Source organism: Arvicanthis niloticus, chromosome 2 (genome assembly GCF_011762505.2).
Source record: "Arvicanthis niloticus isolate mArvNil1 chromosome 2, mArvNil1.pat.X, whole genome shotgun sequence".
Taxonomy (NCBI): domain Eukaryota; kingdom Metazoa; phylum Chordata; class Mammalia; order Rodentia; family Muridae; genus Arvicanthis; species Arvicanthis niloticus.
Genome location: NC_047659.1, coordinates 67806435 through 67950613, shown reverse-complemented (window position 1 = coordinate 67950613; position 144179 = coordinate 67806435). Strand labels below are relative to the sequence as shown.

Here is a 144179-nt window from a genome sequence, read left to right as displayed (position 1 = left end):
GCCAAACTTTTATGGGGGTTCTAGGGATTGAACTCAAATGTTCGTGATCACAAGGCAGGCATTTTACCTGCTGAGTTACCTCCCACCCACCCTGTCCCCCATGTTATCTTTATGGGGGAAAAAAAAAAAAGACAACAACTAGGTTGAATTGATCACTTTCTTCAAGAGGTCAAAATTGTCTTTCTCAAGGCAAAACTACTGTTTCGGAACAGTGCTTAAGAGACAGCTAAAAGGGAAGAGAGACCTGTTTTTCTAGCTCAAGTGTGTGCTGACAGTCTGATGGATGCAGTACGTTTTTTGAGCATCTGCCAGGTACTAAGCACTGGGCATTGAGACCTAGCATCCTGGCCTGTAGATGGTAGGTAGTCAGCATCTTCATGAAATTGATGACAAGTAGAGCATTATTTAAAACACAGACAGCAGCATACCCAGCACAGTGTGTTCTGCCAGAGTCTTTTAGAGAAGATGCCTGAAAGTGCTTACCAAAATAAGCCATAGTGGGTCTGAGGCTGCAGTTGTTATTGTCAAAGGCAAGGGATAGCTTAGTAGAGAAGACACCATCAACCATTGTAGAAAAATACCTTGCTTGTTTAGCAAAATAAATTTTCATGTTACATTCATTCCCTAGCAATTTCTATGTAGACCCTTCTGAGACTGGCTTTGGCAGTTTTGATCAGTTGTCTTTAATTTAATTTTTCAGCTCTTATATTGCAAACCACTCTTCCCCATTCTGATTCAACACTCTTTCACCCCAGCAGCACCCCCATATACAAGAAAAACCCAGCCTTCTGAGGCCAAGGAGAGATGTGCACACATCTGTGCCTACATGGAGAGGCTGGAGATCCCCCGGTATCATTCCATAGAGCTATTCACCTTGTCTCTTATGAAACAGTCTCTCTGGGACCTGAAGCAGCAAGCTCCAGGGATCCTCCTGCCTGCACTTCCATTGGGATTATAAGCAGTACCATCTTGGCTAGTTTTTATTTCTCTCCCCTGGGTCTTATTAGTAATTTTCCTGAAGCTGTTCAGATCCTTTTTTTCTCTCCTTTTTTTTTTTTTTTTTTTTTTTTTTTTAAAAAAAGATGATTTTTTTTTTTTTATTTGTATTGCTTTGTATGTGTGAGTTTTGCCAGAAGAGAGTATCAGATTCCCTGGAACTGGAGCTGTAGATGGTGGGTGGTGAGCCCCATGGATGCTGGGAGTCAGACTTTCTCTTGAAGAGCAGCTGGCATTCGGACACCTAGCCATCTCTCCAGTCCAGATCCTTTTGGAACCTCCCTGTCACTCCTTGTGTAGTTATTAATAGTACTTCATGTTTGTATTTTATTTCATGTATGGATTTTCTTATTCCTTTACTAATTATAATTGTGGGAATAAGTGTTAAATCCTTACACTGTACCTTGTCTTCTAAAAAATATTTCTTACAGTAGAAAAAGTATGACCAAAGAAGCATCTGCAAAAACATTTACAAGGTCCATCTCTGATAAATGAAGAGAGTTTTTTTATAGACAGCCTGCATTTCTAATAAGCAGACTGCAGGTGATAAATTCTAAATGAAGTGTTAATGCCTCAGAGTCTTTTGTCCCTGTCTCTTCCATGTTTGACTACTCCTGCGTCCCCCACTGTGACTCTGCTCCTTCAGTTTCCCTCCTTCCTACACTCTGCCGCAGCCTCCAAATAGCCATGAGAGCAGGGTGCAACCCACCCTTACTTCATACTTAATTCTAAAATGTGAATACTTAACTTGGTCTGGTGGAACACCCCTATATATTTAGCACTCTGAAGGAAGAGGTCTAGACCAGCCTAGGCTATATAACAAGTTCCAGCCAGCCTGAACCACAAGGGATTATGTCTTTTAGAAACTTTTCAGGTCACCTGCCATGAAGCCTGATGACCTGAGTACATTCCCTAGTATCTCCATGGTGGGAAGAGAGAACTAGCTACCTTGGGTTTTCTTTTGACCTCATAAACTGCAGTAGCATGTGTGTCAGACAGCTGTAAAGGGAGGCAGTGCCTGGGCTGATCTGAGACACTGCACAATCCCAAGCTCAGATGTGTCCTTCTGCTCCCTGATGCTGAGCGTAGTGACTGACTCTGCAGGGAAGAGGACTTGCTTTGCTGACTTGAGTTTCTTTTAGTAGCTTTATTTTGTATGACTAAACTACAGCCAAGGACCAAGTTCAAATTCCTGAAAAATAAATGAAAATACCAGCACCTAATAGTATCAAATGCAAACTCCATTACATCAAGGACAAAGCCGTAGTATAGCTTAGCTGAAACATTTTTTCTTTCAGTGTTCTATTGTATTTGAGGTTATTTTGCACTGCTAGGTGTGGAACCCAGTGCCTGTTGTATGTCAGACAAGGATGGTACCACTGAGCTGCACCCCAGCCCCTTCATCTTTTTTCTTACTCAGGAATATGTTATAATTCTGTCCTTCACCTAACCACGTAATGCATGCTGCCTGACCATCATTGCTGCAGCGTATTTTGTTTTCTTAGCACACAGTAATTATATGCAGTAGTTTTGGTGTGACATTTTCATATATGTGTGTAGTATATTTTGATCATACCTGTTCTCTCTCTCTCTCTCTCTCTCTCTCTCTCTCTCTCTCTCTCTCTCTCACTCCTGACTCCATCTTTTACCCAGCTAGTCCTTCTACTTTCATGTTTTAATTTGTTGTTGTTTGTGACCCAGTGAGATTCATCTAGATCACACAAGAGTATAGATAGTGCTTATTTACAGGAGCATGAGTACCTTACCAGTGCCTTCACCATCAAAGAAAAATGTCTTTCCCTCCCTCTAGCAACCAGTAAATACTTACAGATCCTCAGGGAGAGGTGAGGCCTCATGAGTCCCTTCCCATTCTATGCCAGGCTGTTGATGGGCCAGTCTTGTGCACATGACAGTTGATGTGAATTGCAGAATGTTTCAACACTTCACTTCATCCTCTAGAACTGTGTTCTTTCTGCTTTCCTTTCTGTAATATTCCCTGAGGCTGAGGAGGAGAATATATCTCCTCCCATACAATACTCCCTGTTGAGTACTCAATGGTCACTTATTCACAGTATTTGACCACGTAAGAGTCTCTGCTGTTGCTATTCTCCACGGTAAACAGAAGCTTCTCTGAGCAGTGCTGACAGCAGCACTAACCTACGCAAGTTAAGTATAATTACTTAGGCAGAAATTTGATGGACACATGTCCACTTAGCAAAATGCCAGCTATAGTTTACCCCACTTGGCCCTATGACCTTCCCAGCCATAGGCTTCTGACCAGGTTCACAGTACCAGCTGTGAATTCCCTCCTGTGGAGCCAGCCTCAATTCCAGTGAGAAAGCAGTTGGTTACATACATAACAGACTCACCACTGTTTTTCCAGTGGGAATATCTTGCCTTCTGTGTCAAGAGTTCACAAGTGAGTGTGACTGTTGATGGCAGGTCTCCCTCTACATCCTGCTGACTCTTCAACACTCTGAGGGCTGGCCGGCAGGAAGGAAGCTTCCAGCTTATTTTCAGCCTGATTTCTTTATGGCCTGCAACCAAAATATGTGGTCTTATCAGCAGCAAGGTCTTATCACCTACTTCTGGTGGGCAGGCAACCGCAGTGGCGATTATGCCTTGTGTTTGGAGAACATTAGGAGGCCTCCCTGACCAACAATGCATAGGGAAGGAGGCTACTTCTGGCACTTGGGTTTTTATTTAATTACCTGTATCTTTGGGAGCTGTCCAGAAGACACCTCGGTTTAAACTTTGTTATTCTTAAATTTGCTTACCAATTACCAGGCTCCCTTAGGCTTTTTCATCTGTCCTTGGTTTTGGCTGAACTCCCCCCTTCCCTATCTGTGCCCCACTCCCACATCACCCGTTCTATGCCCTCATATACACAGTTTTTAGAATACATTGATGAAAATGTCTCAGATTGTCCCTTAGATTTTTCTTGAAGGAATGCCTTTAAAGAATTTAGAGTTGTGTTTTATTAATTATTGAAAACATACCAAAACATGATTTTAGAAATGCATCAAAGTATTGATGAGGTGGCTCAGGGGCTAAAAACACTTAGCCAAGAGAGGATCCTGGTTCAATTTCCAGCACCCATATAATGGCTCACAACAGTCCTGTTACTCTAGAGGATCTGCTCTTCTGGCCTCTATGGACACCACACACACGAAGTATTTACAGTTAATGCTTCTGATATCGTTTTGAGATAGTTATCTCATCATGTAACTGGCTGGCCTGAAACTACGTAGTCACCCTGAACTCAGGTGGAACTAACAGCCATGCTGGAAGAGGGATGGAGAGAGGTATGCACTATTTGTAATGTTTTATGCTGAGGATAGTCCGACCTACCACCAAGTCACTGACTGCTTAAGATACTACTACTTTTTTATTTTCTACATTAATGACAAGTGGTGGCCCCAAGAGATGTCTGCATTGGTAAAGTGCCACCCACACAAGGCCCTGAGTTACCTAGCATGCTAGATACGTAGCATGCACAGCATGGTGGCTTGTGTCTTACCCTAAGCCTGAGCATTTGGGGAGGTGGAGACAGGTGGTCCTTGGAGCTCATTGGCTAGCCAGTCTGTGTGCCCTGGCATCAGCAAGAAGTAATGTGGACAGAGGGCTGGAAAGGTGGGTAGCTTAGCAATTAAGATCACAGATTGCTCTTGCAGGGGACCCAGGTTTTGGTTCTAGCACCCTCATTAGTCAGACAGCTAAGCTCACAACCAGCTATAAGTTCAGCTCCAGGAGATCCCATGCCATCTTCTGACCTCTGCAGTCACCCCCCACACATAGCACAATGATGTACACACATATACCTGAGAAAAATCCATAGCTAAGAAATAAGGTGGAGAGTTGTAGAAGAAGACACACAATATCATCACACTCTCGCACGCCATCACTGATATACTTTAGGAACACCAAAAAGAGAACCCTTGCCAGTGTGATAGAAGATAGTTCTTCAAAGAGCTGACATGATGTCATTGGATTTTTGCATTGTGTAAGTGGTAGTCAGGTGACATGTGTTGGCAGTCATTGCTTAGTTCTTTGATGGAACATTGACTTCTGGATTATAGTTCATTCTTACTGAAGTTATTCTGTATTTCTGGCATTAGTTGCCAACGTGATCAGTGTCATATAGTAAAAGGACCAGTTTGGAGGTAGCTTGTGAGGAGAACTGGAAACTTGTTGAGACTTTACCCTGTTTGAGAGCTTAAGAATTTATTTGATGGAAACAAGTGAGCTTTAGTGTATTCTCATGCACAGTGTTAGAATTTGTCTTAATCCAAAATTGGCTGGCTATACAAATTGCTACTGCTTTCACATTCTAAAATATAAGATGAAATTAAACTTCCTAGAATTATTTAATTTCAGAAATTTCACCTTCCTCAAAATACTAATTAGAAGCATGTTCCTGTGGGTGGGAGGCAGGGTGGGAGACAAGTTCTTGCATGTGCAGCTCAGGCTGTCTTCAGACTTGCTGCCTTCTGCCTCAGCCTCTGGGATGCTAGCATTACAGGTGTGTAGCACTGTACCTGGTCACAGGTACCTTTTTCTTTTTTATAAGTAAATGTAATGTAACTTTAAGGATTCTGCAGTATCTCTCCATTTTTTTTAAAAGCAGATTTTTAATAGTACCTCAGGAATTACAAGATTGTTAAATGATTCATTAACTTACACATACAGAATGAAAGATATAAATATTAATACATTTTTTCTGCAAACCTTTGAGATGCTAATGGGCATCCCCACAGACCAGATTTCTATCACTTGTGTACAGAACTGTAACATCATTTTTTTTTAAACAGGGACTTAGGTCTTACTTTATGCAACTTCTCCCACTTGATAACTGCAATAAAAAGCTAATATTGAATAACAACAGAATGATATTTTACTTGGTGTGTTCCAAAGAATTTAAATAAACAATGTAATATGTTTATCTGGCACATGAAATATGATGTACTTGTAATTAATATGATATTAAAAACATTATGAGAAGAAACATTATGGTTAAGACTTAGTTTTATAAAAAAAATCATATTCTGATTTTCTTATAGATGTCTTGATGATGTATCTCTCCATTTTTAAAGCATGACACACTCAAGACCTGGACTTAAAATTAGGATCATATTTCTCTTTCCCAGTTGATAATAAAATGGAATGGGCAATAGGGACTAGAGAAATATAGTAAAAAGATTGTAACCAATTTAGTAAAACTAGTGTTTGTAAACATCTGAAGCATTTGTGCATGTGTGATCTGTCTCCCCTTAGTTTCTTTCTAGTCCTTCAGTATTGTTCCTTTCCCTCTTCTTTCCAGCATAAAGATGCCTATCAAGTGATACTGGATGGTGTGAAAGGCGGCACCAAGGAAAAGCGATTAGCGGCTCAGTTTATACCAAAATTTTTTAAGCATTTTCCAGAGCTGGCTGATTCTGCTATCAATGCACAGTTAGACCTCTGTGAGGATGAAGATGTGTCAGTAAGTTTATGATTCACACTTGAGTAAGCTATTATCTATGTAAAAGTAATATGATCAAAATAGCAATTATATCAGTCTGTAGTCTGCTGTCATAATATAGTCACATTGTATCAGAGCCAGAGTGAATGCTACAGCTGAGAAAACGCTAACTTTATCACCTTGTATTTATGAAAAATATATGGAATAACAAATTTTTTATTTTGTTTTTTCATTATCCACTGCTGAAAATGCCCACATCTTTTCTTAGCTTGTTCATAGTTCATATGAAATTAGATTGTTGATGAAGTTTTTGTACCTACAAATTATATATGTCATAAAAATAGGTGGTCACTGTAATACCTGTAACTGATTACCAGATTAAGAATAAATCTTTTTCCTGTGGAACAGAATTAACATTTGGCATTTCTAGATACTTGTGCAGGCTTCTAAGGTTTTTTTCAGCTCTTAGCTCTTAACTTCCCGTATGAAATGAGTGCATCACTAGCATCTCCTGCAGTTTGCTAGATGGGAGCTCTGCATTATTTTTAATATAAGAACTAGTAAATTGGAGTCTTTTTCATTCAAATTTAAGTAGTCAATATGGAAGATTCTAAAATAATTCCTGGTTAAGGCCTGCCATGGATGATCTAAAGGAACAATGTATTAACATTCCTAGAAGTCATAATTCAGCAGTTGCATAGAAGTTACATACAAACGTGTTTATAATTGCTCATCTCTCTGCTCCAGTCCTGTACTTATTATCCCTTTCAGCTTCATTTGTCTTATGTATTCTGTGAAAGCTGAGTAGTGAATTGAGCACTGGGACATAGCTGTAATCCAGCTATTCAGGAGGCTGAGACAAGGATCCCTTGAGCCAAGAAGTTTATGGCTAGTCTCATTACACAGCAATGCCATGTCTCAGAAACAAACAGGGGGAACAAATTGTTTTGAAAACTGTTAGAAATCTCATCTTTGTGGCAGCAATTAAGAGCACTATTGCTCCTCTAGAGAAGCTGCCGTCCCAGCTCCAATGGGCACTCACAACGGCCTTTAACTTTAGTTCCTATGGATCCAGTGCCCTCGTCTGTCCTGTCTCTCTGGGCAGCAGCACATAGATAGCGCAAACACACACACACACACACACACACACACACACACACACAGATAGCGCAAACACACACACACACACACACACAGAGAGAGAGAGAGAGAGACAGAGAGAGACAGAGAGAGACAGAGAGAGACAGAGAGAGACAGAGAGAGAGAAAGAGAAATAAAAGAAAAAATCTTTAAATAATAAACTCTTTGTGGCTGAGCAGGTAATGATAACTTTCCACCTTGGCCTGACAACCGGATTTCAGTCCACAGAACCCATGTAAAGGTGGAACAAATGAACCAGGTTCACCGAGGTGTGTTCTGGCCGCCACATGCACAATATGCCATGTATGCCTACCTACCTTTTCCATCATTCACACACATGACCAATAATTAAAATATCTTAAGAAACAACTTTATAATTCATGTATTTCTTAAAATGGTTTCTTTCTGGTTTTAGTTGTCCTAAAAGCTGAGTTTGTCATTGGTTTTTTTATGATGATGCCATTTTAGTTTTTTTTTTTTTTTTTTTTTTTTTCTGTTTGAAATCATGCCCAGATACGACGCCAAGCAATTAAAGAGCTGCCTCAGTTTGCTACAGGAGAAAACCTTCCAAGAGTAGCAGATATACTGACCCAGCTTCTGCAGACAGGTGAGAGGTTCTTTTGTCTCCTTTTACTGTAAATAGTCTCTCTGGAATATTGGCTCTGCTTGGTTTTGTTTGCTGGGGTGGTGGGCATGGAGGTCTTGCCTCTCTCTGGCAGATGACGTTGAACTTCTTTCATTCAGGATTGTGAAACTCACTGACTTCTGGGTCTGTGATACTTTTGTTTTTAATTCTGTTTATAAAGGCATAGTGGTGAGCTTCTCTTCAGACTTATAACAGTCATCATTTTACCTCTTTCCTATTGTGAAACACTTGTTCAGTCTTCACATACAAGGTTCATAGTCATGGCCAGGAATGTTCTCTGTCCTTGTAAAGGAGCTGTGTGTGTGTGTGTGTGTGTGTGTGTGTGTGTGTGTGTGTGTGTGTCTCCCGAGAGTGATGCTTAGGTATAGGTTGCTTGGTAAAACTGTTGAATCTTAATTTTGACAGTGAAGCAGCTGGGGTATTTTACATTTATTCCTTACTCATTGTGCTATTGTTTTTCTCCCCAGATGACTCTGCAGAATTTAATTTGGTAAACAATGCTCTGTTAAGTATATTCAAGATGGATGCAAAAGGTAAGGGCAGTTTTTCTAAATCGTGCTCAAATCAAAGCCCTAGGAAACCAGGGAGCTTGGGCTTTGCTAAGAGGTCTCTTTGATAAAAGTGATGACCTATTCTGGAAAAACGGCCTCCCAACTTAGAGGTTTGTGACTTTCTAATAGAAATAATTGTTTAAAAACAAAACAGTTCAAATTTCCCCTAGAAATGTATTGGAAAGTTTCTTTTGCAACTTTAAAGAAATTATTCCAAAATACCTGAGTTTGTTACTTAGGGTGAAAAAGGAAAAAGGTTAGTCATGCTCAAGCTGATGCCCCGGAGCAAAGCATGTGGCCTTTCTGGGTTGGGCTGTGAACATTTCAGACTGCCTTTAACTAGCATTGGTGGTATTGAGTGTTTATTTGTTTGAACAATGATGAAGTTAATGTGAACACTTCACACTATATATAGTTACTCTTTCGCCTTACAGGAACATTAGGTGGCTTGTTCAGCCAGATTCTTCAAGGAGAAGACATTGTTAGAGAACGAGCCATTAAATTCCTGTCCACAAAACTCAAGACGCTCCCAGATGAAGTGTTAACTAAGGAAGTGGAGGAGCTCATACTCACTGAGTCCAAAAAGGTTTGTTGCAGTTACCTTGGGGTTTATTAGTAGTTATCCTTTCTGGGTGTGGTTTATGCACAAGTGACAGATCCCTCTTCAGAAGGATTTACCACAAATACCTTGTATTTACCACTCTTTCACTAATGACCCATGCTAGAGTAAAGGGTTTAATCATACTGAAACCCTTGTGTTACTATCCTAACTGCTCCTGCTTTTTCACTTTGAGATGCTTAAAATATTTTGGAGCATTTTAAAATGAAATAGCATAATGAAAGAAATGGAAATAATAAGTTTTTGTCATTGCCTGTAAACCGTTCCCAAGAGTATGAGAGCATATGTATTAGCTGCTTTGCTTACCTCATCTCTGTGACAAAATATTAGACAAAAGCAACTTGAGGGAAAAAAAAGGTTTGTTTGGGGACACAGTTGCAGGCAGTTTGTCATCTGTCACAATGATAGGAACTTGATGCAGCTGGTGACATTGCACCCACAGTCAAGAATCAGGGAAATAAATGCTTATACTTAGCTAGTTGTCTCTTTTTTTAATCCAGTCCCCTGCCTGTGGAATGGTACCACCCACAGCATTGACCTCTGCATAAGCCTTCACAGGCATGCCCAAGATTTTGTCTCTTACATTATTAATCATCACACGATGCTTATTTGTCTGCTCTAAGCATCTAGCATAGTTAGGCTAAAATTGCCAAATTAGGGAATTTTCTTTTAAAGAAAATTCAGCCTCTTCTCTCACCACTCACTGGAAAAACTGTCCTGCTGAGAAGGTGGGAATGTTCTTATCTGCCATGTCCTATATAGTCATCTGAGTAGAAAGGGTCATAATTGCAAGCTTTAGTCAGTGAGCATAACTATGGGCCCACTGATACAGGAGACTTACAATACGAAAGTCACTTGTGTGGTAGCCTGTGGACAGTTTTCATATGACATGAGCAAGGCTACTTAGTTGTGGGAGGTTACCAACTTATCAGTTGGTTACAGAATTTCCCAATCACTTCTCTCATTCCCCATCCCCTCCGAGAGCCAATTTCTGTATCTTATTTACTCATTCTGTCAAATTTTAATCTATAGATTCACTGTAAATCTGTTGCTGTGTGTGTTGGCAATATCTTGTATGTCAACATTTTTTTTACATCAGATTTTTTTTTAAAAAAATAACTTTGGTCTTCTTAGTGAATACAGCTTTCCCTTTCTCTGAACTTTGGCAAACAGAAATATTAGTATGTAACGGAAGTAATGCTACTTTGGATATTGATCTCTCCCTCTCATTCAAGTGATAAATGCTATTCTTCTGAATTGTCTTTTTCCAGGTCCTAGAAGATGTGACTGGTGAAGAGTTTGTTTTGTTCATGAAGATATTGTCTGGGTTGAAAAGTTTACAGACAGTGAGTGGAAGACAGCAGCTGGTAGAGCTGGTGGCGGAGCAGGCTGACCTGGAGCAGACCTTCAGCCCCTCAGACCCTGACTGTGTGGACAGGCTTCTGCAGTGCACACGGCAGGCTGTGCCTCTGTTCTCTGTGAGCTCTTTGTTGATGACACTTGGATTACTCTTAAATCTGCCTGTATTCACTTGAATACTCTTAGACCTTCCCATAAAGGCATTCTTAGCATAGTGGGGCAAATGGAAAGCAGACTGGCATTGTAAGACCCTAAAGAAGTAAGAAATTTCGCTGAGGGCTTGCTTAAAAGCTTTCTAAAAATTATAAGAACTTGCATTCTGTCTCCAACTTTGTTTGCCCTACATGAGTTTTCTGAGATATATATGCCCTAGTTTGAAAAACATGAAGGATGTGTCCTTGTTGGGAAATGTGCAGCGTGTAAATAAATCCAGCACTAATATGTCACTAAATTTAACTTGAGAGTCAAAAAGGACATTCAAGATCTGTCAATGTCCTGGTGCTCCAAATAACCTTGCAAGGAAGGCCACATGATGTTGGGATACTAAGTTCATGCTCTTCAATGGCAATCTGATATTAATCTTTGAAAAAAGACTTGTTTGTTTTGTAACTTATTTTTTGCATTTTTTTTTTTTTTTTTTTTTTTTTACAGAAAAACGTCCATTCTACGAGATTTGTGACATACTTCTGTGAGCAGGTTCTCCCTAATCTCAGTACCCTAACTACCCCAGTGGAAGGTCTTGATATACAGTTGGAGGTAAGAGAACATTCCAGCTTTAAAAAGCACCACAAAGCTATTCTCATTTTTTAGGAGAAATGCAAATCACTGACTTAGATCTGATTTCAAGGAGTGTAATTGAAATGTCTAGCAGTGCCTAGCCAGTAATCTCTTAGGCCAGAATTAATTGTATAGAAGCCGATGACCCAAGTTTTGTCCCCAGAAACTACATTCTAGAAGGAGGGAATGGACTCCTGCAAGTTGTTGTATGACCTCCACCTGTGCAGGCACATGCCCATACACACAAATTTACAAGCATTAAAAATTAACTAGCTTGCCGGGCAGTGGTGGTGCACGCCTTTAATCCCAGCACTTGGGAGGCAGAGGCAGGCAGATTTCTGAGTTCGAGGCCAGCCTGGTCTACAGAGTGAGTTCCAGGACAGCCAGGGCTACACAGAGAAACCCTGTCTCGGAAAAAAAAAAAATTAACTAGCTTAATACTACATATCCTTTACCCCTGTCCTCCAGTGGAGTGAATACCCTCCTGCTTTGGCTCTCAGCTGTAGCAGACAGTTGTCATGGGATCTTTTGTGGTATTTGCACTCTGTCTCCTCCTCCGGTTTTGACTTTACTCAATCCTGAATCACACACCATGTGGCACAGCACCAGGCTCTGCAAACAGCCGTGACAGTAGGGAATTGACTGAAAACCTGGAAATGCCTATGCCATTTCCTTCAGCTACCTCTAGATCAGGGAATCTGGGTGTATACTGCACAGTAGTGTGCATCAGTGTCCTATGCTAAGCTGGTCAGTCTGAGATTGGAAGAAGCAGGATCAACATACCAAATATTGACAGTTTCTAATATTTTCATATAGTAACTAGAGTCTAACCTCAGTAGCAAGAACCTACCATAAATTTGAGTAGTTGCTGTTGCAGATTCTGAGTGGTGATTGGAGGATTAATGTATTTATTGTTTTTGTTTTTGTTTTGTTTTTCATGGTACCTAACATCGTCAGTATGAGCCTATAGTAGAAGGAGTCATGGTCATTCTTTTCCTTGCTTCTTACAGATGTATTGGGAATTGGGTTTCTGGATTTGCTAAGATACGTACCCTATAACTATACTAAGGGCCTTCACTTTCTTTTCTGTTTAATTGTAAGATTTTATCTCTCGGGATTTTTTTATTCAGTTCTAACATGATTCTGAGACGCATAATTGACAACAAGCACAGCCTTTGAAAGGTTTACAGAGCTCCTCTTACTCATAGCTCTTGCTCATTTAAAATAGTTCTAAGAGTAAGTTTGTGTTTCAGGTCTTAAAGTTGTTGGCAGAGATGAGTTCATTTTGTGGTGACATGGAAAAACTAGAAACAAATTTAAGAAAACTGTTTGATAAATTATTGGTAAGAACTTTCTTCTTTCCTTGTGATATGGTCAGTTTATAGCCTTAAAGTCTAATGTTTTGTCAGCTTCTAGAATGTGAAAACTAGCTTGAATTTTGCCTTGAATATTAATTCTAATTGAGTACTCAGGCCTTGTGTTTCCTCTTTTGTAAGGAAGTCTCTTTGGATCTTAGCATTTCCAAGCTGCTGATTCTTTGCATAAAGTTCACCCATGATTTAGAGACTAGATTATCCTCTTCCTCCCAAATCAAAGTGATACTCTGTGTAAAAGAAGGTATCACCAACTCTTCTGATTGTGCCCAATAGTCTAAAAAATGTAGTTGGCTTTGCAAAGGTCATTTGTTCCAGGCCACCAACTAGCTACCTGCCTAAGGCAAAGTAGCTGTAGCAACCAGGAAATAGTCTGTCGCTTAAGTTGTAATTGTGAAGAAAATAGGCCATCTGATAAAAGTCATTATCAATGTCTCTGAGTGACTCTCCTGCTTGATGTGAACAGTTACATAAATGGCCAGAGATAAGCCTCAGGCCCTTGGCAGATAAGGAGTCATTCAGCATCTGCTGCTTCTAAATTTGCAATATCTATTGGGTGTTGTAAGGCTGACATTGAATGCCTTTGTCACAGTTTGAGTGTAAACAGTACAAACTTAAAACAATATGGACTTTAGGGAAAACATTTTTTTAATTCATTAAGAATGTAACCTTGGTGTACATTGGACTTTGGTGCCGACTGCCTACTGTTAGCTATTTCCGCTTTCGATATTAGTGGTAGCAGCTGTAACATAGGTTAACAGTGATGGCTGATGTGCCGCAGCTTTGGTCTACTAGGTCTTAGCTCAGTTTCTAGTTTGCTTTTAGTGTTTTGGGCCTTAAAATCGTGCTTTAGGATTACATAGGTATCTCTGTATAGCAAGAGTCTTTAGAACAGACGGCAAGCATCTGTTCTTTCCTCTCTTAGGAGTACATGCCTCTTCCTCCAGAAGAAGCAGAGAATGGAGAGAATGCTGGTAATGAAGAGCCCAAGCTGCAGTTCAGTTACGTGGAGTGCTTACTGTACAGTTTTCATCAGTTGGGCCGGAAACTTCCAGACTTCTTAACAGCCAAACTGAATGCAGAAAAGCTCAAGGATTTCAAAATTAGGTAATATATGACAGAAGTGGCTTAGTCCTTAACAAAGATGGAAAATCTTTAAGCTCTCTGGGTTTTTATTTTGTTTTATAAGATCTGATTCTTCCTACTCTTCCTTATTTTGGATGAGAGTTTAAAAGACATGTATGTAAACAATTCACAGATACGGCAGTACTGGTCCCTGGTGGGAAATCAACTTTAAAACAAATGAACTCTTGATTCTTCTCTCTTGACCAATGACCTTGGACATGTCCACAGCTGCTTAACTCCTCAGATTTTTCTCATCTGTTAAATTTGAATGACAGGAGGGATATGAATAAGCTTGTGCAATGCCCAGCACCTAGTATGTATTGAGTACCTATATCCACAGCTGTTGGTAATATTCAACAGGGTTGGTGGAGGAACAGCACTAGACAAGTTAGTGGTTTGTTTTTATAAGGATACTTTGCATACAATCATTCCATGAACAAATTTGCAGTACTTGACCCATACTTAGCCACCTGCTGCTACCCTCTTCTTTCCTACTGGGAGTTGTTTGCTATATGATCAGTCAGGCAGCATGGCTGTACACACTCTGTCGTAGCCAATTAGAAAGCTGAGGTAGAAAAGTCACTTGACCATATGGACAGCATGACAAGTCTCTCAGCAAATGTTTGCTAAAATACTAGATCAGAAACTAGTAACATAAGAAAGTGTTCTTTTGTTGTTCATGTAGTCATCTTCTGTACTGTGCATTGTTTTGCCACAGTAGATTATTATTTAAGAATAAAATTGAAGTGATGAATTACTGATTAAATACTTTGTCATTTAGGTTGCAGTATTTTGCACGGGGCCTTCAGGTTTATATAAGACAACTTCGATTGGCTCTCCAGGGTAAAACAGGCGAGGCCTTAAAAACCGAGGAGGTAAGAATGCTGACTGATGGATGACTGACACAGAAGTTGTCAGTCCCAGTGACTGACTCTGTGGTCCTTGCTGGGACTTGGTTCCCCTTGTTCTTTATAATAAAACCATTCTTGATGAAATCCTTTCACTTTTCATTACAAATTCCTATAGTTCAGGCTGGTTTCCTTTAAAACAATTCTTACATAACTCCATGCCTGCCGTATTTTTCAGATAAATTGCAGTTCAGCCTGTCAGTGAAGCATGGTTGATTTGCATAGGGTAGAGAAATAAGAAAAAGAAAATATAGATTTAAACCTCTACTTTAATTTAAATTTCTACCTAGAGATGTGAATTTGGTTCCATGCAGAATGGTATGTGCTCACAGAAATTACTGAATTTTAATTTTGTCTTCCCTTTACAGAACAAAATAAAAGTTGTTGCATTGAAAATAACAAACAATATCAATGTTTTAATCAAGGTGAGTCCTTCTTTTCCCTACACTGTCAGCTAGCTAGAGTCGGTACAAGAGGTTTTCCATCTGTCTGCAATGGGGAGATGTCATTTCCTTCCTAATATTTGCTCCTTTGAAGCTTTATAGTTCTGTGTCATACTGACACTTCTGAAGCTAACCTGAATTGAAAAGGATGAAAAGGTTGAGAGAGCCACATAAAGCAGTGAGCAGATAGAGGTAGACTTAGATAGACTAAGTAGCTTAAAGTTCCGGTGGTTTCGGGTTTGTTTGTCTGTTTGTTGGGATGACTTTTTTTTTTTTTTTTAACAATGTATGTTTATTTTATATGCATTGGTGTTTTTCCTGCATGTATTGTGTGAAAGTGTCAAATCCCCTAGAACTGTAGTTACACACAATTGTGAACTATCTCTGCAGCCCCCCAGTTCTGTTGGTCTTAATGTTATTGGGTCTTTTTGAATGGTCAGTGAAATCCTGCATTGCCTTTTGTAATAATGGGCAGTAATACATATAATATACATATGCATATGTAATAATATGCAATACGTGAAATGTTTTTTCTGCGACATTTTTTGTAAGCTTATTTGTGTAATACACTCAGAGTTTTGTATAGTGCAGGCTAATGACACCTTGTCTTTAAGTTAAAGTTGTCCTCCTGTTCTTTTTTTTTTTTCCCTAAATATCTGCTAGTGTGTTTGTAACACCCAGAGCATGAAGCCTGGCAGTAAGGACAAGTATGCCTTCAGCTAATGTAGTAGAAATGCTATAAAGTGCTTTTAATCCAAAAGAAGAAATCATTGCAGAGACAGTGATAGTGTCGTTAGACATGCACAATGAGTGTCATCTTGTCAAAAAGTAAAAAGGCTTTCAAAGCAGAAGTCAGTGCATGTGTGGTTTGCTTTGTAATTCTACCACTCAAGAGGTAGAGGTAGGAGAATCACCATAAGTTCCAAGACAGGCTAGTCAACAAAGTGAAACCACCCTGACTCAAACTATTTAATGTACAACTCTTAATGAAAGCTTTATAATAAATATCTGCTAACATTTATTATCTGGGTTAGATCAGCAGAGTGGTACGTGCCTATACTACTAGTACTGGGGAGTCAGAGACATGAGGATCCTTGGAATTCACTGTCCAATCAGTCTAATAGTCTCTGAGCCCCAGGTTCAGTCAAAGATCCTATCTCAAAAACTAAAGTGAAAGAGGACCCAGGAAGACACCTGGCACCAGCCTCTGACCTCCACACACATGCACACATGTGTATGAGCACAGAGTAATGTTTTCCTTCAGTTGAAACACCCTAGTGCAAGAGGAAGATTTTTTGGTTGGTTTTTGTTCATTGAAATTGGTAAATATTAATGTCTCATTCTAAAGTTTGAGGCTATTTTAAAGGAAAAAAAAAATAGCTAAGGTTTAAATCACATACAAAACAGTTTTAGTGGAGGAATTGGTGTCTTTTACAATAAAATTGCCTCCAGTTTCTTGGGCAGCTTTCTTTGGGTCTCTGTTTAGCTGGAAGCACAGGAGAGAAAAGTTTTTCCTCCTGACACATTTTCTTTGAACCCAGTGCCTTGTACAAAACCAGTCTAAGATGTCTTCCTGCCTCTTTTCCTCACCCACTACTTCTTTAATCAACACATCCATTAGGGTCTTGGCTAATTTTGGTTTTTGTCTCTCCAGGATCTCTTCCACATTCCTCCTTCTTATAAGAGCACAGTAACATTGTCCTGGAAACCTGTACAGAAAGTTGAGATTGGGTAAGAAATGGATTTTAAAGAGATTCAAGAGTCAGATCCTAAGTTCAGTTGCTGATTTTAATTTTACAAGACAGCACAATTGTTAGTTAACTGATTCTTAAGAAACTGTTAAAGTACAACTGGTAGAAAGAGGATTTACAGTACCAAGTCATTCCAGAGCCTTACAAAACAGGGAGGTGGGTACAACCTTGGAGGGCTTGGGTATGTTTGTATTCCTGTCACATCACTAGACTTTGTTGCCAGCTTCGTACAGTGTGGAGAGTATATGTCTTTGAAACCACACATTCCAAGTACTGTTAAGCCTTGTATATGCCCATTGGAAATTTCTGTATAACTAACCCAACAATTACTGTGATGGCATGGAACTTTACTTATTTTCTGATGTGTGACCATCCTCTTTCAAAGATCTTTTACAGCTCACAGGCTAATTTAGAATTGTTGTAACTTTTGGCGTAATACAGTGCTTTGTAACTGTTGCTTTTCCCACTGTTACAGACAAAAGAGAACCAGTGAAGATACAAGTTCAAGTTCACCACCTAAGAAATCTCCAGGAGGACCAAAAAGGGATGCCAGACAGATTTATAATCCTCCTAGTGGAAAATACAGCAGCAATTTGGGCAACTTTAATTATGGTGAGCGTTTTCGTTTGGGTACAAGCAGTTCAAGAGATTAGGTAGAAAGTGGTATGTGCTTTTAAAGTGAGTTATATATATTATCATAGTTCTGTTGGGTGGCTTATCTGAGTTAGCCTGCAAAAGAGGACCATTGGGAGAATAATTATATCCCATTTTTCTATAACTCTTGTGCACTCACTGAATGAAATGTGTGATACCTAAGCACTTGAAAAAGAAACTATGCCAGCTGTATTAAGAGGAACCCACAGAAACAGGAAGTTGTCATGAACTATTGTGTAAACTTTCAAGAAAGGAAAGGCGTAGCTCTGACAGATGTGATGTGGAGGGTCTCATTTGTGAGCCTGTTGCTGAAAATACTCAGGTTTTCTGTGGCTAGTTGAAAGAGAGAAGTCATAGAAATGGAGTAAGATGGTTGAGCATTGTGTGCCTGGGAAGATAGTGTAGTCAACCTTTGTTCAAATGCAGTCTTCTGTCATTGCTTCTAGTCCTCCTTGGTTAGGAGAACTTTGTTCCCACCTGTCCATTCTCTGTGAAGGCTCTAGAGTCAGTAATGAAGTCTGTTTCTTAATATTTTTCCCTACATGAATCATTTTTAAAGGAATGGACATTGTGGAGCATAATGGCACATGCCTATAATCCCAGCACTCAAGAGAGTAAGGTCTTGGAGGATCATAAGCTCAAGGCAAGCCTGGGCTAAGTAACAAGGCCAAAAGGGCCAGCAGGGGCAGAAGCAGTCCACCCTTCTCTTGCTTAGGAAAAGCTTACTGCTGGCAACTATAATTCCAGAGAGGCAGAAGCAGGAGGAGGAGTTCAAGGCCATCTTCATTCATGTAGCTGCATTGAGTGAAGACCAAAAATAAATGTTCAAAATAGATAACTAATAATACTTCTGTAGTGTTTTACAACTCATAGGTCAGCCTAGGCTACTTGAGACCCTGTCTCAATGATACCAGTATTAGCAACAATGAAAACAATATCAACCAAACATGAATACTATTTATCTTGATTGCTAATTACAGTTAATTCTACAATTTTGTTTGCTGAGTACATTCTGGGCCATATTTTACTTTATACTCTAGATTTTTGTTTCTAAAGTGAGATAATTGTAACAGTAAGTAAAATCCTCTTGTGGCTGAATTCCTCCGACCTTTGACAGTGGTTAAATCCCTAGTGACCAGACAGGTTGGAAAAAGCCAGTTTTAGGCTGAGAAATGACCCTTCCCGTGTAAATGAATTCTACAGACTTCTTTAAGGAGTGCACTCCTTGGTACTCATCTTAACTGCATATAACTGTGCATATGCATGTTTGCTTCTTATGTGAAAGATAGGAATAGCACAGTTCTTAGGAACTTCAGGTAAGAATGTTTTTGAGAGCGCTTGGTAAATGAAGTCTTTGTTGTTTTATTACATCAATGACTGTCTTTTGAATTTGTGTGTGTGTGTGTGTGTGTGTGTGTGTGTGTGTGTGTGTGTGTGATATCTGTACCAATCTGAAAATCAGCAGTTAGATGCTGTGAGGAAATAGCATGAATGAAAGTAACCATGAACTTTTGCACAGCACATAAAGAAATGTATTTCTCTTCACTTGAGTAGTTACATGGTTACTATGAGTCTCCATATAGATTTTGTCTCAGACCCCACAGCTTGATATAAGGTGGAGAACAAATGCAGAAAATCTAACACGTAGCTTGTATGCCAGTAAACTAGGATATGATTATATTCTAATTTTAAAACCTGCAAAAAAAAAATGAGTCACAAGTAAATAGAAGTGGAGATGTTTTTATTAAAAATATGAAGCGGGGGAAACAGGTATGGTGGTGTACACCTTTAATCTCAGCACTTGAGAGGTAGGGACAGGCATATCTCTAAGTTCAAGGCCAGCATGGTTTACATAGCAAGTTCTATAACAGCCAGAACTATATGATAAAGAAGCCCTGTCTCCAAAAACAAACAGTAAATAAATAAAAATTAATTTTTAAAATTGCTTAAAAAAATAGGTAGTTTTTCTTGGAAATCTTCATTATGATTAAAAGGCAAAGTGGTGTGCAAAGGAGATGAAACCCCTTTGGTGTAGGAATTAAGGACACATTCTCCCAGTGTTGTACATTGGTCTGTTGAGCATGGCCATGTTCTTGTGTTCTCACAATGACAATTTAAGGATTTTCTTGACTTCAAGTTTCCCATTCAGTTGAAACCATTTCTCTGTCCAGCTTTATGATATTACTGATCAGTGTCAAGTGATAGTTTTTCTTGTCCAGGTGCAATATTTGGTTTCCACAGATGAGCTCACTTGCCCGGAAGGTGTTCCATCACATTAGTTGTAGATAAATACAGAATTCCCCAATAGGCCAGGAGTACTAGACGTTCCTACTATCCTTTCTCTTTCATCTTTTCTAGGATATGAGTACAGTCCTGGAACATATTTGAGTTAGTAGCTTTTTTCCCAGCAGTTAGGAATGGAGCTTACAGCATTTGCCTCCATGTTCAAAGCCTTGGCTTTGATCCTTCAAACACACAATTTTTTTTAAAAAAAATTAAAAGTTAAGGTAAACTTGAAACCATTGGTTATTAAAATGCAGACTGTCCTTTAGGATGAAGCTCACCAAAAAGAAGAACCTTGAGTGGAATCCTGTATGTTAACTGTAGCTGCATTGAGTGAAGAACAGAAATAAATGATCAAAATAGAGAGATGGCAGACTATAATAATACTTTTGTAGTGTTTTACAACTCATAGGTAGCTGAACAACTAAAAGCAGCTCTGGCCTTTGTATTAAAACTGAAATTTTGTTGTTTGGATTCCTTTGAGAAGCTAGATAAAATGCCACTGTTGCTTTTATAAACTCTGCTGCTATTTTCAGAACTACAAGCTTTATTCTTCTATTCACTGAACTATGATGTCCTGAGCAAGACCTAAACCATTGTTCGATTTTTCGTAGAGCAGAGAGGAGCCTTCAGGGGAAGTAGAGGTGGCCGAGGTTGGGGAACACGAGGAAATCGTAGTCGAGGAAGACTCTACTGATTGCGACATCAAATTAATATACTTAAATCTACTACTCATTGGATTGCCGGGGATGTCCCTTTAAAAGGACTGCTGCCTTCAGCTGAAAACGTAATGTTCTTTCTACCTTTGTATGTATGATCTACTTTTGTAAAAGACCATGGTTGTGTCCAAGGTAAAACCACAACAATATTTTTGGATGCTTTGTCTGCAGCCTTGACTTGTTTTCACAATATCCTCATTATCCAGACTTCATCTTGTGAATCTTGCTTTTACACATCTTGATAATTTGTTATTGAGAACTGACTCTAATGGAAAATTCAATCTAGCTTGTGATCTGGTAAAGATCATCACTTTTGAAACGTTACTTATTTTCCTCCCCATTCTGTTACAGTTTTTTGCCCAATACATGGAGAAGAGTAATGATCAGTCTTAACCTTTTGCTTTCATTGTTTTCTAAAGCAGCTGCTAGGCAGTGTTGTAGCATTCCTGCCGAGTCACAGAAATTAAACAGCAGCTTCTCACAATGTACAAGTGACGTCAGCCTTTTAGAAAGAAGTTGCTTTGCATTGCTCCCTTTACTCTTCTCCATATTTTGGGATACAGCTTTGAACACAGGGTCGTCTTATTTGACTAGGAGTACATGTGCAGAATATACGTACAGACATAAGCATATGTTGTGTGTGTATATATGCATGCTATGGAACTTGAGTGTACAACAAATCAATACTTTAAATTCTCAGAATGGGTCGTCTGATATAGTGATTATCCCTTTTGAGGCTGAATCCTTTACTGACTTGGTATCTAGGTTTTTACTCCAATAGGGAGGAATTTCAGTCAGTTGAACTTACATGATTATTAGTTTAAAACTAAAAACAAAGGCTGTTTTTTCAGAGACAAATTTAAAGACCCTTGTTGGTAAAATACAGACAGATCTGGTGTACATACAGGTTCCTACAGGATGTGATAGAGTAATTTAGTATTTGGAGACTTAATAACCAGGGCTACCAGGAAAGTGACTTGATGACATAGTACCACAAGAGTTGCTCACTCAGCTTGCTTTTGCCACTTTCAAAATTTAACTTCTCAGGTTATTAATCAGATTATTGTATAAGTTAGCCAATAGTCTTTAGATTAAGACAACAAGTGGGAGGTTTGTGGAGTGTCTCATGTTGGGCATTTTTAGTAGCCCAGACTCTGTTCTTCATTTGAATGTTTCATACATTTTTGTTCCACAGTTAATCTTCCTTCTCCAAGTTTGCTATTCAAATCAGATATTCAGATGACATTTCTAGTGGTTTGTTGTTTTGGTTTTTTTGAGGTTTTGATTCCTACACAGGTGTCTTCATTACCATCACTTCTACACTGGGAAAGAAAAAAAAAAAAAATACAGTCTCCTTTGTGAGAATCACTGCACGAATTTATGGCGAAAATATTTCTGAAAGTCTAGAATGATACAAGTGAGCACAAGAAGTTGGTCAGCTTGACTATGGAGTGCTAGCAATAAACTCTGAACATTCCACAAGACTGAGCTGAACCTAGGCTCCCTTGGAATCTGAACAGACATAGGAACATGGGATTGCCAGTTGAATACTGTGACCATCTAGTTATGGACCTCAGAGATAGATCAGCCATGGCCTAAAGCCGTTTCAAGTACAAAAATGAATTGGGCGATAGCAATATAAATTTGAACACAGTAACCTTTCCTCTCCTGTCTGAGGGTATTTGTAAACTCAGCAGAAGTAACTGACCTCATGTCTACAAGAGCTTGCTGCATACATCCCCTCCTCACCCTGCTTCCTTTCCCTTGCCTAGTCAGTAGTTCATAACTTAGTGTTCTTTTTGCTTCAGAAATTTGAAAGAAAATCTTCATGCCATGAATCTTTTTCTTCTGCAAGGACACCTGTTTATCCCCTTGTTTAAATGTAAATGTTCCCTTATGCTTTTGAAATAAATTTCCTTTTGTAATTTTGTTTTGTGTCTTGATGTGTTATAATTATAACTTAGGATTCTTGATTCTTGGATAGTAGCATATTTATTGATTGTTTCTCATATGGCAAACTGTTAGATCTTAAATATAAAAATGAAAATGTGCTCTGTTTTCAAGGTCAGTCTTAAAAGCCATCTGTTTTGGATATATTTTTATAAGTAAATTTTAATAAGTCTTCTGGAAAAGATTCCATTCTGTCAAAACAGCATCAAGAGAGTTGAAGCATGTCCCATGCCTATAACTATTATCAGGGTGCCAAGGTACTAGGGTCACAAGTTAACATACTTGGAGCTCTATCCCAAAGGTCTGAGGTTGGAAAAAAATAACAGCTAGATTCAGTGACACACATCTGTAATCCCAGCAAGCAGGAGGCTGAGGCAGGAGGTTCAAGTTTGTGACAAGGAAGTACAGTACTGCTCTTGCAGAGAACCCCAGTCTAATTCTCAGCATCCACATGAGGCAGTTCTGCCTGTAACTCTAGCTCAAATGGACCAAACATAGGCCTCCACAGCAGACCCACATGCAGAGATGTGTTGATACAATTTAACAAACTTTTAAAAATTATTTTATATTGAAAAATCAAGTAGATGCATTTCCCGCTATATGCTGCACTAAAAACTGACTCACAATGTGAGTGAGGTACTGGCAATTCTCCCATTATGACTTTGTATTTTGCTAGGTTTCATCAAAGAAAGAAGTGCAATTGTGTGGAAGAAAAAAAAGTGCTTAGAACAAGATTTTTGTTTTTAAGTGACATGTCAGCCTAGACATAGTAACTCAGAAGCAATCATTTTTTAGTCGTGCTTTGGATGTGAAAAGAGCCTCCGAGGTTCATGAACTGAAGCTTTGTCTCCAGTAGTCAGGGGTGGGCTTCAGGTAAGTGATTGAATCATTAGGGCACCAGCCCAATAGATGGCTTAGTCAACCAAATGAATATGGAACATGGAGAAAATCTTGTCCCTAGCCACCTTGTATTTGCTTCTCAACTTTGTCACAAGCTCTGCTGCCATGATCCTCTGCCTCACCACCATCCAGCCATGAGCTGAAAACTCTGCAACTGGAAAACAGAATAAGTTCTCCCTTTAAAGTGCTTGCATCATACAATTTATTACAGTAAAGAGTAGAAAATAGCATACTTAGGTTGGGATTTGTAATTGTTCTACTCTAAATGGGAAAGCTACTTTTTGGGAGGAATTGGGAAAACCTAAATACAACCAAAACCTAAATACAGAGATACTCAAGATTTAAAAAAAAAAAAAAAAGTGTTAGCATAAGAAATTCCTCCATTTTTAGCTGCTAATAGATAAAATGCACGAAGAATTTTAGGACAGACCCCTTGGATGGCCTTGGTCAACCCAGCTTTTCCCAATCCAACTTTCTAGTACTTCAGAACCTAAGTTGGAGACAGAAACCTGGACATCCTTGAAAAACCTGTGTTGGGTACTTGTTTGCTGCCTACCTGTATTGTATTTCCTTTTCCAAGTTTGACTGTATATTCTGTCTCACTAGACTAGACCTAAGAACCTTTGCAGAAATTAAGAGTTTTACACTCAAAATGTAGAAAATACTATCACAAAATAGTATGGTATGTCATTAGTGCTACATTCAGAGGTGGCAAGAAACTTGGCATCTTTATACACAAGGGTTTGACCTATACCTTAAGTTGTAGAAAAGGGCACAAGTAAAGGCTGGGAAAGAATTAGCAAACACTTTCCTCTGTATTGGGGATACCAAAAGCAAGAAGGGTTCATACACAGACATCCTTGTACACTAAATATATATAACGTTTGGTTTTTTTTTTTTTTAATACATATATTTTAATAAGACTAATTTTAAAAGATCCACGTGAATTATGGAGCTACGCCACTCCTGAGATTCTGTTATTTGGCCAAAGTTATTTTTGTAAATGTCATTACAGTCGTATGTAAGCTTATTTGAGGCTAATCATAAGGGAGATTGTTCACTTGGATAATCTTAGCATAGAAATTCTTTAAATCTGGCCTACTAGAGATGAAGTAAGTCAGAGTTTTAAGCAATGAAGACATTCTCTTGGTGACCTTAAAAATTACTGTCATGTTACAAGGACTACATAGTAAGGTAAGTGGGTGTTTTGCATTAATAGCCAGTCAGCATCCTGCATGATACCAACCATGCCAAACCAGACTTGTGTTCCATAGAAACTGAAATAATGGTTTAAAGCTGGTAAGTTTATAGCAATTAATTACATAACAGAAAACCATGGAGAGCTCTCAAAGGACAATGATTATGAACTAGGAAAAACAAGTAGATAATTTATTGAGTTTGCAGAAGCTGATTTCCAACTCCTTTCCAACAGTTAAATGCCAAGAAGTTCCTGATAGCTGAAATATGTAATACTAGAGATTCTATTCAACCATGTGTTCTGGGGTTCAGGAACCAGGTAGGTATAATAAACATTTATTAAATAATAGGCTAGAGATACATAGCTCATTAGTAATGTGTTTGGCTAGCATATGCAAGGCCCTAGGCTCAGTCCCTAGCATTGTAAATTAAAAAAACAGACAATGTATAATAGATACATCTTAAATAGAAACACCTAAAAAGAAGCTGAGAAAAAAGGATTCCATCACTTGTTTCTACTTTAAAACTCAGGTTACAGTCCTGTCTATATTTAAACTCTACGACACACAAGAGTCTTACAACTTGACACCAGCATCACCTTTACCAACCACACTGCCTGAACCATGACTTTTGTGCCAAGCCTTTTTTTCCACCTGGTTGTAGTTCTCTCTACACAAACATTATGTTCTCATTGTCTATATTTTCATTAACTTGTCAACATCATGGCTTACTTCTTACTAGTCATATTTCTGTGTCCAGTCTCTAATACCACGCAGATATATATTCATGGTGTATGTGTTGTGTATGAGAATTGTATGTCACATGTATAAAGGAGGATTCCCTAGAGCTGGAGTTACAGGTGATTGTGAACCTAACACTGGTTCCCTGGCAGGGCAGAAAGTGCTCTCCACCCTGAGCCATCTTTCTAGTCCCAAGTCATTTCTCCGGCCCCAAATTTCACGTTTTTTTAATAAAATGAATGTTCATTGCATCAGTACTTTTAAGAAAAGCTGCCTTGAGAGCTGGGCCTGACGGTTCATGCCTGTAAAGGAGCATCAGGCAGTTGACAAAGGAGGACTTAAAGGTCTGCCTGGGCTAAAAAATTCCAGGCAATTTAGGCTGGCGATGGGGGGGGGGGGGGGGGACGACACGGACTTCATTTCAAAAAGAAAACCAAAAACAAACCCAAAATGCTCTCAGAAGAATTAAAAAGCCATGGCATAATCTCTGATCCAGTAACATGAAGCAGACATTTGGTTGCCTGCAACATATGTAGGTGGCAGGCAAGAAAATTCTTATTTTTTTCTCAACAGAAAGAAGCATAACAAACTTTGATACAAGATGATACACCATACTAGTAGGCAGACCTGAAATATCTATAAGAACATGTGTTGGCAGAGCCTGGAACCTAAGCTAGTTAACAGTCTACCTGTTGGTAGTGAGCCTTTTCAATATGCAAATCAATCACCTGAGACTTTTCCTTAAAACATACTCATAATGGCTGAGTCTTCCCTCGGGGAAGGGAAGCAGCAAGTGCGGAAAACTTACATATTTAATACAGTCCCAGGAGATGCCAGTATCTAGGCTCTACACCTAGGTCTTTACCTTAGACCAGAGCTGCACACCACAGTCCACAAGACAAGTGCTGCTGTTAAGACCCAGAAATCTGACTACACCGGATGTAACTGATCTCTAAGTACACATCGCTTTCCAAATTTAGGAAGAAAAATATGCCAATCATATATGTATATCTTGTCATGAGCTGCTATTTTGTATTTGGTAACAAGCTATTTTTTTAAGTTCGATGTGACATGCATTACAGTACAACTGCGCCGTTTGACATTCCTTCACGAGCTTTATTTAAAGGGGGGAAAAAAGCCTCTCTCAGATAGTTGGAAAGTCTAACTTTTATTGCACTACCAGAAACAATACTCACTTTTTTTAAAGACCTCCACCGTCTTCTCACTTCTGCTCAAGCTTCACCTAGTCTATTATTATCTCCCCCACTGGTTCCCACGCTTGGAGATCATATAGCCTACAGAAAAAACGATAACTAAAAAGCAGTTTCTAGCTCTGAGGTGTGGCAGGACCGGCTGTCCCAACCGAGAGTAAAGAGTAACTCCGAGGTACTCAGCGAGCTCCTCCTCCAGTTCCAGAGGCGACCTCCCCAAGATGGCGGACCCCAAGGAGTAGCTTCCGCTTCCGGTGTGAGCAGCCCGGCCGGGGGGGCAAGATGGCGGCGGCAGTAGGGGTCCGCGGCCGGTTCGAGCTGCTACCTAGCTCTGGCCCAGGTTGGCTTATCAGGCTTTCCGCTTTGCTGAGCGTGGTGGCTCGAGGAGCCGTGGCCACTACGCACTGGGTCGTCACGGAGGACGGGAAGATCCAACAGCAGGTAGCGGCCAGGGTGCCCCCTCTCTGCCCGCTCCCCGTGAGGGGAGCCGGGAGCCGGGCCCCTGTGCGGCTCCGCGCGGCTCCGCCCCCAGCCTGGCTTCCCACGGTCCCGGCCCACGGGCCGAGGCTTCCTGCGCTCAGATCTGGCGCCGCCCCCTCCCCTCGGGACCTCTTGCCCTGGCTCCGCCGTGGGGAACTTCTCAGCCTTCCACCGTGGGGCCGCGCGCCGTCCCGGAACCGACCCTGGGGAACTGAGACTTGAGCATGGGGTTACGAATCACATATTCATCATTAGTTCTGCCTTTGGAGCCTCTGGGCCAGGACCCGCGCGCCACCACCTCTCCCCGAGGAAGTAGAAAGCAGGTGGCAATGCCGGGGAGTGCGCGAGTCCCAGGCCGGTGACAGCCAGGGTAGCATTAGTGAATGGATGGATCATTTAATGCGACTCCTCCAGCCTTGTCTCCCACTTGGTGGGATTTGTTTCATGATGTGGTGGTTTGAGGCTGTGCCGTTAGCCAGGTCATTAGGGGCTCTTTAAAGACAACCCATTCTTGCTCCTTCTGAAGGAATGCCATAAGATGCCTCTGGTGGCGGTGCCTGCATCATTCAGCTCTTAAGTGCCCTCATTTCCCAGTGTATTTTACATTGCTTCCTAGTTCCTGTGACCCATACCGGCCCTCTGCATATGCAGTTTACTAGATTACCTATGCTTGAACTGATTTCTTAGAGGAGTGACCGCTTTTCTTATATAACTTTCTGATGCCTGCATTTGCGTTCGTGCTGCTGATGCTTAAGGACTACGTGTGCGCGCGCGCGCCTGCTTCACCCCAGAATCTTGTAAACTTAATGACTTCCAGCGCTTGACAACAATCAGGAAATGTCCAGGAGACATTTAAAAAGTGAAGTGTGTACCCCATGCAATTTAAACATACTGACTAATGTTTTAACTAAAGTTGTGAGAGATAACTGATTCTTTTGATTAACTGTAGAAACACATTGCAAGGTTTATATTTAAGATGAGACATTTAACAATGCAGCAAATCTAAACAAAAATTTTAAAACAGCCATTTGTGTTTCCATTATACTATCTCCTCGCGTGTATTTATATCTGACTCCCGTTTTAAAGAGTTTCTTTTTCATGGATATTAAGATCCAAGTTAATTTTCATAAACCTCCATCTGAGACTTTTTTTTAAAAATGTCAGAACCCCTAGAAAAATACAATAAGGCTGTCTTTTCGACATACGATTAGAAATCCTCATTGTTTTCATCTTTTGTTTGCTGTAGGTGGTTTGCTCCGAGGCCCTCATGAAGGGAGAGATTGAATTCAGTCACTTATGCTGCAATTTGGGGAGCCCTTCTCCTATTGGCTCTTTTGCTATATTGTTTCTGGCCACAGCTATTTATACTCTATGACATTGACTTCTCCTTCTCATTTTGGTGTCCTGCCACTCAGCTGAAAAAGTAACCCATCTGAAAAGTGAAGGCTAATCAATGGAGATGGATTATTTCTATGCTGAATATTGCAGTGGGAAAGTAAAATCGTATTTGGTTTTGTTCTTTTAAAAAAAAAAATGCCTTCTTTTGCATGTTGGATCTACGTCTTAGAGGGGAATATAGGGAATATTAGTAACTTGCAGATCTTCTGAATCTCTGCCAAGTCATCCCTTCAGTAAGTAATTAGACTTAAAGATAAGAAAGCAAGCTTTTTTATTTGTTCTTTTTTATAATGGCCCTTCCTGTTGACTTTTCCAATTCTTCACTGCACATTAACAGTTGCAGCATTGGGTTCTGGCAGCCATGAACTTTTACTCTATAACAAATAAAGTTGATGACAACGTGTAACAACTGGAGGGTAGGAGTAAAGGGATGGAGTTAATCTAAGAGGAAACACGTCCAAATAAATAAAATAGGAGTTGGATCTGATGGGCAGCATTTGAGTTGGACTCCAGTAACTGCACATAACTTCTGTGTCCTTTCCTGGCAATAAACAGAATTCAGGCAAAAATCTAATGAACAGTTTAGATTGCAGTTGGTGGTCACATTTGGGTGTATATTAGTATGTCAATTTGGGGATACTGTAGTTCTGCTTGTAAATTCGGAGACATAGTTAGGATTCGATTAATATCCTATATCCTAAGTGACATTTAATTTCTGCTGCTTGGTTCTTGGTTCTGTTACTTGATTAAGAACAGAAGTGCAGTTTTAGTTTTAAAATACCCTAACATCAAGGAGGATCTGTGGGCAAACTGCAGTAGAATATTAAAGTGGCAAATGTCTTTCTGATCATTTGAATTCTAATACTTAAACTTTTTAAAATTCGATGTGTCATGATTTTCCACAGCATAATGAGTCATTTTCCACAGCAAATATGGAGATGTTTATATGAATTAAAAGTGAGAATTAGAGCCAACTGTGGTGGCACACAAGTTTAATCCCAGCCCTGAGGTGACAGAAGCAGATGACTCTCTGAGCTTGAAGCCAGCCAACCTGGCTTACTTATATAGCAAGTTCCAGGCCAGCCAGAGCCACATAGTGAAATCCTGTCTTTCAGAGAAAAAAATCAAAATTGCCCAAAGTGCCCATTTAAATAGAGGAATTTCCGTTATTGTAATTAAAGTACAGCATGGAGTCTTTACCAGGACAAGTGCATATTCATCGGGGTTTTGTATCTCAAGCCTTAGCAGACCCTAAAGGACACCCACCAGTTCTATACTCCACGCTTGTGAATGTGCAAGCTTAGAAACTCTCTGTCCTTAGGTGAGTTCCGCCGGCTTCATTCAGACAGATCTACATCCTGTAGTAAAAAGCTGGAGTCGCTGCTGGCAACAGCAGGTGTCCAGTGTATGCCATGGGAAATCAGTGCTTCCTTCTGTAGCTCCTGCCTGAGCTAAGAAGTATACCTCCTGCCACTGAATCCCCACAAACGTAGTCTAGGGAGTCCTGGAGCTCGAGTGGGAAGAAAAGGTCCCATTTTCTATGTTCCTTTCCCACCATAGACAGAGAAAAGGATTTTTGTTTTGTTTTGTTTTTTGTTTTTTAAAGGCTGTCTACAGTTGTGAGCTTTTTCTCAGCTTTGGGTTCTGGAATACCTTTTCATCATTCATCCCCTCTCCCCCATACCTAGAAACCAGAAAGACCATCTGTCTTCATTTTTTTCCCCCTGTTGCTGTGATAAGACACCGGGATAAAGACACCTTAAGGGAGAAAAAGGTTCATTTAGTTTACTGTTCCAAGTTATATACAGTCCATCGTAGGAGAGTGGGGAGAGGTCAGGGTAGCAGGAACTTAAAGCAGCCAGTTTGAAGCGGCTACTAGAATCACAGCAATGAGGTAACGTGTATATGCTCGTGCTTAGCTCACTTTCTCCACTGTTATACAGTCCAGGCCCCAAACCTAGGGAATACTGCTAACTACAGTGGATGGGTCTTCCCATCTCAGTTAACAAAATCAAGATATGCCTTGTCTACTGGCTAATTTAATCTAGATAATCCCTTATAGAGACTCCCCAGTGGTTCTAGATGAGTCAAACTGTCAAAATTAATGATCGATCCCAACTTTTATCTCACTTTATTTAAGGAAGGGTCCTTAGCTTGGAGTCAGTGTGTGAACTAGATGGCTGTGTGTTATTAACCAGTTAGCATAAGGCTCTACTGTGTAATTAGGCCAAGAAAACCTTACATCATCCTTGGTGTTGAAATGGGGCTTCAGTTTAGTGTTACACGTCTATAATCCCAGCACTTGGAATGTGGAGGCAGGAGGGTCAGTAGTTGGTTATTCTTGACTATATATGTATACATGTGTGTGCATATATATATCAAAGTTATGGCCAGCCTGGGCTACATGAGACCCTGTCTCTAAACACACACACACACACACACACACACACACACACTTACTTCTGAATGGTGTGGTAGGCATCTTCTTCATAATCAGAACTGAGGCTGTTGCTGGTTGAATTTGTGAAGAATAAGCTTCTAGACAATATTTTCAAATATTTTTATTTTTAATTTAAATATAATCATATCACCTTCAGACCAAAACCAAGTTGCACTTGTACTTCTAACCTATTGAGGAACAGGCCATGGGACTTTGGCCTCTCTGTCAGTTCCATGTTCTTCTTTGGGCAAGAGTTACTGAAAGTCATTCTCCAATTTAGCAAGCATACTTTGCCAAGGGATGCTTCCATGCAGCCTAGGGTTTCCTCAAAGTTACTAGGTAACAGAGGCTGGCCTTGAACCCCTTGATCATTCAGTCACCACCTGTCAAATGTTAAGATTATAGAAACACCCTGCAGGTCCAGGTTTTGTTTGTTTGTTTGTTTTTCCAAAGTATCTGCTAATTCGCTCGCAGCAGAGGTTAAATGAATTTTGGAATTAGTCTGCGGTTCTCAGCACTCTCTAGCATTCTGTTTCTTTAGGGGTTGGTTGGTTGGTTGGTTGGTTTTTGGTTTTGATTTGGGGCTTTTTCTTTGCTCTCATTTCTGTTTGTTTGTTTGTTTGTTTGTTTTAGAAAGGTTTTCATGTATCTCAAGCTAACTTCAGACACACTATGTAGGATGACTTTGAACTTTGAACTTTGAACTTTATACTGCCTGGCTGTATCATCTCTTCTCAGATGAACTCTTGAAATCTTCCAGCTATAAGTGTGTTAGCTTGTTCAGTCAAGAAGTTGCTTCTTGGCACCAGGTACAATGCCTCTGGATAGTCTCTTCAGAAATGGAAGTCTCAGGTTTCAGTAAGAATCACTGTTGTTACCCACTGTCTCATAACATTGTAACACTTATTTTCTTGACCACTGTTTCCTTCTCCTCTAAAGTTTAAATTTAAGGGAAAAGAGTATTTTCTGTGGGGAAGGGATTCTTAAAATGTACATGTTACAACTTAGTAGCCTCTAGTCTACATCTAATGAGTAGCATTTAGTCGTGACAATAATTAAGCATATTAATCTACAGTAGCATGCATTTTGTGCAGTACATTTTGAAGTGCATGCTTTTCTTCTCATCACACCAGTAAGTGGAGGAATAGAAGGAAACAGAAGAGCAAATGTGGAAATAATGAAGGCTCATCCAACACATTTTCTTCCAATTTAGATTATTTTAGCCAAATATTTCATAGTAAGTTTAGCTCAGGAGTCAGTGGGATGTGAGGGGCTCAAATAGCATGAGTTTATTTGGTGGTTGTGTGATTGTTGGCCTTTAGTCAGGCAGATGTCTGGGGAACACAGATTCTTTCCATCATTCACAGTGAGGTTCCTCATGGTGCTGCTGCATGAAAGCATCCCTTGGCAAAGCATGCTCGCTAAGTGACTTTCTGGGATTGACAGAGAGGCCAAAGTACCATGGCCTGCTCCTCAGTAGGTTAGAAGTGGGTGTGAACTTGGTTTTGGTCTAATGGTAAGTAATTTGCCAGATTGGAAAGGGTTTGCACATGCAGAATGACTAAGCTCAGTTCCTGTACTCTTAAGAAACATCACCTGGTATATTAGTCAGGGTTCTCTAGAGTCACAGAACTTATAGTGGAATGTCTTGATTGGCTGGCTGATCGAGAGGTGTGATAAGTAGATTCGGCCTCTTAGACATTTACAATTGCCTGTATGGAGCCAATGTCACTAGTTTGATTGTCATCCGGAGATGACCTGTAGGAAGCTTCAAGCTTGTGGAAAAAAAATCAAAGGTTCAAGTGACCCATCACTTTGGAACAGTCAAGATGGGCTGTAATCTCAGGGACCACTGTGGCCTGTGTGCTGTTCATCAGGTTATGCTCTGCAAGGGACAGCATCCTCTCAGTCACTGGTGTTGTACATAGAGGATCAACTTTATTGGCCAGAAGTGATGAGAAGAATAATAAACAAGAAAAGTAAAAGAGAAGAGTGAGAAAGGCAGGTGGTGTAGACAGACAGGGCTGACAGCTCCCCTGCTGAGCAGGGCTTCCAGTCAGCTGTGGGCCCGGCAGCTGGTGGAGTTTGGAGGCAGGCCTACTGGAAGTGAACAGAAGGCGTGCTGGCAGTGAGAAGGAGGAGGGCTTGCCAGCAGGCCAAGTCAAAACTTAGCACAGCTTTGCACTCCCAAATGTGGAGAGCAGTACCTGTGTCTCAGTTACACAACCCTGACGACAAAGGTTAAAACAGAAGCTCCTGTGTGTGGTTCTACAGCCAGTGACTCAACGAGTCATGTGTGTACAGACTTCCTTTCCTCCTGTTGTCTTAAAGCCAGTCCAATCGGCCCTTCACCCCCACAGCGCTCATCAAGACACACAGGGCTTCCCTCATTGCCAAACTCAGTTCTCAGAAGTCTCAGCTTAGCCTCTTAGCAACCTAGTGGCAACCTCCCACCTTACTGAACTGTTTACTTTCATGAAAGGCTGCCAAGACAGATTCTGTTTTTTTCTGAGCCCCGGCCATGACTTTCCTTTTTTTTTCTGCTGGACCGTCTTTTCCTTGGTGACTTACTGGCTGCTGTGCTGCCTCATCCTCCACCTGGTCATCTCATGCAGCCTCCTGCCGTAAACTCGACCTGTTGAGTGAGGCCCTCCATGACTCCTGGGCACTTCCAGTCAGAATGGCTTCACATGTATAGCAGCTCCTGAACCCAGCTGCACCCCAGTCTTCTTCCAGTCACCAAATTGCTGTGACCCCAAATACTGGTGTTTGTCTTCACTCTTTTATTCTATATTTCATACCCAGCCTAAAGATAATCTACCACCTTTACTTCCAGAGTGCTTCCCAATTGAGCTGTGTCTTTCCACTTCCATTCTTCAGGCCTTATCCAGACTAACTCTGCCTCAGTCCTGCTCTAATGCCAATTCTTAACTGGTCTTCTTGCGCCACTTGTGCCCCAGATAATCTGTTCTCCCAGAACTGTTGAAAAATGTTTTGTTTTGTTTGTCTTTAAACATGTGGCCATATCATTCACTGTAAGATAGGCGGGAAGCAGAGAACATGAGAGCACCTTCAATGCTTTCCTGTCACACATGAAGATGAGCATCTAGGTTCTGCTGTATTGTACAAGGCCAGAAAGACCTGAGACCTAGCCACCTCTCCAGCCTCGGGCCCCACTCTCCTTCTTAGATGGTATGCTATGTTTCTGCCTTTGGATGTCTCTCTACAGATGAGTTCATAGCTCAGCCTGCCTCTCCTTTTAGATCTGTTCACATGACACCTCTTTTTACATGTCTAAAACATCATCTCTTCCTGCACTGTATTCTTCCTCTGCTTTATTCTTCATAGAGATCACTGCTGGTACTGTATTGTAGCATTTACATTATATTTCCTGTCTATGTGAGAAGGCAGTGGCTTTGTTTTCTTCAATGAAGTAACCTCACAACCAAAAACAGTATTGGTACATGGTATATATACTTGGAGAGTACTGGATAAGTGAGGTAGTGTGTGTGCACATACAGTATTTTTACCTGCAATCTGACTTGTGTCAGCATGCTCAAAGGCCACCATCATTTTAGTGGTCTAGAGCAGGGACAGTGTGTTTCCTTAAAGGTTACAAGAGAATTCGTTGATTTTCCCTGTTACAACTAAAAAGCTTGGCCAAGCAAAGTCCTCTCTAGAAGCACAGTGTCTCTGAACAAGAATAGAAGATGCTGCCTGGCCACATCACAGTGAATATTCATCCTCAAAGTTCCTGTGTATTTGAAAATATTTTTATGAGTTTCTTTTTTAAACATACAACTGGGAACATTGTGTCTGATGACTTAACTTGCTAGCTTAAAACCAAGGCATCTGTCCACAATAGAAATAAAGGTCTCCTCCTTGGTTAAGTCAGTTGTGGGAGTATTCTATGGTGTATTTATCCAGTGCATTTAGATTCTCCAGGTTTTTTTCCTGTCAATACTGTGGCAAGTGGGTGTGATCATATGTATATCTGTGCATTTATCTATGAGTATTTGTAAGGTGAATCCTTAGAAATGGGGTTGACTGGTTTAAAGTATTTATTATTCTTAATTTTCCTAGGTATTAGCAAATTATCACACTAAAGGATTGTGTCACTGCTTGGAAATGCTCAACAGTATTTGAGATGTGTAAAGCCTTTGTTCATAATCTGACTTCAGCAAAAGACCTTGCATTGCCTTGGTTAAACAGCACAGTGGCCATCAGTAGAAGTGGCAAGCTTTAAAAGTCAACCTTCAGTTTCATTTTCATGTCTTCCTAGAAAAATTAAACCTTTACTGTTAATGTATATTCCATACTGGTTGGGATTGCAGTAGAAGACATCAGTCATGTTGATTTCATCCCCTGAGCAGTGGGTTAATTATGAGATTGAACTACATCCATTGCCTCTCTTTAGGGCAGGGATTTTCAGCACAAACTAGCAAAAGTCATCCCCAAACCATTGAGTTTCCTGTCACCTCAGTAACAGCTGACCCAGTGCCTTGCACTGATTGTAGTGTCTTTTCTAGGAGTTGAGTAATCCAGTTTTCTCACTAGGAATTTTAAAGCTCACACCTGGTATTCTATCTGGACTTAGTGAGTGCTTTTACTATTTTCTATTGATGCTGGGGGAAAAAAAACCAAACTTGATGGTTTAAAACAACCCAGATTTATTGCTCTCTAGATAATAGGTAATGAGACTACAAGTCCATCCTGAAGCTCAGAAGCATAATCCAGAGAACAACAGTGCTGTGTACCTTCCTTCCCGGAGGCTGGGGGCAAAGGCCACCTTTTCTAATGCTTTCCTAATGGCTGCCAGTATTCCTTGGCTCTTGGGTCACTTTCATTGCATCTTCAAAATCAGCAGTAGTTCATCCCTCTGACCTCATTTTCTCTCCCTATCTGCCCAACCCTGATTCTGTGTGTGTGTGTGTGTGTGTGTGTGTGTGTGTGTGTGTGTTTTCCCTGGTCCTATAATTACTCTGTATACACCTGATATCCAAGCTGTGTTCGCTGTCTTAATTAAGACGGTCTGATTAGCAGCCATTCATCTGGTTGACATCTTAATTCTCATTTGCCATATACCTTAATATATTCACAAGGTTAGGGATAAGAGCATGGTAACCTTGGTTGGGCCATTATTCTGTCTGCTGCTGTGCTCCTTACTTATTTACTGCCTGAATTAAAGTCACATCTGAGGTACATATAGACAGCTATCTTTAATATAAACAGCAGTCAGGAGGGAGAAGCAGGAAAATCAGAAGTTCACATTCAACCTTAGGTACATAGGAGTTTGAGGCCAGCCTGTCACAAAGAGGAATAAAAATAACAGCAGAACCAGCTACATTGTTTCCATACATGTTTACAAGAGCTCTTGAAAAATGCAGAAATTATCCATGACTCTTGTCATCTGGTCCAACAGTTTATTTTTGTTGTAAAGTTACAAATAGTCTAGCTGAAAGTGTGTTGTTTATATATGTTCCCTGTGGCATAAATTCTAAAATATAGTTTAAGGCTTATGTATTTGCTGTTTATGTTGGAAATATTGTCTTGCTTGTCACTCAGGAAGACATTGTTTGACATGAATGTTCTTACAAATTAGCTACAACATTATGGACATTCAAATCTAGATAATAGCTATGCAGTACACTTCATATGTCTGAATTATGCAGGAATGGGCAGTTTTACAGCCATGGTTTCTGGAAACTGCAATAACAAGAAAATGAAATCTAGTTGAGGATAAACTTCAAAGAGGAGTGTCCATGAAGTTCACGTGATGGGTAGGATTCAGCACTTGTGTTTAAGTTTGTTTTTAATTTGATGCTTGATAAGTCTTCAAACTGAGACTGGTTTTAACTTTCTCATTAAAATATTATACAAGTTCTCTAGCAGCAAAAATTACAGCAACACAGTTGTCTTAACAAAGTGTATGCTCAAAGGCTAGAAAGATGGTTCCATCCATAAAATGCTTGCTGCACAAACATCAAGACCCAAGTGTGATCCCCAGCACCCATGTAAAAAGCCAGGCATGGTGGCACACACTTGTAATCCCAGTGTCTGGAGGGTAGAGACAGGAGAAACCCTGGAGCTGGCCAGCCAGCCAGCCTCATCAGTGAGAGACTGCCTCACAAAACAAAGGAGATGACTATCCTTAGGAACAGCACTCTAGGCTGACCTCTGCCTTCTAATATGCACATGCATAGGCGTACATACATGCAGAAGCACTCAGACAGACACTGGAGTACACACACACACACACACACACACACACACAGACACGCAAGTTTTCACGATTATAGCCAGGAGTCTATGAACACACTCTTGTGAGGTAAATCTGGACTGAAAGAAGATGGAAATCCATGATGGCTTAACTTGGAGGGAGAGTTGGGTGGACAGTATTGACAGCAGACATTCTGCCTGCTTCAGCGTATCCCTTTAAAACTCATGCTGATTACCATTGAATTGTGCATGGCTAGAATAACAGGTACAAAGTTCCTTGGCCCATTGACAATAGCAATAAATTACAATTAAATTTCAGATAAGATTTGAAGAGAAAGGTGTGGTCTAGAAAAGACACTAGCTGAGCATGTTCTGAGGTCTTCATCTTGGACCCACATCTGTTACAAGAACTGTCTTTATGAACATCTAACTAAAAGAAAGCTGCCAGGCTGCTCTGCTGCCCAAGATTTTGCTTGTCATTACAGTTTGCTTAAAATTGAATAAAACAAGCTTGTTTCCCAGTACTCAAGTTTGATGTTTACAAAGATAACATACTTTTAGGTAGACATTTTTTTTATAAATTTAGATAATATGTACTCATTTTTTAAAAGACTGGAAACACAAACAACCTAAAACCTCATTAACTAAAACCATACTTTAAAAATATTGTATTTGATAGGTTGGTTATACCTATCAAATTTAGAGTGAGGCAGGAGAAATATTTTTAAGTGAAAAAGGTCAATATAAAAGCCCACAAAGAGATTTAAAATTATTCACAGTTATTCTCATGTTTCTTGTTTGTTTGTTTTGTTTTGTTTTGTTTTGTTTTGTTTTGTTTTGTTTTTCAAGACAGGGTTTCTCTGTGTAGCCCTGGCTGTCCTTGAACTCACTCTGTAGACCAGGCTGGCCTGAACTCAGAAATCCGCCTGCCTCTGCCTCCCAAGTGCTGGGATTAAAGGCGTGCGCCACCACTGCCCGGCTATTCTCATGTTTCTAAAGTTTTGTGGAAACTCACTGTTGGTAGGAATTTAAGTTGATTTAGCTATTTTGGAAAAAATTAATCAAAAACATAAAGTTCATTTCCTGTGACTTAGACATGTTCTTCAAAGGGAAGAATATATCCAGACAGCTGTCCAGAGAACATCACTCTATTTTTTTAAGTGAAATAATGAATAACCTAAATTTTAGTAATAATGTAGAGCTTTATTAACCATAAGCTAAGTGTAGTTACTTAAAACAAAATATAAACCACTAAAACTGAGATTGAACTGGAGACACCAGCACTGTTGGTGGAATGCTCAAATCCATCCCAACACTGCATAAACCGGATGTGGTGACCCACTGTGTAATTCTTGCTGTTTTGAAGTGGATCAGAATTTCAAGGTCGTCCTCAACAGAGACCTGCCTGGGCTACATGGGACCTTGTGTCAAAATTAAGTCAAGAGTTTGGAGAGATGGCTTCATAAGTAAAGTGCTTTCCGTGCAGTCATAGAGACCCAGAGGAAAGCCAAGTGCAACAAACAGCACGTGAGCTATCCAGCACTGGGAAAGCATGGACAGGAAGCCGCTGCCAGGCCGTCTACACAAGTGAGCCGAAGGGTCGACTGGACCGGAAGTCAGGTGGAGAGCAGCGGAGAGGGACGCCTGACATGGGATTTCTGGCCTTTGTGCAAATGTGATCACACACATACAGAGAGGAGGGAGAGAGCGAGAGGGAGAAAGAGATGAGAGAAAGATGAGGGGTGATCGCTTGGTTAGAAAGTGCTTGTTTTGCAAGTATGAGGAACTAAATTCCATCCCCAGCACCCACATAAAAAGCCAAATGTCGTAGCACATCACATGCTTGGCTAACCAGACTGGCCTAATTGGTAAATCACAAATTAAGTAAGAGATCCTGTCTCAGAAAATAAGGTGGTCATTACATGAAGAGTGACACCTGAAGTTGCCCTCTGGTCTTCACATGCACATGAACACAAGTACACATAGCTGCGTATATACAGAATAAGTAAGCAAGATTAATGATCCATCTATATTTACTGGGAGAGATATCCAATAAAATGGGCAGAGGAGTGGGCTAGGGAAAGGTGTAATCACTAGTTATTATTTCCATTTTTAAAAATTATTACATTGATTGACTGGATGATTGACTCTGTTGGACAGTACCTTGCATGGATTATGCACATGCCACTGGTACTCATGTGGAGATCAGAGGAAAACTTTCCAGAGCAGGCTTTCCTCATCTACCATGTAGGTGGCCAGTGATGGAACCCAGTTCATCAGAGTTGGCAAGTGTCTACCTACTGAGTCCTGTCATGAAGCTCATGTTCCCATTTTTGCAAAGATATCTACATAGCAGTGGGGAGGGCAGAAGTTATCATGACATATCTAACAGTAGATAACTCTGAAAGTGAGATTTCAAGTAATTTTGATTCTTTTCTCAATCCTGTCTATGTTGCTTATATTTGAAGTATTATACTTAGTTATAATCGGGGGGAAAAAGCTTGAACTTGGTTAGCATTAAAACCCATGCAGCTAGAGATGGCTCAGCAGTTAAAAGCATTTCATGGTCCTGCACCCACATGGAAGCCCGCAACCATTCATAACTCCAGGTCCAGGGAATCTCATGCCCTCCTCTGGCCTCCTTGGGCATCAAGCATACATGTGGTACACAGATACACATGAGGGCAAAATGACCCATGCACCAAATTTTAAGAGCTGTAGGGCAGAGAGCTTTGCATGATCCAATGAACAACTACTACCCATGACTTAATTGGAGCAAATGGACAGTTTAACAAAAAGTAAGCGTGTGTGTGTGTGTGTGTGTACATGCATGCATATGCATGTATGTGTGCACTAGAGCATGTGTGGGAGAGTTACATGTGAAAGTCATAGGTCATCCTTCAGTGTTGTTCCTCGGTTGCCATCACCTTTCGTTTTTCTAGACAGGGTCTCTTCCAAGACCTGCTGTATTCTGCTTACAAGCCCCAGGGATCCAGGGATCCACTGGTTTCTACCTTACAAGCACACCCAGCTTTCTTTATATAGATTGGAGCTTGAATTCAGGTCTGCATGCTTGCATAGCAAACACTTTACTGATGGCGCCATCTCTTCAGTGCCAGAAGAAACTTCTAACTGCAACTCTGTAAATCACCCTTGCTCCAAGCATGTAAAGATTACATAGGCAAATTGAAAATATGGCAATCTCAATGGTTAGAATAGTAGGTTTTTTGTTTTTCAGGGATATAAGTCAGGCTGGTAAAAATGACAGAGGTAAGATTAAAAAGTTAGAAAAACCTAGAAGTCATCTAATTGGGTTTTTTCAGCTGATAGGGAAGTAGCTCAGGCAAGGAAGATAAATTATTTCAACTAGTCATGGGGCATATTGTCAAGGACATACTTATTCTGACCTATGGAGGCTTAGCCACTGTACCTCCAGTAGAACATCAAGAAATGTGGCATCAAGGCACCGTCAGGAGTGTGTGGACTACCTGCTATATAACTCAGAACATGTACACGCTGAAGGTAGAAAGAAAAATACAGACAGCAGTGAAAGAGTGTAATGCTTGACTTTACAGAAGTGTGTATACATGCAATGCTTGACTTTACAGAAGTGTGTATGCATGTAATGCTTGATGATACAGGAGTGTGCATGCATGTAATGCTTGACTATACAGAAGTGTGCATGCATGTAATGCTTGATGATACAGGAGTGTATATGCATGTAATGCTTGACTATTCAGGAATGTGTATGCATGCAATGCTTGATGATACAGGTGTGTATGCATGTAATGCTTGATGATACAAGAGTGTGTATGCATGTAGTGCTTGACTATTCTGGAGTGTGTATGCATGTAATGCTTGATGATAAGGAGTGTATATGCATGTAATGCTTGATGATACAGGGGTGTGTATGCATGTAATGCTTGGCTATTCTGGAGTGTGTATGCATGTAATGCTTGATGATACAGGGGTGTGTATGCATGTAGTGCTTGACTATTCTGGAGTGTGTATGCATGTAATGCTTGACTATACAGGAAGGTTTATACAGGCTCTGATGGGAGATCAAGAGGAGGATAGTTGGCTTCACAAAAGAAATGTCATTTGGTTCAGTCATCTAGCCCCTGTCAAAAGCATAAGAAGTGCTAGCACTGTACACAGTGGCACAAAAGACTTGTCTTAGCTGGGATTTCTATGGCAGTGATACAATACTAACCAAAAGCAATGTGGGGAGGAAAGGGTTTATTCCATCTTACACATTGAGATAACAGTCTATCATTGAAAGAAGTCAGGGCAGGAACTTAAGCAAGACAGGAACTCAAGCAGAAGCCATGGAGGAACACTGCTTACTGGCTTGTTCCTCATGGATTATTCAGCCTACTTTGTAATAGCATCCAGGACCACCTGTCTAGGGATGGCACCACCTATAATGGGCCCTGCAAGCCTGCCTACAGCCCCATCTTATGAATATATTTTCTCAACTATGATTTCCTCCTCTCTGGTGCTTTCTTGGGTCAAGTTAAAAAAAAACAAAGACAAATAGGCATCCCAGGTCTCTTAAAGGAGCCACAAGGATGCCCTCACAGCGCCTCTTTAAAACTCAGGCTAAGTTAGACCAGTGAAATGACTGAATGGCCTGACCCTTGAGTTCACACAGTGGAAAGAAAGAACCTCTGACCTCCACCTATGGGGCACATGTATGCACCCCTACACACTCAATTAATTAAAATGTAATAAAATTAGCAAAACATTTGGGATAACACGAACACTTTTTGAATTATAAACATTTCATTGGCATGTTGGACAAACTTCAAGTGCTATAGGTGTGGTTTGTCCCAGGGCACAAACAAGGGTAGGGTTTTCTGTTTCTTCAGCCCCATTCTCAGGCTTCCCCAAAAGACATGAGTCTCTGTAGTGCCACCTGACCTCACTTAGAAAATCCTTTCTCAGAAATAACCACTGAAACTAATAGAGAAGAATGCACTGGCTAAGGCTCCCATGTAGGGAAGAGGAAGTCAGGGATGTAGTTATGATAAAGAAGGAATTTCTTGTTACTGACCAGCAAAAAAAAAAAAAAACAAAACAAAACAAAACAAAAAAACAGATGAAGACAGCAAGTGGTGCCATTTTGGTTTATATAGAGATAAAATGATAGTATCTTAGTGTTTCAGTGTGTTATACTATCCACAATAGTGTTGTAACTCAAAATTCTGAATTAAAAAAAAATACTGTTTCAAGTCCTTAAGGGGAATATAGTTTTTAATGAGTACATCATACTATGTCAGATTTTACACTGCTGCCAGAAGAGTGAGTTTCCATGTTTTTATATGTTAAAATGAATATTATTGTAAATAGAACAATTACTGTATATAAGTAAGTTGCATATAAGGCTTGAACTAGTGTCCCTACATATTATATGTGTCATATCCTGCTCTGAAGGACAATTGACTCAAACTTGCCTTCCTAGAACATCATGCATATTTCTACACTGAAATTGGTTATTTTGTTTAAAATATTCACCTTTATCTAACTTGGCACTGAAGTGGTTTCCATCTGCTGCTGAATGGATTTACTGAATCCACTATCTTAGGACTCTCACTGGAGATGTGGCTTTGAACAATGTCTCAATTTGGAACTGGTTCAGCAGTTAAGATCACTGGCTGCTCTTCCAAAGGACTCAGGTTGAATTCCCAGGATTCACATGATGGCTCACAGCCATGCCTAACTCTAGTTACTAGGTACATACAGCATTCACACAAATATACACATAGATGAACCACCAGTGCACATAAAATCAAAATAAATCATTAAGGGAAAACACAATGTTTTGATTAGTTAGAGAAAGCACAACTGAAATCTATGAAAGTCACTTAATAGGGGTAAAAATGTTTACTGCCGTTATACATGATTGGATGCATGTACTCATATAGTGTCCTCTAAGGAAAATACAGTTAAATTGCCTGGCACATGTCCTCATCTTTAGTGAAGTGAGTTCCTGCTGCAGAACAGTGACCTGTCAGCTGGAAGCCTAGAGGACGCACCCTTCCAGATGACAGAGTTCAGTCCACACAGTCACAGTTCAAATGCCAGCTCACCTTTCCCTGCAGTACAACTGCTCTAAATATAGTTGCTAGTTCTTTTCTTAAATAAAGCAAGTGAAAACAATTCTGCCTTTCCTTTGTGACTCAGGGCCGATGAGCATTTATTGCACTGTCAGGAAATGGAAAATGGTGGAATTTGTCACTTGATGAAAAGCCAGTGTGAACTTTGAGCTCTTAGTGTGCAGTATGTTCTGTTTGTTTGATTGTCGGTTGGTTTTATTTTTTTGAGACAGGGTCTCACTATCTAGCCCAGAGACTTGTGTCACACTCATAATCCTGTCCTTGAATTCTGGAGTTAAACTACTCTCTAGTACCTCTTAGTTTTGCTCCTGAGCAACTTTGCATGCTAAAAATCATGACATTGTATCACTTCTTTACACATTCTACAGAGAGAACATAGGAGTATATAAATTCCAAGTGTCAAGTGGGTGGAGCAGGCCTATAGAGACTACTAAGCATGTATGGGTAGAGTGGATGCCGGGGTATTTACAAGGTTGGCAAGTAGACACTCTAGTAAAATTTTGAGGAGAGGTACCCAAAAGAAAGGAATCCATGCTGGCACTTGCCAAGATAATTACCGTAACATTTCAGGATTTAAGACCTGGAAATTACTGCAATAAAGGTATGTGTCAGGTCGTAACTCTTGCCTTGCTAAACCTTTATTGGCAAAGCTCCATGCCATTTGCTGTCACCTCAGAAAGAGAAAGCCAGCAGTCAGTAGCTACCTTCCTGTCAGCTAATAACTTTTTCCTGATGTCTCTGTTAGCTGTTCCATCTTTGCTAGAACCAAAGGCTTCAAGAAGACACAATATACTTCCCTTACAGGGGGATGTGGGGAGAGTCCTGCAGCCTTGGCTATGTGAGCATTCTTTTGGGGGGGCGGGGGCGGGGATATTTTATTTATTTACATTTCAGATGACATCCCTTTCCCCCATTTCCCCTCCCTAGAAACCCCTATCCCATTCCCACTCCTCCTTTTTGCTTTTATACCATTTTAATTACATGCAAGTATTAAGGTCTAGGTTCTTAATCTGCAAATAAGATTATTCTCTAGCTCTGAAATGTTGCCTCCATCTGTCGTATTCTTCCTACAAGCCCTTCAAATACCAGGTAAACAGTGGGCTTGGGTGTTTGAGACAGGAGACTGTTCTCCCACTTCCTGCCCTCTGGGTTCTTGGTTTTCTGGAAGCTCCATTGAATAGCTGCTGCTTGAAGTCTGGATGAGATGCAAGTAATCAGGCATTCTTTGCTTTCTATGTGAAGCTTTTTATACTTGGGCCACTAGTTGTAGCTTTTATACTTTCTACTTTGTTGCATTGGAAGCCAGTGTCTCTATTGCTCCATTGATGAAATTAAGTATCTGATATCTATTCAACCAAAAATGTTGTGGTGAGTATACTTGTTTATAAGTTTGTCTCCCTGTTTAAGAGTGCTGTATGTAGTATCCTAGAGTTTGTTTTGCTAAGTATCATGTACTAAGGATGAACATGTTAGTATATGTTGTAAATAATCCTACAGATGTGAGAACAAATCTCTAAGTTTACTGCCAGTATGTGGGGTTCATCTTCTATATAGCAGATGAACAGTGTGGTTGCCTGGTCAGAGAACATGCACTCCAAGTAATAAATGTAGAGCTGATCTTATATCATCTTTGATTTATGACTTTTCCCAAATGGCCTTATAAAATGTATTTTTAATATATTCTTTTTTATCACTTCCAAGTCTAATTCAGATATGAAACATGCTGTCAAAACTAAGCAATCTGGTATCTTTTGCTATTATAAGTATGAAAAGTATTTAAAAGAAATTATTTCATTGTTTGTTGCCGAGGACTTCTCTTCCTGAGTTTACTCAAGGTACTGGAAACCCTAGGACTCTGCACTTGCTTTGCTGCTGCTCACTGAGCAGCCCCCAGCCTTCCCTGTGTGCAGTCACTTGTGAATTGCCCCTGCAGACTCACTGAGAGGCCAGCACGTACTAGAATGGTGATGGGCCAGCAGTTGAAATCACTAAATGAAGCTTTATTCCTCCAAGTAGACACTGATGAAGTGGGAGTTTAATTGACTTATGCTTTGCTTTCTTGTAGGTGGACTCACCAATGAACTTGAAGCATCCCCATGACTTAGTCATATTAATGAGACAAGAAACAACAGTTAACTACCTCAAAGAACTAGAGGTGAGGCAACTGGATGTATGCTGTGCAGCTGAAGTGTCTGCCTCCCAGGAGCTGACTGTGTTCAGAGAACATTAAGCCCAGTTCCTATGACTTGCAGGAATAGGGTTTTAGATTTTGCTTTGAGGCATGGTCTTTCAAATTATTTTGTCAAAGTGGAGTGTGTGTATGTGTTTTATTAATTAAATTTGTCCCTAGAGTTTACACATGTATGTAATACATACTGACTACTCTCACGTCCACCTCCCTACTATCCTGTCGTCCATCCTCTCCATCAAAGGGATTTGAGTAATAGAGAACGGGAGAGCCCTGGAGTACGTAGCAACCTAACTCTCCCTCACTTAACCCTAAAATAGGTTCTGTGTTGTTTCCCTGCCCCCACCCCGTTAGAAAGAGGATGTGTCTCTGGTATGGTCTAAAAAGACTGTGGTAAGATAGGAAAAGAAGGAGCTGGACTTGGTCACTCTGGTCTTTAATCCCAGCACTCCAGAGGCAGAGAGGCAGGTGTATTTCTGTGACTTCGATGCTACCCTGGTCTATATAAAGAGTTCCAGGCCGGGCAGTGGTGGCGCAGGCCTTTAATCCCAGCACTTGGGAGGCAGAGGCAGGTGGATTTCTGAATTCGAGGCCAGCCTGGTCTACAGAATGAGTTCCAGGACAGCCAGGGCTACACAGAGAAACCCTGTCTCAAAAAAACAAACAAACAAACAAACAAATAAATAAATAAAAAGAGTTCCAGGACTACACAGAGAGACCTTGTGTCAAAAACAAAACAAAACACCAGGAGAAAGGAGCTGGGTAAGTAGTACCCAGCCGTCATCCCAGCCCTTGAGGGCCAGACCAATCCAGTATACATAGTGAGATACTGTCTACAAAAAAGAGGAAAAAAGGTTTTCATAAAACCCCAGAAAGCAAAAACTAACAAACAACACCAACAAAACCCTCACTAGTACAGTTTTGTAGGCATTGAACCCAGAGCATGCTGGGTAAGCACTGTACCACTGAGTTCTCTATTACTATTTATTTATTGTATCTGAATACGCTATAACTGTCTTCAGACACACCAGAAGAGAGCATTGGATCCCATTACAGATGGTTGTGAGCCACCATGTTGTTGCTGAGAATTGAACTCAGGACCTCTAGAAGAACAGTCAGTGCTCTTAACCACTGAGCCATCTCTCCCCTGCTATTACTTTTTTAGTGACATAAATAGAAACATTTAGTTTAATATGTGATTAATTCATCCAATAATTGAAATGCAAAGAAAAAGCATCCACCAATTTTGGAGTAAGTTTAGTGTGAGGAATTTATGCTCACTTCATACAGACAGGAGAGAAAGCTGAGGTACAAATACAGATAGGGAAATGAATGGCCAAGCCTAACAGCAATGGCAGCATGCCTACGAAGGCAGAAAGAAGCAGCAGCACTAATGGGGAGCATAGCCATGGCCATGCGATGGTGTCTGTGCTGCAGCTCTGTGGCGCCAGACACTTTATACTCTGGGTAAGATTGGGGCAGGGCCAGGCTCACTGCTCCAGTGTGGGTAGAACCAAGTTTTGCTTAGTTCTGCAGCTGCACCCTCAGTTCTGCAGCTATACCCTCAGTTTAGAAGCTGTACCCTCAGTTCTGCAACTGCACCCTCAGTTCTGCAGCTATACCCTCAGTTTAGAAGCTGCACCCTCAGTTCTGCAGCTATACCCTCAGTTTAGAAGCTGTACCCTCAGTTCTGCAGCTATACCCTCAGTTTAGAAGCTGTACCCTCAGTTCTGCAACTGCACCCTCAGTTCTGCAGCTATACCCTCAGTTTAGAAGCTGCACCCTCAGTTCTGCAGCTGCACCCTCAGTTCTGCAGCTATACCCTTAGTTCAACTGCACCCTCAGTTCTGCAGCTGTACCCTCAGTTCAACTGCACCCTCAGTTCAGCAGCTGCACCCTCATTTCTGCAGCTATACCCTCAGTTCTGCAGCTGCACCCTCAGTTCAGCAGCTGTATCCTAAATTCTGCAGCTGTACCCTCAGTTCTGCAGCTGCACCCTCAGTTTAGAAGCTGCACCCTCAGTTCTGCAGCTCTACCCTCAGTTCTGCAGCTCTACCCTCAGTTCAAGCTGCACCCTTAATTCTGCAGCATGTCAGGTACCTGGACTAGAAACTCCACCATGCTGAGTAAGAGCTAGTTCTAACTGGAGCTGGGTAGACCCTGAGCCACATCAGGACATGAGTCTGCTGTGGAGGACTTGGAGATGGATAGGGTAAAGAAATACTGAAGAGTCTTGACCTGTGTAATTACAAAATGAAGTTGATGTGAACTCGTTTGAGGATGAAGTCAGGGTGAAGCTGTTTTCTGGCATACAAGCAGCAAGTTTTCTCACCCCAGACAGTCACATGAGTGAAAACATGAAGGATGAACTATGTTAGAAGAAATAAATTGAGGAGAAGTATATGCTTATACAACGGGGATTTTAGAGCCTTGGAAAAGCTGCTAACTTTATTCATTTATGGTGTCCTAACAGATTAAACTGTGTGAAATTTTAACCATATGTAGTTGGAGTAGGACATAGTTAAGTTTATACTATTTTATAAGGTTCAGGAGGAAATGAACAGAAATCCCATTGAATATTTTCAGCACATATATTAAAAATGTGGGAAGGGCTCCATGCTTAAGTAGTCTTGCCAAAAATGTAATTAAACCACAACATCAATCATTTTCCCACCAGCAGTTTCCTTCTCACTGTTCCCTTTACCTGTTTAAAATACTGAAAGAAGCCTGCAGGCTTCATCAGACTGCAGGAAATCTATGACATGGACAGGTTCTCACCCAGAATCCCCTGTAAGTCCTTAGAGAAATCCAGAGGGCGATGCTAAGGAACTAAGGGAACCGTCCATTACGAATTTCTAGAAGACCAGCAGATTCTGTAGGACAAACAGCCTGATTCTTCAAGCAAATTGTATGGGGAAGGGAGATGGGGAAGTAATGTGGTAACTACTAAGTAGGCACAGATTTAAACAAATAATTGTATTGTGGATTTCATTGTATTCTGTCTTAATACTTTATATTTGAATCGGTTGTATAATTTTTTAAATCATATAATGAAATCTGATACCTACTCTATTTCCCTCTTGAACTCCTCTCATATCCCCCTGACATTTCTCCCTCCAAGCTTCATGTTTGTTTTTAATAACCTACTAAGTCATGTTTATGCTGCCAATATGTTTATGGGTGTGGGGCCATCCACTGGAGCATGGACAGCCCACCATGGGCCATCTGTCTCCTCGGTAAAGGGGAGACAGATAGAAGGTAGGACCTTGATATCACCTGTGCCCTGTCTGTGCTGGGATTCTGGCTGCCTTGAGCTTGTGTAGGTATCCACAGCTTCTGTGAGTGATGATTGTGATCTCATGTCATATCCAGAAGATGCTATTTCACAGCACCCTCCTGTCCTCTGCCTGTTCCATGCTTCCTGCCTCCTCTTGATTGATATGGTAGTATCCTGATCCCTACTGTGGTGAGCTCAACACTGGTTCATTTAGGGCTAAACACTGAGTCTCCCATTCTCAGCATCTCACACCTGCCTCTAGTGCTGCTGGCTGTAGGAAGCAGCTTCTCTCAGCAAGGGTGAGAGCATCCCAGGCCTGTCTGCTGGGAGCAAGGCTGCCCTGGCTAGCTGGATTCTGATGCAAGCCAGGATGTAAAATTGGATTTCAGAAAGAGAAGAAAGAAATAGTTGGTAACTTGAACATGGACTAGGTATTTAATATTAAGAGATTGTTATTTTAAATATATGGCAATAGTATAGTTTTAGGCTTCTAAGTTATTTTCTTTCAGAAACAAAAATATTTGCTAGTAAAAAAAATTAAAATAAGGGTCTGGGTGGGCAAGAGATGGCCCAGCAGTTAAGAGAACTTGCTGCTCTTCCAGAGGACCAGGATACTGGCTTTCACATGGTGGCGCACACACACACACACACACAAATAAATGAATCTTAAAAAGTCTCATGAAGGAAAGGTGGAAACTGAAGGAGGAACAGCCAGCTAATCTGAATGAGCCTGTCTAAAGATCTGACTGACTGGTTGGCTCGATGGCCTAGTGGGTAAAAGTGCCTGCCTCAACACGCCTAACACTAGCATTGGATCCTTAGGACCCGCTGTGGAAGGAGAGAACCAACTCCAAAAGTTATCCTTTGACCTTTACATACATGTCAGTGGAGGCACTTACATACACATAATGATAATAAATAAAATTTAAAATTTTTAAGTAAAAAATTTTAGAAAAATTGCATGTCTATTCACATTCCATGACCAAAGAAGGTCACATGGTGAAGCTTGTTATATACATTAGAAAAAGAGTGGGATTGGGAGAGACCATGGGAAACAGATTGTAGGATATAGGATATGCTCTTTTTTAATAGGAGAATCATTTTTAGAGATTTATTTTTAATTTTATTTTTTAGTGTCCATATACATGAATGTCTTTCTGGGAATGTGTGCATATGAATGCAGGTGCCCCAGAAGAGGACACCAGATCCCCAGGAGCTAGAATTACAGGTGTTTGTGAGCACCTGACAGGGGTGCTGGGAACTGAACTCAGGTCCTCCGGAAAAGCAGTGATGCACTCTTAATCACTGAGACATCTCTTCAGCCCCTTCTGCTTTTTGAGACATGGTCTCATGAAGCCCAGGCTGGCCTTGAACTTGCTGGATAACTGAGATTGGCCTTGAATTTCTGATCATCCTCACCTTACCTCCCCAGTGTTGGGATTACAGGTCCATCTCCCCTGGCTAAATAATTAGTAATAATAACCCTTAATGGCTAAAACTACCATTTTGGGCCTGACTTTATGGGCTTTTTACCATATCTGTGATGCATAATCCAGGCACCAGGCTGACAGATAAGCCACAGCCTGTATAGTAGCTTTCTCAGTAGCTTAAGTAAAACATAGCTTACCTACCAGAGGGCCACAGGGTTTCTCACATCATGTTTTGTAGGCAATTATGTGGAGCGAGCAATCATGGAAAATTATCTTATGAGGAAGGGCAGGACAGGACACGAAGGAGTGTGATACAGCCAGTCATAGTAACATGATTTCCCATGATAGTTAAAACATGATGATATGCCATACCCATCAGAGTGCATCAAATAAAAGCAAGGCCATGGTCTCCTGGTACAATTTTTATAATCACGATGAGGAGCCAACTTGTCAATGTCTAAGTCAGATGCAGGGCTGGTAAGGTAGCTCTGAGGGTGAAGGTGCTGCTAAGCTGAAGACTTGAGCGCACTCTGCAGAACAGCCATGATGGAAGGAGAACTGACTGCCACACATCATCTGTCCTCCGACTTCACACGCCTAGTTGTACTCATGCTAGAACTCTTGCACTGAACACAGGCAAGCCTATTAGAGGAAAATAATCTAGCACCCCAAGAGCCCTCAGTGCTGGTATCTCCTCTGCCAGGGGGTGGAACTTGGTGAGCCCCTCCCCAGTCCTTGCTGGGATTTTCACTGGTATCATCTTGGGAATGCTTTACCGCTTCAGCCTCATATGTGTTTGTATGAATTTATGTATGCAGTAGCCTGTCGTGTCTGGAGAAGAGTTTCACAGTACTCTCTGCCATCCCAGGCTCTTAGATTTCCACCTCTTCTGAGCCTTGATGTGTGATATTCATGTCTCAAATAGGGCTGAGCACTCACCCCACAGTCTCTTGTTCTCTGTACCTGGACCATGGTGACTGTAACTCACCATCCACAGCAGAAAGCAGCTTCTCTGATGAAGGTGGAGAGATGCCGAGCTATGGCTACAGTGATGGGTGTCTACAGTACATAGGTGCCGAGCTATGGCTACAGTGATGGGTGTCTACAGTACATAGGTGCCGGGCTATGGCTACAGTGATGGGTGTCTACAGTACATAGGTGCCGAGCTATGGCTACAGTGATGAGTGTCTACAGTACATAGGTGCCGAGTTATGGCTACAGTGATGGGTGTCTACAGTACATAGATGCCGAGCTATGGCTACAGTGATGGGTGTCTACAGTACATAGATGCCGAGCTATGGCTACAGTGATGGGTGTCTACAGTACATAGGTGCCGAGCTATGGCTACAGTGATGGGTGTCTACAGTACATAGGTGCCGAGCTATGGCTACAGTGATGGGTGTCTACAGCACATAGGTGCCGAGCTATGGCTACAGTGATGGGTGTCTACAGTACATAGATGCCGAGCTATGGCTACAGTGATGGGTGTCTACAGTACATAGGTGCCGAGCTATGGCTACAGTGATGGGTGTCTACAGTACATAGGTGCCGAGCTATGGCTACAGTGATGGGTGTCTACAGCACATAGGTGCCGAGCTATGGCTACAGTGATGGGTGTCTACAGCACATAGGTGCCGAGCTATGGCTACAGTGATGGGTGTCTACAGCACATAGGTGCCGAGCTATGGCTACAGTGATGGGTGTCTACAGCACATAGGTGCCGAGCTATGGCTACAGTGATGGGTGTCTACAGTACATAGGTGCCGAGCTATGGCTACAGTGATGGGTGTCTACAGCACATAGGTGCCGAGCTATGGCTACAGTGATGGGTGTCTACAGTACATAGGTGCCGAGCTATGGCTACAGTGATGAGTGTCTACAGTACATTTTAAGCTGAATTCTGGTACTGAGGTTTTCCTCTAGGACCTTTGACATACCCAGATACAAGTTTTTGTTCCAGTTAGCTGTTCATTAGAGATTTGTGTATGTGTGCCAGGTATGTGCGTGTGACTGTCGGTGTCCATAGGGACCAGAGGAGGGTATCAGATCCCTTACAGTTGGAATTACAGGCTGTTGTGAGCCACCCAATGTAAATGCTAGGAACTGAACTTAGGTCCTCTGGGAGAACAGAAAGTGCTCTTACCTACTGAGCCATCTCTCCAGCCCCTAATGTTTTGTTTTGTTTTTATAGTAAATAAAAAAATTAGAGAAGCAACTTAAGCATTGATTAAAAAAATAAATGATATATTTTATATATGCATTCACATGGAAATGTACAGCTACAATGGCTGATACAGGTAGTATTAAAATATAGTGTTAAGTTTACCAAGGTTTAGAGTAGTACATCAGCATAAGACCATTTATGTAGAGAATTGAGGGGTTGTTTGGATCAATACATAATCACAATAATACTTTAAGAGAGTAACAGGACGCCGGGCAGTGGTGGCGCACGCCTTTAATCCCAGCACTTGGGAGGCAGAGGCAGGCGGATTTCTGAATTCGAGGCCAGCCTGGTCTACAGAGTGAGTTCCAGGACAGCCAGGGCTACACAGAGAAACCCTGTCTCGAAAAACCAAAAAGGGGAAAAGAGAGAGAGAGAGAGAGAGAGAGAGAGAGAGAGAGAGAGAGAGAGAGAGAGAGAGAACAAATGAATCCTTCATATGGATGCCATTCAGAGAAGGTGGTATAACTAAGGGCATGCCAGATTCCTTGTCTTCCTATGGCAGGGTTAGCGCTCATTACATTCTTCTTTGATTTCTGTGCCATCTAGCTGAAATCTTTTTTTAATCCATTTTTTTCTTTTAACTCATGTGTGTGTGTGCATGCATGTGTGTGTACCTGTGTATGAGCACAGGCACATGCATAAATGCATGATAGTTGAAAAGCGGCTTGTTGAAGCTCTGCTGTGCATTCTAGGACTGATGAGATCCTCCAACCTGACAGCACATGCCTTCCCCTGCTGAGACTCTCACTGCTCCCCACTGGGTTTGATTTTGTTAACAGAAACAACTAGTTGCTCAAAAAATTCACATAGAGGAGAATGAGGACAGAGACACAGGCCTGGAACAGAGACACAATAAAGAAGACCCCGACTGCATCAAGGCCAAAGTGCCCTTGGGAGACTTGGACCTTTATGATGGCACATATATAACTCTGGAGAGCAAGGACATCAGGTAAAGCAGTTCTCTTTCCAAAGGTAAAATTGCCCTGCATTAGTAAGGAAGATGGATAATGTTTCATCACTGATGACTTTATTAAAATTTGAAAGTTCAAAACAGCCAGGCAGTGGTGGCGCACACCTTTAATCCCAGCACTTGGGAAGCAGAGGCAGGTGGATTTCTGAGTTTGAGGCCAGCCTAGTCTACAGAGTGAGTTCCAGGACAGCCAGGGCTACACAGAGAAACCCTGTCTCCAAAAACAAAAACAACAAAAAAAAAAAGAAAAGAAAGTTCAAAACACATAATGTATATAAAAAGCTTGCAAACCAATTAGATGTTTTTTATACAATGATTTAAAACTGAGTTATTTACAGTAAAAAATAAATAAATAAATAAATAAAACACAAATGCCCAGTAAACATGTGGAAATATTTCTCAGAATTTATCATATGAGTATAAATTAAAACACTTTTAACTACCATCCTACAAAAAGCCCTTAAGATTGGTAGCTACTCAGAGAATGGGAGGGCTTTGAGTGACATTTCTAGAAAGAATTTAGCAGTCTTTGAAAGACCACCATCTTGGCTACTATTATTTTCTGATTTCTTCATTTGTCTTTTAATTTGAATTCCTTGAATATTGACTTTTTATGGCAGCTGTGTGGAAAGCTACAAGTGTTGGCTACATAATGCCGCTTATAAGGTTGGGACGCAGGGAGGACGTGAGAAGTTAGATTTCTCAGAGCTCTGTCTTTACCTCTTTCATTCACCTGCTGCTTCTTGATTTTAGGCCTGAGGATTTCATAGACACAGAATCTCCTGTCCCTCCAGACCCAGAGCAACCTGATTGTACTAAAATCCTAGAGCTTCCATATAGTATACATGCCTTTCAGCACTTACGAGTAAGTGGAGAACTTTGGGGATGGGAGGGTACTTTTTTTTTTTCCTTTTATTTGGTCTCATGCTTATAAAAGGTATTTTTCTTCCTGCAAGCCACCTTATAATTTTACCTACTCTTGTTAGATCTTAAAAATACTTTAAAATAAATGCTACAGGATACTGAGTTTCTTATGACTTATATCCTCTGCTATTTTTTTTAACTGTTTTTGAAATTGCCTCCTCCTTTAGGGTGTACAAGAGAGAGTTAATCTCTCTGCCCCTCTCTTACCTAAAGAAGATCCAATCTTCACATATTTGTCTAAACGCTTAGGAAGGAGTATTGACGACATAGGTCACCTCATTCACGAAGGCCTACAAAAGGTGAGTCACCCAGCAGCTCACTGAGCTAGGAGGCTCTGTGTGTCCAAGCACATGGTCCTCTCAGGATGTTTGTTGTTTGCTTGTCCCCATAAAGGAAGATGCAGAGTTACGATTACATTGGTACAAAGTCTATCGCCCAGCAGGAAGGAAGCGTGGGTAGAGTCATTCCCTTTACCAGGAAGAAATACTAAAAAGATTTATTTAAACTAATTGGAAAAAGAACAACAACAACTAGTAGAAGTAATGAGGGTACAAACTAGATTCTGTCAGTCACGTTTGTAAGAAAGTTAGCCATGGCTGCATCTGCACACAATGCACTTTACAGCTGTTCTTGTCCCTAGACACTTACCGCTATATTTGCCTGTAATTTTCTCACAAGAATTTCTACCTGGTAGTGCGTGCCTATAGTCTCAGCTACCCCTGGGGCTGAGTTGAGAGACATTCCTAAACCCACCAGCTCAAGACCAGCATAGGCAACACAGAGACTCTAGCTCCAGAAACTAAAGGAGGAAAAAACAAAAAGGAAGTAGGGAATTATATAGCATGAACCAAGACTGTAGACGTGTCATTCAGGCAAGTGTGGAAATTCAGCAGGTACTTGCTGCTCTTTCCTTCCCTGTTAGACACACAGGCTGGGGGTGTCGCCCAGTTTGTGTAGTGCTTGCCTTACCCTTTGGGGCCCTGGTTTCCAGCTTCAACATTGCATAAACCCAGTGTGGTGACTGGTTCGTGCTTATAATTCCATATTCTGGAGACAGAGGCAGGAACATGAGACATTCAAGTCATCCTTGACTACATAGCAAGTTTGAAGGCAGCTGAGGCTCCATGAGACCTTGTCTCAAGAAGAAAATACAGTTCTGTCTCTAAGCAGTATGATTATAGTGGTATTAGGTAGACTATTATTACAACATGTATGTATAGTTTATTCTCATATATAACTATATCAAGAGATGAATTTTTGATTGCAAAAATAAAAACAGTTTTGTTTTCAAGTGCATTTTCTAAATATTTTTATAGTGAAGTTACCCTCTCCACTGTGTCCTTCCAAAGGTGTGTTTGTATTCACAAAACACAAAGAATCAGGAACATCGGGCTGGGGTGTCCACCCTCTGATCATGACAGCACTTTGTGTGTGTTCACTGCGTGTTTATTTGCTTGCTTGTTTGCTTCTGAGAGATAGGTTCTCACTGTGAGGTCCAGTCTGGCCTGGATCTCACTGTGTAGCACAGACTAACCTCAAAGTCATGGTGATCCTCCTGCCCTGGCCTCCCACCATGACTCTACAAGGATGTTTGGAGCGGTGCAGTGGTTTTTGGCTGTATCCTTCGTGTTTTTATCACTGTAGCTCATCTTGCTTTCTTCATGTTGAGTTTCAGAAGAGCCAGTGTCTTAGTTGTGCCCATTTTGAGCAACCTCAGTCAAACAAACAAACAAACAAACAAAAGCCCTGTCTTTGGTTATATTTGACTGTTATTTTGTTCCTCTCTAGAATTCTTCCTCCTGGGTACTGTATAACCTGGCTTCATTTTACTGGAGAATAAAAAATGAGCCCTATCAGGTAGTGGAGTGCGCCATGCGAGCGCTTCACTTCTCTTCCAGGTGAGATTCCTCTTCTTCGGGCCTCCTGACCAGCCACACCACTGAGGACTGTTAAAGAGTAACACATAGGGAGCTACAAGAAGCAGTGTTGTCTTGTGACTTCACACTTCTCCATCTCTTAATCAAAGACAATAGCCTCATCACAAAAGAAAGGTCACAGATATCAGTACAAATTGAAAGCTGTGTAATATAACATTCATTAAGGAAAAAGATATGTAAGGTAGATAGGCTGCCATTCACCTGAGATGTTGGTACCAGGACAAACACTGGAGGAATTAGCATGGGTTGAGCCTACCTTTCCTTGTATGTGTGTAGGTGGGTGTGGTGTATATGCACAGGTATGCGCATGAGTGCCTAAACCCACACACTGCCTGGCCTCCTCAGATGACTTCTTCTGTTGCTCTCCACCTTAGTTTTAAGGCAGGGTCTCTCACTGAGCCTGAAGTTGACATTTTTACTAGATTAACCAATTGGTCAGCAGGCTCCTGGAATCCTCCTATGCTTACAGTGACACCAGACTTTTATGTGAGTGCTGAAGGTCCACTCTCTGAGCCATCTCCCCAGCCCCAAACCGACTTCTCTTAAAGCAAATATAAACTGTAAATGAATTTTTAAATCATAAATTTTCTGCCAGATCTTATTTTTGTGGCCACACTTGTAGCTGTGAGGTTGAGGAAAGGTGATCAGGAATTCACAAACGAGAGGAGAAACATGCGGGATCGTTCACAGACTCATGACCTATGTGAGAGAGGACCTTGAGCTGCACTTCCTCTCTTCCAGGCACAATAAAGACATTGCTCTGGTCAATTTGGCCAATGTTCTACATAGAGCGCATTTCTCCGCGGATGCTGCTGTCGTGGTCCATGCAGCTCTGGATGACAGCGATTTCTTCACCAGCTATTACACACTGGGGAATATATACGCAGTAAATACGACTTTCTTGTTTGTTGACATAGAGCAGTTGCTAGAGGGGGTGAGCTCTGTCCAGTTCTTTCATTTTGTTTTTTTCTCAGTAGACTGATTCCTTTTCATTTTGTCTGAACAATAGAAATAAAGTAATTGGTGGGAAGGGGGAAAAATAACTCCATAATGTGTCATAACACTCTTAGCTTTTGAACAAAATAAATAGATAAACTGAAATTCTAAACTGCAGAATAACCTCTTAAAGATAGTAGGCCTCTCCAGCTCTAGTATTCCTTGGTGTTACAGGGATTTATCAAAACAGTTTTCACTGCAGAATGAAGTAGCTGTGACTTCATAAATCATGAGGGCTTTGGTCAGATGCAACCAGCCATGGTTAACATTTCTTCCCCTGTGTGTATGTATGTGTGTGTGTGTTTTGTCTCCCCAGATGCTCGGGGAATATAACCATTCGGTGCTCTGTTACGACCATGCTTTGCAAGCCAAACCTGGGTTTGAGCAAGCTATAAAGAGGAAGCATGCTGTCCTGTGTCAGCAAAAACTGGAGCAGAAGCTAGAGGCTCAGCATAGGTAACTGGAAGCAAAAATTTCACTGAAGCACCATCACCACAGACCCTTGGGTTAGAACCATGTCAAGAGGCATCACTTTAATATGGTCAAAACAAAGAGGAAACTTTCATCATACCGCACATCCATCCCTGTTCACCAAATCCAAATGGCTTAGCACAGTTCCGTGACAAGGTAGCTGACTCTCCAACATCATCAGTGCCAGGAACTAGAGAACATTTGTAATTAAAAGCTCTCCAATTAGATCTTTACAAGTTGTTTATTCATTTGTTTTGAGACAGTTTCATTCTATAACCCAGTGTCTTAGTTACTTTTCTATTGCTCTGGAGAGACACCATGGCCATAGCAACTTATAAAAAACAGGGTTTAATTGGGGCTTGCTTACAGTGTTAGTTCATAAACATCATGGCAAGGAGTTTGGCAGCAGACAGACAGGCATGTGCAGTCTACTGGAGCAGCATCTTATCGCTTACATCTGATCTGCAAGTAGTAGTCATCAAAGAGAGAGACGGAGCCTAGTGTGGACTTTTAAAAGCCCCAGTGAGACACCTCCTTTAACAAAGCTATACCTGCTAATCCTTCTCAAAGCAGTTCCATGAACGTCAGAGCGAGTATCCCTGTTCAAACCATCATACACAGCCTAACCTAGAATTCACTGGAGCCACTGTGGAGCAGTGAGCTCTCCGCAATCCTCCTGCCTCAGCCTCCCAAATGCTAGGATCACAGGTGTGAGGTACCAGGCCCAACCTTTTGATCTTCTGTTACTATCATGACACGTAGAGCTCTTGGGGAGGCTCTGGGTATGCAGGAATCCTGCTGATTACAACCTTATTTTAACAGAGTACAGTGTGTCAGTAAAATCACTTGTACATACAGTATTTGATCTTTCTTCGTGCCTTTGGTTGACATTGCATTTGGCCTGAATCTTCTTTGGGTGTGTATTAGGTTGGACAGCAGTGGGACTCTTTTGTATTTGATCTTATCAAGATTCCTAGCAAAACGTGTTTGCTTCCATAGGTAATAAGGCCAGCTAAAAAACTTGATAGAATTCAAAAGAGAAAATTTTTATTCCTCAAAATTAGCCTTCATTTTTTGGGTCCATTTTGGTTATTCAGAAGAATTTTAGAACTCATTAAACGTGTGTATTTGATCGTCTCCTAATCCTTTTAAAGCATTGTGTAGTGAGGCAGAAGGAAGGGCAGCTTGCTTTCCTGTAACAGGCTTCTGTTCCACTGGATCCACATGTGCCCTGGCTGAGCATCCTCCAGTGTTGTTCTCTTAGTACTCGAGCTCACTCCCTCATAGTCTCTGGAGGTGTCAATTCTCTAGGTTACAATACAGTGTATAAGAAAGCCTTGGTGTTAAAGCGTCATCAGCCAGCTAGCTCATTGGAGTCAGATGGTGAAGAACAGAATTTCTCTGTTTTAAGGAACTAGAATATGAGACCAGGATACTGTGGCCCTAAATCCTTTTCAGTCTTTCTGCAGAATGAAAGTGAAAAGGAGAAAAGGCTTAGAAGGGTTTTGCATGGCAGTGGCATATACACTGCTGTGGTAAACACCATCAACAAAAGCAACTTGGGCAGGAAAGGCTTTATCACATCTTAGAGCTTACTGTCTAACATTGAGGGAAGTCAGAGCAGGAACTGATGCAGAGGCTATGAAGGAGTGCTGCCATGTGGCTTACTCAGCCTGCTGTCTTAGAGCATCTAAGACTATCACACCATGAGCAACACTGCCCTCTGTGGGATTGGCATATCGTTATATTATTCGTTAAACAAGAGAATGCTCCACAGGCTTGCCCCAGGCCCAGTCTTATGGAAACATTTTCTCAATTGTAGTTCTTAGATGACCTAGCTTGTATCAAGTTGACATACAAGTAGCAGCACAAATACAGTTTTTAATTATTTATGTATTTTAATATGTATTTGTGTATTTATATGATGCAAGAGATCAAACCCCAAGACTTGTACATTCTAGGCAACTTCTCTGACATATCCTCAGCCCTAAGTTTATTTTAGGTGATTTATAAAGACATAAAGGTGTGCATGTTTATAGGGTCCGATGTGAAATTTCAATGCATACATCCATTGTCTGGATCCACCACTGTCTATTTACCGTAAGGATGTGTAAATAAATATCTGAGGATGTAGTGTCTTCAGCTCAGGCAGCTGGGTGGGTGGCAGTACAGTTTTTCTGTGGAGAAAGGGAAGAGACGAGGAAGAGCACGTTTTACAGGTAACATAGTTCACTTGGGAAAGGCCCTCAGCAGGCATACTGTGTGCCTCGGCTCTGCCTTGCTCTCAGCTGTGTGCTCTGTCTGGGAAGATAGGGCAGGTGAGTCCGGTTTTTTTGAAACCTGAAAATACCAATGCATCATTTGATTTTAAGACAGTATATTTAGGAAAAGGCCTTTGCATTCATGTTTTTTTTTCAAGCAATAATTTAAATTTCAATGTTTCTCAAGTATTAATTTACAGAATAGCTTTTATTTAGCACTGTTATTCTTGAATTTCTGGTGTAGAGTTCTTATTAATAACAGTTATTGCTAATAATCATACAGTTAATGTATATAAACAAGTTTTAAAAATCACAAATTTCAAGGTCTGGCTTTTCTGATTTTAAAACTGTTAAGGTCCCTTCAGAGGACGCTGAATGAATTGAAGGAGTACCAGAAGCAGCATGACCACTACCTGCGGCAGCAGGAGATCCTGGAGAAGCACAAGCTGATTCAGGAGGAGCAGATCTTGCGGAACATCATCCACGAGACGCAGATGGCAAAAGAGGCGCAACTGGGTGAGTCGTGGCCTGACTGCACGCAGGTCAGAAATCCCTCCCAGCATGCTTGAGTGTAGCCTTAAAGCAGTATGAAGTTGTATTTATGACTTTTCTAGATCTTTTTAAAAATCGTGTGTGTGTGTGTGTGTGTGTGTGTGCACATGTGAGTGTGCCATAGTGCATGAGTAGAGACCAGAGGATAAACCAGGGGAGTCAGTTTTCTCCTTCCCCCATGTGGGATCCCGGTATTAAACTTGGGTCATTGGGCTTGGCAGCAAGCACCGTTATCTACTGAGCCTTATCCCAACCTGATTTTCTTACATCTTTTTGTTTCTTTGTTTATTTTAGTTTTAGTTTATGTGTATGTGTGTGTGCCTGTTTGTTTGTGTAGCATGTGCTTGCAGGTACGTGCAGAAGCTACAATGAGCATGAGGTCTCCTAGAGCCAGACTGACAGGCAGTTATGAGCCACCTGGTGTGGATGCTAAGAACCACATCTGGATTGCCCTCTGCAAGAACAGCACATGCTGTTAACCACTGAGCCATCTCTCCAGCCCCAGAACTTTCTTAAGTCTCAAAACCAAGAGTAATCACAGTTGCTGTACCAGGAGACCTGGGAGCTGCTTTCAGCAACTTTCATTTCCATTTTAACATAAAAACCAATCTGCAAATTCTTATGTTTCTGGTATTTAACCAGCATTAATATGCATATCATTCTCCCAGAGATCTTGGTATGGTTCAAATTCTGCCACAGGATGTGTGAGGTGAGGCCTGAGCTTCTGCCCTCATAGCAAATACTGCACAGCAGGCTGTAAGGCCTTCCTCTAAGCCAGTTTTCTCAACCTTCCTAATACTCTACTGTGACCCTTTAATACAGTTCCTCATGCTGTGGTGACCCTCCACCATACAGTTATTTTCCTTGCTACTTTATAACTCTTATTTTGTTTGCTACTGTTATGAATTGTGATCCACATATTTGATATTCAGGATTCCCTGAATATCTGATATGTAACCCCTGTGAAAGGGTCATTCATCCTCCAAAGGTGTCATGACCCACAGGTTGAGAACAGCTATCTAAGCAGACAGAGGAGTGCTAGAAACAAAACATGCATACTCTGACAAAGCAAACAGTTTTTCCCTTTTTCTGTCCTAAAAACAAAACTATTTTAGAAATAGGACTTTAGACTAGAATTAGTAGACTCTTCTACTCAGGTAGGAAATCTTGGTTTAGTCAGTATCTACTAGTTGCAAGGGAGTTGAAATCATTTCCATAGTTGTACATAGAATTGTTCGTGTGCATTATTGGTTGGTTGGTTGGTTGATTGGTTGGTTGGTTGGTTGGTTGGTTGTTTTTTTCAGAGAAGATAATGCATAGCTTTTATCAACATTTCTTGAAGTCCATTTCCTCCAAAAAGTAGAACCACTAATCTAGAGGAACTTAGGTTGGCAAGAAATAGATGATATAATTGTATGCAGACTTATTTTGATTGTGATTAAAGTCCAAGGGAACAGATCTGACAACTCAGCCATAGAGAATAAAGTCCTCGAATGCCTTATTTTGATGAGTGTGTTCATCTGGAAGGACTCTTGAGCATTGCACCTTCACTGTGACATTTGTCCATTTAAAGTCCCTTTAATGGTTTATCTTTGCCATTTTTAGTATAAAGAATATATTCATATTGTAGGATTTTTTTTTTTTAGTGATCAATATGCACCAAATGAAACCTGAGCTCTTACATAGGCGTGTAGAACAAAATTGGGAACTATAGAGAACAAATTCTCTCTGTCAGAGTCTCTACAAACCATGTAATCAAGACAGACAGAACCTAACTGCTGGAGTGATCAATTAGTGGAGTTAATCTCTCCTTGCTGTATACGGAGGAAAACTGGGACTTTAGAGATGTATTTATAATTCGGGGGGGGGGGGGGGGGAGAAGTATTGCAGCACATGAATACAGGTGTCCTCATCGGCCAGAGGGGTCAGATCCACCTGGAGCTGGAGTTACATTGGTTGGGAGCCACCTGATATGAGTGGCAAGAACCAAACACAGATCCTCTGAAAGAGCAGTATGTGTTCTTACTGCTTAACCATCTCACCAGTGCCAAACTGGGACTTCTTTAATGATTTCATTTAATTAACTATTAATGAGTGTTTCTCTGTCTGGATAGCTTGAAGACTTCTAAGCTCTAAGAAAGAGGCACAAGATTAAAACAGTATGATATACACTCAGAAAAGACATGCTGTCGCTGCATGACTTAGCTAATCATTTGTATAACTTCTTCTTGCCCAGGAAATCATCAGATATGCCGGCTGGTCAACCAGCAGCATAGTTTGCATTGCCAATGGGACCAACCTGTGCGCTACCATCGAGGAGATATCTTTGAAAATGTGGACTATGTTCAGGTCTTTTTCTTGGTCTCTTCTAGTTTTTACTGTCACTTGTGTGTAAATAATTTCATGTTTTATTCCTTTGACTTCTTATAAATTCAATTACTAAAATGTGTGACTACCATTTAAAGCTTTTAAAATTTTTATTGTCTGTTATGTGTATGAAGACAGATGTTGTTGTCAATGATCAATTCCATGGATAACATTTCATTTCCCAAAGTACTATTACTGTGCCTACGTGCATGTATTTTTGATTCTTTTCCCCTTTGCTATGGGAGTTACTACTATCTAACTCAGTTTTAATTTATCCTTCTAAACCAGTGGTTCTCAGCCTTCCTGATGCAGTGGCCCTTTAATATAGTTCCTCATGTTGTGGTGACCCCAACCATAAAATTACTTTTTTCTACTTCATAACCATAATTTTACTACTGTTATGTATCATAATGTAAATGTCTGATATGCAACGTCTAAGGGGTTATGACCCACAGATTGAGAACTGCTGTTCTAAGGTATGAGTTAGACCTACTTAAAATGTAGAAAAGACTTTCCTAAAGTCTCATTATGTTTCCCCTTCAGAAATATGAACAAAATTATGTCACACTAAAAGAAGAAAATACTTAATAAGTACCATTGCTAGGCATATGCATTCTCTTATACATAGTTGTGCACACATGCACACGCAGCCATTCTAGGTTGTCTGTTTGAAGAAAAGATTATGTAAATACAATTATATTGAGGGGCACAAAACTGTTCCTAGGTGAATGATGCCAGCAGTGTACACAACCAGGTCAACAATTAAAAAAGATATCAGATGCAAAACCAGCATCCTTCATATCTATCTTTCATAAGACCCACTGTGCACTGACCTAGAGAATTTCCTAGAGTCAAACTTAAAATAAGAGTCAAGAAGGCATTTCTAAGGAAACAAGCATAAGCAAATTTGAGCAATTTTTAAAGATGTATTTTATGTATGAGTATTCTATCTGCATTGTTTACCTCATGCCAGAAGAGGGCATCATATCCCATTGTAGATCGTTATGAGCCACGATGTGGTTGCTGGGAGTTGAACTCAGGACCTTGGAAAGAGCAGCCAATGCCCTTAACTTCTGAGCCATCCTCCAGCCTGAAATTTGAGCCCTTTCATTTGAACAGCCCCAGACAACATTAATAGTAATAGTAAGAAACAATGACAAATAGGCCTTTAAGCAGGGGCAGCAGCAGTGTGGGACAGATGCTCCTCTGATTTCCATGGACCAGTTGCAGCACCCATCCATGGTTGGCTTTCAAGACAACTCACACCACCAGAGAATGTAGCTCTCCCTCACAAGCCCAAGCATTCTGAGGAGGAAAGATGAAGGTTTAGAAATATGACTGAAATCCAGTGTGACTTTTGGATGTACTGGTGGTTTGCGGACTGCCCTGAACCAGTATCTTTCCAGTTATCTTGAGTCTGTGTACCAGAAGAGTGTTTCTTTTCATAAGACCTAGAGCTACAAATTCAACATGCTCACACCTTTCTCTCATATCCTTCCTTTTCCATCCCTTCCATGGTCCTTTTCTCATTCTCTATATCACCAGTAGAATTATGGTATCTTATAAATGTTCCAAATGTCTTATCTTGGATTGGAGGAAGGCTGTGTGTGTGTGTATGTTCTTTTATTATTTTTTTTTTGTTTCCTCTCTTTAGCTCTAAAGGTTGTATTTGCAATTGCCAAAAGCCTGTAATTTCTAAATGACAGCCAAATAAGACTCTTAAAAATACTTAAAAGGTTTTTTTTGTTATTTTTCATGTATATGAGTGTTTTGCCTGCGCGCGCGCGCGTGTGTGTGTGTGTATATATATATATATATATAGTATTATATGTGTGCCTAGTGTCCGAAGAGACAAAGAGAGTGTGAGATACCCCGATACTGGAGATACAGAGGGTTGTGAGCTACCATGTGGGTGCTGGGATCCTAACTAGGTCCTCTTCAAGAGCAGAACGTACTCTTAACTTCCGAGCTGTCTCTCCAGCCCCTAAGAATAGTTTCATCTTCCCTAGTTCTAACCACAGTACTAATTTTATAAGAATGATAACCAATTCAGTTTTGGCAAGGGGAAGAATAAATCACCTAATTAGTTAATCACTGAATCTAAACTAGGAAAACCATGAAAAGAAAGTAAAAGGACAGGAAACAATCCGTGTTTCTTCTCACCCTCGATAACGAAGCTGAGTGGAAGCTGGTAACTACACTGCATATCCACAGGAAAATAACTCTGGACATAGTTCTAAGAAGTAAATTATCCTATTGCTTCTGGCCTGCTTTCTGAGTTTCTATTAGACTACTGATGAATGTTTACTAGGTTTTGTTTAAAGTAAAATCCCCTCATAACTCCATTTTGAGTCACCATTGGATCAAACTTTTCATTTTCTAGTTTGGTGATGATTCATCAACCTCCAGTATGATGTCTGTGAACTTTGATGTTCCTATAAATCAGAGTGATGTCAGCGAATCTGTCAGGTCTTCTCCTGTAGCCCATTCTGTCCTCTGGGTCTGGGGCCGTGACTCTGATGCATATAGGGTAAGTGTGTAGAGACTGATGAAGGCATTTTCTCCAGCAGACACGGTCTAATACAGCAGTGGCCTCGCACTGCACTTAATGTGGCCCGACAATATGGAGCCTAGTGCAGCACACATTGAGTAAAATTGATATTAAATGGAAGGCATTCTATTACGGAATTATGGGTCAGTAAGCTCTTTCTGAGTTCCTCACAATCAACTGGGGCAAATAAAAGCCCTGATTCCAGTTGAGCATGCTGGGTATAATTACTAGCCCGTGTCTTCCTCACTTACTCAGTCAGTGCTGAATGCTAGAATGCTAGGCAGATACTAGGATGTACTGGATAAGCTTCATTCCCTATTGAAGCTTTATGGTAATAGAAGATGCATACAGTAAATACATTGGTAAATGCGTTTCTAGGCTACCATGAAGAGGTTGTATGTTAGCCAGGTTGTATGCTAGGGCATGCAGAAAGAAATGTGTACTTTTTATTTATAATTAAAATTTTAGAATTTAATTGGATTCTAATAATTAATTCAGCCATTAGAGCTAATTATTATATAAATTCCTTGAAATGTGGTAGCTTCAAGATATTAATAGATGTTTAGTATAGTTATTTATATGAAGAAAGATGAACATTTTACAAATTGCTAAAGAAATTGTTGGGAAGCTGAGACCAGAGGAATTGCCTTACTAAACAGCTTAGTAATTTTTGGCATTTACCCAAAGAATTTTGGTTGGGATTTTTTTCTTTGTTTTTTCAGTCTTAAAAGTTTACATGTCCTTTCAAGTACAGATATCAAATTGTGCCTCCAAACAAAAGATGTACCCTTATTATACAAAGTCCAAAGTTAGGGTAAACTTCAGGCTCAGGTGACCCAAGTGGCCAGTGACATTTACCAGTGACTTCCTCTCTTATGGTGTCAAGCACATTATTGGTTTCATCTGGAAACTTGATGGGATCCATCTAGGTAACTGGGACAGTAGGACCTCAGTTCATATGAACTGAGACTTGCTTTTCTTCCCAGTAATGCCACTAGTCTGTCCTTGTGTTTTATTGGCCCAACTAATGTAGGCCTGCCCTGCACCTAGCCAGTGTGCAGTGAACCATAAGGAATACGTCATACTAAGAATTGTTAGAAGGAATATCATAAGGTCAGGTAGAGTATCCATACTTACCTGAAAATACTACTTTTCTGTTCAGTCATTCTAATATATTGTCTTAGTTGGTGTTCTCTTGCTGTGAAGAGGCACCATGACCAAGGCAACTCTTAGGAAAGAAAGCATTTCATTGGGGGTGTGCTTACATTCACAGATGGTTAGTCCATTAGCATGGGAGGGAGCATGGCAGCAGGCATGACAGGCATGGTGCTGGAAAAATATTTGAGTGTTACATCCTGATGCTCAGGGAGAGCAAAACACACTGGGCTTCCCACGGACTTTTGAAACCTCAAAGCCCACCCCTAGAGACACACTTCTTCCAACAAGGCCATAAGTTCCAATCCTTCTAGTCCTTTCAAATAGAGCCACTCCCTGGTGACTAAGCATTCGAGTATATGAGCCTATGGGGCCATTTTTACTCAGGCCACTACAAATACCTAGATTTTTAAAAATATTTTTAGATTTATCATATTTTATGTATATTAATGTTTTCCTGCATATATATATGTGTGTGTGAGTGTGTGTGTGTATGTGTGTGTGTGTGTGTGTGTGCATAACATGCATGAAGTACCTATGTAGTCTAGAAGACGGCATTGGATCCTGTGGAACTAGAGTTAGAAACAGTTATAACCTGCCATGTGGGTTCTGGGAATGGAACCTGGGTCTTTTAGAAGAACAGTCTCTTAACAGTGCTCTTAACTTCTGAGCTATCACTCCAACCCTAGTAGATCTAAATATACCTAGTATGTCTAATGCTATACCTAATAGGATACCTAAATATACCCTAGTATGTCTACATTCTTTTAACAACTCATTTAAAATGATGAAATGTTGAGTCTAAAGTAATCTATGAGAAGATTTGTTTCTTTCATAGGACAAACAACATATTCTTTGGCCTAAAAGAGCAGATTGTACAGACAGCTATCCCAGAGTTCCCCTTGGTGGAGAATTGCCAACATACTTTCTGCCTCCGGAGAACAAAGGACTCAGGCAAGTGCAGATGGACTTGGCAAAGCACCTGACTCTGCATGATTGTCTTCTGGCGGTTCTCTGCGAGCACCAGCCTTGGACTTGAAAGGTTAAGTCTTTGTCTTGAACTCACCCAAACTTTGAAAATATGAATCTTGTTCCTTTTTCTTGTGCCAGGATCCACGAACTGACCAGTGATGATTATTCTTCAGAAGAGGAGGCCCAAACCCCTGACTGTTCCATAACTGACTACAGAAAAAGCCACACTCTGTCCTACTTAGTCAAAGAATTAGAGGTCCGCATGGATCTGAAAGCCAAAATACCCGATGACCATGCACGCAAAGTAAGGCTCACTTAGGCTGCTGTTTCTTGCCGTCCATTCTGGGTGACTTCAGAAGCCTCTTAAATGGAACAGAAACTTGACAGAAGGGGCTGGTTTTCAGTCTGAGAAGCTAAAGTAGCATAAGAATTGACAAGGTGACTGAGATGTCAGCCATGCTTCTCATCAACACAGCATCAGGAGATGCTCCGTGGGCATCAGTGTATGGAGTCCAGCTAGGCACTGGCCGTGCCTCTGGCCCAGAGAGTTCTGTCTAAAGGAGGCCATCCTGACTGCTTCAGTTTAGCTCTGCACCCTCTGAGCCTCCACAGGCTTATATAGTTAGACCCTGAAAGTTCTCCTGCGCTGGCCTCGTCAGCCTTGCTTTGGCTCTATGTGAGATCCTTAGGAGTCTATCAGTTAGATAGCCTCCCATGAAATTAGAAGTAAATTCTACTGATACTATTTCCTTTAGTTCCTATTAGTTGTATATGACCAAGAGTACTTTATCAATATAGATGACTAGATATGTACTCCAGAGATAATATGTAAACTACCATATTTTTTAACAAATATAACTATTCTAAAACTACAAAGGAAATAATAATTATCTTTTTATAGGAAAACAGACCATGGCAACTAATATTTCTGTTGTTGTTATTTTAAACTGAGTATGGTGACTACTTAGATTTAGTTCCCATTCACTAAAGCAGGAAAATGCTCATTTCCCAGGTACTGTTGTGGGCTCTTAGAACACAGAGATGATTAAGGCACGACTTTTCTTTAGAGTTGCGTACAGTTACACAAACACTACAGAAGATAAAGTAGCTGAATTGAGGGCTGGTGCTTTCCAGCTTGGGAAGAGTGCAGGGTGTTAGTATATCCAATATTACATGTTATTGATTCTGGATGGGGGGTATATTACTGGAAAGACAGACAGACAGACAGACAGAAGAAAGAGAGAGAATGTGTGTGCGTCTTTTAATTTTTATAGTTGAAGAAAACTAGAGCATATATGTGAACCAGTGTGTACTTGTTAGTGTGTTAATTAATATACTCATAATGTATGTATGATTATACATGAGTAATGGTTCTTAGGGATATTGAGATGCCTCAGTGGGTTAAATGTTTGCCACAGAAGCATGGGGACCTGAGTTCAGATTCCTGGACCTGTGTAAAAAAGCTGAACAAGGTAGTGAGTGTTTATAATCTCCCATTTGCTAAGGATGGGAGGAGGCCGGAGGATGACTGGCACTTACTGGCCAGCTGGTCCAGCCAATCAGTAACTTCCAAGTTCAGTGAGAGACTGTGTTTCAAAAATTAAAGGAGTGACAGAGGAGACACCCAGCATCAACTTCTGCCTTCTATATGTCGTATACACGTATGTGTACACAGGAACACACACAAACAAAACACATACATGCACAAAAAACAATTCTGAGGCACTCATGTAAGGACTGCATTATAGAGAATCTTCTAAGCATCTTCCTTGTTATTTTCAGTTGAGTCATTATTTCTTTTGATATTTTCAGATTTTACTTTCCCGTATAAAAAACTATACTATTCCAGAAGAAGAAATTGGGTCTTTCTTGTTTCATGCTATTAACAAGGTAAGTCATTTGTTTGGGACCTCTAAATCTTAAATCCTTACTAAGTATAATTAAGGTTTTTAATGTGTTTGTTAAAGATTCTGTTGAGAACCAGTACTCTGCTTTTTACCTACTGGAACTACTTTATATGTTTTCAGCCAAACGCTCCTGTCTGGCTCATTCTGAATGAAGCAGGCCTGTACTGGAGAGCTGTAGGAAACAGCACTTTTGCTATCGCCTGCCTTCAGAGGGCTTTGAATTTAGCTCCAGTTCAATACCAGGACATTCCTCTTGTCAACCTGGCCAACCTTTTGATTCATTACGGCCTTCATCTTGATGCTACGAAGTTGCTCCTGCAAGCACTGGTCGTCAACAGCTCCGAGGTGAGGCACTCTGCTCACCTTCTCACAGTCGTGTGCTGCTGTGGGAATAGGTTGGCTGTACAGTGTGCTTTGATTCTGTCTAGGAGGGATATAAAAATGTCATATTTGCTTTTAAGAGTAGAATTTGCATACTTCAAGAAAAAATATTTTATTTTGATTATGTGCATATTTTGAGACAGCATCAGGCTTTATAGCCAGAGCTCCCCTCAGTTCGTAATTCTCCTACTTCGGACTCCTGACCTAAGATTACATGCATATACCACCGTGCTAGCTCTTTTCAAATTTGAATGAGTAAAGCTGACAATTCTCATTTCTCTTTTTTAAAACTTACATGGAAATAGAAATTGTATAGCTATGAAAATCTGTTGTCACTTTCTGTGTCCGCCTGCAAAGCTGGCTCTCACTCTCCCACTCATTACTGAATGCATCATGCTCAGTATTATATTATTTTATAGTTGTAAGAGATACCCAACTAAATTGCTCTAACCAAACACAATCCTTTAAAAGAGATGGGTATGAATAGCTTAGGTTTCTTTAAGGTATCATAAAAATAAATTTTAAATATAATAAAATGTTGCCCAGCAAACACAGTGCAGTGAGACCAGAGGATCTGCCTATACAGAGACGTGTGAGGCAGGCATGCCTGTGGAAGGCCCAGTGCAGCTGCTGGCTGTGGTGCTTCCTGTGTTCACTTACTGCTGCTACAGCTAAGGCAGCTGAGAAAGGAAGAGCTGAGCTCTCAGAGATGCTCGTCTTTCTGTATTTACAGTGTAGTTACATTTAGTTGTGAAGTGCTATGGCACTGCTACAAGATAAAAAGAGAAGTCAGTAAGTTGGGATGAAGGTAGCAGAAGCCAAAACATACCATAACCAACACCCCCTCCCAAGCTGTCAGCATCTGGAAGTGCTGACCCAGAACCAGGAAGTCTGTGCAAGCATTTCATAGTGATCTTGAAGAGCTTACTACATGTAAAAAGCTACTACTATATCGTTTTAAGACCATTAATTTAAATGGTTATATAGTCCATAGATTGTCATGCCATGACTTACTCTTTAAGTAAGGTAGCTGACATACTTAGTAACTATTGTCAATAATGGTTTTTACCAGAGCCTTTTCTATATTACAATTATGTTAGCACTAAAAATAGTAAGTCAATGAAATAGTAAATATTTTGATAGCTCTGGTACCTTTCCCAGCCAGACAGTCCAGCAAAAAGTTTGGGCCGGGATGTAAGCAAGAGCTGCAGACCGTCCCTGCTCCTGGTCTTCACCTTAGTTGTACACTTCATTTGTTTTCCTTCACTGGATTCTTTTAATTAGATCTAGACAACATTCAGTGTTTTACAAAAGTACCACCAAATCAAGCAAATGCTTTACAACAATACAACAAAATCATCAAATAGTTGATTTTATCAGCAGAATAGCCTTAAGAGATAGACTTTTCTCCCTTGATAGATGAGTTAAGTACACACAGACTAAAAGGCATCAGAACTTACCACTTAGATTGGACTTGAGGACACTGACTGTAAAGCTCAGTCTTAACCATAGTATAGTGCCCCTGAGCTAACATTCATAAAACTGGTTTGTGTATTTTAAAATGCAACTTCTTTGTTTTAACATTTCTTAGTCTTTTATTTAAAAAAATGTTTGGTTTTCTAAGATGATCTCACTATGGTAGTTCAAACTGGCCTCAAAGCTCTTGATGGTCTCTCAAGTGCTGGGATCACAGGCATGCACCACATGTCCAGTTAAGGAACATGAACTAATACTAGATTAAGTAAAAGAAGCTACAAAAATGTATTTTATATGTACATGTTAAAGAAGTCACTGTTTGATTCCATTCCTATGAACTTTGTAAAGAGCACAGTTAATGTGTGATGATAGAAGTCACACTATGTCGACTATGGCTGTTTTGGAGATAGGATTGGGAACCTCTGGGCTACTGCAAACATTTTAATTGTCTTATACATGGGGTCGAGTAGCACTTACAAGAATATATTCATATGTAAAAATTCACTGAGTTACATACTTAAAACTAGTTACAAGTTTTAGTGTTTTTTAATCTTTATAATGGCTGGTGTAAATAAAACGAGCAAGTTAGCAGTAACCTTTACAGAGCAACCTAAGAAGAGCTAAAAGAAGTGTATACTGTAAAGGCTTTATGCTTCTAAAAAACCAGCGGTTCATTTACATTCTGCTGATTTCTTTTTTCTCTTCTTTTCAGCCCCTAACCTTTTTGAGCCTGGGAAATGCTTACCTGGCTCTGAAGAATGTCAGCGGGGCCCTTCAAGCCTTCAGACAGGCCTTGAAATTAACTACCAAGTGCCCAGAGTGTGAGAGCAGCCTGAAGCTGATCCGCTGCATGCAGTTTTACCCTTTTCTATACAACATCACCTCGTCTGCTTGTAGTGGTAAGCGCCTGATAAATGCCAGGGACTCGACCATGTTGCTGTCGTGATCAAAATAACACAAAGATGGTTTTAGGAACTTCCTCCAGGGTTTTAAAAAGCTAATCCTAGCTGTATAGCAAAGAAATTCATTCATTAATTACTGGAAATGCTTTAGTAGTTAAGGTTTATTTCCAGACCTTAGCTAAGAAATACTGACTAATGTATACAGTGGGATTGTATTTTCCAGAATTTATGTGTGTTCTCTCCTGTAAATTTCTGTTTAGCCCTGACTGATATTCATGGTAAAGAAAATTCATGAAGCCGTATGTATCATGAGCACAGTTCTCCATACTTATCCCTGAAAACAGCTCCTTGCCTTTCAGAGGAGAGGCTCACCTTTCCTGTACCTTTACAGTAGTGATGCTACATCACAGGTGTCCTTTGTCTTGATGTGGAACTTCCTCGGTAGAGCTAGTATGAAACTTAAAAGTCACATGAAGTCTAGTAACCTTCACTTAAAGGAAAGGATTGTCTGTTTCACATTCTGCCTTTGAAAAACAGCCTCTGGGGAGATGGGGGAAGGCACAGATCTTCAGCACCCAGCCAACATTAGGTAAAGCAACAGTTTTCACTCCATTGATTGTGCAGATTATAGATTTAGGCAGAGGACTGACATTCTAATTCCTTCAATAGTGGTATTAAAAACTGAGCACATCTGATACCCAGTTGATATGGCTTGACTTATGATTTATAATAGACTGGTTTCCTGGTTCACTTTACCAGACGGCCTCAGGATTTTGATGGAATTAGAAATAAATGTACTAGCACTGTTAAATACCAAAGTCTCTCAGAACCATAAGATAGGTCAGATGCCTGTCAGCATTGGGCATAATGAATTAGAGTTCTCATAAATACTGAAGCCCTGGATAGTATTTAGTAAGGAATAGTCAAGTGGCCAGCACTAGAACTACACAGATTCTTGCCTGACCATTCTTTGTCATACTTTCTGATCCCAGAAAAAGTAACATAGCCTTACCTATACAGTGAACGAGAATAAAAACTGTCACATACTTGCCAAGAAAACTAAGTGAGGTATTTATCATAGAGTGGGTAACTGGATACAAATAAGCCTTTAGAAATTCATAGTAGGGCCAGTGACATGGCTCAGCAGGGAAAAGCATGTGCTGCCAAGCCTGAATTCAATCGTCTGAACCCACACGGGGGAAGAAGAGAACCAGCTCCTCAAATTGTCCTTTAACTTCCACGTGTGTGACTGGGCATGCGCATGCGCACACACATTCAATTATGCACATGCATACACTAAATGAAAATGAAATTTTAAAGAAATTTATTGTAAATACAAAGTATTCAGAGCTTTCAAAGCACAAGCCTTGTTCTTACTCTTACTTCATGCTAGAAAATGTGGTCTGTGACTATTGCTAGTTACCCAAGAAGAGCCTCATTCTTCTTACTAAGGGTCTCTTATTAGAGAAACTCGTGTCCTTTTGTTCTTCTCTCTTGCCTCTCTTAAAACTCTGATTCCTGGAGGTCACATAGTAGTGACCTTTTTCTAAACACTGTTCTCCTTGTAACATTGCATATTTGTGCTCAGTGTTGTTGTTGTTTTGTTTTGTTTCTTGCACTTTCTTACTTCCTGTGTCACTCCTGTCAGCAGAAAGGATTTAGTTGTGATGAACACGCCCCTGAGACCTAACTGGTTCAGGAACAAATACCGTGAGATAGATCTCCATCAGCTGTGGAGCATCTGCTGGTGAAGGGTATCTCAGTTCCATCCTTGGGTCCACTCTAACTAGGAAAGAAAACAACTTAGCTTGGAAGATGAACAATTATTGTTCTTTCAGAGAGAACTCATCAGCAAAACTTGGACAAGATTCAGTTTTTACCCATAAGTAACTAGCTGCATAAACCATGAAGCCTCTGCTCCGCTTGGTTCCATCACCAGACCAGGCTCTCCTGCCAGTCCGTCATCTCCTGAGATGGTGATGCAAATGCGACAGTGTCTACCCAGTAGCACCACCATAACGCTCCTAGGTATGAAGCTGTTACCTCATGGAGTGACAATTACCAATTTTTTCCTTGTCTTATTTTAACAGACCCATTTCAAGTATTTTATGAAGACTTAAAAGGTTGAATTTTTACATGTTTCTTATTATTTCTTTAAGAATTCTGTAAAATGCATCATGATTCTATCCACACACCCCCCCCAATTCTTCTCAGAGCCACTCTCTTCCCTTCCCAACAACTTTGTGCCCCCTCCCATATCGAGGCTGCCCACATATTCTCAGATGTGTGGATTTCCACTGGAGCATGGTTGTCTTTTCAGAGGTCACACTCTTAGAGCTGATACTTTCTCTGTAGGCAGTTCTCTGGATAGGATGTACAATTTCATGCCCAATTCCTCTCTTGCTTGGTTTCAGTCTGGTTTAGGCTGGCACAACCACTGGGAGTTAAGATGTGTAGCTGGCCTGCTGTGTCCAGAAGACACTGTTTTCTTGTAGTCTTCTACTATCTCTGACTCTTACTCTTTCCACTCCCCTTCCACGATGATCCCTGAGCCTTTGAAGAGGAGAATACATTATATGTATTCACTTAGGACTGGACATTCTGGATTCTCTTATTCTTTGTTCCTTGGCCAGTTGAAGGTCACTGTGTTAGTCATTACCTATTGTAAACAGAAGCTTCTCTAATGAGTGTTGAGAGATGCTTTGATATATGAGAACAATGATAAGCCATTAGGAGATATTTAATATTTGCATTTAGCAGGGTAATAGTAGTAGATTTTTTCCTAGGGCTATGATCTGTCTAATCATACGGATTTTGGGGTTTGGGGGTTTTTGTGTTCTGGTGGGGTTTTTGGCCCAGGAGTGGTGCCAGGTATGGGTTTCATCTTGTAGTTCAGGCCTTAAATTCAATCAGAAGGGGTTGGTTATTCCCACAGCATTCATGGCACTGCTGCATCAATGGGTGTGTCTTACGAGGTTGACAGCTTAGTAAGATTGATGACTGCTTTCCTCCTCTGGATACATGTATAGCACCTTCCAGCACTACTCAAGCTAGGCAATAGGGATAATGCTTCCAGGTCAGTACTGTTCTATGACCAAAGTATGTAGTATACAGGCTTACCATTGATGCACCAAGATAACTTGTTTACCTAAAAATATTACACCAGATTGTAGAAGTTATGAATAAATAGTCTACAGAATAAGTCATAAACAAATATCAGTGTATATTATAATTTTAGACAAGTTTCTATATAATATGTGTTTGATAGCCTTTACAGCAATTTTCAAATCATGTTTATGAACTTCGGTTGCTTGCTACGTACAAATGAATTACATTATATTCTTTTTATAGCATTTCTGTATCACATGTGTTTACAGAAACATCTCTTTTATAATGCTTTGTTCTCTGAGGTTTTAGTCTGTTTTCTGCATCAGGAATTTCTGTAGATTTATGGCTTGCTGCACACAGTGTTCTATAATTTAGATTTTAAGAAGGAAATGTTGCATGTTGCTGCTTCCTGCAGACTCTATAGCTTATACCACATGAGAACTTGTACTTCACCAGTTTCTTCACAAGAATTGCTGGGGAAGAAAGTGTTTATTTTTTAAGGTATTTTTATAGATCCAGTTTGGGGAGAACTTCAGTATATAGTTAGGCCATCCATTTATTTCCCCAAAATAATTTAAAAAATTTTAAGGACCATGGTTATGATTACCAGATAATTCTTTTGACATATATCTGTGTGATAAGGGAAGAATAAGAAAAAGGTTGTAAGCCTGTGTCTAGAAACAAAAGCTATGATTTGCCCAAGTCAAACATCAGTCAGTAAATGTAGCATTAACCCATACTTTACTCTCAACATACTATAAACCATCCCCACTGCCATGGTGAGAGAGTTCATGTTTGTAGATTCTTGTGACATTTAATGAAAGTAGTGTAATTGTTGTATTTTCAGTATCATCTCTTAAAAGGAGTGTGTGCTTACAAAAAAGTATGACTCTCACTAGATTATGGGAACAGCAGTAACTACCCTACAAGCACATGCTCTTTTCATTTGGATGCTACCTTGATATTTCAGGGTCTCGTTCATTAGTTTGCTGCACCTGAGTAACCTTGGATTTTGTACAGAAACTAGAGACTGTACTTGTATCAAGTCCACAAACAGTGCTGTTCTCAGCACTTAGATTCTATAGGTAAAATCTTTATCTCTGGGGCAGGCAAGATGGCTCAGTGGGCAAAGGACGTTGTCAGGCCTGATGATCCTACTTAGATTCCCCAAGACCCACATGGTAGGAGGGAACCAACTCCCAAAGTTGTCCTGACCTCTACACACATGTATCTAACACACACACACACACACACACACACACACACACACACAAAGCAGGGGGTGGGGGGGGAGCAATTATATCTTCTTAAAACAGTTTTATCTTTTAGGATACCGTCCAACAGATTGTGATGGCCAGTGCTTTATATCTCATGCTGTGAAAGACAATGAATATGTGCATGCCAACTAGTTTTATGTCAGCTTGGCACAAACTCAGGTCATTTGGGGAGAGGAACTCTCAACTGAGAAAATGTCTCTATAAGATCCAGGTATGAACAAATAGGTAGGGCATTTTCTTAATTAGTGGTTAATGTGGGAGGGCCCAACCCCTTGTGAGTGGTGCCACCCTTGGACTAGTGATACTGGAAGCAGGAACAACCCTGTGGAAAAGCCAGTAATCACCACTCCTCCATGGCCTTTGTATCAGCTCCTGCCTTCAGGTTCCTGCCTTATGTTCCTGTCCTAACATCCCTGCATGATGGACTACAAGCTGTAAGATGAAATCAGCTGCTTCCTCCTGAACTTGCTTTTGATCATGATATTTTATCTCAGCAATAGAACCCATAACTAAGACAATGTGTAAATACTTCCTAGCTGTTTAGTCTTAAGTGGGCTCTTGCTTTATAGCTCAGTCTGCATTTAAACTTGGATGCTTCTGCCTTAGCCTACTGAGGGCTGGGTTACAGGAATGCACTACCATGCCCAGCCCTCTTCTTGAACTAGAATGATAATCTTTTGTCCTATATGTATTTTTTTTTCATTTGAGGAATAAGCCTACTCACCCTTTTTTTTTTTTTTTTGCAAGCTCTTTCCACAACTATTCCTTCTATTAGTATAGATTACAACCTGGGTTGGGAGTACAGAGTAATAAAGTACCTTTGTACAATGTAGAAGGCTCTGGGGCGAGGCCTCAGCAAAAAGAAGTGGGGAAACAGAGTTGCAGCCAAATAATACCTAAGGAAAGTTGAACCTAAGGAAAGTTGAGCCCTCCACCACTCACGCGAACACACGCACGCACGCACGCGCACACACACATCAACCAGTTCTGGGAATTCAAGCATGTCGTCATGTGTGCCCAGCAAGTATTACATAACTGAGGTGTTTCCTCAGCAGTGATGGTGAAAATCGTCTCTTTTATAATTTTGATTTGATTATTTATTTGTTATTGTGTATGCATAGAATGTAGTAGGTGGGGACACATGTACCATGTCACATATGTGAGGTCCAAATGACAACTTTGTGGAGTTGATTCTCCTTCCATCTTACATGAATTCTAGGGATCAGACTCGGGTCACTAGGGTTGCATGTCAAGTATCTTTACCCAGAATCATCTCACTAACCTATGGATATAATCTTTAAGCAACAAAGTAGCATTTGATTTCTTCCATCTAAATAACTTACACATGGCTTTTTTATTTATTCAACAAATACTGTGTGCCAGGCAATATTCTAGGAACTAGAAAGTAAAGAAAAAAACCTTCATCTCTTATGAAGTTACATTCTACTACCAAGAAGTGGAGGGCAGATGGTAAGTGTAAGTACCTAGTATAGGAGTGCCACTGTAGAAACAGCACAAGTGTGTCAGCGACATCCCATTGAAGAAATGACATTTTAGCAAAGACTTAGAGGTAGTTATAGACTCTGGGACATAGCAGTATGCCGCACTGGGGGTTTTAGACAGAGAAACAAGTCAGTGCAAAGGCCTGGGAGAGAATGGACAGTGTGTAAGCAGATGTGGTTGAGTAGAAGTGGAGGGAGGATAAGAGCTGCATGTCTATTTCATGATAGGTTGTTTTAATAATTGGGGCTTTTATTCCAAAAGAAAGATATTTGGAAGGTTTTGAACAGGAATAAAGTGATTGAATTTACATTTTAACAGGATTCTTCTGCAAAGAATAGACTGTACTGTGGTGGAGTAAGGGTAGAGGCAAGAAGAGCAGTTAGGATGATACTTCCAAAGTAGCCGTGAGACAGGCTGGGAGACGGCTCAGACAGTAACTGCTTGCTGCATAAGCATGAGGCCCTGAGTCCAGATCTTGAGCCCCCATATAAAAGCCAAGTGTGATGGTACATCCCTGCAACCCTGGCACTGGTGGGGTTTGAGGTGGAATGGTTGGAGCAGAGGTAGCTGGATCCCAGAGGTTTACTTACTAGCCAACCTAGTGGTCAGTAAGCTCCATGTTCAGTGAGACCTTTCTCAAAAAGTAAATGGAAGGGTTAGAGGCAGTCTCCCATTGTTAGCCTCTATTTTCACCTGTACGTACATGCAAGCACAGGACACACACACACACACACACACACACTCGAATGTTAGCTTGAGTCAGGCACATGGGAGAAATGATCTTGTTTAGGATAAAGCAGGGTAAACATCCCTCAAAAGGGTTCTGGAGAATGACAGGACAAGGAAGGCAGCCCAGAGCAGCAGCCTGACAGAGGAGGAAGGGGGCGCAATGAGCAGGCTGAGGGAAGAAAGCTGTGGCCCCGAACTGTCAAGTAGAAGTGGTGACAGTTGGCTGTATGAATATTATCATAGTCAGGGAAGGACTGGCTGGAACTATGATTGTGAGACATAGGCACATGGGTATTGGTTTGTTTCTGTGTTTTTGTTTGTTTGTTTTTTGTCTTTTGAATCATGGGCTTGGATGGAAGTACCTGAGTAACTCATACAGAATGTAGATGTATCAACAGTTAATTAATAGGGCATTTTAGTGTACATGTAGAGGCTGGAAAGAGACAGAACTGTAAAGGAAGAGACAGGAAGGTAGGGTAAAGTGCAGGCAAGTATTTATCCACGAGTCAGAAGTGTTTAAAAGAGCAAACAAGAGAATCATTGTTACTCCCAGTAGTTACATCCTGGGGTACTGAGTTAGGTGAAGACAGAATAAATCCTGGATTAGACATGTTAGAAATCTTTTAAAACCTCACAGGAAATGTGGTTTGAAGGTGGTGAGAAAATGGAAATGGCAAGCTTTATTGGAGAACGGAACAGTGGGGTGTAGTTGAGATTGACAGTGTTTACATTGGTTTTTATCTTTATAAAACTAGAATGTATTGCAGCATATTTACCTAAAAATGATCTAATAAAGGGGAAGAAATAAAAATGCAGAAAGAGCTCATTGTATCTCACAATACAGAGTTCTTTGGAAGAGGGCCGGGAGCTGTGGAAGGAGGGCAGAAGGTTAAGAGACCCGAGACACGGAGGTAGGAGTTCTCTCTAGCTTGGGGGCAGGGGTATTATACAAATAAACACACACACACCCCCCTCGAGTGTGCTTGAAGATTTAGTGGTAGAATTGTTGGCTGCTTCCTAGCAAAATAAGAGTTGATCTGCCAGAGCAGAGTGAAAAGGGCTCAGAGTGGCAGGGATTCCATGAGGGAAGAGGGGCTGGAAACTTGTTTACAATGAGAATTGACTAGAGAGATTTCTAACTGTGCCAAGTAGATAGATGTCCATGTCACCAATCAAAAAGGAAGCTCAGAGAAGAAGTGGCATGTGCATTGGTATTGTGCTGTTGTAACATGTTCACTGCAGCCCACACTCATTTAGTGCCTCAGGTTTCCTCAGGGTGGGCGTGAGGGATATGCAGGTATTAAGGAAAATTCCAGGAACAGTCTCCAAAATGCTAACATCTAAAAAGCTGAGGCACTGAGTGAGAAAACCAAGGTATCAAGCCAAGGAGTGGGTTCTGCAGTTCTGAGAGGACAGAGTTTGAGAAGGAAAGATCAATAGTCATGTGGCCTGTATTGGTTTCCACAGTACGGCACAGATATCCCGAGAGGTAAGTAGATTTGTGGCAGGCTTGCCACAATCTTGATGGGAATTGCTAACAGAGAGCAAGGGCAGCCAATAGCTGGCATGCAGACATTTCAGAGGCACTTCCTGGAGGCAGCCAGGCTGGGTGGCACTGCAGCTTTGCCACTCATGTATAGATACAAGTTTGTGTTGTCAGAATGACAGAAGACATGGGGTACACAAACAGCTGTCACCATTAGGGGTCCTGTCCCAAGTCTCTAAAGGGATGTAAGGTTAGGGAGAACTAAATGAGGTTTCCATTAGAGCTCCTCCTTTCTGCATCATATATATTATGACAGGTGACGCTAGTCAGAACGTTGTATTTAGACAAGATCTTTGTTTGTATATGGGCTCCACTCTGCACCAGGAACTTTGGTGATTTCCTGAACTCACAGCACAAAGTACTAAGTAACTGTACAGAGCAAGAGCAAGAAGCAAGGTGAGCAGCAGGATGAGCAGGCTGCAGGGCAAGCGGGCTGCAGGATGAGCAGGCCTGTGTCCTCCTGAAACTCTAAACCGATGCAGCACTTACACCTAAGTCTCCTGGCTTCTACTTCTGTGCACTCATGGGTTAAGTTAGACAAGTTCACTGGGTTTTGATTCACTTTAAATTTCAGTTTTCATTCACCCTAGGGGTTTTAACTAAGCCTATGTGCTGTTAAAGTTTCTTAGTTTGCTTTCTAGTGGTGTAATAAGAACATAACTAAAAGCAGCTTGTGGGAAAGCTTTTTCTCACTTACATGTCCTGATCACTGTCTCTAATGGAGGGAAGTCGGGGCAGGAAGTCAGTGAGGCACCTGGAGGCAAGAACCCAGCAGAGACCACCGAGGAGTTTGCTTACTGACTTGCTCTCCCTGGTTTTCTTAGCTTGCTTTTTTACTCAACACAGGACCACCACCTCACCCTCCCATACCAAGTAGTAATCAAGAAATTACCCTACAGGCTTGCCTATAGGCAGTCTGTGCAGGCATTTTTTTCAATAAGGGTTGCCTCTTCACAGATAACTCTAGCCTGTGACAACACTGATAAAATATCTAACCAGGACTTAAAGCTGTGTTCTGACAGAGTGACAGCTATGTGAATCTTCCCTTTCAGAAACACACACATTACATATAGAAATGCAGTATCCATCCCTCACTGCTAGGGGGCTCTTTAGCCTTTTTTTTTTTTTTTTTAAGTGATTTGTGCCTTTGGTGATATTTTTAAAAGACAACTTAAATGAATTCCCACTTTAGAGACATTTTTAAAATCTGAGTGCCATGTACTTAAACCCTGGTTTGATCATTGGATGATGTCTACTAAGTTCCATGGTCTGTTGGGAATGAAATATTGAGTCTGTTAGGAAAAGAAATGGATGAGATTTTCAAAATCAGAAGCCAAAGGACTGTGTCCTGTGGGGTGTTCTGTCCGTGTAAGTTTGGATGTGTGTCCCTTCTTTGTCAGTGCCGATACTCAGCTCTAGTGCTCCCTGAGTAGGACAGCAGCTTACAGAGTGGAAGTAAGATACTACAAATCCAGTTAGGATGCACACTGGCTGTTGGTATCCAAGTAGATAGGCATGCCCGAATCCAAAGCCTGTCTATCTTCACAAGCAAATTCAAAGCCTACATCATGGCACCAGAGTGGGATCTGCAGGAAAGGAGATGGAGAACTTTGTTACAAAACCTACAGAGATGTGCTCTACTCTATTATAGAAGAACTTAAGTGGACTTTTAAACTTTAATATGGACAGAGAGGTGACCTAGTAGTAAACACACATGCTATCAAACCTGATGACCAGAGTTTCATCACCAGGACTTATATGATGGAAGGAAAAAAATAGACTCCCAAAAGTTGTCTCCTGACCACACATGCACACACACACACACACATGTGTGCGCGCACACACACACTGCATAGTAATGAGATTCCTGGTGTTCATATTTGTGTCCTATGAGGAATCACTAGACCCAAGGCCTGAACAGTTATAAAATTACTAAATCTCAAGTTCTTATTTTAAGATGCTTATCCTTAAAATGTACTAAACTCAAGAAATTCAAGACAATTTACTGAACCCCAGAAAGTAAAGCCCAGTTTGCATTTGATGGTCGTGAACCACATCCTTGCTGTAGGAGAAAGGGCCAGCCTGCTGCTCTCAACCAGGAACCTCTGTTGGTGACCCCTGTCCCTGTTCATGCTGCTGCACTTGTATTGGAAGTTCAGGAACAGGATGGTTTGTTGTTTACTTTCCTCAGTCTCAGCTGATGACTCCTAACATGAGTCAGGAGACAAGCCAGAGAATGGCCTTTGTTTTTATTGCCCCCGTCTGCACACTGTACTTCTTCTCTCGTGGCCTCTTCCACCTACTTCTTTTTATCTCTACTCTGGACTCCTCCAGATGCCTCTGGCTATTTTCTTCCTCATGTGTACAATGAAAACCTCCTTAACCACACCATGGAGTGGTCATGACAGTTTATACACTTCATGTCTGCTTTTTACAACGTTTAGAAACTAAACCAAATTCTGGCATATAATGAATACATTGTGTGTAGTCTCTACCTTCTTCAATGTGTATGTGCACATGTCCACTTCAAATTTCTAATTTTATGTACTTGCATGTCTGCTGTAACACCACAATCTTGCACCCTCATCCCACAAATCAACCTAAACAGCTTTGAAGGCCTACCTCTGCCCTGTGATTTACATGGTCCCTATTTTGTTTGTTTTGGTTTGATAATTGTTCCTGAGATGGTCTCACCCTGTAGCCCTGACTGACTATTCCAGGTCAAGATCCATTGCTTTGTAGACCAGTTCTGGCTTTGGACTGACAGAGATCCACCTGCCTTTCTCTACTAAGTGTGGGGGTCTATACCACTGTGCCCAGCTCTTGTCTGCTAAGTATATCTGATATTATAACCAGTCACTGTGGCCATGCTTCTTGAGAGCAGGAACTAAGCCTTCTCACCTCCATGGCCATCATGTCCTCTGTCCCTTCTGTGTTTGCTACACTTACTTGAGTAACAACTTATTACTCAAGGAAACTGGATAAACAATAGTAGCTATTGGTGACAATGGTAACGAGTAAATAAGTTGTTAGATCCCTGTTTATCCAGGGTGCTGTGTAGAAACCACGTCTCATATACATGTGTCAATAGAGTGGTTTTAAGTCTATAATTCCCGCCTTGGGAGAAAATAGAAAAAGAATAGTCTTGTGTCACTCGTCCATGATAAGCTAACAGATATTCTCTCAACCTGTTTCCATTATGTTTAATTTATATTGCAAACAAATATCTCTTTGGACTTAGATTCAGAATTAGTATGAATAAATCAGGAATCCTGAGGGATCAGCTGAGCTTAGTTCTTCCAATATTCTAGCTTGAAGAATAATTCCTCAAGTTAAAGTATGCCATATTTAAATTAAAAATAGTAATGGCTATGGTTAGTGGTTGACTTCCCCATATGGCTTCTGGATGGAAAGTCTTTTCAAAGTAAATTTTATTAAGAATTTAATGAGTGAATGCTACTACCTAGAGATATGATCTGGCCATGCGCAATTCTAAAGGCAGATATTGGACTTCATCACTGACTGGTTTCTAATAGCTGTGCTGTGTGTCATTCTGTCTCCACTGACACTGACTTTGCTTCCTTACTTGATCATTTAAGGAAAGGCCATGTGGCAGAATCAAGAGGCCATATTTACAGCCAATTCTTTGTTTTCTACTCTATGACAGTAGAGATCAATTCAACCCTAAACAAACAAACACTCGCCCATCTCCCCTTGGGATAGAATTCAGCACCAGAATGTGGAATATGATGAGCATACAGGGAGACACACATGCATACACACACTTAAACACACACACAGAGAGAGAGAGAGAGAGAGAGAGAGAGAGAGAGAGAGAGAGAGAGAAAGAGAGAAAGAGAGAAAGAGAGAGAGAGACAGACAGACAGACAGACAGACAGACAGACAGACATGCAGGGTCACTTGCTTTGATTCTATTTCTTTTTCCTTCCCTACTCTGTCCTAACTCATTCACCTCACTGGGAGGGAATCCCAGTGTCTGCCCATGATTGCCAATTTCAAGTGTCAAAGATAACTTCTTTCTCTCTGGCAGTGCATTTTTAAGGTCAGTCAGTATATAATCATTACTTTAAGTTCCTGTGAAGAATTTCACTGGGCAGTAATTGCTGAATAAGAGATCTAAGGAAGCATTCCTGCTGATAAAATCATTTCTTTTGTTTTCCTCCAAATAGAGAACAACAATAGGTGTGGGGCAACTTCATCAGTATCTCAGCTCCAGTCCTCAGCACCCACTCCTTGTGCTTCATGTGCTCCATGTGTTCTATGTGCTCTCTGTGCTCCCTGTGCTCTTTGTGCTCCCTGTGCTCCTTGTGCTCCATGTGCTCCCTGTGCTCCATGTGTTCCATGTGCTCCCTGTGCTCCTTGTGCTTCCTGTACTCCATGTGCTCCCTATGTTCCATGTGCTCCCTATGCTCCATGTGCTCCCTGTGCTCCCTGTGCTCCTTGTGCTTCATGTGCTCCATGTGCTTTATGTGCTCCCTGTGCTCCTTGTGCTCCATGTGCTCTTTGTGCTCCATGTGCTCCTTATGCTCCATGTGCTCCCTATGTTCCTTGTGCTTCCTGTGCTCCTTGTGCTTCCTGTGCTCCATGTGCTCCCTGTGCTCCATGTGCTCCCTATGCTCCTTGTGCTCCCTATGCTCCTTGTGCTCCCTATGCTCCTTGTGCTCCCTATGCTTCTTGTGCTCCCTGTGCTCCTTGTGCTCCCTGTGCTCCTTGTACTTCATGTGCTCCATGTGCTTTCTGTGCTCCATGTGCTCCCTATGCTCCATGTGCCCTCTGTGCTCCATGTGCTCCCTATGCTCCATGTGCTTTCTGTGCTCCATGTGCTCCCTATGCTCCATGTGCTTTCTGCGCTCCATGTGCTCCCAGATGCAACACTCTGAGTTCTTACTTCAGCAGTGGTTTTGTTAATGTTGTTTCCTGAGAGTCTCTGCAAAGAAGGACAGTAGCTTATCTCTTCATTCCAAAAAAAGAAACTTGACAAAAATAGATTGTTGATTTGTCCAAGTTTGTGTGCTAAGGCTTTAGCTAAGGCAAAACTTGATTTTCTAGCATGGAGTGTCCATCCTAATTTCTAAAAACTGAGGGTATCCAAAGGACTGTCAGCTATCACCTCTCCTAACACAAAGGCATCTGTTAGCAATAAGGATTCTTCCTTACGTCAGCAGTTCTCCATTAACTCTAACAATGAAGCCCAAAGTCCATAGTTAAAATTTCCTGGTAATATTTTCAGTCCTTTTATGTAAGAATAGTGAAGTTACTGAAAGCTGTGGTTTTCTTCAGGGAGTGATTAATTTTGTTACTTTTTTCTTAAAAGATTGTTTACAAAAGGAGTAAATAAGAAACAATGATACAGCTTTCTTTTAAAGCATTCCTGGGGTGTTTCTGTGATACCTGCTTATAAAACAAAATTTAGTTTTATAACTGCATAATTTTGAGTAGAAGGGTAAGTGGGAAAGACCCAAAAAAACCTATTGAGAGCATCTCATCTGTTAAAGGCATCTGTTGCCAATAAAGATAATGGACTTCCATTTTCCCCTCAAGTGCCGTATGTCTAACTGAACCTAGCGGAATCCTTCCTCTAAGTGACTTATCCACTTTTCTATGATCAACTTTGTCTTCAAATTCTAGCTCCCAACATTACCAGTCAGTTTAGTTATCGTGTCTTGAGAATTCACTGTGCTTGCAACCGGAGCGAGGTTTGTATGACGCTCTGATGCTTAGCAGTAACTTTGAGGGTGTTATTGGGCTTTACTGAGCTTCCTTCATGTGGTGTCTGCCCTTAGGGTTTGTGTTGCAAGGTGATGCACTCACTCTTACAGTATCCCTCAGAGACTACAGAGTCACTGTGAGGCTGACTTGGGGCTCAGAAATGGTGAGCAGTTGGAGCTGAATTGGTTGCTGTTTCTCCTCAAAGACTGGTAGGAGCTCTTCATCCAGCGTTACCCCTCACACACATACACACACACACACACACACACACACACACACAGACACACTGGTGTTACACCTGTACCTCAGTAACTTCTAGTAACCAGAAGGTTATACTAAGAGATTCTGCAATGGCCAAAGCTAAAAGACCTTTAAAAAAAATTTCATTCAGACCATGACTGCTTCTTGTACCTTTGTGACTTTTCACAGGGACATCACTAGTAACAACAGCAGCTTATCCTATGCTCACAATGGTCTCACTCTTAACATTTAATACAACACATGAGTGAAGCTGTACTCTTTTTAAACTCAGTTCACAGATGAGGGAACTGATACACAGAGGTATTGATAGTAACCTCCTGCTTTATAATACACTTCTGGAGACAGACTTTGCCCTCAGGAAATCTGCTTCCAGGCTGTGCTCCTGATCATAGTCATGCCAAAAGAAGCAACCCATCTTCTCCGTGACCCCAGCTGGAGTTACTTGGCTGAGAGTTCCAGAGTCTTGCTCCATAGCCTTGCCTTTCTTATACTGGCATTATATGTGTGGTAACACCGCCTCAGGTTTATCTTCACATGAAAATGGTAATTTTCATTAGGAAAAGGAAAATAATCTTCTAGGAATTTGGTGAATAAAATTAATGAGAAGAAAAGAGGTTCACCTAACTTTAGAAATAACAAGAGTGCCTTAAAACTTAATTTACTCTGAAAAACTATCCTCAAAATCAGTTGTGCCTGTTTCCCTCAAATGACTTAGACTTTGACAATGAGTACTGACTAGTTCTCTTTTCTACAACACCCTTCTAAGCTAGGTCACTATCAGTAATCCCACTGTACAGCAGATACTCCAGAGAAAAGGTGTTGAGTGCTGGAGCGCCCCCAGCAGTTCAGGAGCAGAAGTGCCCTCCTTGGAGTTGGGTGCTTTGCTGAGATTGCTCTACAGTTTCTTCTAAGAAAAAGGAAGAGTTAGAATTGAATTAAGTGCAAATGCTTTGTAAGCAAGTCCAGGGCATTACACATAGAAGAATGCTTGTCTTTCACCTGGGACCTTGTCAGCTAAACCATTTCATTTAAATCATGATGTTCTTTTTATAAATTATGGAATACATTTCAAGGTTAGTCTAAGCCATAGACTAACTAACATAGAGTATCTTCATTTTTACATCAGTACAAAGTAAATGCGGTGTATAGAAGACATTGTTGCTACTTTCTCTGCGTGTGTTTGCACGTGCACATGAGTGTCTATCTGTCTGTCTCTATTTCATCAGAGTCTTACTGTGTAACTCATGCTGGCCTCAAACTCATGACCTCCTGCTGCAGCATGCCTGTCTATCCTGGGTGTTGTTTTGTGATACTGGGCCCAATACTTTCTTATCTTTAATAAGAATATAATCTGCCAGGAAATTAAATTATGTTTTTCACGGCTTAGAGTAGAAGTGCACTGTGATCTGGAGATCACAGACTGTATCGCTTTCTAAAGCATTTCACTAACACTCCCCCACATCACTCACAGACAACTGAAAATGTAGGTTTAAAGTTAGGCAGCTTCACTTCTCAGTAACCCAGCTACTTGGACAAATCACAATTAGCTCAAAACCATTCTGTTTTTTTAACTAGTGACTAGTATTAATAATTCTTAATCTTTTTAAAGATTTTTTAAAAATTATGTGTGTATTGTGTTTGTGTGTGGATAGTGCCTAAGGAAGCCAGAGGCCTTAGATCCTCCTGGAGCAGGAGCTGCAGGTGGTTGTGAACCACTGGGCATGGTGCTGGGAGCTGAACTCAGGTCCTCTACAAGACAATTGTGTGCTCTTAACCACTGAGCCATCTCTCCAGCCCTGGAGTTCTTTATATTTAAAGCATTTGGTTTTCATTGAGCTGCTTTGATGCTTCAGACTGCTAAGAAGTGGCTCATTCAAAATAACCTCCTGCTCTTCCTTCCCTCCGCCATTCCTCTGGGAGATCCCGCCTGGGCGTGTGATGTGGAGGGAGAAAGGTCCTCAGCCTCACAGCTGTTGCTTCCCCCGTGCCCGGACTTGATGCTATTCCGGAAGACCAAGTGTAGCTTTGAGGCCTTTTGAAGATCATACCTTACAGGTGCCTCTGAGACGTTTTCTTACTGCAGACATTTAAGATTATGAAATATTTTTGCAATAGGAAAAAGGAAAGAGAAGCAAAATGATGTGAAGGGTAGCTCAGAAAACTGAGTAGGCCTCTGCTTTGATAATATTACAGTTTACACAACATAAGCAAGGTGAAATGACTTAGTTAGAGCCTTACTATTAGTATTTCCTCTCTGCTTTTAACTGCAGTGCTTATTTATATCCAAATCAAGGCTTGTCTCTGGAAGTATGAAGTTCTTCATAGTGCATTAAAGTCAGCTGAATGTGGAGATTGTCCATATTGCATTTTATATGGCATCATATATTTCAGTGTTGTTATAACATAGTTCTCTGTACTTAATTGTTCACACCAGATGGTGAGAACACAGATAGATATGACTTGGTGCCTTCTGTCCTCCATGGTGGAATATAGGGTGTTCATTCATGCCAGGTGGTGAGAACACAGCCAGATACCAGTTGGCACCCCTGCCTCCAGGGTAAAATGTAGGAAGTTCACACCAGGTGGTGAGAACCCAGGCAAATACCAGTTGGCACCCTCTGTCCTCCAGGGTGGAATGTAGGAAGAAAGTGGAGTTCCGACTGCCTATGGCTCACTCCCATGGACATATGTATGTGCACACACACTGTGTGAGGTTGGCTGTACTCCCTGTGGCCCAAACACAGAGAGAATTCCTGTTCCTTTGGCTCCACTGCACCTTCTTCTTTGCCTATGATGCTACCTTCTATCCTGTCTACTAGAAGGACTTCTGAGTAGAGGATGTTAGGTCTGGCACAAATTCCAGATTTACCACATAGCTTAGTTTGAATTATTATTTTCACAAAAAGGGTCAAGTGGAAGGATTAAAATCATAAAGCACTCCATCGATACTGGCACGTTTGCATGCAGTTCCCTTCACAGGCTGAGTGGATGCTTCGGAATTGAAGCTGTGGCTCTGAAAAGTGTTTTCTTGGAAGGACTTACTTGGCACACCATGCCGCCTCAGCATTGTTTGTCTTCTATGTGCTATCTTCCCAAGCTGCTTGTAAGTTTCTTGAAAACTCAAACTCTCAAAACCAACTCCCCAGCTTTGGCAGCATCTTTGCTGTACGTGAGAAGCATTGCAGTGGAAAATGACTCCCTCAGTCTGGAGTCATGCTTGACTGTCCTGGTAAAGAAAAGAAATGACGTACATCCTTAACCAAATGGTCATCTCTAATAAGAAATCTGTGGCCTTTCAGTATCTGCACCTTCAGTGACGACGTAAATAGAGCAGAAGGGCGTAAAAAGACACCCATTTAGTGAGCTAGACCATCAGTGGCTTCGGAAAGATGTCACAGGCTGCTTATCAACACAGACTGGAAGTTGTTCATGTTAACAGACATCCCTGATAGAAAGAAGTCCTTTAACTCAATGGCACCACTGTAGTGAAATCAGTCCCACTCTGTGCATCAGGCAAGTAGCCAGAAGTGCCAGGATCTCATTCAAGGTCTGTCATTTTGGTCTTAGATTGTCTTTATTCACGAAACCAGAATGTGCTATCTAAAAGATAGACAGGTGTCCATGACACCACAGGCTCAGTGTGGGACTTCGTCCCTCTCCTTCAGTCCTTGGGTTGTAATACATAGATATTCTTAGTGATTCCTCACCTTTTGGTGTATCTTCTTTCAAGCTACATGAAAGAGTGCTATACATCTCTATAATCCATTATTCTCAGATATATCCAGGCTCTGCATTTCTCACTTTTCGTAGTAGTTTTAGCTTTGAGGGAGTATTTTACAGCAGTGGATAAAGATCTTGAGGCTTTGTTGCCTGCCAGCTTTTCACCAAAATCCTTGATTCTTCCTCATGGAGGCATAGCAGCCAAAACTTGAATTTCACTGCAAACTCTTGAACAACGTGCACTCCTCTGGACTGACTCCTGCATTGTCTGAGTGTCACCTTTGCTCTTGATGCTTCGGGACCTTGCATTATGAAGAAACTTGAGAGATGTTTCTAATGTATGTGTCTGTGTCTCTTGTCGTTGAGGTCATTGTCATGAGAAAACCCTGGACAACAGCCATGACAAACAGAAATACTTTGTCAAGCCACAGTCATTGGATGCTGCTGAAGAAGAGCCCGCTGGGCATGGAGCAGACAAGGACCCTGTGCTGTCTGCTGAGAACGCAGGGAGGGACTCAGATGCCCTTAGACTTGAAAGTAAGTTGATTTGACCCAAGCTGCGCTTCTGTGGGAAAATCAACTCCTACATTCTAGGCTTCCGCTCTCCTCCTCTCCTCTCCTCTCCCCTCCCCTCCCCTCCCCTCCCCTCCCCTCCCCTCCCCTCCCCTCCCCTCCCCTGTCGTCTCCTCTCCCCTACTCTCAAGGAGGAGTTTATTTCCTCCTTGCAACAGCCACTCAGTGTAGGGTGAGCATCAAATGATGAGGCAGAAGCTACTGCAGTGGGAGTGCACTTCACACTCTTCTCCACTCCTGTCCCTCTTTTGCTAGAACAGTCCTGATTCAGGCGTGTGCAGTCTTTCTTCTCAGGGTATAAGTCTGTGGACTGAGACACTGTCAAAAGGAGAGTCCCTGTGGCTTCTGGAATCCTTTACCCTGACCCTGGCCTATCCTCAGATGCTCTTTTGCTTTCTTCATTTCTTTGCTGTGTCGGGAGGATACCTGTATCCTAACCTTGCTCCTCTATCCTTTGCTGTGTCAGGAGGATGTCTGTTTCCTGACCATGTTCTTCTTTCCTTCCCTTGCAGTATCTTGCCCTGGGTGTTACGGAGTCCTGTGAGTACACCGGTGACTCCCAGGCTGTTCTTGAGCTCAGGCGTCTCCACAGCTCCAGCCTGATCTGTAGGCTCATTATGTAGATGTGCAGGTGCTTTAAGTCTAACAAGCTTGTTGTCAAACTTGAGTTTACTCTTGCTCAATCTCCTGAAGTATATAACGCCCACAGCTGTGACTACAACTCAGCTCTCCCGAGGCCCAGTTTATTTCCTCAGTCTCTAAGACCTGTTGCCGCTCTCATTTCTTCATCTCCTCTCTCTGCAAGTAACTAACTCCTCTGACTGTCTTCACTTCTGCCTCTCCTCTCAATCTGTTTTCCAATAACCGTTGCCTTTTACTTTGTATGTACAACTATCTCTGTGTGTGCAAACATATAAGTATATATAGAATCATAATTATATAGGGGTGTGTATGAGTATGGGTGCACACGCCTTTCCACATAAAGGGAAAAGACAGAACATAAGATAATACACATAATTGGTGCAGAATTTTCAAAGCAGAAGCAGCCATGTTTATGGATTCCTGATGTGTCCAAAGAGTTGTTTCTGAAATACAGTTTTGATCAGGTAAGTTTCCAAAGCTTAAATTTTTCAGTAGCTCTATTCTGTATCAGGAGAATCTGAATTAATATGGGTTTGTGAGGCAGTTTGGCCCCTGTTCTGTTTGTAGCTATTTCATTGGCAGGAAATACAGTATCCATTCTGCTCTCAGACCAGGCTTTTGAGCCTCCATATCTTTTACACAGACTGATAATGACCTCTGCAAATGCTTTGCTTTAAATGGACAAGTTCTGTGCTGGGGCATGTAGTTCGGTGGGCAGTGCTTGCCTAGCATGCACAAAGTCTTGGGTGTGTTCCTCAGCATTGCATAAACTGGACACGGAACTTCGCTTATAAACTACATAGGGAGTTCAAGGCCAGCCTGCTTTATGTGACATTGTCTAAAAGAGGGAGAGAGGGAAATACTGTACATTTACAATGCAGCCTTCCCTGTGAAGCATTCACAAAGGTTCTAAACATGTAAGGAGCTCCATCCGCTATCTTGTTCCTATGTTTTACAAAACACATTTCATATATTGTGATTTGTTTGTGTGCCTTGGCTCACATCAGATTATGAACTTTTACCAAGTTTTTTGTTTACTAAAAGAATTTATCTGTGTGTGTGTGTGTGTGTGTGTGTGTGTGTGTATGTGTGTATTTTGCCTATGCATGTGGTGCAAGTAGGGGCCAGAACAGGGCCTCAGAGCCCCTGGTACTGGAGTTACAGAGGCTTGTTAGTTGCCATGTGGTTGTGGGAAACAAGCCCAGATCCTCTAGAAGAGCAGCCAGTGTTCTTAACTGCTGAGCCATCTCCCCAGCTGCTAAAATGTAGTTTTACTTATTGTTTCATGTATGTATGTGTTTTGCACATGACACTCATGTATAGAAAAATGTCATGTGCATGCCATGGTGCCCCTGGAGGCCAGAAGAGGACTTTGGATCTCCTGAAACTAGACTTTCAGATGATTGTGGGGTACTTAGGTGCAGAGAACTGAACCTAGGTTCTCTGCACAAGTATCAAGTACTCTTAACATCTGATCTAACTGTTCAGCCCCACAATTTTTTGTTTGTTTTTCTTGAGATAGGCTCTTACTGTATGGCCCTAGCTGTCAGAAACTTTCTATGTAGATCAGGCTAGACTTGAACTCATAAAGATTAACCTGTCTGCTTCCCAAGTGGTAGAATTAAAGGTATGCCCCACAATACCCAGGATATAGTATGTTTTTATTATTTGTGTTAGGGTATATGCATATAAATACAGATGTCCACAGAAACCAGAAGAGGACAGCAGATCCTCTGAGCCTGAAGTAAGTAACAAGTGGTTGTGATCCACCTGCCATGTGCTGGGAACTGACCTGAGACTCTGCATGAGCACTCCTAACCACCTGCCTTCTCTTTAACACCCAGATTATGAACTTTCTATATACCATGTCCCATGACATCTTATATTTATTAATAAAATATGGAATTTGCCTTATGTGGATTGAATTAAAATATTTGCCAAGTAGGGGTCAGTAGGATGGCTCCTGCCAAAACTGATGGTCCAAGTTTGATCCCCAAATCTACACGGTGCAAGGAGAGTATTGACTCCCACAAGTTACCCTTTCACATCCAAACATATGCCCATATGTATACAAATATATGTGCATATACACAAAGTACATAAATAAAATGTTTAGAGTAAATACTAATACAAAATCTTTTCTCCTGCTAGTAACTGTTTAAAAGCTCTTGTGTGGGAGAAGCAAGTCAGTCCTCAGGGAGAGCAGCCCTAGTGTGAATGGCTGTCTTTTCTGCCCACGGCGACCTTCACTCTTAAAATTAAAAAAAAAAAAAAAAAAAGATGATCAGCTCTATTAGAAAGTATTAGACTTTCTAATAGAAGGAAACTAAATCTCACTTTACCAACTCAAAAGAACTTACTCTGGACAGTCAGTGTGCTCACTTCCAATGAGGATGAGTCGCTCCTGATGCCTGGCAGTCTCATGTCTTCTTTGGCACCAATACACCCACACAGTTCCGTGAGCATCCTGAGGTTGCTTGGACTGAGAGTCATCAGAAATGACACTGAGTCATGCGGAGAGCTATTTTACCCATTTATAGAAGTGGTCCGTATTCCGGTTACAACTCTGTAGTAGCTGGCTATTTGTGACTACCACGTTAGTCATTATTTATCTCTAAGACAATCCAGAATAAAACCCAGTCACAGTTTTGCCCTGTTTCCCTTTTGTATAACACATCACTGCCTGAGACAGTAGTCACCTAATGTTTCTGTATCTTCAATTCCATGTTCCTATGTGGTTCTCTTCAGCCCCCATACGTAGGATGAGCCCTAGTTACCCTGACTGGCACAGGTCATTTCAGGGGCCTCTTCAGCATCATGAAGACTTATCTAGGCAGATTGCTTCTTCCTCTGCTGATTCTGCTCACACTGTGAGAAGAGTGAGCACTGGTAGGCACTCACTTGTATGACACCTCGTGTAAGTAACCTGGAGTTCTTTTTCTTATCATCTAGGTACCAATAACATCCTCAGGAGGACAGATTTGGTGCACATGTTCATAGTAGTAGGCTTCCTCTGTGTGTGATTATCAGTTGTAATAAGTCCCCCTTTTTACCATAAATAGTGTGCTTTCATAGACAGCCAAGTATAGACATTAAAGACATTTGAAAGGTCTACTTTTGGGGAAAGAAATTAAAGAAACACAAATAGTTAAGTCCTCTCCAGTAGCCATTAACTGTAATGGTAATCCCTACCATTTGATGGCATTTTATAATTTATATGGTATCACCATGTACTAATTTGTGAAGTAGATATTATTAAGCTCACCTTATATATGAAGATCCAATTAAGGCTCAGGAAAAAGTTTGATAGGTCGCTCAGATTGTCAGTAGGTGGCATATCTAAAATTCATATTCAGCCTCCTGATGCGTGGGCTCTCCTTATTAGTGAGCTTCAGAAATAAAGGTTTGATGGGTGAGAACATTATTTTTAGTTGATAAGATAATTTTAATGAGTAGAATATTTTACTAAGAGAAGTACAAAGATGATCTAAAATAAAGGTCAATCTTGGTCAAAGCATATACATCCGGCCACCTTACATAGCGACAGATATTTCTCTGTAGATGAAATAGTTTTACTCATGTATCCTTCTCTAAAATTTCATTTTGATAAAAGAGTGAAATTTTGCCATAGATTGACATTTTCAAATCAGCGCTTGGTGCTTGTTTCCCTGGTCCATGGTCCCTGGCTGGCAGCCATCCTTGGAGAAGGAACACTTAGCAGTTGTAGTTAATAGACCCTGGTACCATGACCCAGTCCTACTACCTTGCTGAGGGTTAGAGCTTGACAAGTCACCTCTCTGAGCCAACATCCTTAACACTCCAAAGTGCTTGTAGTTAAAGGAGCCCTGATATTGGTGCCAGAGTCACCTCAGGAGATTCCCACTTGCTTTCCTGGACTGTCCTCTGAGTTGTTGTTCCTGTTGTACTGACTCACAAAGAAGAAGGAAGCTCCACTGGGCTCTGGCTGCTTTCTTCCTGATGAGCACACCATACCCCACCCTCCCCGCTTCAGTGTGAATGCTTTAAGCTAGGCCTTGCTCTCTAACTATCGCCCTGATAGTTTACCCCAGTACTTATGTGGTACGGCCCCAGTGGATCACAGCTTTGCAGCCTGACTTATTATTATCAGATCACTGACATTTAAGGAGGACATTAGGGCCCCAGACAGAGTTACTCAGGGCTCTATACTGGTTACATCCTAATTTGGAACAAAGTTTGTCTCTGTCCTGTATATGGTATCATAGTTAAAATTAAATATACAGGGCTCAGCAGTTAAAAACACTGGCTGCTCTTCCAGAAGACCCAGGTCCAGTTCCCAAAACCCACACACAGCAGCTCATAACTAGTTCCAGGGGCTCTGACACCCTCACACCAATGCATTTAAAATAAAAAATTAAGTAAAATTATTTTTTTAAAAGTTAATATACTTTGATGGCCTTCGTGGTACCCACCTGTAATTCCAGCACTTGAAAAACAAGGGCAGAAGGATTATGAGTTTGAGGTCAGTTTAAGTTGTATAGCAAGCCCAAAGCTAGCCTGGACGACATAACAAGATTCTGTCTTCAAACAGACCAGTTCAGTTTGGGCGCTCCATTAGCTAGTCCTGTTCTGACCAAACCATACAGGAGATGTTTTAAGTCAGACCTGAAGTGAGTAAGGACATTCACTTAAACCTTACCTTTAGGCTCTTTACTCTCCATGTTTTCTGTGAATCTAGTGCACATCTTTCTGTCTTTTGCTCCTGAAAATTCTCTTGAAGCTTCTGTTCCAAAACTATAAATGCTGTTTCTCACCAAATACCATTACATGCCTTTATTTCCATTCTGATGTTCCATTCCCTCTTGTCCCTAGCAAGCTTCTGTGGCTGCCTTGGGTCCATCTTTCCCTAGATGATCCATTTCATTTTCCATTGATTCAAATCTTTCTAAGGCTGAACTAAAATACAAGCTTCCCCTTATGAGGCCAGTGCTCCTGTTTTCTGTTACTGCCATGCTGTCCTGGCTGGACAGTGGTTGTCCCTGCCCACTCCGCTCCTCCAGGTCAGCTCGGTAGATTTATTTCCTTCCAAATGAATCACCATCTTAGAATAGTCCCACTGAGATGTTTTAGTCTTCCTAGCAAAGTATTTGTTCACCTGATTGTTTTTGAGCGGTATGTCAGCAGCCACTCCTACCATGTGTTACCCAGTTCCACCGTCCCTCATTTAATGTGCATTGGGGACTTTCACCAAATCTCTGTCTATTAGCATAATCAACTTGGAATTCCTTAAACTAAGGTTCCCAGAATTAAACTTGAATGTCTATGTGTTTTTGAAATGTAGAGAAATTACACTGAGCTGCCTTCATTTAAATTTGAGCCACATAATCTACATTCTCAGTACCTCAACTCTGTCATTCTTGACAGAATATCTAACATGGCAGACACTCTGTGAACCCATGTGACCCTCACTGTGGATACTTACATTCTCTTCAGAGTCACAATATTTATCCTCCGTTTCCCAAGTGAAAACGGTGCCTGGTAAAGAAGATGAAGGGAAAGTGGAGGCGTGCGTGCATGTCAGTCTCTGTTCTAGTTTATATCACACCATCTGCCCCATGGGCTACAAGCCTAGAGTCTACTCCTACTGCTTGCTTCCAGCCTTATTCAAAATCTGAGATTCCTCCCCAATCCAGACCTGTCAGCATACGAAAGGCTGTATTTCCAATAAACAACGTCTGTACTGGACACTGCTTTGCAAGGGGCAGTGTCTGCAGATAAGTTCTTCCTTCCATTCTTCTCTAGACTTTAAGCCCCATGGGTTGTGATAGTCCAGCCCTCAGCATACTAGTAAGTGCCAGCAACTACTGTTAGTGAGTTATCTGGTAAATCCATTAAGTCCTCACTGTCGCACCACCTTCTCCTCACTACACGTTCTGTGAACAGCATTCTGTTCTCTACTCAGACTGAGAAGTGACAGCCACCTCACAGAGGTCCCAGCTGTTCCACCCGAGACTTTAAAATCCTGAAATCATATTCGAACTTACCCAGTTGTTTCCTCCAAAGATCCTTTGCATTCCAAAGTCAGCTTCCTTTGTTCCATGAAACACCATTCTAGTCCCATGTTCTGTCTTTTCTTGTCCCTCACCACCCATGCTGTCACCAGCTGACTCTCCAGTCCTAGACCTGGGCTATCCTCATCCTCATGGTTTTCACACACTTCATTGCTATTCTGCTTAAGGAGCAAGAGGTCCCTTTTGTAGGAACCCCACCAAAGAGTTTTAATGTCACCTCTGAATTGCCTGTCCACGTGCTCGGTTCTAATTGAGCTGCGATTAGTCACACCTTAGCACATGTCTTCCGTGTTCCTGCACACATATCTACTTTGGTCCATAAGGACCTAAGCCAGTGCACATGTGCTTTTTAGAAAGGTTGCCCTAGTCTGCTTCTAGAGGTCAGGGCATCTGTATGTGAGATCCTCACCTTGGCCTTATTAACATGATGTTAAAGCTCTGAACAACCTGGAATTGCCACCTGAAGGAATAATGAACTGCCACAGGCAGCCAAGCCAGTGCGCTCAGGCTGACTGGTGGGCGTGCGTTATAAAAGGAAGTGTTTTGCTCTTTGTTTTTGTGCCCTATTCATTTCTAAAAGGGGCAAGACGTGACATTTATGAAGCAAATGATGTAAAGCACAGCGATTAATTCAAAGTAAATAACAAAGATTAAGTATCAAACAGTTTAGAGAAAGGAAAGCATTATGTTAAGAAACTTAAAATATCATTTCTCAGTCTCCTGACGGTCTAAGCATGGGTAGAACTTGAAGGCTGCAAACTTCATGGGAAAATAAGACAAGCATACCACATTCTTGAGAGAAAAATTTAGCTAGCATATTCCACTAAGATCCACAGTAGGAGATCTTAAATACTTAAGCAACATAAGTAATACCTTCATACCCATTTTAACGGAGTTAAATTAGCATATGGATATTTTTATACTATCACTGAAAATGGAAGCTTCCATTAGAGTAGTTTTCTACTAACCTTTGCTCAGTTCACACACGAAGCAAGCTATACGGACCGGACACACAACTGTTTGATGGTGACTGAATAAAGGACCTACACGTGCAATAAATAGCAGAGTGACATCATCCATGCCATCTACGGTTTGTACATTGAGCAAGTGATCTTTCATGCCACAGCTGTCCCCTCACTCGTGACTCCATCCATGGCTGCCTGCCTTCTGGATCCTGCCATTGCTTTTTGGCAGGCTTTTGGCAAAGGCTAAATGGCAGAGATGGTGTTCTGTTTTGAGGTTTGAAGATGCTAAGTGGTATTCTTTAACGGTATTCTATAGTCATGCCTTTAAACAGAGCCAAAATATTTCTAAAACCAAGGTTTGAGTCACTCCATACTTGAATATACACTATGAAGCTGTTGAGCACACAACCCCTTGAATTGCAGGCACAGTGGTTGAAGAGAGCAACGGTTCCGATGAGGTGGAGAAGTCAGATGAAACAAAGATGTCTGAAGAGATACTGGCTTTGGTGGATGAGTTTCAGCAGGCCTGGCCTCTGGAAGGCTTTGGGGGAACATTAGAAATGAAGGGGCGACGTCTGGACCTGCAGGGAATACGGGTACTGAAGAAAGGACCCCAGGATGGAGTAGCCAAGAGCTCTTGCTATGGAGACTGCAGAAGTGAAGATGATGAAGCAACAGAGTGGGTAAGAATTTGCCAGCTCAGTGCTGAGAAAGCCCAGTCAGGCAAACCCCAAAGCCCACATTGTAAAGCCAGCATAGTGGCATGTGCTCGTAGTGCCAGCACTGGGGGACAGAGACTGAAGAATCCCTGTGGCCCCAGCTTCATCAGGAACTCCAACTCAATTGGGGTGGGGGGGGAGGAAGATGACAGCTCCTAAGGACTTACACTGAAGTTGTCCTCTGGCCTCCACACCAGTATGTACACCAGTATGTACATAAACATACTTGCATCCATGAATACACAAATACACAAACACATACACAAAGAGTTCAGCACCTCAATCCTCATGAAATCAAAGCCAGGTTTTGTACAAGAACTGCACATTGTAATTTTCTAGAAAATGTCATGCCATATAAACATTACTAACTCTTCTGGAAGGTGAGAGGAAACAGGACAGTGTAAATCACCCTCCAAGCCACAGACTTGTGATAGGTGACATATGTTTCCTTTCAGTATCTTCTGTGTACTCATCAAGACTAGGTTACCTTGTTCATTTCGATACCAACTTTTCATTTAGATTTTTAAAAATTAAACTTAGCCAGGTGCAGTATACACCTGTAGTCTCAGCACTCAGGGAACTGAAGCAGGAGAATGACATGAGCCCAAGAATTCAGAACTAGCCTGGACAACATAGCAAGATTGTTCAATAATAATAATGATTATAAAAATAATAATAATATAACAACAACAATAATAATTATAATTATTATTATTAAGGGGAAAACTTGACTGGGTTTTAGAAGATATTTTTCCTTTCAAACTATTTTTTTACTTGGAAACTAAGAGACCATCTCAGTGTATAAGGCACTCACTGTTCTAGTGCACTCGTGAGCCTTCACCCTCATCTTGTGTGCTGGCCGGCCACAGTAGCACAAACGTCTAGTCCCAGCCTTCCCATGGGAGAGAGGCAGAGACAGGAGCATCTCCAGAAGCTCTCAGGCCAGCTAGTCTGGATGACAACAGTGAAGACACCCTGTCTCAAACAAGGTGGCAAATTGAGTACCAGAGCTGGAAGGTTGTTTTCTGACCTCTACACAAGCCATATCCTGCTTGACCTGCTCTACCTAACCCACACAAACACATGAACACACACATAATATACTCCACATCTCTCACACACAGAGATTTTTAATTGATTTATACATACATATGTATAAGTAAATATATATATATGTAAATATATGTATGTATATATATAAACATATATTTATATCTCCAGCGGATGTTTCAGTGTGTATATACACAGTGCGAATGTGCAATGACCATATCAGGGTATTAGTATATCTATCAGGTTATTTTTAATATATTCTTTGAGAATTTCATATGTATACACAATATACTTTGATGGTGTTTACACCCACTAACTCCTCTAAGACGCACCACCCTTGCCGTCTTTCCTGCCCCCTTATAATTCACCCAATCCTGTGTGATTGCACACAGAGTAGTAGTGAATATAGGGCCATCCCCTGGAGCATGTTCAATCTACCTGGTGCTGAACCCATCACAGAAACTGACTCTTCCTCCCCAGAGGTCATCCACTGTCAGCTCCTCAGCTGGCGGTCAGGCCTCATGAGTCCTCCCTGTATGAAGGTAACCACAGCTGCTTTGGGTTTATGAGCACAGTCAACCTGTCATGCCAGAAGACAGTTTTACTTCAGCCTGCCCTGCCTCTGGCTCCTCCAGTCCTTCTGCCCTCTCTGTCTCAATTGTCCCTGAGCCTTTCAAGGAGAGGATATGATAGAGATGTCCCATTTGTGGTTGAGCACTCTGTATCTGGGCAAGTTCTGGGTTTCTGAGTTACCCATCATTCACTATACAAACTTCTGTGCTGTGGTCGGAAAACTGCACTAACCTGTGGGTACAGAGATACAGATTTCAAAGGCGTTTCAATACAGTGTCCACTTAGCAGAGTAAGAGTAATGGGCCCAACCCCCAGGAACCATGGATTCTTGGTCAGATTTCCAGTACCAGGCATTCCTTCCCTCCTGTGGAGCAGATCTTAAATCCAATCAGACAATTGCTTATCCACCATGCCAATACTGCATCCATGAATATTTTATCATACAGGTTCTTATTCACAGCTAGATAAAACTGTCAATGACTTTTTTCCTTTAATAACCTGCACAACACAGTCTTGTGCTATCAAAGATAGCCAGTGGGGAGGAAGCTTCCTGGTCAGGAGCAACTCGATTTTTCCATGTCCTCTGACCAAAGTCTGTGTTGTCTCCAGAAACAAGCTTTTATCATCAAGTTCTGCTGGGCTAGGTTATTCTTAAAAACACTGAAATCTGTAGTGAATGACAGATTGAGACTCACTGTTCTCATTTGTTTCTAACATGTTTTTGATTCCCAGATCACATTCCAGGTCAAACGTGTAAAGAAACCCAAAGGGGATCATAAAAAACCTCCTGGGAAAAAAGTAGAGGCAAGTCAGGCAGAAAATGGACAGCGTTACCAAGCAAACTTAGAGATCACTGGGCCAAAGGTGGCGTCTCCTGGACCCCAAGGTAAGTGAGAATGTCTCACATCTTATTTCTTGCTCCAGGTCACTGTCTCATTTCTAATAAGGGATGTGTTTTATAACTTAGAGCAGTTCCGATGAGAGATTAGAGGACATTATCAGTCACTAGTATAAGAAAATTTCCATTAACCATTTAGGTTAAAGGTCACTGCCATGCACACAGCTGAGTTTTTCCCCCAGCATTAAAATAGATAGCAATAGAATTCCTTTAAAAAAAAAAAATTATATCCCTTTTAAAGTAATATTTTTACTGTCTTAGACTAATAATTCAATTCATTAAAATCTGTCATATTTAACTAAATTAAATAAATAAAACACTGACTAATGCAGAGGGCAGTCATAGGATAGGTCAGCCTATCCAAACCCAGGAAGACATCCATTCACAAGTCCTCCACATCCTAGGAGGGGTCTTGCTGTGACAGAGAATAAAAACTTGGATTGGTTGTGCTGCTAAAGACTTACGTTGGATTACACAGGCGAACACCTCCTTCTGCTAAGTCTGTCTGTATTAGTGGAAAAGACAGCCAGGCGTAAAGCATGGAAATGACCATTCTGAGGCATTAAATGTTACTGCAAGAAGTCATCATGGAAGAAAATGTCAAGAGTGTTTGTAGAATCTCACATTAAGGATGTTCCAAGGTAGAGAAATACAAAAGATAATTCCAACACTAGAGAGGCAAGACTAAAGTAATGTCTGAGCAATGTAATTTTGAGAATACTGTTATATGTTTGTATCATATATTTTCCATGGGGGGGCTCAGTGCCATTTAAAGACCATAAAAATGCAGTAGTGAAATGAAATATGCACAGCTACTTTATCAGATCAACACACAGCACTTCCAGTGTTACAGCAAAGAAACACAACACAGCAAGTCAGTAAAGACAGTTTATCAGTGGTAAGGATGTTCCCATCCTGACAGTGAACACACTGTGTCGTATCAACTGTATTTTTCTCACAGTTCAATATCTCTGATACATAAGGTACATGTCACAGATGACATATGTAATGGTTGGCAGGGTTTTTTCCTGTCGTAAATTGTCTGAAGTTGTCTATCCTGTGGCATTGATGGCCTCTTGGATCACTACACTTGGCCTAGCAGGCAAGCACATGAAACAATAGAAGCAAGTCACCACAGCAGTGCACATGCTCTGTGGGTGCTAAGAGAACTGTAGATCATTTGTGGTTTCTTTGTGGCCTTTCCATTTTACAGATATTTTCTAATGATCCTATAGTACTTTTTAGAAACTAAAAGCTTCTTACAAAGAGATAACTAAAGCCTACATGGCTGAGATTATATGGGAACATCTGGGCAGGTGTGTGTTTGCTTGCTTGCTCGTGGCACTGGGGAAAAGGGGTTGAAATGAGGGCCTTCCTCTCACTAGGCAACGCATCTTCCAAGCTACAGCATGGCCCCCTTTAAGCAGTTCCAAGTGGTCTGAGCTTAGCAGGCCCAAGTTGGGCATTGAAGATACTTGCAAGCGAGATTATGGAGCTGCTTACTGTCCTAGAAAGAGAGTGCTCTCGGTGTGGAGAAGGTGCAAAAACACTACAGAGGGTTCGTAGCCCTGTTTAAATAAGTATGAATTCTGACCACTGCCAGCTAATAAACTTCCGATGAATCATGTCCAAGTTTTAAAGCAAATTATTAAGCAAATGTTTGTCAACCTATGGGGAGAACTGGAGATCTTTGAGAACCGTAATAGATATACTAAGTACTAATAATAACATAATAATAACAAATAAACTAATTTCATTTCCTTTTTTGGCTAGGGCTTCTAGACTGGAAGACCAGGGAAGTGCCATAGACATAATATAACTGGATGTCAGCGAGGCATTTAACACCCTCTTATGATATCCCTGTGACCAAGATGGAGACATGTGGGCTCGAAGTTCCCCAGTGCCTACAGGAAAAAGTGCAGACTTCCTAGTGTGGCATTCAAGACCCTTTACAAAGCAGCCTCTCTCCACCCTCCACCTCCACCCAGGAAGCAGCCATGCTCTGATCTTCCCCATACCTTTGCATATGCTGTTCCCTCTGCCTGGGATGCCCTTATACCACCTCTGCGGTGCTAATATCACTCACCCTTAAACTTGAAACTCTAGTGCCTTTTCTCCCTTGCTGCCTTCAGACAGAAGTAGTCGCTCCTTCCTTTGTACAACTCCTGGGCTCCTGCTTGAACACTATGCTGTGAGAGTGTAACACTTGCCTTCTGTTTGCCTTCCTCACTAGCCTGTGAGCTACAGAGCAGGCTGCCCCACCTGTGTGTACCCCAGTGTGTTACACAGCTCCCAGACCCTTATAATAGGTGCTCAATAAATATTCTTCAAGTGAATTTTTAAAATATAAAAAGAAAGTGATCTTTATTTAATGTACGCGTTATTCAAAGTTAATTTGAAATTCTTCCAAGCTGTTCTTTTTTTCTTTATTAAAATCTGAATCTAAATCCCTGCCTGTACCTCAAATGTTTTTCTATTACTGGTAAATTCCTACAGTGTAAAAAGCGCTGCACAGAATTAAGGTCCTCCTCCTGCTCATCCCCATCAGATAAGACTTTATTTTGTTCTTTTCTGGGGACTTGACTGAAGTAGAGGGCTCAGACTGAACAGGAATTGGGGACATGTATTAGAGTCACATAACCTATGTCTGGGTTCTGCCTCTGCTGCCCCTCTAGCCAGAGAACTTGGGGTGAGCCGCTCCTAACCTGCTTCCTCTTCTGAGCTGTGAGGACGGAAGTCTAGTTAGTTTGGGAATTGTGAGTGCTGAAGCACAGCTTGTGAACACACAGGAAACGCTCTTGCAAGAAATGGTGGCCTTACCACATCATAGGTCCCATCCTGGCACTGTTTCTTTGTAGCAGTGAGTGTCAGGGGTGATTTTGCACCCGTGGAATATTTGGCAGTGTGAGGTGACATTTCTTGGGAGGCTTTGCTACTGAAATCTAATGGGTTGACGCCCACGTGCTGCTAAACTGTCCTTCAGCACACTACAGTGTCCCTACAACAAAGCATTATCCACCCCAAAATGTCACAGTGCCAGGGCTGGATGCCTGCTTTAGAGATATGTGCTCCCATTAAGTCAGACATATCCTCATAAAATCAAAATCAGAAGGGTGAAAATGAAATGTGGTAGGAATGTTAGTATCTAAGAGTCTTCTGAATCCTTATTTCACGCTGACCAACTTCGGATACAACAAAGGATGGTTTTTCTTTCATCTTTGAGAGTAAGGCCTTATTTCAGAGAGGATTTTTGTTCCCATTGCCACGAATGATAGGATTGTAATTAGATGTGTTTTCCTATGGTGCACATTCTAAAGACAAGAAAACCGGCACCGCCAACCATACCAGTTTGGGTTACGTCATCTAAGGGAAACAGCTGCTTAGCTTCCATTCTTTTGTACTGCATCTATTCATGATATACTTTCCTTCCAGAAAAAAAGCGTGACTACCAGAGTCTGGGGTGGCCCAGTCCAGACGAGTGCCTCAAACTCCGCTGGGTGGAGCTAACAGCCATTGTGAGCACCTGGCTAGCAGTGTCTTCAAAAAACATTGAGTGAGTATCTTTGACATCACCTTCCTCGTGGAATTTTCTTACCCGTGAGCCACAGTGGCCTCAGCTGACTCCAGTGACATCTTCTGTGCCATTGGTGGTCGGAAGAGTCGTCTTTCTGGGCCTGTGAACAGCCAAGCTTGGCCACTGCTACCCACAGCGTAGATGGACTCAATCCATGCAAAGAGTGCCAGTGAACCCCCATTCTAGGTACCTTTGCAAGCTGTCAGAAGTCAGATGTAGCATATAGTTCATGTTGAAGACTAGATCCTTGTCTTCAGGAATCCAGAGGCCACTGCATAGACACTGTGCACTTTTAGGGGAGGTATGGCAAATCTAGACTTAGCTACACCTGTGAAGAGAGCAAGCAAAGGGGCTTTTGCTGACCTTCTGCTCTGGAAGTGTTACTGTTCCTCAGGTCTGCCAATGCTTTGTTTCATAATCAAGTGTGGTCTGAGTGACTGCTCCTAAAATCTCCTTCATCAGGGATGTAGTAACCCCTCCCAAATATCTTCCAACCAGACTCTTCCTCAAAGCCCCATTTATACCCACAAGCTCAAGAAAACACATAATTTTCTTGTCCAGTGTCCAACATTAAAAAATAAAATAAAACATTGATTCTGTTTCTCCATTTCACATTTTTTAAAGATTCATTTTTATTTTTTAATGATGTACATGTGTGTGGGTATGTGCATGTATGAATGTAGCACTATGAATGTAGGTATCCGTGGAGTCTACACAAGGACATAGAGTCCCTTGGAGATACAGTTGCAGGAAGTTGTGAGCCACTTGATGTGGGCACTGGGAGCTAAAGCTGGGTCCTCTGAAAGAGCAGTATGTGATTCTAACCACTGGGCTATCCCTCCAGCTGCTCCATTTTACGTTCTCAGGAAATATGTTCAGCTGTATTCAGGCCAGAAACCCAGATATCATCCTGAATAATCATCTGTTAAACAGTTCTTACTACTTTTACGCCCTGAGATTTTTGCAAGCTGTCTGCTTTTCTGCATCTACACTGCTGCTCCGAAGTGTCTGTAATACCACACAGGCGTATGTGAGCCTCCTGCCCTGCTCAATTGTGCCTTGGCTTTTTCCGATAGCTTCCTACTACTAGAGTTCTTTGGATGTAAGTCAGGCCTTCTCGCTCTGCCCCTACCCAGCTCAGTCATAGCCTTCACCACAAGGCCTTTGAGCTCTGCTGCTTGAGGAAAGCTATTATAACCACCCCTCCTCATGGTGTGGGGGAGATATATTTCCTCATGAGCATGCTTTTAGTATTTTGTGTTTTCTGATTTAGCACATCTGTAATCCTACACCTTCCAAGACATTAGCAACATAACAACTAGGACTGCGTGTGTTTGTTTAATTATTATAGACTTGGTCTCTGATATGCAGTAGGTTCAGACTAAGTAATCAGTGGAGCAATAAATGTTTTCCAAATACAAGTTAAAATGTTTGAAGTAAAATTTGGTGGTGCCAAATTATGTAGTACATATGATTGTTTGTATGGTTAGCCTATAAGAAGCGACCTCTTGGCCTGGAGAGATGGCTAAGCAAGGTAAGAACATGTACTTTTTTTCTAGAAGATCAGAGTTTGGTTTCCAGCAACCGTATGAATGACTCACAACCACCTCCAGCACCAGGGATATCTGTGGCCTCTGGTTACCTGCACATCCCAGCTCACAGATACACATATATACATAATTTAAAACTTTCAAAATCTTTTTTAAACAATAACTTCATGAGGTCATGAAGTTAAGTACTTGTATTTGATACCCAATACAATGAATATCCAGTTGAGTCTGTTTTTAGTCTAACTTTTAGATGACTTTCTCTTTGAGCAACAAGTGTGCTTCTGTTTGTAACAGAAAAGTCGGCTGTAGAAACCAGCTGTATGTCTTATTGCTGTCGGTTCTCTAAAAGAAGAAATCCTAGAGGAAACCCACTCACTTCAAGCCCTCTCGTGAGGGAGTGCCATATGGAAGTTAGAGGTGCTGATTGTCAGAGCTCTTGGATTTCCCATGGTTAATGTGGTCATCTCCATTTTCCAGCATCACAGAACACATAGACTTTGCCACACCCATACAGCAGCCAGCAATGGAACCACTGTGCAATGGCAATCTCCCCACGAGCATGCATACCCTGGACCACTTACATGGAGTGTCCAACAGAGCCAGCCTGCACTACACGGGTGAGAGCCAGCTAACAGAGGTGAGTACTCAGGCTTGTTCAGACTGTTGTGGTGTTAGCCTCACAGCTATGATGTAACTGACACCAGAAAGCAAGAATGAGCAGCCAGGGCTCTTTTCACTGTTTTAAATTTTTTAGTTGGCCCTGACTTAGGTAGCTTTCCAAGCCCAATTCCATTAAGGCCCTAGGACAGAGCTTGTAGTTCTTAAGACTGTAACCAATATACCTATCAGGGTGGGCTGGATTCTACCTCCCACAGAGAGGCTCAGGACAGAGAAATTTGGGGCAGTTATTTTTCTGTTGACATTCTTAAGAAAGGCAAGATGACCAACCCAGGACATACTTAGTAAAGACTGTACCTCAAGGGAGATTTGGAAAACATGTCACAGATGCCCATGTTAAAGGATATGTTAAATAAGATAGCAAGTAATACACAGTGACATAATTTGGAAAGATGTGGTAGAATGTCATGATGGTTAGTTTTATGTCAACTTGACACAAGCTAGAGCCATTTTAGAAGAGGGAATTCAATTGAAAAATGCCTCCACCAGGCTGGCTGGTAGCACGTTTTCTTGATTGATGTGGGAGTGACGAACCCTGGTGGTCCTGAGTGCTATAAGAAAGCAGGCTGAGCAAGCCATGAGGAGCAAAACAGCAAGCAGCACTCTTCTGTGGCTTGTACATCAGTGACTGCCTCCCGGCTCCTGCCCTGACTGCCTATCGTGATGGAGTATGTCATGAGAGCTGCAAGCTGAAACATACCCTTTGCTCTACAAGTTATTTTGGTCATAGTATTTTATCACAGCAATAGAAACCATAACTAAGACAAAAATTTTTATTGGCATGAAGAAAAATTAAGAATATATTATATGAAGATAAAGATGACAGTTTACACATACACAGCAAATATCTGGAAATATACGTAAGGGCATTAACAGCGCCTGTGCAGATGGCAGAATCTCAAGCAGATTTGTTAACTTATTTTCTAGTGTTGCTGTGATGACTGTGTTTTCAACATCTGTAAGTTTTTCTAAGTGGGAGAGGACTGTGGACTGTCAGAGTCACCTTAAGTGTATCTTCCACACACTGACTCCCCAGCAGATGCACAGCACTGTCCCAGAAAAGCATTTTTTTGTGGGGCTCCGCCCCCCAGGCTGAGCACCGATGGCAGCATCCAAATCCGGTCTCTTCTTCAGCTTTCTCACCAGTCATCTCGTTCTGTTCCAGGTACTGCAGAATCTTGGCAAGGACCAGTATCCGCAACAGTCGCTTGAACAAATCGGCACCAGAATTGCCAAGGTTTTGGAAAAGGTAAGTCCCAGAGGTGGCTAGCAATCGTTGCCTGCCCTCTGACTTCTCTCCAGACTCTTGGTCACCATGTGGATCTCACCCTTCTGCCTGTGACTGACATGACCAGAGGCCCAGTGTGAAGTGAGCCCACTCTCATAAGTCCCCAGTAACCACTTTCGTTCATCCCACTGCTCCTTTGCCTTCTAGGATGAGGCCTGCCCAGTCAGCGGTACCTCCTCTCCTCTGCCTGTGTATGGAGAGGCAGTGCTGCTGGGAATGATAGAACCTGGGTATAGGAAGTGACACAGTGTATGGCAGGGAAGGATGTGAGAGACAGCAGATACCTTGTGAAGTAGCTTTTGTCCTCAAGTCCTGAAGCATATTTACAACACTGCATTTTCAACAGCTCAGGGAAGGTACCTGAAATGTCTAAGATGACTTTTCTGCCTGTGTGTGATGTTCTATAAAGGAGAGGAGTTACATTTTTAATTGGATTACTCTGTAGCTAACAATCAATCTAGTACTATCTGATATTGAAGAGGTTATTTATAACAGCGATTAAGAAAAGCAACTCAGTTCAGTGTGAGTATGACAGGATTTGATAACAGCTGCCTTCCTGTGGGTATGGAAATTGTCCATTTGTAATGAAAGTCCACATTCAGTAGGACACAGATGTGATCTGCAGACCTAAATAAGCAAATAGTAAGAAGTAAAGATTGCCGAGAGTGCTTGAGATCAACAGAGAGGCCTATGGGAAGTGGAGGCAGAAGACAGGCTGGGATGGCAGTTTGTGAATATGGCCACAGAAGTTCGTTCCCTGAAAGGAAGATCCGGAGTAATAAAAAGAACTGGCACAGTAGTGACCCAGACTCAGGACCACCACACGGAGGAACAGCAAGGCTCACCAGAGGGCATGCAGCAGGAAGATGCTGCCAGGGCCAAAAGCACAATTTAGTTCGGACTTCTTGCCATGAATTTTTTTTTTTTTTTTTTTTTTTTTTTGAGATAGGGTTGCCATGAATTTAAAACATAACATGAAAGAACTTATGAATCAAGATCGCAGAGCCAAACTAAAAAACGCAGGGAGAGGCTAGCAAAAGGTGTTAACGCAGGATTCTCACCCTGAATGCTAGCAGACAGGAGAGGGTCACAGGTGGGCTGACAGACTGGAAGTCACAGCAGGGAGAATACAGATGAGCACAGGAGGAAGGTACAGGCCAGGACAGAGAAAACGGAAGACATACCACAGAAGAATGGAAGAAAACATGACAGGAGAAAATGCAATTGGAGCTTGAATTAAATAAGACTTGGCAAGTTCTTTTATTTCTGTAAAATATGTCTGGTTAAAAGGGCATCTTCCAAAAGAGTTAGCCACGATGCTTATCCAAGCAAATTATTCCATTTTAATAAAGCAAGAGAGAGTCCTTGACACTTCCCTCCTGACACAACGGTTCAGGCTCCAGGAGAGAGTGCCCCACTTCAGAGCAGCTGCATCCCGCACAGGACGAAAGTGCTTCTGAGTTACCGTTGGGCTTACATGAAACCTTTGTAGTCATTAAAACCACAAACAGACCAAAAGTGTGAGTGTGAGCTCACTGAGAGCAAGCAGGGCCAGAGCTTAGAGGCTGCTGGAGATGGAGGACAGTGAGGAGCCGAGACCTGATGCCAGAACTGGAGAATGATGAGAAGCCCAGGGTTAAAGGCTGAGCTACAGACTCCCACTGTGAACCAGCAAGTCCACAAGGACAACTTAGCTAGGCTTGGAGAGCTAGAGACTGAAATGCTGGCAGAGAGGGATTTAAAAGGGAAACAATAACATAGTCAAAAGACTTACAAGTGAAAGAAGTTATTTCCAGATGCAGATGAAAGAAGTAGCACACTGAATAATACCCAAGGAAAACAACACAAGAAGGGTCATTCTCTTCATTAAAAGGAGCTGGGACTGTGGAGGGAGAATTTCAGATTCCGGAGCATCCTGGGCTACATTGTGAGTTCAAGACCTACATGGACTAAGCAATGAGACCTCGTTTCAAAAATACAAGCCAGAAGTCCCCCTCCACCCAACACGCAAATAGGAAATGAAGGGCAAGTTAAAGAGGTAGATATAAAAGAAAGAGAAAGACCCAATACCCATGTAATAGGAGTCCTAAAAAGAAAAGGGGCAGAAAGGAAAGCCAAAGCAAATATTAAAAGACTTTGAAACAGTATCTTGAAAAGGCAAATCCTCCAGGCCAGCCAGACCTATAAAAAGAGAACCTGTCTTAGTAAAAAATAAAATACATAGACCCTATCTAATAAATAAACAAATAAAATAAAATAAAAACCTAAAAGAAATGGCATACCATATACTTGGGGAAATTAACCAAGGTAAGATAGCTAACTCTAAAATTTATTTTAGTAAATTTATGTTTTTAATTCTGTCTCTCTCTCTCTATGTCTCTCTATCTCTGTCTCTCTGTTTCTGTGTGTGTATGTGTGTGTGTGTGCTTGTGTGTGGAGTGGGGGTATGTGGATGTCTGAGGCAACTGCACAAGTGCCTCTACCTACTGAGCCATCTCCCAGTCTCTCTGAGTATTTTTAACAAATGTATGTGTTCAGAATAGACTCGTGTTGCTAGGTTTTTAACCAAGACACGATCTCAGAAGTCAGTGGAGTAATACAGTTAGGATGCACAAAGAAAAAACTGTGAGCCTTGAGCTACCATGTTGGCCATGAATACAAAGTCCCCAGGCCTTGCAGTGATGTTTGCTCCCATGCACCCGTCTGCACAGCCTAGCTGACCAGGGTAGCTTTGGTAGAAGTGTCAAGCACAATGTCTGCTTATACCGCTAAGCTGCCTACAGAAGCCACTGCCATATATAAGGACCCATCCTCTGAAATACAGGTATACTGCAGCTTTCAAAAATAGACTGAGCAGGAACATGCATAAAAGGTCAGATCCGTGTACTGCTTAATTAGTGGGTACTGGTTGGGATTTGACGGTCATATGCTGATACAGAGGAAGGAAAGGGTGTCAGGAAAAATAAGAATGGAAAGAATGTGACCCAGATGTGAGGTGGCAGCACACATTGTCACTGGGATGAAGGCATTCAATACAGGTACAATGTGAGCTTTCCCAAATACCAAAGATAGATTGGAAAAGGGTCAAGTAAAGCAGGCGTACAGGAAGTGAGTACTTATGCACAGGTACTTGCCATTGCATTCAGGGTCTGGGGCAAGCTCATTAGTCATAGGCAGAAATGCAGATGGGCTATGACACAAACGAACCTCACCTACTAAAAGAATGACACTGTCAGAATGGTTTAAAGCATGACTAGGGGCTACAGAGACGGCTCAGCAGTTAAGAGCACTGGCTGCTCTTCCAGAGTATGTGGGTTCGAGTTTCAGCACCCATAAAACCACTCATAACTGTGTCCAGTTCTAGGGGTTCTGGTGCTGCCTTCTGGCCTCTGTGGGCTCCAGTCATGCACCATGGTGTACATACAGGAAAAGTAACCACACATAGGTTTTTTTTTTTTTTTTTTTTTAATTTTAAAAGCACAGCCATAGGTTATGCTGTATTTATGACACATCTACATACAATTTAATAAGATTTAAAATATAAAGTTTTAAATGGACAAGGCAGACAGTGGAAGTACCAAAGCCACTGAAAACCACAAGGTGAAAGACACAGGAAGAGTACCAATTTCTTTGTCAGTTGGTGGCTGGCAGTACAACACTCCAGACTTAGCACAGAGAGCAGCAGCTACCTGTCTCTCCACAGTTCTCTCCTTTAGCCTCTGCACTCAGCTGAAGTCACTTATACTGCTGAGGTGAGACACCCAAGACTACTTTGTCCATGCATTTAATGCCTCCTGGGAAGGCTGCGAGAGTCAGAGCAGGCCAAGCTCCAGCTGCAGCTGCCTCTACCTTAGCAAAGTGAGTGTCTCAAGGCTCTGCCCAGAGAATGTGTTGCCCACCTTCAGTCCTCCACATCTTCCTTGAGGGAAGCAATACTGAGACCAGTAGTGCCTCAGCAGAATTTGTAGGAACCAAAAGCCATCTTACAGTGCTGCATAAAGAAAATGCCAAACCCAGAATTCTGTGCCAGCAGAAGTACCCTTCAGAAGCTGGGGACAAATATAGATGTGTTCAGTTGATCAAAAACTGAGACAGATTTGAGTAGATCTAAAATAAAATGGGAAAGGAGATCTGTAGGAGAATGGCCTCAGGTAGAAGCATGGATGCGCAAGAAATGACAGCAAACATTAAAATGTAAATGCTCAGGGACTCGTGTGCAGTGGCTGTGGCATCTCGCTCTGGGGACCAGATAAAAATGTGAGGTAGCAGTTACATAGGGAGGGAAGAGTAACACGTGAAATTTAAAGTCCCAACATCTGGCTGGTGTCAGTCAGAATGTAAAAAGTAATGATTTACATGTATGTTTTAAGCCATAGGCTAACTTCCAAAGTTATTTTAAGATGCAGTTTAGCAGAAGGAAAATGGAATAACGTAAAATGTTTGATCAAATTGAAGGAAGTCAAGGAAGGTAAGAACATAGACACATCAAACTAATAACACAGACACAGAAGCGTCAGGAGATGCTGCCAAGGTGGAAGTGGAAGTCTTGTGTCATCAGCGTTTTAAACCCAGCCACTTGCTGCTTAAAAGGTACACTTTAAATATCTGAATATGAAAAGGTTGAAAGTGCAGATATGAACAATGACATCATGCAAACAGTGACATCATGCAAACAGTGGCATCATGCAAACAGTGACAAAGAGGAGTTGAGGATCACTGCATTCTTATCTCAAGGGAACACTGAGGCAGAGGCACTGATGGAGTGAAAGTAGCATTTCATAAGGATGAAGGGGTCTATGGTAAGCTGGGTACCCAGAGTCTATGAAAGTTACCTTAGGTCAGAGAGGGAATTCTGCAGTTACAATTTTTAGAACTGTGAGATGAATGGTTATCCTGGTGTACATAGGAAGGCACTGTGTGCACTCACAGGCACCCTTCAAGGAGGGAGGAAAGAGGAGATGTAACTCAAGTACCCAAGCCTGTGATACTGTAGATGAAAGTGAAGTGAAGAATGCCAGCCACCTCCGGATGCCAAAGGAGGAAGGAAACATTCTCCTCTCAGTCCTCTGCAGGGAGCCCAGCCCTGCTGCTCATGGCTTTGCACAGTGATGCTGATCTTTGTTTCCTGTCTCCAGAACTATGCAAATAACATATTTCTGTTTAATTAAATCACCAAGCTTGAGTCTGTTTGGCACAGCCATAGGAAGCTAATGAACCATTACAATGTGGATGAGTCCTATTGACTGTATGTATTCAGTAACATGGCTCTGAAATACATACAGTGTAAACATGGACTTACCTAAAGGAAAAAAATAGACATACTCCCAATCTTGGTCGGTTTTAATATATGTCTCAGAATAGCTGTAAAACGAGCAGGAACCATGAGCAGCTGTACACTTGACCCAGGTGACATGTACAGAACATCTTGTCTGGAAGTGACAGGGCCAAGTTCTTTCCAAATGCCTAAGCAAGAGAAAAGAGGGTCACATATCTGATTGTTTTTTTTTTTTAAGTTGTAACAGTATTCTAAAATTTTAAATCACTTAGGAATTTTCTGACCAAATAGATTAAGCTAATAAATAAGTAAAACTGGAGAGAGAGAAAGAGAGAGACAGAGACAGAGAGAGAAATGTTGATTTTCATATAGGTATAAATTGTAAACCTATAGAAAAATTTCTAAACCTGAGGAAAAATATAAAACAATGCTGAAAGACATGACAAATGGAAAAATTAGCCACGTTCCTGAGAGCAGAGCCCCACGGTGTAAGAACGTTAGTTCTTCCTGAGTTAATTTGTGATTTTTAGCAATAACAATAAAAGTACTGTGTTTTCTCCAGCACCAGACAAGCTAATTGTAAGTTTATCCACAAGACTGAACAATGAAGAATTACCAGGCAGACTGAAAAAGAACAGTTAGAGAAGAGGAGGACTTAACCTCATATTAAACATACATGAAGTCTTTAATTAAAACTGTTTAATAGTGGTGCGTGAACCACAGACCGATGAGGAAGGACAGGAAGCTAATTGCATGTGGCAGCGCAGCACACAGAGGCAGCACCCGGCACAGTAAATCACGTGGTGTGTCCTGGATAGGGACCAGGTAAGATTAAATCCATCCCTTACACATCCACCAAGATAAATACTCAATGGAGCAGAGATTTAAATTAATATAAGACTGGCTCTCTTGTAAATTCAGATAGGATGTGGATCCCTCTGAGGCCTGAAAGTGGCAAACACTTCCTGAAGACTAACTCAGAATTCACATGCAGTGTGGGAAGAGGTTAACAAATTACATAAGAACTAAAAACTAACATTCTCATAAAGACTATGAACAACAGAAGTGGACAAAGTAAACCTAGGGACTATAGTTTCAGGGTTTTTAAACTTAATTTCTAAGGAGCTCCTAAAAGGAAGAAGCGTCGTCGTCTTCGGATAGGCTACACATGACAGGAGAGAGGACTACTGAAGGAGCAGATAATGAAAATAATTGGATTGAATCAAAATCATGTTTCAGTGTAAAGTGTACACTTGTACAGGGGTAGGGGTGATGCGCTAACAGACATGGGGCCCTTGGGCTGGAGAGATAAGCTGGGAGTCTCAGTGAGAAGAGCAGATTGCTAAGCCCACTGATCTCCACAGAACATTGGCAAACTCAGCAATAAAGCACAAAGAAGCTGAGACAAAAGCCGTGGAAGTGTTCGGGACAATCTCACCCTACTATGGAGGCAAGAATTCTAGTTATCAACCCACCATTGGAAGACAGGACCTTTTGATAAATATCCCAGGATTTCATTTGGAAGGTCTAAAGATTTTGTGCCTTTTAAGAAGGACCCAATCAGGGAGTAGACTTTGCTCAGTGATGTAGCAGCGAAAACCCAGCCCTTAGTAATGGAATAAAATGTGAGGAGAGGGCAGATGCTCTGTGAGACGGTAACTGGATTAGCACCTGCTACCAAGCCTGATGACCTAAGTTTGACTCTGCCTCCTCCAGGACCCACGTGGTAGAAGAGAGATGGTCAAGTGATGTTTGACCAACATCAAGATTGTTCTCTGTGGCAAATGAGATTAAGGACATGGGATAGCCATGGGATAAAGTGAAGCTCAACGTTTACCACACATCTAATGGCTAAAAGGCTAAGACTGCAGAGTCTTGGAAGAGTCCCTGGGACATTGGGCTCCACGGTGACTGGAGATTTCTGTGTATCACCAGCACATGAGGCAGGCTACATAGTGGGTGGCAGAACTGCAAATCATCCATCCGATAAGTTAATGTCCACAGCATATAAAAAAAAAAGTCCTCTTACTCAGTAATAAAAAGTGAAAATCCAACCTAAAAGTGTGCATGGGGTTTAAACAGCCATTCCTCCAATGATCGCATGCAGTAGCCACAACCAAGAGGAAGGGAAATGTTCCACATCACGAGTCACAGGAAAGCAAACCCCAACCAAAGTGGCCTTACATCCAGTTGCATAAAACAAAAAAGTGTCCGTGAAAATGAAGAGAAATTGTAACCCTTGTGTGCTGTTGGTGAGAACATAAAATCTTACTGTCGCTGTGGGATTAAAAAACAAACAAACAAAAACATATCATAGGTCTTTCTAAAGATAGGTGTGCCTAAGGAACCAGCAGTGGTACTCCTTGGTACATATTCAAGCAATTGAAAGTATCATCTCAAGTGTACAAATACTTGTACACTCGTGTTTGTAGCAGTATTCTTCCATGTAGCCAAGTAGTAGGATCAATCTAAATGCCCAACATCGGATAGATGGACAAATGAAACATATAAACACAATGACTCAACCATTGAAAAGGAAGGCATTTTTGCCACATTCTATCGCATAGGTCAATTTCAAGGAGTTATACTAACTAAACTGTTAGAAAAAATCAAATATGGGATGATTTCACTTATGCATAAGAACAGTCAGACACACATAGACATAGTACAGTGGTGGTTACCAGTTGGAGACCAGAGGGAAGGGTCTGCTGTTTAATGCAGTTTATGTTTTCAGATGAAAACGTCTTCAGTGAGTGTATACAGTATGAATGCTTGAAGCACTGCCAAACTGTACATTTAGAAATGATGATCATCATATATTTTATGAAATTAGAGTAGACAATAGATCATAAGATTAGTCATAGGAACAGAGAAGAGACACATTCAGATGGGTTATTAGAAAGTACCCAACCTGAAGAATAAAGAGAAAAGGAATTTAAGGGGCCTTCACCTAAGGACTTAAAAGATGTGAGACAAACCCAAGAAAAGAGCAAACAAGGAGTCCATCATCCCTCCAGGAAGAGAGGACAGTGCAGAAGCAACACTTGTAGAAGTAAGAACTAAGCGTTCTCTAACAGTGATGAAGTACATTATTCCATAGAATCAGGAAGGTCTGTGACCGAAAAATATGAATACAAAGATTTATCAGTATAGCATCATAGTGACTATGGACAAAAGACAAAATTGTAGAAGACAGAGGAAAAGATATCACGTTCAAATAAACTGCAATCATCTTCTCAACAGGAAGGTCAAACAAGAATCCCAAGGATCTCAACAACTGGGAAAACACTGCTGCCCTAGACATCCATCCCCCGCAAGTACCACACCAAAAAAAAATGGCCTCTCAACTGTGCAGTGTGGACAAAGACAGACAAATAGAGGCAAAGAACAGACATTAGAGCCACAAATGGCCACAGTGTTCAATCTGAAAGTCTTTCTTGAATAAATTCCTTAAAATAATAATTTAAAAAAAACTTCCACTGTACCTCACATAGTCCCTAAAAGTCAACTTGAGATAGGTCATAAGTGTAAGTATCAGGTATCAAAGCTGAAAGAGTATAGCTGCAAGGATAACATTGGAGATCTTCAGATCTTTAAAGTAGGCAAGTGAAGATGTTCGGAACAGAAAAAGCGTGCACTGTTCAGGCAAAAATGAAAAAACTGGACTTCATTAAAATTTAAACATCTCTTTAACAGATACTTTAGAAAAGAGGCAAGCCACCAAGTAGGGCTAGCGTATTGACAGCTCATGTATCTGGCATGGGGCTTGAACCCAGCAACTGTAAAGAACACTTAAAAATATAAACCAAAACCCAAAGAAATCACACTTCGAAACATAGGTCTAAAAGGACTAAGATTAATGACATGTTGGAAAGGATGCAGACAACTGCCAATGGGAAATGAAGTGAGGTGATTTGTGATTGCTTCATAAATGGGGTGGCAGCTTGTTACAATTTAATCTATGTGACTCAGTAAGATTACACATTTATCAAGAGATAGAAAACGTACCCACAAAAGTACTCATTAAAAAATGTGCACAACAGGTCTATTCATACTTGCCAAAAATTGGAACAGTGGGATTGTATTAGAAGCATGGGTAAACATTGGCATATTCATAACTGGATAGTATTTAGCCCCAAAGTGCCAACATCCACAAAATCCAAGAATAGGCTAATAAAAGAAGTTGAAAGTGGGGAGACAGCTCATTTGGTGAAGTGTTTGCCATATGTATTAGTCAGAGTTCCCCAAAGAAACAGAACTGATAGAGTGTGCATGCATGTGTATGAGACAGAGAATATTAAATGGGAACCAGTTAGATTGGCATAGAAGATATGACTAAGGTAGTCCAACTATGGTCATACTAGAGAAGCTGAGAGTTTCTCAGTTCACAAGCCTGGATATGTCAGAAGTCCCCATATGGCACTAAGGCCTACAGAGTTACTAGTCTTTAGCCTACATTCAAACCCAGAATCTGGTTCTAATGTCAGTTAAGAAATGATGCAGCAGCAGAATAGATGGACTTGCCAGCAAGACTGAAGCAGCAGGCAAAAAGCAAAGTTTTCTTCTTCCATATCCTTTTATGTAGGTGGTCACCAGAAGGTGCTACCCTCATTTGACGAGGTTCATCCTACTTGAAATAATCTAATCAAGGAAGTTCTTCACAAAAGTGGCCAGAAGTTGGCCAGTCAACTAGAGCCAGTCAAGATAACAACTTCTGAGATCAGTCATCACACCATAAAAATACAAGGAAATGAGTTCCCTCTCCAGAACCTGTGTTTAAGAAGCCAGACATGGTAGCACATGCTCATAATCCCATTGCTAGAGTGGCAAAGGCAGGATGCACAGGGCTCATAGGTCAGCCCAGTAGCTTGCTTGATTAGCTCCATGTCAGAGAGAAACAGCCTTAACAGTCTTAGATGAACAAAGCAGGCACCCAAGGAGTGACATCATTATCCTCTGGTCTCCTTGCACTTGTGTATACTCCTCCTCCAACATACAGTTATCACCCACATGATCTCTCTCTCTCTCTCTCTCTCTCTCTCTCTCTCTCTCTCTGACACACACGACACACACACACACACACAAAGTGTTCATGTGTGTTCAGCCCTACCTATGGGATTCTAGATACAATCTAGAAGTAGGTTTGTTATACCTGTGCTGATAGAAGTTGTGCTACTTCCTGGGGGACGTGTAGACAGAAGCAGAATGGAAGAACTTTCTGGATTGTTAGTTTTTTGTGTAATTGTCAAAGTTGAAGGTTACACCTAAAATCTCAGTATTTCTTCTCTTTATGTGAATTATGCCTCAATTCTTTAAAAAAAAAAAAAAAAACTAATAATAATAAAGGTTAAGTAAACCACCAAAAGATATCCAAACTACCAAAGACAGACAGATGTATGTTACCAACAGGCTTAAACTAAAACTCTCCAGCAAGGTCTTTCCAAGCGAAAGGTAAATGATCACATAGGGAGACACAGAAATGCAAGAGACAACAGAGAGTACCTGACAAAGCCAGCGGGGCATAAACGAAATAAGGATATCCAAGTGGGTAGACGGCCTCCTCGGAAGTTACGCCCATGGCTGCAGGAGTGCACAGGCAAGAGGCAGCTACGTTGATAGGTTTAGGCAGTCGGTCCAGCTCGGCATTTCTCATTCACACATGCCTCCCTCAGAAGCCGCCGCACAGCAATGGATGTGAGCTTCCAAGTGAGCCGCATAGCACGTTGTCCTCTACCTAAGGAACAAAGCCCACAGTCCGCTGTAGCTTAGGTCTCTCAAGTTCCATATCAGCATCCATTCTTCTGTAATAGTCTCATGGACCTAGAATCCTGCAAAGGCTGGGGTTTTTCATGAATTATATCCATGTGTTGTTATAAATTCCCAGTTCAGATACAGTTCACCACCCAGGGTCATTTTTACTGTAAGCTCTGGTGCCGGTAACCACCATTTATTAGAAGACCTAAAAAGTTAGTCCAGCACTGTTTCCATTGTAGGACCGCAGGCTGAAGTTTGCTCTGAGTGAGTGGCTTTCTGCAGCACTCAGACTTCAAGGTACACCAGAGTCATGGGCCCGTGTGGCCCTCTCCCGTATTCAGTAAGCCCCGGTCAAGCTTGAGATTTGTATTGCCTCTGTTCTCAGGTGATACGGGGTGACACTGCTGGTCTGAGGATCACACTAAGACACCGATGCCTTAGTACAGGGCCGGAGGACCAGCAGCTGTGCTCCCTTCCTGTTGACCATGGGCAGCCTAGCAAAGAGCTCTGTGTTCTCTTGCCTTCAACTTTTAAAATAGTCATTACCCTTTAGTATTCTTCAGGTACCCATCTGTAATTATCTCCTTGGGGAATTATTGAGTTCGCATTGCCATTAATTATCGCCAGCTGTCAGCAGATGACATTAATTAGACTCCACTTTGGGTTCAGATCGATAAGCATCATCAGACCCCCAAAACTCGCTGAGCTTTCCACACATGGTGCTCGGATGTCTCTGCAAAGGTCCCTTCTATGCCACCTGATTTGATTTGTACCAAGCTGCTGCCATCACCACTGCAGTATGTGCTTGGTTGTCACTCGGCCCCTTTTGACCTTGGGATCTGGTACAGAGGAGTTCTCCCTCCATGTGCCTCACTTCCCAGGTGCAGGCTCCTAGGGATGAGTCCACGCTGTCTGGGTCAGCCAACCACTCAACCTGGTGGTGGCGTGGCTTTCTCAGTGTGGATTGTCATCTACAAACAGTTTAGTTTGGCATAGTCTCAGTTACCTGGCTTCCCCTTGTCACCTGTGATTTTGAGTTCTCCGTCTATAAAAGCTATTGTCAGCGAGGAGCTGTCCTCTGCTTCTTCTGATGCTGTTACAGATTGGTCTTCCATTTGGTAAGAACAGAGGTTTTGGATGAAAAGGGCTGCTAAATGAACACCTGTCCTTCTGAACTGTAAGGGTCTCTGATACATGGTATCATTTATAAAATAAAGATCCCTGACTTCATCTGGGGTAGACTGAGGCAGTGCCTGGCCCCGTGCTGAGAAGCAGCTCTGTGTCTCAGCTGTGATAATTTAGCTCCAAGTCACACTGAAAGGAACCAGGATTCCTAGGAAATATCACTCTTTTAAAAAGGTTTATTTCTTTATGTGTACATGTGGATTCTTGAGTGAGTCTATGTGCAGCATATGCACGCAGGTACCAGAGAAGCCAGAAAATGCATAGAACTCCTGATGCTGGAGTTGCAGAGGATTTTTAGGAACCCAGAACCTCTGCAAATGCAAGACCACAGAGCATCTATCCAGCCCCTAGAAATAGCTTCCACCAAGCCTAGCAAAGGGCCACCCAAAGACAGCAATTAGGTCATATCAGAAGAACTCAGAGTCAACTTAAATAAGCTCCCATTGGCTAAGCACAGGATAAGCTGGGTGACAGGGTTAGTAAGAAGTACACATGTATTTAAAGTAATAAATTTGCTATGATGTTTTTTAAATAGGGTTCATGAGAACAGCTTATTTATTAAAATGTAACTAATTAGAAGAATTGCATGCATGTATTCTTCCTTCCTTGATTGTACTTGAATATAAACAACTGACAAGGGAACTATATAGAATGCTCCAACTAAAACACCAGGAATGAGAACCCTGTGTGTTTTGGGTATTGTCACGCTCGCGGGTGTCTGACAATTACTGGTTGCTGCCTTCGTAGACTGATAGTGACACAGTGTGTGTGGACTGTTGAAAGTTTGCATCACTATCTGAAAATAGTCCTGCCCTTACTCTTCCCTAAGAAATCATGTCAGAGCCCAGTCTGGTCCCAGTAGCTAATGACAAGCAGTGTTGGGGAGAGGAGCATGTTAAGTGGGATCACTGGGAAGCATGTAAGAGTCAGGAATGGATCCATGTTACACAGCCCTGCCTCTTCACAGACATAATAGATAAGGAAGAAACTAGCAAGACTCCAGAGATCAAATGAGGCATAAGGAATGTGTCAACTAGTTGCAGTGTGTGGACCTCACTTAAATTATTATTATTCAAACTGAAAGCAAAGCAGAACCTTCATAATTCAATTGGAGGAAATATGCCAACTGAATAATTGATGGTATTAAAGAATAAGTCACAATATTTTAGATATAATTTATTAATCATAGATTTTAATGTGAGTTTTTACCTCAGCAGTACCCTGAAAAATTTATTGGTGAGATTCTATGAAGCCTGGGGTTTCATCCATTTAACATACTGGAGAGTGCAGGCGGGATGAAAACGGGCTGCTCAGTCCAGAAGCTAGTGCTGAGCACATGGGAGATCGCTCCCACTGCTTTCTTACTGTGTGTGTGTGTGTGTGTGTGTGTGTGTGTGTGTGTGCAAGCTATGTTGTTTAAAATCATTTATTCATGTGTGTGCACATGCAGGCGTCAGTTGTCAACTTGCTGGTTGATTTTCTTCTATCATATAGATTCCAAGAACCAAGCTCAGGTGATCGATCTTGGCAACAAGCGCCTTGACCTGCTGAGCCATCTTGCTGACCCACTTTTACATTTTCTAAATATCTATTGTAATATATTTTAAAGAAATTTAAACATGATAAAGTAAAAAAGAAAAGCCAGTTTCATAGCAACAATGAAAAATCTAATGAAATCAAAAAGGAGTTAGTAGAACACAATTGGCAGAAAAGGTTTTTATTTTGGGGAAGGGGTGTATTTTTGAAAAAGGACCTAGTGTAACCCAGGGTGGCTTCAAACTCACTGAATTTCTGAACCTCCTGCCTTCACTTCCCAAGTGCTGGGGTCACGTGTGTACACCAGCTGTTAAGTGGAATAATTATTTAAGAAGTTTAGTCACACAATGGGTGGATAGGTTGGGTGGGCTTAATTAGTGACTTAGAAGCTTCATGTAAGAATTATATCAATCCCCTGCCCAGAGAGTTCCTAGGTACTGGAACACTTGCTGGCCTTCTCCATGAAGCTCAGGCCTACCTGGTGATGCTCAGTTCACTTGGCTATCCACTTAAGTCCTCTGCATCACACTGTTGGCCCTGCACCTCCAAGTATAACAATGGACTTTACAGCAAGAGCATTGAATAAAGAGATCAGTCAGTAGACAGGAAATGTCATGTGTCCCAAATGGCTAAGTACAAAGAGACCCACACCTGGACACAGTATAATAAAGCTGCCTAACCAATGGCAGATAACCTTAAAAGCATTTGTTCAGTCAGAGTACTGTCAGGAAGACAGAGAAGGCACTAGATATTTCAGAAAAGCAAACTTAAGTTAGAAAACAGATTCCATTGTTGTAGAAGGATGAAAGTGGGGAAGGAAATACTGAGGTAACCCACAGGCAACAGCGTAGTGAGTCCTTGCAGCCTAAGGGTGGGAGAAAGCAAGCCCTGGGGTCTCTGCTAGCTTACAGACTCACAGGAATCATTCTGCAGGACTCCAACAAAATCTGGCTCTGATGAGGCACAATGAGGCTCATTCTAGGGGAGCCAAGTGCTCCCAGCTTTGATTGCTGTCGCTGGGATTAGTCTGGGTGGCCTGTGCCTGGGTGAGCAGGAAGAACAATATCCCTTTCCCCACCAGCCCTCCAGTCCCTTAGGGCAGATGTTTGCAGAACATAACAGGAAGCCTGCTTACAACAGAGAAAGGCGATTTTCAGACTTATAGCCATAGGACCACAGTGCAGATTATAGAATTAGGCTTTGGACTTGAGGCAGAACAGCTTAATAAATATCAATGCAGCCATTCGTTCATTTACTCATTCAGCGGATATTTACTGAGGGCTTAGTTACTGTGTGTCACTTGTTAGTGCTTAAGATAAATCAGTGAAGGAAACCTGAAGGATTTCTGACATCATGGAGATTAGGAAAGGACAGATCACCTACAGAGGGATAGTGACTGAAATGACAGCCTGTGTGTTAGGACCATCAAAGCCAGATGACAATTTTGAAAGGACACAGACCCCCTAGAATTATATGACCTTCTGTGGGGGAAGGATAAAGACATTTAAAGATAAAAAGCTAAGAGAAGTTCACATTCCAAGAGTCCTGCCCCAAAGGAACTCTATGTAATAGCCACCAGTGCATTATTCCAAGACACAAGATTTGCTAAGAAGTTAGATGATAAAGTTACAAATACAGACATAACCTATAGTAGTGGTTGTGGATTTTAAAAGAAATGACAAAACTGAAATCCTATAGAGTTTGGCACTGTGACAAAAACCTGAGGTGAACAGTTTAAAGAAGGAAAGACTGAGATCTCTGGAGGCTGAGTGTGAGGCCAGCTTGAGCTACATAGAAAGACACCATCTTAAATAGAAGGAGGAAAAGGGAAGTGAGGGAAGTTGGTTTACTACTGTTTGAATATCGGTAGGATATGTAGTGATGTCTACCCACTCTTAATCCTATTATTAATACTTTATACCAGTATGTTTGCACATATATGCACAGATGTACACATCTATGTGTACATACAGAGTCCAACAGGGCATCAGGTATCCTCTTCTGTCATGCTCTACCTGTTCCATTCAGGGTCCCTCCTTAAACCTTGGGGCTCACATTTTCTTGCATAGTCTGAAGATGAACAAGCATCAGTGACACCCTGTCTCCACCTGACCCTCCTGTCTCTGCCTGATCCTTCTGTCTCCACCTGCCTCAGAACTAGGGTTACAGGTGCTGGAGAAGGAGCTGAGAGTTCTTCATCTTGATCCGAAATCAGCAGAAGGAGACTGTGTCCTGCACTGGGCCTAGCTTGAGCATAGGAGACATCAAAGCCCACCCCCACAGTAACTCACTTCCTCCAACAAGGCCACAGCCACTGCCACAAGGCCACAGCTCTTAATAGTGCCACTCCCTGTGGCCTATGGGGGCCTTTTCCTTTCAAGCCACCACAACCATCTTCTACAATTTCTTCTACTTAAGGAATATTAGACTGGAAGTTTGTAGTGTGGGTTTGTTCCTTTTTTTTTTTTTTTTTCTAAATCTAAATATTCTCTCTAAATTTAAGGCAGAGTTCACTTATCAAACTTTCATGTGGTTGTTTAGAGTGATTTGCAGCCTCTTCTGGTTTGAAGGTCTGTTACCTGGTTGCCAAATAGCTAGACATTTTCCAGTTTCCGTGCATATATTGTTTATTCTGATGTAGTAAACAAACATTCTTAACTTACTCAGGTTGTTTTATGACCTAGAAGGTGGTCTTGGTAAATATTTCATATACTAGAAAGAAACAGCATCTGCTGTTAGGTAAAATAATCTCGAAATATCAGTGTACACTGATTAACAGTATTGCTTGTGTTTTGTCTGTCTGTGCTTCCACGAGTTACTGAGAGGCATATAAACATCCAGCTATAATTGTGAGTTTGTTTATATCTTAGTTTTATAAATTTTGTTATTAGGTACAGAAGTCAATGAAATATAAAACAAAAAAGTATAATCAACTCTCTAGAACTTGAGTTTTTTAAACAATTAGAAAAACTTACAACAAAATTGATTTTAAAACATTATAAATAACAAATATCAGATGGAAAGAGAAAACTGCAGCTATGTTACGTTAAAGAGGTTGTTGTTGTTGTTGTTGTTGTTGTTGTTGTTGTTGTTGTTGTTTAAATATACCTGGGGTTGGGGAAGTGCCTCAGTAGTAAGAGCATTTGTGGCACAAGCATGAGGACCTGAGTTCAAATCCCTAGCACCCACATAAAAAGTCAAATGTGGCCATGCACACCTACTGTGTTGTGGGGACAGAGGCAGGATTGCTGAGCTGATTACCTGCTATCCGATTTTCAGGTTCTGTGAGAGAACTTGTCTAAAGGGAATAAAGTTGAAAATAAAGCCTGAGAACCCCTCATGCCTCAGTGCACAGGTGTGTGTGCATATGTGTGTATATACATATATATCTATATATTTATATGTGTATTATGTAAGCAGATATGCCACACTTCCACTACACACACACCATGTATGTACAGATTAAATAAATAAATAAAGGTGCACTTACAGCTTTATATGAATAAATTTAAAAAACATAAATAAATCCTTTAAAAAAATTTTTCCTAATCTAATTCAAGAAGGAAAGAAAAACAAAGAAACAAAAATAATCTGAAAGGTCTTAATACTCTCAAATAAATTGAGCAATAAATTTTTTAAATGTATTTTTCACCAAAAAAATGTAACACAGAGGACTTCTACCAAAGTTTTGGTAAATGCTTCAATCCCAATAAACAGACTTTGGAGTAAGAGAAAAGGAACAATTTCTAGTTTCTTCTTTCGGTCAAAAGTATCCCTGAAAACAAAACTAGACACTTGGAAATAAATGTATATAATGAATTATATGTAAATCTTAAGTAACAAACTTAATTTTATAGGTATAAAGTATCATAAGTAAACTATTGAGAGGCTGGGTCCAGTAATGCTTTTTCAGATTTATATTGACCAATGTGAATTATCCAAGAAATCAAGCAGTAGAACATTAGGAAAGTCCAGAGCTTCCAAACTGAAGCAGAAGGTTATAAAAGGTAGGCTGGGAAACACAGTCTCTGTCCATGTCTGGACTACCGCAGAATGAGCAGCCAGGGACCACACCATCTGCATAGCATGGCTTCTGAGCTAACTCCTAAACAGGAAAGGATGCAAATAATCCTCTCACTTCAGGGGAAACAAACCCTACGCTTCTCTCTCGGCCTTGTGTGTGTATTAGTTACTCCTCCATGGCTGTGGTCAAGCACCATGACCAGGAGTGCCTTAGAAGGAAGAGTTTACGTGGGCTCACAGTTCCAGGAGGCATGGCAGCAGGCTGCTGGGGCAGGAAGCTGAGAGATCAGGTCTCCATCCACACAGAGCAAGGAAGACAGCAAACTGGAAGTGAGGCAAGGTTGAGCTCTGTGTCCACCCCAGTGACATTCTTTCTCCAGCAAGGCTGGGCCACCTCACCAGTACCACCACCGACCAGGGACCAAGAAGTCCAACACCTGAGCCTGTGGAGAGCATGTTTCATACTGGAAATAAGCAAATAAATCAACAAAAAAAATCAATAACGTGTGGCAGAAAGAAATGTTACTCAGAAAGGGTGCTGTTGTCTCTGTGCTGTTACTCAGAAAATCTACAGTCAGATTTTTAGGAACATTTTTATGAGATAGCTGCATGTAAGGTCACTAAATAAAGATAAGTTGCATTTTCATTGTTGAAAAAAAATGTTCATCGCATTTGATATAACAACAGAGAAAGCAGATCATAAAATGATAAAAGCTGAAAGACATTTTAAAGGACCTAAACAGAAACAACGTTCCTGGGTTCTACTTACGCTCAGAAATAATTATGTATTTACATGCACCATGTTTGTGAATTAGAAGACACACACACACACACCATTAGCCTGTCAGCCTGACCTATTGAATCAATGCTGACAACCTGAAAATGCCAACAGAGCTTTGAAATGATAGCAGGACTTTTGCCCTGGCTAGATGGTAGATACCACAGGAAGAGGTGCTTGCCTGGCCACTGACTCCATCCCCATATCCCAGGGAGAACAGGAGAGGAGCAGCTGTCTGAAGTTGTCCTCTGACCTTCATCCTTAGGCTGTGACACACACATGTGCCATGTTGTTTATTAATTTAATCTTTTTATTCTAAAAAAATTTAAGAAAATCATAACTTTGAATTTCTAAGACAAGATAAGGATTAAAAAGAAGACATGAATCCTTAGTGCTACTGATAGTCAAGAATTACAGGCTGAGGTCCCAGGTAAGTACCATTTCACCCGCATGATGCACTCAGGTGTATGCTTCTTGCTTCAAAGATGGGAAACGGAACAAAGCAGGGACAGGAGTGCCACTCTGCTGTGCATTTCAGTGGCCTACAACCTCTCTGAACCAAAGCATTCTCTAAAAAACTGCATGACAGTAGAGCCCAGCTCATGGTTAGTGACTTGGTGTGTGGTTGGAAAACAAGCCTTAGCCTGTCATTTTCTTTGCAGAATCAGACATCCTGGGTCCTTTCCAGCATGGCAGCCCTCTACTGGAGAGTGAAAGGTCAGGGGAAAAAAGCCATCGACTGCCTGCGTCAGGCCCTCCACTACGCTCCCCACCAGATGAAGGTGAGTGTCAGGTGAGGGAGCTCCCTCTCCATGGCCTAGGCCTCCTCATGCTCAGCCAGAGTGGCATTGGCATACTGAGGTGAGGCCTGTGACTGTCCCCACCTGTACTGAGAGCCAGTCTTCACCCAAGGAGTCCTCCGCTTGAGCAGGCTGCCTGCTTGGGAGTCATTCTGGGGTTAGCTCATCCCCTGTGGGTTTGGCCAGCCCCTAAGTGCTTCATTTCCTATCCCTTTGTACATATTCCTCCTACACACACAACCTGCCAACCTTGGCTCTTTTCATCGTACCCGCTGTTAACAGTGGCTGAGAGCATGCAGTTTATTATCAAATGCATACTGAGTTCTGCATTAATCTAGATGCCCTACATTGTACAGACACAGCCTTATCTGCTTGTCAGACCGTGCACAGGATGTTAGAAGAGCCATTTCACTGAGGCAGCTCTGGGTTCTAAGCTCAACTCTCCTCTGTACTAGTGTTCTAACCCAGGGCCAGACGTGAACACTGCTCTCAGCTAAGGACATACACTCTGCCATTGCCCAGGGAGGACAGAGATGGGCCCCCTTTTGTTATTTGTCTATGTCTCCCAGCACAGGGCATGGCAGCCATGCTCAGACAACATGTTTAAAGAGGGAAGCTCTGTGGGAATCGGTGTTACCAGTTGTTCAGTCTGCTTCACACCAGGAGAGCAGACAGGAAGGCATCTTGGCTGCGCAGGCCAGAGAGCCTGCATGCACCTGCTGGTCTTGCATGTGGTGTGAAGACTGTCATAACAGGTAGGGGGAAGGGTCCCTCCAGGCAGCACAGAAACAGGTGGCTGGCTGGCCTGTGGGCACAAGCCTGCCAGCTGCTGTGGATGACACACCAGTCCATGCACAGAAGCCAGGGCCGAGGCTCAGTTCAAGAACACTGTCTAGTTCATGCAAAACTCACTCTGGAGCATGCTCTTTTGTCAAGGCTTGACTCAGACTGTGCCTGTGGTCAGGTGTCCAGTCACCATCAGAAGCTGGGCTTGCAGCTCAGTAGAAGAGCCTTCATCTAACCCAGGGAAAGCCCTGGGTTGAATCCAGCACCACCACCAAAAACAAAACCAAAAACAACAACAACAAAAAAGAAGAATGCTTTTCATGTAAGGCTATGCCGATGAGGGTTTGTTGGGTTTTCCTCTGGTGCAAGCTATTTTGCTGTCTACTCATTGACTGCCAGCCAGCAGCAGCGGCCCTGTACACTTCCATGTAGCACTGGCCTCTCCCAGGACCCACCACTGTTCTCTTTATATCTGTAAAGTCAGAAGTGAAACTCAGTCTCTCCTCTCTTTCTCTCTCTCTCTCTCTCTCTCTCTCTCTCTCTCTCTCTCTCTCTCTCTCTCTCTCTCTCTCTTTCTCATCCCCCAGGATGTGCCCCTCATCAGCCTGGCCAACATCCTACACAATGCCAAGCTCTGGAATGATGCTGTCATCGTGGCCACCATGGCCGTAGAGATCGCGCCACACTTTGCTGTGAACCACTTCACTCTGGGCAATGTCTACGTGGCAATGGTAAGACGGGTGGAGCCAGCTCACCTGATGAAGAACGGGACTTCAAAGCTTACTTTGAATATCTTACTCTCCTCCAGTTTCCCAGACCTGTTAGCTCCAAAATTAGCATTTACACCAACAGAAAGTTTATAGCCAGGATTTGAGGGGTTGAGGCGGGAGGGAAATGGGAATGGTGGGGGAGGGGTGGGGGTGGTATTGTTTTGGTTTGGTTTTTCTGCAACTTTATTTTAGATTATTTATGCATATGACTATTTTGTCTACATGTATGTATATGTACCATATGCTTGCCAGGTGTGCTTGGAGATAAGAAGAGGACATCAGGTCTCTGGGAACTAAAGTTGCAGGTGGTTGTGAGCTACCAAATGGGTGCTAAGAAATGAACCCAGATCCTCTGGAAGTGAAGCCAGTGCTGCCAATTGCATATCCATCTGTTCGGCCCGTGGGTCGCATTTCCTTAAGTAACACGTGATGCAATCTGAGCAGTTACAACTGCACAGTTCTTCACCATGAGGTTTTTTTAGCACAGTGGTGTTAACACACTACTCTACAACACCTGAACCGGCTCGAGTGTTTGTCTTTTCCTCTAGACTCTGAGCCCTCGGGACAGAGCTGCTCTTCCTGGTGTGCAGGAACAGATTAGGTGCCCAGCCAACAGTGATGAAATTCAGCAGCTTCATAGCTTCTGTTCACAGGGGAAATGATAACACACCCTTCATGTTTTCAGCTAGTCAGAAATACAGTCTGATTTTGTGTGTGTGTGTGTGTGTGTGTGTGTGTGTGTGTGTGTGTGTGTGTGTGTGTGTAACCTAGGGTCCTTGCACTTGATAAGCAAGTGGTTTATTACCATTGAGCTCTGCAACCCCAGCCTTGATTTCAAAACTCAAAACCCCAGAGGTCCCTACCAAACCCAGCATAACCATCTATAATATGTGAACCACGCCATCTACTGCCACTGGGGAGGAGCAGTTCCCAGACTGCTCTCCTAACGGGTCATGGAATGAACAGTTCTGGGCTGTAAGCTGTGTGTGCATCATCCCTGACTTCTGAGCATTGGTCCTGGCCAGGCTGGCGTTGCTGAATTGCAGCCTTCCCTGTTTCTTAAAACTGAAGACAGTTTTTCTCCCCAGTGACTGTGAAGTTTGCTGCCGTGAATGAGCAAGTCTGTCTCATTGGGTGAGACAGCCACTGAGGCTGTCCTGTGCTCTTCTGTGTAGAATTAGTCTGAGTTAAAAGAGTTATGTGCTCAGTATAACAGTGCTCATTTCTAAATGTTTTATATATTTGGAAAAATAAAAAAAATCCTGAACTCACACAGTGGTAACAGATGCCCATGTTCAGCTCTGTCTTGCCGGGCGTCTTAGAAAATCAAAGCAGATACACAATGAGATGGTGGCTCTTAAGATGGCCACTGCTTATTCCAAGCCAACAGAGGCCAGTTTTCTGCTTTCTACTTTATCTGCGTGCTCAGCCACTGCTTGCTTTGTGGTTCTGCCTTGAGGATGAAACCACTGTATCCTCCCATACCTCAGCTCTCCACAGACTTAAATCCACTTCAAAGTCATGGTGGATTGTCACTGGCACAGCCATGTTTAGTCAGGTCATGTCATCCCTCACAGCTGCTCCTTATCCCTCACAGGAAGAATTTGAGAAGGCCCTGGTGTGGTACGAGTCGACGCTGAAGCTGCAGCCAGAGTTTGTGCCCGCCAAGAACCGAATCCAGACAATCCAGTGCCACCTCATGCTGAGGAAGGCCCGGCGCTCCCCTTAGAGCACTCCTTCCTGTCCCTCAGCTCCCCAGCCCTCGTCAGAACAGAGCCCCATCACTGTTGGTATCCGCATGGACGATGTGTGTGAATTGCCAAGTAAAACGTAGCAGAACTTGTCTGTACAGGACTGGGTTTGCTTGGTTTTTAAGTTCTTCCTCACCCAGCCACCCTCAGAAGAGGCATCTTCAGAAACAGGGTTTCCCAGACACTGTAAATACTGAGCCAGGACAGCTCGGAACTCCACTCTGTCTTCCAAACCTCCATGCCTTCAAGGCTCCAAGTGGTCCAGCCTTTTCCTCGGGGAGGCCAGAGCCACACTGCCCATTCTCTGCTTCCTGTGTAGCCTCTGTTGTCCCTGGAATCACAATGCCGCCTGGGGCCAGTCAGTGAGAAGCAGGGATTCTCGACATCCGCGCCAGCTCTCCTCCCTAACCCAGTCTCGTCCATCATTCCACGCTGCTATGTTACAAGCTCTCAGAGATAGTTTGCAGGGGAAGAAGGGGAAACAACTTTACAAACAAAATATTTACAACAGCAGAAACTCTTAGGGTCAGCTGACCTTTGTAAGTTATTTATGTTGGGGTGGGAGGGGGGCTGAGCAGGGGAGTCAGCCGTGTGCAACATCTGTATCATTTGTATTTTAATTGCCGATCACAAGGAAACCAATACATTGAAGTCCTATATAACAGGTTTATATATATAGAATATGTGTATTTGAAGCCCTCTACAGACCCAGTCTGTGTTACTAATTCCTTGTTCGCTGCATTTCCTGTCTTGGACTAGGCGTGACTGTCAACCCTCTCTCTGAGGCTGGCACCCCAGCTCCTCGGAAGAGAGCCAGGGGCCAAGGTTGGGTGTCCCATACAGTGCCCTTACCTTTGGTCCCTGGAGAATCAAAAACTCCAACATTTTGGATTCTTTACGGGCACATCCTGAGAACAAAAATAAAAATTGTTTATGAGCAAAATCACTCTATGGTATAGTTTTTCTTCTGATATGGGCTAGTCCGGACTCTCTTGGAACTCTGCCTCTGGTTATATAATTCTTGGGTTATCCCACAGCATCAAGCTGAAGAGTGACACCATCCATCACTGGCAGACAAACTTAGAGCTTAAAACATCTGACCAGAAGCTGCAGCAGCAGCCAAACTCAATATGACTGACCTTCCTGGAAAAGGAAGCATTGTCAAAGCCATGACTCCCAACTCCTCAGGTGAGCACTAAGTCTCACATCCACCCAATAAGTACCTCACAAAACCAGTTGGTCACCTCTGGGCTGAGGCCCCACCAAGGGCAGCATTCTGCAGTTTTCCACAACACTGTCAGGCCATCCCAAACACTGGCCCACAGAGTCCAGGCACAGTACAGCAAGTTGCAGTTTTGATAAATGTTTGGAGACCAACAGGCTCATTTGTGTCTGTATAAAGTAAGCCTCTGCTCAGAAGGATCCTGCAGTATGTGTCTAAGCGACATCCTGCCTCCTTAACCCACCACACTTTGTCAGTTTTCCAGAAATCTTCAACAATGGCTTGCTGGCCTTTGAAGCTTCCGATAAAGTTGACCTGGTGTATAATTCTGTGCGTTCCCATAGGGAAGTGTAGAGTCCTGCAGCCACCATAGCAGTCAGAATATGAAACTTCCACTGTGGGCTGTGTGCCTCAGTGGCAGAGCGCTTGCCTCACATGTATGAGACCCTGGGCTTGACCCCTCACACCATAAATTAGTAACATTAAATTTCCTACCACCCACAAAAAAGTCTCTCAATGATACTTTTTGTAGGCAAACCGCCTCTGCCCTTAACCCTTGGCAACCACTGGCCTTCTCTATGTCCCTAGAGTTGTGCCATTTCTGTAGAGTCATGGAAATAAGATTACAGCATGTATACATCCCCCTTTGAGGCCAGCTTTTCTCATTACCCAGATTGCCGGTTTTCACAGTCTCCTCTTTTGTGCCCACTTAGTTCTACTGGTTTTCCGGAGCTTTCTTCACTAGATGCCATCATGTGATGACACTGGTCACACGGCACTGGTATGAGCAGATCCCCTTGTCTCCTGCTTAACTCCTGTGTGTAATCAGTCTGAAGCCTCTTCTAACAAACAGGCCCAGAACTAAGTTGTTGCTCAAAACTATTGAACTAGTGTTAAACAAACCAAACAATAAATACTACAGAAAACTATAATGACATCAGGAAGAAGAAACATCAAGGAACAGGAACTAGAAAGGATAGGGGAGGCTAAATCGACAAGAACAGCAGAGACTTGGAAAAGTGCTGGCCGCCCACCTCTGACCATGTGCAGCTCCTGACGGAGGTAAGCCCTTGGAATAAAGATATCTACACATTAAGCTGTCAATAGTGTTAGGTCTTCTTGTTAGCACAGGCATTCACTCTGCTACTAGGATTTCCTCAGTTCTAGAAACTCTTTGCCTTCCTGCTAATCCTCATTCTGAAATGTGTCTGTTTAACACAGTAACTCTAACTTGGGAGATGAGACATACTCCAAAAAGCCCACAGTAGAAGAGTTTAAAAGTTTTCAAATTGATGGATTTCCTCCCTTCTATTTTCCAATTTACTAACTCTCTCTTGAGCTGTATCAAGTCTACCATTTTAACCAATCTGATTTTTGTTTTATGTCACTTTTTGCACTGGAAAGATTTTTAGCTAGTTCTCTGTGCTGTATTCACTAGATTATATTACGTAGTCTCACTTTGTGGAGCACAATCTTTTAGCCACTTGAAGAGTCTCAGCATCCTTATGTTCCAACTTGGTCTGTTTCATTTCCAGTAGGCATGAGTTCTTCTGTTTGTTGAATATATGTTTTTATCAAATATAAAACCCAAAACAAAAAAAGAAACGAATCTATCCAAACTAGCTTGCTTCCCTTGTCCCGTTACTCTGCCTCTCCGTCCTCACCAGACGCACTAAGCTGGCAGTAGTAAAACGCCCACCCACTGGTTCCTCTGTCTCAGGCGCCTCTGTTCACTGTTCCCTTTGCCTGCAACACTCATCTAAATTGGCTAGCCTCGCCATTTTCTTTTTCTGTGATTTTTCTAGATCATATATATATAATTTAGGATAAGGAATTAATATATGTGATTGTGAGCATTTAGAGCCCCATAATCCAGTCTCGGCAAGCTGGAGAGAGCTGTATGCCACAGAGCCCCAGTAAGGTGACTTGAATTCAAGCCTAAAAACCAAGGATCTGGAGCAATGAGGGCAGGCCACTGCTGCCCTGATCCTTGGTTCATATACGACATCCTCAGAGACTCAGAAAATATAAGCCATGTGTTAGTCCTTATGGTGGTTAGTTTTAATTGTCAACTGAATGTAATCTAGAATCTTTTGGGAAAAGAGTCTTAAGGAAGAATTGTCTAAATTAGACTGACCTGTGAGGGATTTTCTTAATTTGATTTATTGAAGTAAGATTCACCATAAATGTGGGCACTACCATTTCATGGTCTGGGCTCTAGACTAACTAATGAGAGAGAGACAGAGAGAGAGAGAGACAGAGAGAGAGAGAGAGAGAGAGAGAGACAGAGACAGAGAGAGAGAGAGAGAGAGAGACAGAGAGACAGAGAGAGAGAGAGAGAGAGAGAGACAGAGAGAGAGAGAGAGAGAGAAAGCGGGGAGTCAGGAAACAAAACTAAGACAATCCCTGTCAAATTGACCCATAAAATTATTTATCATCAGCCCAAAACCCTATTGAAATTAAGTCCCAGCAGGACACATTAGCACATGCTAGCCTTGTTTTAAAAAAAAAAAAAAAAAAAAATGGTGGTGAAGAGCTAGTCTTGTTAGCTAAGTTCTCTCTGAGAGTTTGAAGCTGAGTCTAGAGTCTACCTCAGCAGCCATTCAACTACAGCCAGGTACACACAGTGGCTTCCATGGAGCAAACCAGTTGACAAGGCTAAGTGCACAAGAGTTGCACAAGGCTAAGAGCAAAACAGTTGACAAGGATCAGTGCACTTCTGTCCATTCTTCTCCAAATCCTGCAGGGGCAGCCGGGCACAAAGGCTGGGAATCTGAGAACCAAGCTATCTGTCCTTGGTGAATGTATATCTATGCTCAGTTGTGTTTGCAGTCAGGGCGCCTTAGGCAGGCTTAGGCACCGAAGTGTCCACAGCTGCTGGCTGCCCAGGAGACACAGGTTCGAAGGGGGAGGACAATGCTGCCCAGCTAACCACATCTGCCTGTTGACATCTGCACATAAATTCATTAAATTGCACAAACAATTCTCTTTTCTCTGCACTGAACACATTGCAAGAATTTACAGTGGCTGCTGTGTAGAGCATGCAGACAAGAAATCGAAGTCCCACAGGCTAGCACCAAGTTAGACAAGGAATTTGACCCCATCTCCAAGAGCACTCTGTCTAACGCCTGCAGAGCCACGCTGGCAGGTGCCCAGTTAGGAGGCCAGAGCAAAGCCCTTGATGCCAACCTCTCTCAACTTCCTAGAAAATGACCATGGCTCATCTCTCTAGACTTCAAAACTTAAAAGCTCCAGAAGGTTCTGGCTATGAAGTGGAGCAGATTCTTGTTCTTCAGGCTAAGGGAACATGGGAAAGTTGTAATGTGGGTAGTGGCAGAGCCTCTCACAGCTCCCCAAGCAACAGTGCCTTTGAATATGCAGATGCCTCTCCTGTGTGTCCCACCTTTCATATCTACACACCAGCCAACCGTAGGTATCAAAGATGCCTGCCATATGACCAGGACTACAGACCTCACCCCAAACCCCAGGGGAGGCACTGCCAAAGCACATTGGCACAGGCAGGACCATCCCTCTGGCCCAACACCTTTGAGTTCAGCTTTGGAGGTCACTGGACTGACAGTTCACTCTATCCCTGTTGGGGTGGGCAGGGGGTTGCCTACATGTACGTCTGGGAACCTGTGTGCCTGATGCTGATGGAGGCAGAAGATACAATAACCCTGGAACTGGAGTTGCAGACAGATGTGAGCCCCCATATGGGTCTCTGCAAGAGCAGCAAATATTCTTAACCACTGAGCCATCTCTGCATCCCGGTACATCATCATCATGAGCGTCTTCTTTGGGAGTTCCTATTCATGGAGGCTATGATCATACCCTTCCCGTCGTTCATCTCCAACACATCGCTAGCATCTCTAACATTCCCTGCCCTCCCAACTTTGTGTAGTTGGGTTTTTTTTTTTTTTTTCTTTTTTAAGCCTTCAAGATCAATTTGTGCTATCCAAATATCCTTGGATGTGTCATCTTCCGGTCAACACTCTTAGAGAAACTGACTCCCCCCTCCTCCAGCAGCTAACAAATAGGCCCACAGCTAAGTGTAGAATATCATGCCTAATTCCTGTCTCCATGCTGACATTTAGTCTGTCTTGGCCTGTACAGGTCTCATGAATGCTGTCATGGCCACTGTGAGTCCATGTGTGCAGCTGCCCACCTGTGTTCGAGACATGGTCTCCTTGAAGTCACCTACACTCTGGCTCCTACACTCCTCCTCCCCACTCTGCCACAGTGACCCCTGAGTCTTGAGGGGTGTGGATGCAGGATATGTATTTGTTCTTCAGTCTCTTACTCTCTGGAGCTTTGCCAGTTGTGGGTCTCTGTGTTGAACATCATCTGATATGAACAGAAGCTTCTCTGAAGAGGGCTGAGGACTGCGTGGATCTGTGTGTATAATGCAAAGACATTCGATGTCTGTTTATTTTTGTGTCCACCTTACAGCAGAAAGGACTTGCATGAATTCTTAGTCTTCTCCTGGAACATCCTAAACCCGCCTGAAAGGCTTATGCATGCCAGGCACAGTAGTAAGCTCAGAGTTTGAGAAGAGGTTTTGGGTTTTGTGTGTGTGTGTGTGTGTGTGTGTGTGTGTTAAGGGGAGGAGATCAGGCTCTGAATGTAGCTTAGCTGGTAGAGTGCTTACCTAACCTTCATGAAGTCCTGAACTCTGTTGTCAGTACAGTATAAACATGGTACATTCTTGTAATCCCATCATGTAGGAATCAAGGCCAGCCTCAGCTATACAGTGAGCTTTACACCAGCCTGGGATACAAGAAGCCCTGGCTGCAGTGATGGTGATGATGATGATGACGATGATAGTGATGATGACGATGACTATGGTGATGATGATGAAGACAATGACGACGACGACGACGACAACAACGACACCACTACCACTACTACTACGATAATTATAATGATAATAGTGGCCCTGGTGTGATGGGTCAGGAATAAAAGTACTTGCTGTGCTGGTCCCCAGAATCCCCCAAGGGAGGAGAGAACTAACTCTTGCAAGTTTTCCTTTTAGCTTCACACAGTGACACGTGCCTGAGCAGTCTTGCTCTCACTTGCTCCCTCTTTAAGTAAATAAACAGTTGGCAGTGAAACAGGCAGGCAGAGGGAATGGCCAGAAGACTGGGATTGGAGTCCTGGGAGAAAGCAAGGACAGGTGAGAGGAGTAGAGACCATGAGACTCCAGCACAGCCCGGGGAAGAAGGACAGGAGCCATCCTGGTGATCGGGGAAGCTAATTGAGCCCAGTGCTGACAGGGAGGAGAGCTCCAGACAGAGCCCTCTGGCAGACAGTGAGAAGGAGCCACTGCCACCTTCCACACCCTGGATAATACGATTGTACGGATGCAGGTCTGTTGGCGAATGAACCCAGGAGACTGGTGCGGAAGTGCTGATAAGGAGAGGATGCATGAAGGAAGTAGTGCTCCTGTGCTGAGGACAGACAGGGAGAATGCAGAGGAAGAGAGCTGATGGACAGTAGGCCCATGATCCTCACTAACAGGGCTTGAAGCCCAGGTGAGGCATCAAGTGGATCCTGGTTTCCTGACTTGTGGGAAAGCAGGTGGGTGAGTCAGAAATCCAGGAAGAAGGGTTGGATTTGGCCATGATTGTGGGGTATGTGTAGATTACTGGATCTTAAATGATGGTCTCCAGCCCAACAGCATTCTGGGAGCCTGTTAAAGTGCATCCTTTCAAGCACTACAGAATGGGGACCTCTGAGCGGGTTCACTGTTGGGAATCTTGAGGAGACGTCCCAGGCTTTGCAGGAGAGAAGGGGGCCCTCGCTATAATGTTTGCCTATTCCAGTGGTGTAGATAACCATGCCGTTTCCTATCTTAAATTACCAAGCTGACTTCACTAAGCAGACCCACACAGAAGTAGGAAGACATGGAAGCAGTCATCCCTGCAGACAGTTCATCCTGGCCACATGCCACTAGTTTCTAAGGCAAGTATATGAGCTGACCTAGCAGGCAGATAGATGATATGGACCCAAGCTTCAAGAGAAATGAATAAATAAAAAGTTCAGGGGCCACTGATGCAGAACCAACTACCAGACAAACATTGGGAACACAACACTGAGTGAGACTAGGTCCCTGCCATCAAGAGTTCAGTCAGCTGACCAGATAGGCAAGGGGTCTCAGAAGAGGAGACAATAGTGGTGTTTAGAAAAGATCATGGAGGACACTGTGGAGATGGCTGGGCAAGCATGAGGACTTGAGTTCCACCCCCAGAACCCATGTGGGAAGAAAATTGGAAACACAAGTGTTCCACTGGCCAGCCAGCAAGCCAACTTCAACTGCTGGGTGAGCTCCAGGCTGGTAAAAGAACCTGTCTCAATAAACAAGGTGGAAAGCACCCAAGGGACAACCCCTGAAGTTGACCTCAAGTCTACACACATACATGCACACTAGTGAATACACACCCACACACGTACAAGAGAGAGAGGGAGAGACAGAGGGAGAGACGGAGAGACAGAGGGAGAGAGGGAAAGGGAGAGGGAGAGGGAGACGGAGAGACAGAGGGAGAGACAGAGGGAGAGGGAGAGGGAGAGGGAGAGGGAGAGGGAGAGGGAGAGGGAGAGGGAGAGGGAGAGGGAGAGGGAGAGGGAGAGGGAGAGGGAGAGGGAGAGGGAGAGGGAGAGACAGAGGGAGAGACAGAGGGAGAGACAGAGGGAGAGACAGAGGGAGAGACGGAGAGACAGAGGGAAAGAGGGAAAGGGAGAGGGAGAGGGAGACGGAGAGACAGAGGGAAAGAGGGAAAGGGAGAGGGAGAGGGAGACGGAGAGACAGAGGGAGAGACAGAGGGAGAGACAGAGGGAGAGGGAGAGGGAGAGGGAGGGGGAGGAGGAGAGGGAGAGGGAGAGGGGAGACGCAGTGGATCTTTAAACATGGGAAGGAGCCTGGCTTAGAGGGTAGGAGCACTGCTGTGCAAGAATGAGGATCTGAGTTCAAGTCTCCAGCACCCATGTGAAAAGTCTGCTATGGCTATGCATACTCTAACCGCAGCACTGTGGAGGATGGAGACAAGATGGTCACTTGGGATTTGGGCAGCCAGGACCTTTCTCTGCCCCCAATGCACACACACACACACACACACACACACCACATGCATGCATATAACACACATGTACATATAGCACAAACATGGTCATATAGCACATGTGCATATAACACAGGTGTACATATAGCACACATGTACATATAATACACGCATTTACATATAACACACATTTACATATAACATACATTTACATATAACACACATTTACATATAACACACATTTACATATAACACACATTTACATATAACACACATTTACATATAACACACATTTACATATAACACACATTTACATATAACACGCATTTACATATAACACGCATTTACATATAACACACATTTACATATAACACGCATTTACATATAACACGCATTTACATATAACACGCATTTACATATAACACGCATTTACATATAACACGCATTTACATATAACACGCATTTACATATAACACGCATTTACATATAACACGCATTTACATATAACACACATTTACATATAACACACATTTACATATAACACACATTTACATATAACACACATTTACATATAACACATTTACATATAACACACATTTACATATAACACACATTTACATATAACACACATTTACATATAACACACATTTACATATAACACACATTTACATATAACACATTTACATATAACACACATTTACATATAACACACATTTACATATAACACGCATTTACATATAACACGCATTTACATATAACACACATTTACATATAACACGCATTTACATATAACACGCATTTACATATAACACGCATTTACATATAACACGCATTTACATATAACACGCATTTACATATAACACGCATTTACATATAACACGCATTTACATATAACACGCATTTACATATAACACGCATTTACATATAACACACATTTACATATAACACACATTTACATATAACACACATTTACATATAACACGCATTTACATATAACACGCATTTACATATAACACACATTTACATATAACACGCATTTACATATAACACACATTTACATATAACACACATTTACATATAACAGACATTTACATATAACACGCATTTACATATAACACGCATTTACATATAACACACACACAAAGATTAGGGTTGTTTCTTGATGGTAATAAAGATAGTAGAGCGATTTCCTGGTATGTGTGACGCGCTCTAGGTTTGATCCGAACAACATAACAAAATAACAAAGGCAAGACTGGGCAGGCAGGGGCTTCAGCACTGGAGGAGCAGGAAGGCAGAGTGGAGATCGGTGGCTCAGCAAGCCACAGGAGATGACCAGGGAGGGCACAGTGATGGTTGTGAAGCCAGCAAGCCAGGTAAGAAGGGTCTTGGCTCTTGAGAGGCCCCTCTCCCTCATCACCCTCGCCACCACCAAGCCATCTGTGCATAAGAATGCTTTCTGCTCCCCACTCCTTCAAGCTGCTCCCCACTCCTTCAAGCTGCTCCCCACTCCTTCAAGCTGCTCCCCACTCCAGGCTCTGGGTTCATGTGTCACTGCCTGGGGCTCTGTCCTGTCTGCCCTCCATGACCTCTCACCCCTAATGTTCTCTAGGCAGCAGATCCCTAGGGGAGCCTGCCCAGTCAGGTCCTTTTGTACATGGTCTGTGCTAGAGAGAAAAGCCAGCATTCCAACTCAGAGAGTGGCAGTGGACTGCAGAGGTGGGGAAGCTAGGTAGGTGTTCTCTGATGCTGCCTTAGTTTTCTTCTCTGCCAGGTCTGGTCCTCACAGGAAAGACTCTGCTCCTGTTTCCGGCTACAGTGCATTTTGCCATCACTGCCTGATCCAGACTCCTGGCCTCTTCCTTACCCCCGAACTGTTTCCTTTTCCTATGTGCACATCTCCACAATTCCTCTCTGTGGATGAAACCTTCACTTATGTACAGCAGTGCTTCTCAACCTTCCTCGTGCTGTGGCCCTTTAATGCAGTTCTTCATGTTGTGATGACCCTTTTCCATAAACTTATTTCTGTTACTACTTCATTACTGTGATCTTGCTGCTGTGGTGAATTGTAATGTAAATATCTGATACATGACTTCTGTAGAAAGGGTTGTTCATCCCCCAAGGGGGTCACAACCTACAGCTTGAGAACCACTGCTGAATCGTGACCAATGGCAACAGGGGGGCAGTGGAAGTATTTGCCAGCTACTGTCATGATTACCCAGCTGTACTTATCAGCTGGGTCCATTCATAAGATGCAGACTTCCTGAAGGAAGTCTTGCTCAAAGTCATCCATATGCCCTCCTCTCCTAGTGGGAGCTGGCTCGTGGTGAGGTCTTTATTGTTGCAAACAGTCAATCTGTAACTGAATGGCTGATGGAGGGAAGAGAGTTGGGCTTGGAGAAGAGGGGTGAAGCCCAAGGTTGTGGACTAAGAGATGTCATAGATGGAATACAAGAGACCATACTAAGAATAACTGTGGTGGATTCAGAAAAAGAAAGAAAGCAGACAAATTGGGCTGCATCTGCATTTAAAATGTTTGTGTTTAAGGTGCTGTCAACAGTCAAACACAGCCCAAAGAATGGCAGAAAATAACCTGCAAACCATGCATCCTACAGGAGATGGGTACCCGGACTCTGAGGAGGTAACTCGCTCGGTAAAGTGTTGTGCAAACAGGAGATCCTGAGGTCCATTCCTAGAACCCACCTAAACGGTGGGCATGGCTGTGTGACTGTAATCCAGGCTCTTGGGGGTGGGGTGTAGACTCAAGAGGATCCCTGGGGCTTGCTGGAGCTCACTAGCTAGTCACTATAGCAGTAATGAATTTTAGGTTCAGTGAGAAACCACCTCTCAAAGAACAAAGCCCAGATCGATTGAGGAAGACAGTGGATGTCCACCTCTGGCCTCTCTATGCACAGAAAGAGATAGAGAGATTGAGAGGGAGAGGGATGGAGAGAGAGAGAGACAGAGACAGAGAGATACAGAGACAGAGACAGAGACAGAGACAGAGACAGAGAACAGAACATATAACAAGCTGCTAAAACCAGGAGTGAACTAAGCACCACTCGGATGAACTTTAGGGGCATCACCCTGCGCATCCTCAATTGTAACATCCCATGATCTGTACCTGGAGCTCCTGTCTTACCCAGCTCCGGAGCAAGTGTCTGAGTATCTTTAATAACCACCCCAACATACCTTATGTAACCCGAGCCTCCCTTGAACTCACTACTCAGCCAATGAGCCTTGACTTTTGGATCCTACTGGATCCCGCGTGCTGGGATTAGACTGTGTACCACCACACCCTGCTTATGTGGCACTAGGGATGGAACCCGGGGCTTAGCACATATCAGGCAAGCACTGGACAAACTGAGCAGCATCCTAACACTCCCGGCCACCACACCTGCTCTGTCCTTTAGCTCTGTGGGTGTCCCCTCGGTCAGCTGTTCATACCTCATCATCATCTAGTTACTGAACCAACAAACTCTACAAGGTAGTCACCCCAGAAAATGATACTTTGGCATTCCCTCCCCCCTATGAATTCAAAGGGAAGACTCAAAAGTCCCTGCAGCAACTTAGCCCGCCCACCGCAGTCACATTCATCCAGATACTGAACACCGTCTGTGCCTTGTTAAGGGGAAGGAGACTGTGGAAACAGCTAACACTCATTTGGATCCATAGCTGGTGACTAAAGAGGATGATAGTGTTGGGTCATTCTGGGGGCAGAAATGGAATGCACTTGGGGGGGGGGGCGGTGGGGGGGGAATGAGCCTGAAATTCTTTTGTAGTTTTAAATCTGTCCCCGAGGACAGCCCAAAGGAGCCCTAGACAGAAACAGAAACAATGCCTGGCCCTCACACAGTGATTGTAAGGAAGGAGCTGCACAGGGTGCCGAAGAACATTCTCTTTTGCTTTTGCTGGAGTTTTTAAGTCCTTTGAGACACTGATGTCAGCTGGCAAAGTACTGTGAGCCCATAATTTGCATATCATTTTGGGGGGCTGTGGGCCAAGAGGAAGACCTCAGCCATGGACAAGGTCCCTGGGTGGAGGCTGCCCCTCTGCCCAGCAGCAGTCTGAAGTCTGTCTTCCAGTGAGCATTAGATTCCGGCAAGGCTCTCGTTTAGGAGAGAGCAGAAGAGTCCTGGGGTTCCAAGAAGACTCGCTCTAGATATAATTTTACTTTGTCTGCACAAGGGTCAGGTCAGGCCAACTCCGAAACCAGTCTGGCCTGGTGTGTCCTTTCCTAAGGAGGAGAGCTCTCAGCAGCTAGCCACCAAGGACACAGGATGGAAATCCACTGGTCATAAGAACTCGTGGCCACACGAGGGAGCCACAAGCTCTGAAAGGGGACAGTCTGGCTGTGAGCCTGTCTCCCGCCTTCATCTCCCCCAACGCCCACGCAGGCTTCCTAGTCGTGAT

At 42.0% G+C, this 144179-nt stretch overlaps 2 protein-coding genes across 6 annotated transcripts in view; both read left to right on the top strand.

Annotated features, from left to right (window-relative positions):
* Positions 1-22734, top strand: part of Api5 (apoptosis inhibitor 5) — a 24819-nt gene extending 2085 nt beyond the window's left edge. The window contains exons 2-14 of one of the 2 annotated variants that reach the window (XM_034494407.2): positions 6317-6478; positions 8111-8204; positions 8711-8776; positions 9229-9380; positions 10685-10891; positions 11424-11528; positions 12803-12892; positions 13848-14029; positions 14829-14922; positions 15324-15380; positions 17053-17129; positions 17625-17761; positions 20706-22734. In XM_034494407.2, the coding sequence (XP_034350298.1) occupies positions 6317-6478; positions 8111-8204; positions 8711-8776; positions 9229-9380; positions 10685-10891; positions 11424-11528; positions 12803-12892; positions 13848-14029; positions 14829-14922; positions 15324-15380; positions 17053-17129; positions 17625-17761; positions 20706-20728 (1446 nt within the window). In that variant the 3' untranslated portion in view covers positions 20729-22734. Of the gene's footprint in view, positions 1-6316; positions 6479-8110; positions 8205-8710; positions 8777-9228; positions 9381-10684; positions 10892-11423; positions 11529-12802; positions 12893-13847; positions 14030-14828; positions 14923-15323; positions 15381-17052; positions 17130-17624; positions 17762-20700 lie in introns of both variants that reach the window. The other variant, XM_034494405.2, reaches the window with a different exon arrangement.
* A 4333-nt stretch (positions 22735-27067) lies between these two features.
* On the top strand, positions 27068-132438 carry Ttc17 (tetratricopeptide repeat domain 17). Of its 4 annotated transcripts, XM_034494752.2 has the most exons (25): positions 27068-27244; positions 45525-45614; positions 53358-53527; positions 54302-54413; positions 54640-54771; positions 56261-56370; positions 57151-57295; positions 57722-57861; positions 60493-60653; positions 62926-63038; positions 65440-65586; positions 67601-67716; positions 67873-68038; positions 69547-69624; positions 69762-69986; positions 72211-72397; positions 90641-90811; positions 98928-99187; positions 101579-101732; positions 105177-105297; positions 107346-107505; positions 108712-108795; positions 128048-128167; positions 129559-129702; positions 131339-132438. In XM_034494752.2, exons 1-25 carry the CDS (start codon positions 27086-27088, stop codon positions 131468-131470), a joined length of 3597 nt encoding a protein of 1198 aa, XP_034350643.1. In that variant the 5' UTR covers positions 27068-27085; the 3' UTR covers positions 131471-132438. The 4 variants fall into 4 exon arrangements, with proteins under 4 accessions (XP_034350643.1, XP_034350644.1, XP_034350647.1 ...); XM_034494753.2 differs by lacking the exon at positions 90641-90811; XM_034494756.2 differs by lacking the exons at positions 105177-105297; positions 107346-107505; positions 108712-108795; ... (1 more) ...; positions 129559-129702; positions 131339-132438 and adding an exon at positions 103518-103699.
* The last annotated feature ends 11741 nt before the right edge of the window (positions 132439-144179 follow it).

What these genes read in the sequence shown, in the direction of transcription:
- Ttc17 (XM_034494752.2), top strand. Translation starts at nt 27,086, where the DNA reads ATGGCGGCGGCAGTAGGGGTCCGCGGCCGGTTCGAGCTGCTACCTAGC. An exon ending in CTGGAGAGCAAGGACATCAG is followed by an intron (nt 53,528 to 54,301) that starts GTAAAGCAGTTC and finishes TCTTGATTTTAG; the next exon opens with GCCTGAGGATTTCATAGACA. An exon ending in ATGCCTTTCAGCACTTACGA is followed by an intron (nt 54,414 to 54,639) that starts GTAAGTGGAGAA and finishes CTCCTCCTTTAG; the next exon opens with GGTGTACAAGAGAGAGTTAA.